At 39.6% G+C, this 144,179-nt stretch overlaps 3 protein-coding genes and 1 long non-coding RNA gene across 6 annotated transcripts; 3 read left to right on the top strand and 1 right to left on the bottom strand.

Moving 5' to 3' along the window:
- Positions 1–30,524: 30,524 nt before the first annotated feature.
- Positions 30,525–69,845, bottom strand: cryl1.S (crystallin lambda 1 S homeolog). Of its 2 annotated transcripts, XM_018250293.2 has the most exons (8): positions 69,676–69,845; positions 65,499–65,606; positions 59,777–59,903; positions 42,145–42,306; positions 40,197–40,391; positions 35,350–35,455; positions 32,949–33,055; positions 30,525–30,785 (listed from the first exon to the last, which is right to left on the bottom strand). In XM_018250293.2, exons 1-8 carry the CDS (start codon positions 69,714–69,716, stop codon positions 30,672–30,674), a joined length of 960 nt encoding a protein of 319 aa, XP_018105782.1. In that variant the 5' UTR covers positions 69,717–69,845; the 3' UTR covers positions 30,525–30,671. The 2 variants fall into 2 exon arrangements, with proteins under 2 accessions (XP_018105782.1, XP_018105783.1); XM_018250294.2 differs by lacking the exons at positions 65,499–65,606; positions 69,676–69,845 and adding an exon at positions 63,283–63,392.
- LOC108709974 lies at positions 63,495–65,742 on the top strand. The gene is made up of 2 exons (XR_001934718.2): positions 63,495–63,679; positions 65,487–65,742. It is a non-coding gene; the product is annotated as an uncharacterized LOC108709974 (long non-coding RNA).
- A 10,321-nt stretch (positions 69,846–80,166) lies between the features above and the next one.
- On the top strand, positions 80,167–126,718 carry ift88.S (intraflagellar transport 88 S homeolog). Of its 2 annotated transcripts, none has more exons than XM_018250291.2 (26): positions 80,167–80,329; positions 81,886–82,003; positions 83,764–83,826; positions 84,888–84,944; positions 85,831–85,884; positions 88,152–88,215; positions 88,400–88,469; positions 89,086–89,176; positions 89,276–89,380; positions 90,977–91,079; positions 93,777–93,891; positions 93,985–94,216; positions 95,168–95,238; positions 97,099–97,185; positions 99,963–100,062; positions 103,329–103,415; positions 108,553–108,739; positions 109,473–109,581; positions 109,931–110,081; positions 112,430–112,545; positions 113,074–113,126; positions 114,480–114,545; positions 114,637–114,743; positions 118,106–118,166; positions 123,914–124,024; positions 126,462–126,718. In XM_018250291.2, the coding sequence occupies exons 2-26, from the start codon at positions 81,914–81,916 to the stop codon at positions 126,581–126,583; spliced, it is 2,472 nt and encodes an 823-aa protein (XP_018105780.1). In that variant the 5' UTR covers positions 80,167–80,329; positions 81,886–81,913; the 3' UTR covers positions 126,584–126,718. The 2 variants fall into 2 exon arrangements, with proteins under 2 accessions (XP_018105780.1, XP_018105781.1); XM_018250292.2 differs by lacking the exon at positions 80,167–80,329 and adding an exon at positions 81,416–81,538.
- Positions 126,719–132,956: 6,238 nt separating this feature from the next.
- Positions 132,957–143,420, top strand: il17d.S (interleukin 17D S homeolog). Its single transcript, XM_018250290.2, has 3 exons — positions 132,957–133,492; positions 136,494–136,801; positions 142,408–143,420. Exons 1-3 carry the CDS (start codon positions 133,475–133,477, stop codon positions 142,730–142,732), a joined length of 651 nt encoding a protein of 216 aa, XP_018105779.1. The 5' UTR covers positions 132,957–133,474; the 3' UTR covers positions 142,733–143,420.
- Positions 143,421–144,179: the final 759 nt, after the last annotated feature.

Below are 144,179 nucleotides of genomic sequence, written 5' to 3'. Positions count from 1 at the left end.
TTTTAATCACCATTTTCCCCCAATTTCAGGCCTAATAGCAGGCACCTATACAACAGCGTGATCTACAATTTGTCCACAAATTACCATCACTTTGGTAAGTAACCGCAAGCTGTGACATAGGTTTTTGCCAATAACGACACTGGCTTACATTTTAGTAGGTGCAAGTCTGGTGTGGTTCACTCCTATGGCTATGCCTGTTATTGCTAATAAGCATGGCTTGGTTCACCAATCTGGCCACAGGTGATTTGTGTAAGAAAATTTACTGGCTATAAAACCCCCTATTCTACTCTAACTCATTGCCCAGTATAGGTATATGTTCCATAGTTCCTGGGAGTAATATCTTGTCTGATCCTGTTATTGACCTGCTGCCTGAACTGACCCCTGCCTGTGTTTGATGATTCTTCAGATTCTGATTCGGTACTGTGCTTCTGATCTGTGTATGACCCTGGCCTGTGACCTTGACCATGCTTCTGCTTCCTGATTTGGTACCGTATTGTCTATTTGCTATTGGCGGAGACGGTTCTTACGATGTACTCAAGGTAATTAATAAACAAGTTAAAAAGGACCAAGGAATGGCCCCACTAACAGCACTGGCCCAATTAGAAAACATTCATTTACAACCACTCTTTATAATCCTTCTTCAGCCAGTTCTCTTTCCAAGTACAAATACTATGTTCCAGGTCAATATTTCTTAATTTAATCAGTAACTTTCTGTGAGGCACTGTATCAAATGCTTTAGTGAAGTCTAAATAAATCACATCCACTGCCTTCCCAAAGTCTTTGCTATAAAAGTTGTAAGAGCAAACTTCATACCACTAATTTGAAATGTATGATAATACAATAGAAATATCTTTGAAAGGGGGATTTTTCTATTTTAAATAATAGTAAAGGCGGTTTTAAAAGGAGCTACTAATTACCCAGGCAACAAAATCCAAGGAAATGCCCCATGTACCACTGGCCTGGATGTTCAAGGCATTTGACATTTATTTTAATACATATTATTAATAATACATTAAAATATTTGTTTTTGCATGGCTGATGCATTGGAAAAGGTTGCAGATTCATTCTGCTTGTTCCCCTGTACACAATTGGGGCAAATTCACTAAGCGACGAAGCGCCTAACGACAGCGTGAATGCGCTAGCGTAGCGCATTTTCGTTAATTCGCTGATTCACTAACGGACACTGGTGTAAATTCGCTAGTGTTACTTCGCACCCTTACGCCTGGCGAATTTGCGCAACGGACGTAACTACGCAAATTCACTAAAACGCGCATTGTTCTGAACGCTACCTTTTACGCCAGACTTCCTTCGCCACCTCAGACCAGGCAAAGCGCAATAGAGTAGATAGGGATTGCTTCAAAAAAAGTTAAAAAATTTTCTAAGTCCCAAAAAACGCTGGCATTTTTTCTTTTTTTATGGGTGATAGGCTGAAAAAGATCAACATTTTTTTTGGGGCTCCCCTCCTTCCCCCTACATTTCCTAACTTATGTCAACTTAACTATACAGTGGGCACATGTGTAGGGCAAAATAAAAATTTTATTTGATGTTTTGAAGGTTTCCCAGGCTTGTGTAGTGTTGCAACATATACCTCCATTGTAACTTGAATTTGGCGCCGTATGCAAATTAAGCATCGCTAGCGTAACTTCGCTTTGCTTGGCGAATTACGCTACGCAACCTTACGCTACGCAACCTTACGCTTCCCCTGAGTGCAACTTCGGATTTTAGTGAATTTGCGTATCGCTGGCGAAAATACGCCTGGCGAAGTGCGGGCGAAGTGCGGGCGAAGTGCGGCGAAGCGGACGCTGGCGCAATAACGAATCTTAGTGAATGTCCCACATGTGTCTGGATGCTTTCTCTGCTACTCATGTGACTCTGGGTCAGGGTCAGTCAAAAAAAAGTCAGTGGTCTGAAATCTCATCATTGTCTTGAATCAAAACCCTTCAGTCTGATGATCTGATGGAAAGGAAAGTGAAGAAGATGAAGGAGTAGGAGTTTGTTCAAAAAGAACATATGGATTTCCTGTATTTAGGAGTTTTCTTGATAGTGGGTTTCTGGATACTATATACCACACCTGCAGTAGAATGAAATAAATGTTTTCATCCAACTAGAAAGACAGACTACATTATATCTACCAATGGCTTTAGGAACCTCTTGCATGAATATTTTTCCATCTTATTTCCGCACGGGTGCTTGGTTGAGACATGAAGGTCCAACTGTGTCGCAAACTATGTTTTTATTTATGATTCTCAGAAATCTAATATCTATAGAAAAGTAACTGTCAAGGCATGTGTGCCAATTATCAAAGAAACCATAAGACAAATATTAAAAAATGTTGGGCATTGTTACCAGGAATTTGGTGTGCCCAAAGTTTAATACTAAAAAGACAGCAGACATCAAAATAAAATGTAAATTTTTTAGAACTGTTCCATATTGGAATGAAAATTATATTATAAAGCTCTGGGCAAAGATTGTGTATTAAGTGAGGCCACTGGGAAATGGGTCTCTCCTTTTGTAACTACAAGGGAAACCTGAACTGTCATATCTCAGTTCAGTTATACAGTAAATTCAGACTAGGGATGCACCAAATCCAGGATTCGGTTCGGGATTCGGCCAGGATTCGGCCTTTTTCAGCAGGATTCGGATTTGGCCGAATCCTTTTGCCCGGCCAAACCGAATCCGAATCCCAATTTGCATATGCAAATTAGGGATGGGAAGGGAAATCACGTGATTTTTTAATCACAAAACAAGGAAGTAAAAAATGTTTTCCCCTTCCCACCCCTAATTTACATATGCAAATTAGGATTCGTATTCAGTTCGGCCGAATCTTTTGGGAAGGATTCGGGGGTTCGGCCGAATCCAAAATAGTGAATTCGGTGCAACCCTAATTCAGACAAGACATAAAGATCCTCATACACTGAATTATCAGAATATTGCCCTTAATATAATTCCTCATGGTGCCAAAGGAAGCAGAGTTAGAAAGCAGCAAGGCTTATGGAGACCTAAGGGTATTGACACATTATCATAACAGATACCTAAACTCTAGTTCTTTTTAGTTCTAGAAGAAATGTTGCTATGCATACACGCTACCCACGGAGTTCAAGAAAATCAGGGGGTTAAATGAACAAGGAGTTTTCAGGACTATAAAATAAATATAACCTGCCATTTGTCGTTCTGTGCAAAGGAGGCTCTCAATAAACCTATCCACAAACAGGATGATCAAATATCTTGTTCCTGTGCTTGCAGCTTATTATTCCAGAGCCAAATTCTGTGATGGGGTCAGCATTACTTGCTTGAACAATTTCGGCAGCGCACTGCACAAAGAAAGCAATGTTCCCCTGGTTCCCTCTTAGTCTGAGCGCCAAGCTTCCATCATGAGAAAGGGGGTATTGATTTGCTTGTAGGTATTCATCTCAGGGCAGCATTGTTGGTAGAAAGCAACTGAGCTGTGGGTTTTGGCAAACTATAGCCTATGAAATCCTCAGTTAAGCTTAAAGCAGACACGCACCTTTATTGGCCAAAATGCACCCTCAACCTGTTTGATTATCAATGACTATGCTGTGTTAGTCACAGAGGATGTTTGTTGTGGTACCATTTCGCCACTAACCATTCAGATCAAAGTCTTACAATTCCGATCAAATAAAGTAGTTAAAAAACAGATCAGCCGATATTCTGCCCCTGACAGCAATCCTACGAAAGTTATGTCCAACCAAAGCTGGTGACAGTCTCCCACTGAAAATCGTACAATCGGCAATACACGCAGAAATATTATCGGCAGCCGACAGAAATTTTCTAACCTGTCCAAATGACCGATCTCCACCGGACGAAAAATGTCGGGACTCTCCACACACGATCCGAAAATCGTATGAATCCTCGATTTGTACGATTGGATCTTTGTGTCTATGGCCAGATTAAGTCTCAGCTCTATTGGTCTTCACACTGAGCTTCCATGAATATCTTGTAGGTCAAAATATCATCTCTAACTTCAAACTGGTTTATTCACAAGTCTCTCTAGTTGAGACAGACAATTTTCAGAGACTCTGCTCCGACTTGCAACTTGGAGCTGAACATCTATTGATAATCAAATGCAAGTCTCGTAAATTTTATGGTCTCTTTTAGTGATATTAAATCGGATTCTTTCACGCCAAAGCAACATAATTAATTGCAGTGTGAATGGCAACTGTGGGCATTAATGAGAAGCGACTGGCAGATCTGTTTACACCCAATTAATATACAAAAATAAACCTTTGTGGGGCAGTTATTTACTCACGCCTAAGGAGTTATTAATCGGGTGCACAGTGTGAGAATCGGTACAGTCACTTCCAGTAAATAGATTTCACGTGTGGCGTGCAGAGGCATTGTTTACTAGGAGCATCGGGATTACTTTCAAAACGTGATTAACAACGCCCTCTTAAATTAACAACACTCACAGGAAAACAGGTATGAGAGAACAATTTGGCATGAGATGTATATATATAAAAAAATACAAATATGAGGGTTGTGTAGAAACAATTAACTGGTAGAATTTACTTGCCACATATTTTATTAGAAAGCAGCTATCTAGTTGGTTGATGTGCAGTGTCATAACTAAACTATACCAGACTGGGTATGGGGTGCAAGAGGGGGTACGGTAAGGGTCCTTACACCCATCTCCTCTCTCCATGCACCACACTCTTTATTCTACCTGCACCCATACTACCACTTGGAATTTTGGGTGCAGAAGACCCATTAGGGCTCTGATCCAGGGGGACTCTGTCACCATAAGGCTCTGGTCATACCTGACTGTTGCTCAAAGATCCTAGCAGTGGCGAAACTACCGGGGGAGCAGGGGGTGCGAGCGGGCCAGGGCCCGCACCCCCTCAGGGAAACTGAGGCCGTACGGAGGGGGGCGGGGCCCGGCTGCGCGTCGCACACCAGGGCCCGCCCCCCTCAACGAACGCTACTGGATCCTAGAGAGAAGTCTTGGCCGACCTTGGGGCACATTTAGTAAAGGGCGAATTGTGGAGTCACAGCGAATTCGCCAATTTACTAAAATGAGACAAAGGCAATTTTCTAGCAAAAAACCTCAGCACTAGAGAACTTTTACACCTTTCACCAGGCGAATGATCATTAATCCGCAAATGTATGAAAGTGTAAACTTCCCAATACATAACCCTGTTCTCCAGAATCTGTTTCGCCTGGTTCTACCCGGTGAATTGTTAAGATAAAGCAACTTTCTCAATATTACTATGTCATTGATATCATAATCTGTATTGCAAGAAAAAGTCATAAAAAAGAAAAAAACTTGTTTTTTTTTTTTAAATGTGGGATTATGTTTAAAAGTTGTAACTGTTACATATTATTATTTACACTTCTTTAAACATTTGAAGCTCATGCCACATTTGTTTTCGGGTGGGCTCATGTCTAGGACAATAAAAGATCTCTTTTTTCTTTATTTTGCTTCCTTGGATATTTTTAATAAGTGGCCACTTCCAGCAATTTCACTAACATTACTAATAAAGACACATATATGATTCTTATGTATATGCGTATTTAAATTGACTTAAGCATAAGTGTGTTAAGTAAGTTAAATTCCTAAGAAACTTTTGTGCTGATGAATTTTTCCTAACCAATATACGCCAGCATTAATTTGCTGAGACGAATTTTCGCAGTAGTCTACGCAGCGAATTAACGTCTGACGTAGTTGAGCAAATTTGGGAAAGATTTCCAAAGTAAAAATTCAAACCTAAGTAAATGTGCTCCTTGGTGGAGAAAGGACCCTCCCTAGCTGTGAGGTGCAGGAGCGCCTGAAGACCGTTGCCCTTTTTTTGTCTTCTGGCCGGGGATAGGAAGGGTCAGAAGAGAAGGCTCTGGATTTCCTGTAGAGCCATCAGGCCTACGGTTTTCATATAGTCTTTCTCTATTAATGGAGGGTTAATTGATTTGCACCCTGCACTGTGCACTTTATTTTTTGCACTGAGCACATTTTGGGGTGATGAAAGCAGATCCTCAAGCTTTTTGGAGGGGTCCTGAAAATGTATGTCAAGTTGGGCCACTGTTATACGGGTAACTAGACCTGGTGGAAATGGTACAATTATGTTTAAGCAAGTTTGGTACATAATTGTTCAACATAACTAACATATGTGAGAATGCAAATCTATTTGCCACAGTCTGGTCTGCGATCTGTACAGATTATTAGAAGATTATGTTATCATTTACTTTTAGCTTCTACAGAGAGTTATGTAAGACTGTGCCATCATAGGGGCTCCCACGAATTACAAAAAGACTAGGACCAGGGTAGTGTCTTCTATAAGCAACTTTCTGTTTCTTCCATCTGAAAAATAAATGATGAGTACATAAAGACTGACCTTTGCATGAAAATATTGACGCATGTGTGGTCAGCTGTAGGAGGAATTTCATGCTTTTTATTGTAGCTTGCAAGTGTAGAACTGTACCATACGCAGGGAGAAAACAGAAACAATGATAAACAAAGAAACAAACAAAACTCAAGGCAAACAGTGAGAGGGTGCAGTCTGAGAGAGCTCACCTGTACAAAAGTTGCATTATTCCCTGCACCAGTGGAGCTTTTAGCTTTTAGCATAGACACACTCAATATGGTTACATCATGAGCCAATTAAGATTTCTGTGTGTGAGAGGAAACCCATGCAACAATGGGATCAATTTACGACTGAGGGTTTGGGACCCACCGTGCCTGCCACCCTAAGGGCCCGCCACCTTCATCCCCTTCACAAACTCCCCCCCCCAACGCCCTCACTTACCTGCCTCTCTCCTCTGACACATCAATCCCAGCCAGAAGGGAGGGGTGTTAGTAATCCTGGGTTGGCTGAGCCCATGAGGACTGGAGCCCACCAGGCCCAGTCCAACCCTGCCTGAACATACAAGGACTTATGAACCCTGGCAGGCAGTTTTGGCCCGAACAGCCCTTGGAAACTGTCAAAACCGGACAGGTGGCAACCCTATCTGGATGATTTCCTGTGATTGACTCTGCAATCAGCCAATTGCCAATTGCGACACCATAGCCCCTCCCTCGCTATGTCACGGCCCCACCTCCTGCTACATTGTGGCCCCATCTCCCTGCCCAGAATTAGTTGTGAGATAAGGTGGCATCCCTACATCCAGATAATTTTGCGTACCATGGCCATCGGTCATTTAGTCAATTGGACAGGTTAGAATTTTTTTCTCGGCTAATGATAATATCTCTGCATGTATTGCCTGTCTGATGATGTCCATGGGTAACTGTCACTACTATTTCACATAACATTCTTACGATTGCAGTCTGTCAATTAATGTTCAGTACATTGTCTGATCTGTTATTTACCCTATTTTAATCCTACAATTAAATCTAAATGATTAGTTTCACATTGTTGCATTAAACCCAACAATCAATATCTGACAAGGACAAATAGCTGTGCACAGCGCCAGGACAACATTTTTTCGTACATGCACGCGTTTTTTCCGCGTATGCACCCATTCGGTTTTTCCGTGCATGCGTGCCCGTGGGCGTAATGCCCAGGCAGCCTGCCTAGGGCGCCTGCCGGGCACTAGGCCGCAGGCGCGCATGCGTGAGAAAACCAAATAGGCACATGCGCGGAAAAAAACGAATGCGTGCATATGAGAAAAAACATACACGCATATGCGCAAATATAAGATGTGGAAGGAACAGTGTGCACACACATGCTGTAGGAGAAGTAGAGAAGGCGCGTGCCTGGCGCCATCCCAGCTTTGTGCCCTAGGCACGTGCCTACTCTGCCTACCCCTAGTTCCGGCCCTGGCTGTGTGTCTATAGCCAGTAACTAAAAAGCCAACTGCATTTTCTGCATTACGTTTTTAAAGCTCAGACTTTACATTTGGCGGAACTCCATATTGTGCAACATTCACCTGTATCAATTTAGTTTGTGCGTAATATTGGCAAATAACACACCCACTCTGTGTAATGTATTAGTACACACACATCTACAGAATAACACCATTTTATAATGCTTGGTTTATCTTAAGGAATCTGCTAGGATATAAAGCTGCTCACTTGTATTGTTCTGTGAACAAGGACACACTGGAAACCAGCCATTTGGATAGAGATTTGTTATCAAGTACCAAACAATTTCATTATCTCATTGTTCTCACAATGGCACTGCATTAAACCAGCCTCATATGTACTCAAGTAAATGGGCCTTTAGTGGCTCTGTCTTGTTGACACTGTGAGTTTGTCTGTGTGTTTCTATAGGGGCCTGTGATTGCTCAGAGAAGATATTAAAAGCATCTCACAAGGCAGAATAATCCGATTTCAGAAGGATACACAAGTCAATGATTTGTGTATTTGGAAAGCGCTGATAAAAAACAATAGAAACAAACAAACAAAACCCACAAGAGCATTGGGTACATTAATATGCAGTGTTGCACAGGATATGTTTGTGTTGTGGTGGCTTGAAGTGTTGTATTTATTAATTGCTTCTTAATTGGCAAGAGGTACAAAGGTGTGATTTTCTCTCCTAGGCCCCATGCATTATCAGCTCTTAGAGTCTCTCAATGAACTTTAATGTCAATGTGATTTACTTAGACTTTGCTAAAGCATTTGATACAGTGCCACACAAAAGGTTACAGGTTAAATTAAGGAATGTTGGCCTGGAACATAGTATTTGTACCTGGATAGAGAACTGGCTAAAAGATAGACTACAAAGAGTGGTGGTAAATGGAACATTTTCTAATTGGACCAGTGTTGTTAGTGGAGTACCGCAGGGCTCTGTACTAGGTCCCTTGCTTTTCAACTTGTTTATTAATGACCTGGAGGTGGGCATTGAAAGTGCTGTTTCTATTTTTGCAGATGATACTAAATTGTGCAGAACTATAGGTTCCATGCAGGATGCTGCCACTTTGCAGAGTGATTTGTCTAAGTTGGGAAACTGGGCAGCAAACTGGAAAATAAGGTTCAATGTTGATAAATGCAGGTTATGCACTTTGGCAAAAATAATATAAATGCAAGTTATACACTAAATGGCAGTGTGTTGGGAGTTTCCTTAAATGAGAAGGATCTAGGGGTCTTTGTAGATAACACGTTGTCTAATTCTGGGCAGTGTCATTCTGTGGCTACTAAAGCAAATAAAGTTCTGTCTTGCATAAAAAAAAGGGAATTAACTCAAGGGATGAAAACATAATTATGCCTCTTTATAGGTCCCTGGTGAGGCCTCATCTGGAGTATGCAGTGCAGTTTTGGACTCCAGTCCTTAAGAGGGATATAAATGAGCTGGAGAGAGTGCAGAGACTAAGTGCAACTAAACTGGTTAGAGGGAGAGAAGACTTAAATTATGAGGGTAGACTGTCAAGGTTGGGGTTGTTTTCTCTGGAAAAAAGGCGCTTTCGAGGGGATATGATTACACTTTACAAGTACATTAGAGGACATTATAGACAAATAGCAGGGGACCTTTTTACCCATAAAGTGGATCACCGTACCAGAGGCCTCCCCTTCAGACTAGAAGAAAAGAACTTTCATTTGAAGCAACGTAGGGGGTTCTTCACAGTCAGGACAGTGAGGTTGTGGAATGCACTGCCGGGTGATGTTGTGATGCTGATTCAGTTAATGACTATAAGAGGGACTTGGTACAAAGTCCAATGACTGCAGCACAGTCAGTTGTAGTTTTCTTTCAATGTTGTGGTTTTATTAGCACAATTGTGCAGGTAGACAAAAAAAGGGGCAACATTTCAGGCCTCACAGGGCCCTTTCTCAAGCCTATAATATTACATACTGTTCAGTGTTAAGAAGTGTTACATATGGGTGGGGTAAGGTTAGGGGAGGCACTGGGCGGGAATGCCTGTGACAATTCGTGAATTACTTCATGTTTAGTGATCACATTGTCAATTTGTATACAATCACTGTTATAAATATAAATATATCAAAAGTAATTAAAATTGAATAAAAAACAATGTATTCAATAAGTAGTTAGTATAGATATGGGTATATAAAATTTATGTGAAAGTAGGGAGGGGTGTGTGTGTGGATGCTGAGTTTTCATTTGGAGGGGTTGAACTTGATGGACTTTGTCTTTTTTCAACCTGATTTAACTATGTAACTATGTAAAAGGTCTAACCCACCATAGCAATGGAAAGGGACAACCCATTTGGGCCTAACTAACATTCAGGGGTCCTACAACCACATGAAAGTTTACAGGGTCTTCCTGCAGAGTAAGTGCAAAAATGCATAAGATACAAGGGGATCATGGGAGGAATCCAAGGTTAATTGAAGTGTTTCATAACTTTAAAAATGATGTCAACGATATTCTAGGGATTCATGGATAGAGCCATATAGGTAATATACTATGAGGCACACAAGGGTCAAATTTCGAATTCATGTGAGTTTTTTAAAATTTGAAATTTATTTGATTATTTGATTATTTATTAATAAAATTGAATTTTCTCAGCTTGAACGAATTGAATCGACCTGAAAAAACTGGAAACGAATTTGAATTGAGTTAGAAAAACAATTCGAATTCAAAAAACTTGATTCAATTAATGTCAGGAAGGCTGCAAACATCACCAACTTGATCCCTGGACCTCTCCCATTGACTTGTACAGCAATTTGGCTGGTTTAAGGTGGTGAATAGTCAAATTCGAGTTCTTAAAGTGCCAGAGTATGATAAATATCGAAATTCAAATTTGAATTAAAACTTGAATCGAGTTTGGATAATTATGATTCTAATTTTTGACCTAAAAAAAATCTAAAATTAGAATTAGAATTTTCACTTCGACCCTTAATAAATCTGCCCCTATATGTGCTTTATATTTTACAAAGACTTATTATTTTGTTATTTTGTAGAAAGAAAAATTTGTGTGGAAAGTCATTTACTAATCAGAAATGACAGCGACAGCATCTTCCCACCCAGTGCTGCCATCAGAATCCACGGGGCCCCATATTACAAATTTTTTTGAGCCCCCAGTCCCTGCCTACCCCAGCCCCCAAGCCCCACCCCAGATCACGCCCACCCCATTCCACAGTAAAAAAAGCTATACAGCGCTTAAAAACAGTAACCCCCCCCCCACACACACATGTTATAAAGAGCCATTAGTGGTCACGACCCCATTATAAGTTGAAAAAAAAACATTGGTGGCCAGGGTCCTACATAAAAGCTTTTTAAAAACATGTGGTCAGGCCTCCCTACCAGTTAAAAAAATAATTGGTGGCCAGGCAGGGCCGCCATTAGAACTCATGGTGCTCCGTGCAACAAAATTTTCAAGGTCACATCAGCGCTAAAAAATAGGGATGCACCAATTCCAGGATTCGGTTTGGGATTCGGCCAGGATTTGGCCTTTTTTAGCAGGATTCGGATTCAGCCGAATCCTTCTGCCCGGCCGAACCGAATCCGGATTTGCATATGTAAATTAGGGGTGGGGAGGGAAATCGCGTGACTTTTTGGCATAAAACAAGGAAGTAAAACATTTTTTCCCCTTCCAACCCCTAATTTGCATATGCAAATTAAGATTCAGATTCGGTTCGATATTTTGCAAAAATAGTGGATTCGGTGCATCCCTACTAAAAAATGTAACCCCCCCCACACACAATTATAAAAAGCTATTGGTGACAGGGCCCCCTATAAGTTTAAAAAAAATTGGGGCCCCAAAGAATAGTTTTTAGAAAAACCTTACAAGTTAAAAAAGATTAGGGCCCAATAGAATTTTTTTAAAAAAAACATTGGTGGCAGGGGCCTATAGAGTATTAAAAAAATACATTGGTGGCCAGGGGATTAAAAAAATAAAAAAACACACTTTGGTGTTCAGTAGAATTGAACTTGTGGCTTCAGGACTTCAACTTCCCTCCTTTCGTGACTTTAGGTCTTTTCGCCAATTCAGACTTGCCTTCACCAGCTCAGACCAGGCAAAGTGCAATGGAGTAGATAGGACTTCCTTATTCTTCTGTTACTTACATCAGTGCAAAAACTTCTAAGTTCAAAAAAAACGCTGGCGTCTTTTCCTTTTTTTCAGGGTGATAGCCTGCAAAAGTCTTTAAAAATGTTTTTTGTGTAATCGGTTTCCTCCATACATTTTACAACATATGGGAATATTATTTTACAGTGGGCTCATGTGTAGGGCATTATAACAACTCTTTTGTCTTTTTTAAGGTTCCCTTGCCATGTCTAGTTATCAGTGTAAATGTAATGGATTAGATGCACCATGTAACATAAAGTCTTCCATTCAACTTTAAAGTTCCTGCCGTATGCAAATTAGCCTGAGCGCAAGACCTCTAATGAAGTTGCACTAGGCAGAAATGAACGCTAGCGCATCTTCGCCTTGATTTGCTCGCATTGTCGAAGTAACGCTAGAGAAAATTCACCAGAGTTCAGCACCCAGGTCGCAATTTTGCATTTAGTAAATTTGCGTTGTCCTAGCGAATTTTCGCCTGGCAAAGTGTTGTGATGGCTGCGAAGCTGTCACTGGTGATTTTTCACGCTTAGTAAATTTACCCCTTAATCTAAGATGGTTAAACAAGCACACTGCTCTAGAATTGACCAGCTTTCCTAAATCTTATATAAAAACCTCATCATTAGTAGTTTGTGCTGCTTTACAAGTACAACGCATTCACGTTTTTTAAAACTATCCCTTAAACTACTTTTTATTTGCTTGTTATCAGGTCCAGTCATGTAACCTTCTGTTTGATATTAAGAGTTTCAACATCACATGGAACAAAGGGGGTGATCTTTTTGGCAAAAAAACTCCATCCCAACTTGGAATCTTTCCCGCATTATGGTTACAAGCTGAATTTATGAGGAGTCATAATATCAGTAAGTCTTTTCTTTAATAACACGTTTTATTGGGCTTTAAACATAATAACATAAGCATGAAAGCCAGACAATATCATTCTACACATTAAGCAAATGAATGTAGAGTGGTGATGGCACCCAGCCAGTCACTGGCACAGCAAGCGCCGTGATTTCTTCAAGACTTTACTGGGGAAGATGCTTAGTTCTGTCTGTGTGGATCAGCATAATGAGTAATGTAGGAGTGGGATGGAAGGAAGGAATACAAAACTATAAGAATAAAGGAGATAAGAGATCTTAAGAAGTTTGGGTCAGGTGTTGACACGATTAAACCAAAGTTGCTTACTTAGTACAGGTATGGGACCTGTTATTAGATAAGGGATCTTTGTGTCATTTGGATTTTTATCCCTTAAGGAAGTACTGTCCAACTTTCGTGGTACCCAGGGCCAGAATTTTTCTGGTCTACATGAGGGCCGATAATGGAAGCCAGTGTTATCCACTCCCTGTTTTTAGACCACACCCACTTTAAACCACACCCATGTTACCCCATGACCACATTAATAGCACACCAAAAAACCAAATGGTTGGTGCTCAGCTCACTGCAGGGATATCAAAAGTTACGTCATATTAAGACATACCCTTAAATCCATATAGCTACTCCTCCCCAGTGGATAACACAGTACCCCCCAGCACATTATTAAACACCTTAGGGGCCCCTAACAATAATTTTCAAATGCTAACAAACCCCCAGAACAAATACCAGGCTTATGTTCCACAAGCAGAGCAGGGCACACACAGGGAGCACAAGGAAGGCAAAGTATGGCACAGACAGACAGAGTATGGCACACCCAAGGAGAATAAGGCAGGCAGAGTATGGCACACACACAGAGGGAGCATAGGGAGTCTGTTTTCCTCCCCTGTTTGCCTCCTACGTGAAAGATTACATTCTAGGATTTGTGAAACATCCTTGCTAATAGAATTATTTTCTGATACAATGTATAAAGTGGTTGAAATTGTTCATATCAGACCAATGTCTGACGTTATACCCACAACTAACTGCTGAAGGGTTAATGTTTTTAATGGGATGTGGCTTTGTCTATTTTAAATAGTCACGTAGATGTACTGATACACGGCTTTTGAGAAAGTGGCTGTGACCACAAAACGCATCAAGTGTGTTAACTATGGTGTGCCTTATGATTTTTAATAGTTTTCAATAAAAGGATGTTTTCATCCGACTGGTGCTCCGTACATGTATATGTATATGATTGGATTGGACCACGCTTCGGGGGTGATACCACCTGGCAGCACAGAGGAACATCCAAGATAAACCAGTGAGTGCTCCCTTGTTTCCCGTGTAAATTTGAATCAGCATAGGGAAGGCAGAGTGTGGCACAAACACCGTGAGCATAGGGAAGGCAGAGTGTGGCACAAACACAATGAACATAGTGAAGGCAGAGTATGGCACACAAAGCGAGCATAGGGAAGGCAGAACAGAGCAGGAGACAGGGAAACCCATCAGGACCACTCTAAGATGTACTGCATACAGTGACACAGTGCTGGCGCTCCATTAGCATTTTGTATAAGGTGTGAGCAATGTGGGCAGTTTCATTCTGGGTCTCAGGTGGGAACAGCACAGGGCTTTGGGGTGAGAACAACAGAGGTGTCACAGGTGCTACAAGTGGGAACAATGCAGGGGTGATTACATGTGGGAACAATACAGGGGATTACAGTCTGATTTTGAGTTTTAAACAATGCAGGGGCCAGTTAATCTGTGTAGTGATACTTTTTAAAGCTTTCACATGCGAAGCAGACACAGCAGGCAGACTTTCATGTGAGGGGCTACACAAGGGGGGTCGCAGGCCACCAGTTGGACAGCCCTGCCTTAATTGAAAGTGCACACGCTAAGATTTGGGGAGATTTAATCGCCCAGAGACTAATCGCCTCTTCTTTGGGTGACTAATCTCCCCCAAAAAGCCTTCCCACCAGCTAAAATCTAAATTGCCGGCGGGATGGCAGTCGGTGTGCTTTGTTTTCTAAAGTCACCGGAAGTTTCCTCGTGAGGCAACTTTGGGCGACTTCGGAAAACGAAGCGCTCAGATGGATAACTAGCTGATGCAGTCCTGGATCACAGAAAAAATCAAACTTGCCCAATCAATATCTGGTCGATTTTTGGCCTGATCGATTGGGAAGACTCATTGGAAGCCTCCAAACACGGGCAGATAAGATGCAGAATCGGTCTAAATGACAGATATCGTCAGATTTAATCTGTCCGTGTATGGCCACCTTTAGACATCTCTGCTTCAAACTATAACATCATACCTAAGGAAGGACATCAAACTGGTACAGGTATGGAATCCGTTATACAGAAAGTTCCAAACTACGAAATGGCCGTCTCCCATAGACTCCATTTTATCCAAATAATCCAAATTTTTTAAAATGATTTCCTTTTTCTCTGTAATAATAAAACAGTAGCTTGTACTTGATCCCAGATATAATTAATTCTTATTGGAAGCAGAACCAGCCTATTGGGTTTATTTAATGTTTTCATGATTTTCTAGTAACACTACCAACATTGGACCCATAGCAGCCAATCAGATCTTTGCTTTTGTTTTATAACTTGTAGGTGACTGTTTAAATCTTGGTTACGATGGGCAACATCTCCAGAAATATCTCCAGATATTTATCTCCAATGTTAGTAAACATGCCCCTGGATCCAAATTACGGAAAGATCCATTATCTGGAAAACCCCCAGTCCCAGCATTCTGGATAACAAGTCCCATACCTGTATAAAGTGTTATTGATTCCATCTTGCACTGCTATAACTATATATCCCCCTCCAGAGGGTTAAAGGAGGAATCTATAAAGCCTGCTTGAAGGAATTTGATAATAACAAATGGCTAACACATAGGTAAATATTTGAAATTGTTCCTTGCTACATTACTGTGTGGTTCTCTCTTTTCTTTGCCATTATAAAGGCAAATGATCTGTGAATGTCAAGTGTAACTGCCTCTCTTTTCATGAAGTCTAGGTGCTCTGCTGAAGTGAGGTTAATGACTGTATTGTGCACACTCTGACATCAAAAAGGATTTAGCAACCAAAGCCAGTTTTTAGGGCTTCTGCACTGGCGTAATTTAAAGTCACTAGGTCCCAATGAACCTTAGTAAGGGAAAAAGTGTAAAGTGTTAAGCACTGTACTGAAACTGCATTATCAGTGAAAACCCTACAAAGCCCTTCTTGTTTCTGGGCCCTTCAGCAACCAGTGGGTCTGCTGCCAGGGCCGTATTTACATAAAGGGCTCCCCTAGGCCCTATGCTGTTCGTTTCCCCAGTTCCCTCCCTTTCATTCATGCACATGCTCAAATTTTCATCATTGGATCCAGAGCACTGGGGATTGACGCACAGGAAATTAAAAAAAAAACAAAAAACATACAGGATCTCCTGTGCATCACCATTGCTCCTAAATCAGTGTGGATGTGGTTGAGCAACATGCTGCCCCCTAAAATTGTGCCACCCAAGGCCCAGGCCTTTGTACAAATATTTCTACAAATCTGCTGCCTTTACCATCTATGACATTTGCTGGGAAGCCAGAAGCCCATTGGTGGAAAAATACAGACCAGTTTTTGAACGTCCATACGTGGAGGTGTAGCCCATCCCTGTGAGTCTCCTATCCTTCAGACAGTTGCTGGATATACTTGGAAATGATCAGTAATATTCCCAGTTCTGTGCTACAGGAAAGTGGCCTGAGGGTTTGCTTTTCCTGAGGAGGCAACACATTCAATTTCATTTCCAAGGCAGATAATTAAATTACCAGAGCTAAGATAAGCTCCTGCATAATGGACAAGGGTTGTTGGTGGTCTGTACAGCTGAAATGGAATTGAATGTTCTGCTTCCAATTAAGTTGCTCTGTGCCAACAACTCCACTGTGCCAGTAAATCAAAATAATTAAGGAGAACTCCAGCAGAATCTCTGCAAAACCTTTATTCCAGATTGTGGTTACACGACACGTTTCGGGTAGATACCCTTTATCAAGTTCTCCTTCCTTTATTATTTTGATTTAATGGAGCAGCTACCTCTACCTGGCAAGTACCACACATGGAGTAGTTTTCCTTCAGTTACGCCTGATTATCTCAATAAATAACAAAAACCATAGACAATAGGCAAAGGCAGTGCTTCAAATGAGAGATCAGTTTCATATGTTGACACATGAAATTCAGGTTGAACAAGGGGGTATGATGCCCCTTTAACTTGTTTTTGACATAACAATTTATTGCCTTTTAATATGAACACAATTTATAGATAGATGTAGAGCGCTTCTAGCCCAAAGAGAAGAAATGTATACTGCACAGATGGTAAGTACTTTTAGGGGATACACAGTTTTACGGGGTGTTGTGGATTTATCACATATATACAGTACATGGACACCACTAGAGCTTCTTCTTCAGACAAACACTTGGACATATCCCAACAGAAGTCCACCCTCCCATGTCATACTCACTCTGGACAACAATGAAGAGCACCAAACTTTTCCCAGAATCCAGCCCTCCATCTCTTTTTTACCCCAGAGAAGAACTGCAGTGATTGAACCATCCTGGGTCCCCATGGGTTGAGGAAGACATGTAGCAAAATCTCCATCATTATGTAATGTAGGGAAATGATGTGTTCATTGAGCAATAGGGGAAAATGCTGAGGTTGAAAAGTTTTGAGACTACACAGGATTAGGACATGGGTCTTACACACCACACCCTAATGCTCTTGCCTCACAGTTCATGTTTCACCTGAGGTGTGCAATACATGTGTGCTTCTACTTGCTTGGCCACTGTTACAATAGAAATGCAGGAACGCCACAAAATTCCCAGTTCCTTTTCTATTAAAACATAACATAAAAAATGGTGATGTGACATCTCTTCTAAGTGTGCCAGTTAGGCACAAGGACTTCATAACATTGGTACAGCTTAGCAATTTTTAACCTGAGGGGGGGGGCAGTGGTGGAACTATTGAGGGTGCAACTGCACCATGGTCCGCACCCCCTCGGGGCAAGCCAGTGGTTCGGGCGAATCCGCCACCAATATTGCTTGTTGAGGGGGTTGGAGGGGGCCCAGCTGCATGGACTGCACCCGGGCCCTGCGCCAGCAAGTTCAGTTACTGGATGGGGATTTATTTAAATATCTCCTATACCAGATCACCAAATATATGATAAATTCTAAGTGAATCTCTTGCTGGCCAGCAGTCAAAGTCAATCGCATTCTGATGGCAAGCAATTCTGATTAAGGTCTCCAAATGTTCAAAGCAGAAGAAACCTAAAACTAAAACTAAAACCAGGTCAGGTTAAAAACTGAACCGCCTTCCAGAATTCTCCCTCCCCTCTAAATGTAATGTTTGTTGTATCTTGTTCAGAAAAGCAGAGTGCTGCAGTGGGATTTGTAGGTGGAATTTGTGCCATTTCAGGTCCTCTTCAGGTCTGTCTGTACTTAGATTTACATTATCAGTAACAGTGTGCCATTTATACAATGCATGCTCCAAATGAATCCAATAAAATTAAATGGAGAAATAACTGCACAGGAAAAGTACTAAAAATCATCTTGAATACTGATAGAATGTAAAAAGTGAATTGTCTTTAAGGCTAATGAAATATGGGGAAAATGTATAGTATGTAAATATACACCTCTACACACCAATGAATGCACTCACATATAGAATATATCTTTCAACATTTACAGTCCAGGCCTATAAATCTTTGAACAGAGACAACTTTTTTCTAATTTAGGTTCTGTACATGACCACAATGAATTTTAAATAAAACAATTCCGATGCAGTTGAACTGCTGACATAGTGTAAAATCTGCACTTTTTTAATGTTATTTTGGGATTAAAAAAGTGACGCTTTTACACTATGTCAGCGCATTGTTTTAAAGCCACAGAGTCTGGAGAGAATTGAGAAGATGACCGTTAAACTATCTTTCTAAACGCCTAAACCTCGTTTAAAGGTTCGTGAGTACCCTCACATAAGATTCACTTCACTAGTGTCCCAGTGCCACAGGCAGCCATGCACACCCAAGCCATCACACTGCCTCCCAAATGTTTTATAGATGATGTGCTATGCTTTGGATCATGAGCTGTTCTACCCCTTCTCCATACTTTTTTCTTGCCATCATTCTGGTAGAAGTTGATCTTGGTTTCATCTCTCCAAAGAATGTTTTTGCAGAACTGTGCTGGTTTTTTTAGATGGTTTTTTTTAGCAAAGTCCAATCTAGCCTTTCTATTCTTGATGCTTATGAGTGGCTTGTACCTTGCAGTGCACCCTCTGTATTTACTTTCATGCAGTCTTCTCTTTATTTTAGACTTGGATATCGATAAACCTACCTCCTGGAGAGTGTTGTTCACTTGTTTGGCTGTTGTGAAGCAGTTTCTCTTCACCATGGAAATGATTCTGAGATCATCCACCACTGTTGTCTTCCGTGGACGTCCAGGTCTTTTTGCGTTGCTGAGGTCACCAGTACTTTCTTTCTTTCTCAAGATGTACCAAACTGTAGATTTTGCCACTCCTAATATTGTAGCAATTTCTCGGATGGGTTTTTTCTGTTTTTGCAGATTAAGGATGGCTTGTATCACCTGCATGGAGAGCTCCTTTGACCACATGTTGTCTGTTCACAGCAAAATCTTCCACATACAAGCACCCCCCCCCCCTCAAATCAACTCCAGGGCTTTTATCTGCTTCATTGATAATGACATAACGAAAGAATTGCCCACACCTGCCCATGAAATAGCTTTTGAGTGAATTGTCCAATTGCTTTTGAGCCCCTGAAATTAAGTGATTGTGTTAAAAAAAGGCTTTTGCAATCTTTTTGTTCAACCCACTGAATTAAAGCTGAAAGTCTGCAGTTCAACTGCATCTGAGTTGTTTCATTTAAAATTCATTGTGGTCATGTACAGAACCAAAATTAGAAAGAAGTTGTCTCTGTCCAAAGATTTATGAGCCTAACTGTATATACACACACATACCTATACTGAACCAACTTCAGATCTTGAGATCCCAATAGCCTTACATATTATACTTGCCTAAGACATCATCCAAGCCCATCATTATCAGAATCAGCCATCACAACAATATCTGTCAGGGAATTCCATAACCTCACTGTTCTCATGGCTCAAATAAAAATACAGTTCCTCAAGTATAAAGGGGGGGTAGGGGGCAGGTCCAGACTGAGATCCAAAATAGGCCCTGACATTTCCAGGTACATATGTCCAATCCATAGTGACTGCCCAGTTTATCAATGTAGTCAAATCTCTTTGCAAAGTGGCAGCATCTTACAGAACTAGTTTTGCACAGTTTAGTATCATCAGCAAAATAAAGACAATTCCAGCCTCAAGAACAAATCACCTGCATGCCTCTTCCAACAACAATGGCTCAATTAAAAAATGTTTCATTCCCCACAACTGCCAGCCATTAGGGAGGAACTCCACAGTGCAGCTTTCATCCCACAGTCGGATAAATGTAGTTCTTACCTGCGGTTTCTCCTTCACTTCCTGTATCTTCAGAACAGCCGACACGTCACATACGTTTCGTCGCATGGTGACGTGTCGCTCGAGCCGCTCCAAGGATTTCCCTTAGAACATCTTTTATATAAAAAGGACCTAACAGGATTCATCAAGCTGAACATCAGTAACATTCGGTAAGCTGTTGATTTAACCTATTGTTTATGTTTCATTTTCTTCTCCCTTGTCCCTACTGTCCAATTGAATATGGGTTATTCTCTCTTCTTTCTTCTACCTTTCTTTATCTTTATCTCCAAATATCTATAAAGACAGTGTTATCATATATGGTCTTGCATGGCTATTTGTTACCTAATACTATTAGGATTGCATTTGGAGGCTAAGTCCCATATTGACGTGTATATATCATATATGGTCTATGTTACATATGTTGAAAAAGCAAATAAAAATCACTAAAAAGAAAAAAAATATTTCATTTATCACCACTCTTTGTTTTTTATCTTTTAGCTGTGTTCTCTATTTATATACAAAGTAATAAGTATATAAGGATTAAGTTCCAGGCCAGTATTCCTTAATGTAATCAGGAACCTGGTACTTAAACTTTAGCAAAATCGAATCAAAAGAACCTGAGTCTCAAATCAGCATTGCTCCCACTCCAATAAAACAGCAACCTTTACACACCGATATTGATCTGAGTTGCCTCACAAATACCTAATGGTGGCCATACATGATAAGATCTGCTTGTTTGGCGATCCCTTGCCGAAATGAGCAGATATTTCCCCGATATGCCCACCCACAACAGGGCAATATTGGGTCGGCCCTAGGGCCGAACGATCAGATTACAACGAAGAGAATGGGCTCCGACGGATCATAGAACCGTATCAACGAGCCAATGCAGTCCTCGATCGTCAGAAAAATCAAACCTCCCTGATCAATATCTGGCCAATTGGTGGAGACCTGTAGGAAGCCCCCATACATTGGCAGATAAGATGTCGTATCTGTCTAAAGGACCTTAACTCTGTCTCTTTGTACAAACACCTAATGCACTTTCTTGATAAATGTGCAGCAAACGTAAGGGTGTTAAAGCACTAAGTTTGGGATCTTAAAATTAGGTTTAAGATACAAAAATCTGTAAAAAAACTGTATGAGAGTGTAGGCGGCACTAGGAGTGCTCATTTTCTAAGAATGCTACACTCTATTTTACACTCTATTTCCTCTATGTTTTTGAGCTCTCGAGTGACACAAATGTGAAAAATTGGCAAATTCTAAGCAGACCACATCCACTGCCACCCTTACTGTCAGTGTTTCTGCTTCACCCCTAACAGGCAATTACATTTGCCTTGAAAGATCTAATGTGCATAAAACCATGATGGGCCAAACTTATAGTATTGTCATTTGCAATGCATTCAAGCATCACATCTCTAATAACCCTCGCCAAAACTTTTCTACCACATCCAGAAGTAAAAGTTAAAGAAAGCAAGAGTTAGGGCTTTGAGGCATATGTGGAGCAAAAGAACACAACATACCGTACGTCATCTCAAACCAGATTCACAACCGCGGCATACTCCCATTTATAATGAAGCTGCTGAATTAATACGTCTCTGTCACAATAAATGGGAGTGTTCCCAGTGGCTTGATCCAATTGACGCACGTTCCTTTGGAATTGGTTACAGGAACTTATTTTGTCACTTGCTAGAAATAAACTCCAGTACTTAGTGATCTTTCAAAGAGCAGATTTTACCAGTTCATATTCTTGGCAGTCATGGCTGGAATAATGTGACAATGTGAGGCAAACTGTTTGTTTTATTACGCTAGCTGAACATGGTGTACATTGCCACAAAGCTGATTAATAGATTATATTGCATGAATTTGCTTGGAAGAAAGTATTGTGTGGCTTTCCCATTAACCTTACTGTACACCATTTAATTCAAGGCAATACGCATTCAGATAACAAACTGTTCACATATTGATTATAGGCTCGGAAATAAACAAGATGAATTGGAAAATAAAAAAGTAGAAAAGGAACGGCATGGGTTTAGGAACTGTAGACATGGGTCTTTTTGTCTAGTACCATTTAGTAGGAGAGCTACTCCTAAAAGTGGCCATACACGTAGAGATCCACCTGTTTGTCGATTACACCAGACGAGTGGATCTCTCCCCAATGTGCCTACATTGAGGTGGGCGATATTTTATTAAAGAATAAGATTTGAAACGGTAGAATTATTTGTAATGTACACAGTGTAATTTAATAATCCATTTAACCAGCCTAGACAGGGGTGTTTGGGGGTCCTTGGCTCCCTGAGGCAACCTTTCTGATGCCACCCCCTCACATCTATTGCTGTATCGCTAGTGTGGAGAGTGCAAATGTGCTCTCTGCACTAGCAGAGCCAAAATTCTGTTGTAAAAATTGGAATTTCAGCTCTTTTACTAGGAGTGACTTTTTTGCCGTCCCAGGTAACTGCTGCTGTCTGAGGCTAGTTTCTCAACTCACCCTGAGCATAGAAGCACCTGAAACCCATACCTGCTGGTTTACACTGGTTTTAGTAGGAACAACCTGATATTATTAGTACAGGTAATTTCACTCAAATAAATTGATTTCTGGGAGGAGAACTTGTAACACTGAAGGCAATAGGAACCCATTGGACATTTCCTGTGTTCCCTGTGTTCAATTATTCAAATATATCCATAGATATACATACATATTGTACAATGCAAAGGGCTGCTGAAAACACATTTTTGAACGTCATGTATGGTAGATGTATTGCACTTGTATTGACCTATTTTAGCCTTGCACAGTGCACCAGTCCTGCAGGTTTCTTTAGTGTCATGCCTTGTGAAGTACCTACCGAAATTTCCTGCTGTTTATTTTCCTGATTCATGCAAGAGTTGCTATGTAAGCATTTGTGGGTGGAATCATCCTGAGTCTCACTAACCCAGGATAAAGTGCTCTTTTAGCTTATGTATCATTTTGGTTATTTAAAACAACAAATGGAGGCTTGTGAGTCTGACATAATTTATATATATACTAAAACTGATCTTATACAATATGTTGTTTGTGCCCCAAAGGGCCCATATTAATCCAAGAGGCCACAGCAAATGCCCTGTCTGGCCTAAAACTGGCCCTGACTTTATTGTTACAGTCTGGTATATCAAACAAATAAGAAAAAAGTTTCTATGATTCTAAAGTTAAAAACTTCCCTATGTTAATAATGATCAGCTATGCTGGGATTTTACGTGGGACAGAAATAATCAATGCATTATCATTATGTGTGACTCATAGTTATTCTCTTATGAAACGCTGTTTGTTTTATGTGAGTAGGAGAATACATTAAAATAAGATAGTGTAGATCAGTTTCCTGTCTTACAGAGAATAAAAATCAACATTTTAAGGATTTGGCTTGCCTAAGATCACAGCCATGCCAGCCCATGCTTCTGTCTTGAGTTAAAGGGAAACTTTGCTGGTTGTTGAGCTTGAAGATATTTTAATTTTATTTCCTGGTTATTATGTAGTTGACTTTTACAGCAGTCCTAGCAAAGCGCAAACGAGTCATAGACTGGAAGTTTTTAGGTTTACCACTTGCCTTCCCTGTATATTGTAATGAATCTTAGCAGTGTTATTGATTATTTAGGACAAACCAGTCACAGTTGGTCTCTGCTATATTCATCTTTCCCCTTTCTCTTCTCCTTCTTGAGCGTTGGCCTGAACTTTGTGACTTGTCCCTTGCTCTGGCTTTCCTATTACCTGTGTGCCTTTACCTGTGAATCTTAAACCTGTAAAATTTGTATGTGTTACTGTCCGGTCTGTCTTCTTTTTATTTTAGTCCACTCCATCCTGTCCTCGTAAAGATCTGAATAATACAAAGAAGCCAAGAAGGTGATGGAACTGTGTGGACAAGGTTCTCCTAATAAGATCTACTTGCTGCAATATCACCATCTAACTATTGGACTACACTTTCCTAAAGCTTCAGCAAATAAAGTAATTGAATTTATGGAATTATTTCCCTTTGGAGGAGGTAATATTTATACTGGTAAAGAGGTTGTTTAGCTTTCACCAACACCAACCAAAGACCTTTTTCAATTACTTTCTATTTTCTATTTGTAATGTTTTTTTTCTGATATTGAAGTTTAGAATTTCATTTTTTTTACCTTCTTGTGTCTTTCTGAAGCAGCTCTGGTGAAAAACTGAACTGAAATAATAGTGTTTGGCAGGTGAACATTCCCTTCAATCTGTTACAGGTATCAAAACACAGTTCAATTCCAATATCAAAATGTTTCAGTATCAAAATGAAACTGATTTGTACTCTCCTGCACCAGGTACAGGCATTTTTGTTTTCCTCTTCTTCAGCATAAAAATAGTCTGTATATAGATTACCTTAATTGAGTTACATCATTTTAACCCTCAGTTACTACATTACTAAACATCTCTGAATATGTTTTGTTTATTATTTGTACCAATCCGTCTTTCCACACTAAGACACCAGATGGCTCTCATTTGCTGACTTCTATGGAAAACCATGAAGTCTCCACACTGGTATGGACCAAGGCTACATATAGTTACATAGTGAGATCATTGTAAGGCTCATTCGTGCACGAGCGTCAACATGGACGCGGACGCAGGCGCGTCGAAAACTGTCGCGCGCCGGGGTGGACGCGGGCGCCGAAACGTCCGCTGACGCAACGGCGTGCGGCGTAATGACGCTAGCGTCCTCACGTTTGGCGCCAAAACATTACTTTAAAAAGACGCTCTGGGAAAGGATCCTTGCTTGGTTATAATCCTAGCTCCTGGATGTGACTTGATTTCTGATTTCGGCTTTGACCTTCGGCTTGTTTCCTCGGACTTCTGATTGACTCCTTCCTGCTTGACCCCTGCCTGTTTTGGACTTCGCTTGCTATCTGCCTGCCCCCGACCCAGCTTGTTTCCGGTTACGCTCGAATTCTGCCCACCTCGACCTCGGCCTGTCCCTGACGATTCTTCTGCTTATTCCTTGGTACCTCGCTTCCGGCTAAATCTGGGACTATTGATCACTCCTTGTCTCCTCACATCTGGACTTATTAACCCGGGCTTGACAATCATCTTGAGAAAAGACCAAAGTTGATCAAGTTCAACCCCTCCAAATGAAACCCAGCATCCACAAACACACACACACACACACTAGAGTCCTGCACGGAACCAATTTCTAAGACCCGGACCCAACCCAGCAACCAAACCCAAACTGCAATCCGCATATTTACCCCACTTTGGTCCGCTACCCGACCCGGACCCACAAATGTCATATACGCAATCAGATCCACAACCTGCTGACCACCATCAAACAGGAAGTGATGTTATTGCAAACCGGAAGTTACGTTATCAAAAGTGGGCGGGACAGAGTTTTGTAACATTTTAAAAGGACTAAAATATAGACAATATAAGATAAGAAATTTAGATGAGACCCGCAAACTGCATCTATATCCGCACCTGCATCTAAATCCTTCCCTCATTCCACAGGGTACCCACTTTTTTTGTGTGGGTACCCGACCCGCTGCAGGACTCTAGCAGACACTGACCCCTCCAAACACTCACATTAACTATATATACTCATACACTAACTATAGAGTTCAGTATCACAATAGCCTTTGATATTATGTCTGTCCATGAAATCATTCAAGCCAGGCATTAAAGGACCAGTAACATCAACATTTTTAAAAAAAAAATTCGTTAGTATACATTAAAAAAACCACCAAGACAAATTAAGCGTTAAAATCGCAAAGTCTTTATTAAGAATAACTGAAACTCCGATTGCGCTCCTCTTCAGAAAGCGGGCAATCCATTGTGCGGAGCTCGATTTCTCCTCCCTGCCTTCCTTATAGGAGATAGCCAGGGAGGAGAAATCCAGCACCGCCCGATGGATCATCGCGTGTCGCCTTATCGGAAGAGGAGCGGAAGCGGAGTTTTGGTAAGGTATTTCTTAATAAAGACTTTGCAATTTTAAAGTTAAAGCAGAAATAAACAGCTCTATAAATATGTCATTTTTTACACCACTTTGTACTCCCTGTTCAAATGATAATAACATAACTTTTTACATTGGTCCATACATGAACTATTGCAAGGTCTGCCATATATATTCACTAAACATGCCTCCCATGGGGAGGGGGGACATACACAGGCCACTCATGACTCCTTATCTGTCATATCTGTACATTAAAGGAGAAATATCCTAAATAAATAACTGCTTTTAAATTATGTGTAAAAACCCAGTTGGGGAGAGGGAGTGAGCAGGATGGAACTTACTGAAGTATGGGATTTCCCTGGGGTTTTAGGATAGCACTATAATTTTTTTTAATCTGCAGGAAGTGGAGAGCAGTTGAATGCACATTTGGGTTTAAAACACATTGGGTGTATGAGTTTTTATTCACGTCCAACCCACATATTTGATTCTTAAGTTTATCTTTGATTCCGATACAAATTGTAGATACAGGCAAAATAATGCACCTGCATCAAGTAGATAAGGACGCAGCAGGAACAGTTCATATCGGTTAAATGTAGTTTTGCCTGCATTTACAATGGGCATTCATGGTGTATAAGCAGCGAGATATATTTCCCTCGATGGTAACACAGTCACTTTAACTAGTACCTTGAATAGTGGCTCCCATGTGGCAGGGGCTCGTGGTATCCACATACCTCATTAGGAAGATCATGACACACTTACAGAAGGGTCTTTGTTAAAGGGCATGTCAAGTCTAAAATAAAATAAGGCTAGAAATGCTGTATTTTATATACTAAATATAAACATGAAATTACTGCACCACAAGCCTAATCAAACAAATGATTTATGCTTTCAAAGTTGGCTACAGGGGGTCACCATCTTGTAACTTTGTTAAACATCTTTGCAAGACTAAGACTGTGCACATGCTCAGTGTGGTCTGGGCTGCTTAGGGTTCATCGTAAACAAAGCTGCTTGAGTTCTGCATGGCTGGGAAGTAAGGCGGGGGCTCCCCCTGCTGTACATAAGTATGATTGTTTCCCTGCTCAGCAGTTAGGGACCTTCTGACAATTCCTATCCACAGCAGTAAATGAAGGGAGAATTCACTGCATGCAGTCAGGTTTCTTATAAAAAAAAAACGGTACACATTTTTTAATTAAAGTATATTGGAGATAGGTTTCTTTTTCATTAAAGAAAGTAAAAATGGGATTTTATTTTTTTGCCTTTACATGCCCTTTAAAAATAAAACACTTCCGAATACATTCACTTTCATTCATGTTCTTGTGCAGCAGATGCTTACGCAGTCAAACTTAACGGATCAAAATTAGTGACAACCTCCCTCAGTGCTGCCCTTTAGCACAACATACACCCTAGTCCTTCCTACACACAACAGAACCTCTATAGAGTTATTTCCAAAATCAGCCATACTACTGTTCCCTTTGGGACAAGAGTCAGTGCAGGCCATACCCTCCCAGGGTTCTTCACTCCCAGAGTGGATCTTTTCCAATAGCAACAACTATTGTCTGTTCCAAAAAGCAACAACTCTAGTGAACTGAATCCAACTGCTAAATGGGGGAACAAAAAATCCCTGTTTTGTTTAAAGGGTAAGGCGTTTTTTGCAAAGGGGGCAGCGGGAGCACTCCAGGCTAAAAAAATACATCTTATTAATCAATGCACATTCCCTGGTCCCCTGTCACAAATAATTCAATATATATGCTAGTGCATGTGTGAATAAAAAAAAAGGGTTTTTAGTTAAAAAAATAAAATTGGTAAGCCACATCAAGGTAAACCCCACACGGTGGTTACTCGCTTACTGTTACTCATGAGCGCTGTGAGTGCCATCCCGCTGGCGATTTCTCATTATAGCCAGTGGGAAGGCAGGGGAAAGCAATTCAGGGAGATTGTCGGCCAGAAGAGGCGATTAGTCGACAGGCGACTAAATCTCTCCGTATCTCCCAGTGTGACCTTACCCTTACAATGACTGACCCGTTGTATGGGGAGAGATAAGCCCTTTTCTTAATAATGAAAGCAAATATTTATTGAAAAAACAAAGATCACAAAGCAGACAAGTTTGACACCTTATACATTTATAAAAATCACCAGCCCTCTACACATTGCATATTAACAAGTAAATGAAAATAAATAATTTTACCAAATCGGGGACATTACCTTGATCTAATTAAACTAATAAGAACATTTAGTGAACTAGTTAATTGACCATATCTATATAGTGCAGATTTTATCAAAGCTTGAGAGTATTTACAGCTTCAGGGATGCATTGAATTTATGGGCACAAATGGCCCTTAAAGGAGAAGGAAAGTTTAAAACTAAGTAAGCTTTATCAGAAAGGTCTATATAAATACACCAGTAAGTCCTTAAAGTAATGCTGTTCTGAGTCCTCTGTCAAAAGAAACACCACATTTCTTTCCTTCTATTGTGTACTCATGGGCTTCTGTATCAGACTTCCTGCTGTCAGCATAAACCTCCAGGGCTAGGGCTTGAGCATGCTCAGTTTGCTCCTCTCCCCCTCCCTGCTGTAATCTGAGCCCAGAGCTATGAGTGAACAGGGAGAGACTCAGGCAGGAAGTGATGTCACACCAAGCTAATATGGCAGCTGCTATCCTAAACAAACATAGACAGTGTCTAGAGCTGTTTACTCAGGTATAGAAAATAATTCTAAAGAATAAAAATTGTGTTCTAGCTTGCACTGTTGTGGTTTATCTTTTGGAAAACTGCCTTGGTAGCTTTCCTTCTCCTTTAAGATAAGTGGCCTATGGCCGTATGGGCAAGGAGCAAAGTTCAAAAACAAGCATCCTGAGCCTGAAGCTGCAACTCTATATACCTAGAATAAAGTCTTAGGTACTCTGGGCAGCTCAAGGACATTGGATGGTACTCCTTTCTGTTGTGTTTAATTCATTGGTTTGCTTGTTTTTATTTAATCAAATGGATGGTGAGCCATCTACTGCATAAGACACTGTATCAATTAGAAAAGTAAAGCATTATATTTACATCTGTTTACTATTATGATCAGAAAGCAATACAATTTTTAAGTTAAGGTTAAAGGTCAAGATAATAAAAATATCTTTAAAATCATCTTATTTCTAGAAAACAAAATAAAAATAACTTTGCTTTCAACCGAGCAATGATTGTGGCTAAGACTGAATGGGTGAGCTTTGTTAAGGCACTAAATGTAAGACGTTGCTAATACACTGGAATTAAAGAAAACAAGAGCAAAATAGCAGGCTTGCCAATTCAAATTAAGTGACTTAATTTCCTGAGTAATGAGTAATTTAAGGGCAATGGCGTGCCAGGAGATTAATCGCCAGCAGGGCCACCATCAGAATTCACAGTGCCCCGTACAATAAAATTTTCGGGCACCCCTACAAGTAAAAAAAAATAACATTGGGCTGCTGTAAAAAAAAAAAGAAGTTTGTGGCCAGGGACTGGTATAAGCAATAAAAAAAAACCTTGGTGGCCAGCCCCCTATGTTTAAAAAAAAACAAACATTAGTAGGCAGGGCCAACCCTAAGTAAAAAAAAAAATATTAGCAGCCAGGGCCCACCCAACCAGTGAAAAAAAACCATCAGCAGCCAGGGCCCCCCAAGTAAAAAAAAATATCAGCAACAAGGCCCCCCCCAAGTTAAAAAAAAAACACAGCGGCCAGGCCCCCCCAAATTAAAAAAAAAAGGTTTAAAATAAAAATTGGTGTCCGGCATGGCTCGGCATCTACTTCGGCATAATTTAACTCCTTCTTCAGGGCAAATCGGCTCCTTCTTTGGTGCAACTCGGTTCCTTCAGTGCAACTTGGCTCCTATTTCGGCGAAACTCGGCTCCTACTTCATCATCACTTCATCATCACAACTCGACTCATACTTTGGCACAACTCGGCTCCTACTCGGGCAGTTTAAGGGGGGCCCAGCTAATCCAGGAAATGCAGCACGGCTGGCCCCCCAGTGCCGCCCTGATCCCCAGTGATAAATCTCTTCTTCTGACCACGACTAATCTCCTGTAAAAGCTTTCCTATCTGCAATAATGTGAATCGCTGGTGGTAAAACACGTGTCGCTTCAGTCTTCCAAAATCACTTGAAGTTTCCTTTTGAGGCCACTTCAAGCGACTGAAGCAACACATGGGTTTTACCAGCAGCTATTCCAATTATTAATCTCTTGGTATGCCATTGCCTTTAGAGCTATGCTAAAAATTCCCATCAGATCTACAGCAGCATAATAAGTCAACTTGAAGCAGCTGTTAACATTTTATAAAGCAGGTCCAATCGATATCACTCACAATCTCTAATATACATATTTTATAAATCTATTGTTCTCCTGCTTGAAATATAACAAACAAGGAAAAGTGTTTATTTTTCTTGTCCAACATGCCTACATACTGAATCAGTGTTGCGACCATTGGTAGCAATCGTATTAGACGCTAATTGCAGATGCACCCAGTGACCATTTGAATCATCTCTAGATTCCATTATACAATTAATTCTTCTTCATTTCCTTCTTCAGCTTGGCTAGGTGACTCAGACAGGTGTTCCTATATTCTCTGCCAGCCTTGAGCTGATCATCTTTATCACGTTCATGTTCCCACAACGCCTGGAAAAAGTACAAAAAATTGGATCATCACTGCTGTTGCTGATAATAACTGCACAATATAATGCAAACCTTCCTTCACTTCAACAGGTGGTGTCACTGCACATAATTCTATAGCAGCTGTGCATGCATTTTCTTCATTTCTCCCCATCTGTCCTATTCTGCAGACATGCAGCTTGCAGGATAAAGTGCATCTGATGTGCATTCTGTCTTTGTAGCTTCATTGTATAGATACGGTTTTTCAGGGATCACACTTTTCTTAATCAAATCTTGATTTTATGGTATCTGGCAAAGTGTAGGCATTCAGACACATGCTGAGACTGTTAATCATCAAGTTATAATACTTTCCTCCAATAAAATAGAATTTACAGTATATACTCAACTTGTTCCAGGAATCTTCTGTACCTTGCAAGGGAGGTAACATTTTCTGGCTATAGAATATTGGCACACACTCTTTTATGAGTTGCATTATCCTGTGCTTGCTGATACACTGGGGCAGTTTACTTCTATATAATACACAAAAGCCATGAATATCTTGTAAATTATATCCTTATAAACGGTGAGTAGTGATGTCATCAGTTATAAACGGTGAGTAGTGATGTAATTTCTGTCACATGACTCACTAAAATTTGTGTATTATAATTAATAAAGTACCCCCAGTTGTAAAATATGAAGATATTATAAGTTACCTCGGAGTTCCATGACCTGTATAAAAACACTCGGCCTTCGGCCTCGTGTTTTTATATGGTCATGAAACTCCTCGGTAACTTATAATATCCTTATATTTTACAAGAGGGGGTACTTTATTCACTATATAATGTACTTACAGTGGAACAGTCTTATATGGGAGTTCTCATATCATTCATAGGAGGCATTTCTGTATTGGCCACAGCTGTAAGTGTCCTGCTAAAAGAATCCTCAGAGGATGCTTAATTCCTCAGTACCTAAATATGGCTAGGGAATACATGACTATGGTTGGTGAAAGGGAACAAGGGTTATTAGCCAGGTTAAATGTTGTGTTAACATTAGTGTAAAGGTAGCCATACACAGAAAGATCGCCAAGCGAGCGGACCTCTCCCCAATATGCCCACCTTGAGGTTGGCGATATCGGGCTGAACCGATCGTGTGCCCTAGGGCTCACAATCGGATCATAATGAAAGGTATACGGGCGGTGGGATCGCGGGACCACATCAACGAGCAGATGGGATTTTTACCCTTACCCGATCAACATCTGGCCGACTCTCGGCCATCGGGGGAAGCCCGTTGGAGGCTGCTGACATGGTCTAATGGGCAACTGGAGCCTAAAATAACTAAATAGTTTGTACTAATGAGAAAGTGTGTTTGTTACGACTGAAAGATATCCACTTGAGTATTGTAAACTGCACATCTTGCAGCCCCCTGTAAACAGAGAGGAGGGTGTGACTGAAGAAAGATTAACATTAGGAAAGGAAACAAAAAGACATGAGTTGTAGAGCCCAGTACTTGGGGTATTGCTTCATATCATACTGTTTACAGCATGATTACACATGGGTATTAGCAGGGTGTAATATACAAGTGTTTATACCTACACCAATGTAAATGTGGACAGTTCAGGTCAATTTGCATAGTCCTCAGGGCATACACTGTCTCCTGAGGTTATAACTTTGTAAATGGGACTTAATGCTGGATGGACAATAGCTGCAAGCATAACCCCTTCTTGCTATCTTCTTAGAAGACAATATATATGAAATTCAAGGCAGGGCATGCTGGGATGGGAAAATGCCTATGCAGAAATCAGGAAAAAATAGTGATTACGGCTTGCAGAATCCCTTATGGTTCTGGTGCAATTCTGGTGCAGTTCTAGCCTCTTAACTAACAGTTCCTACACACTGAGATGATATACATATAATTACTGTAGTGCTCCAGGGCCCTTCTTCTCTCACTTCAGCCCTCAACATTTATTAATTGTGTACTGTGTATAGCCCAGACTATATTTGCATGTTTCCAGGTCATCTCACATGAGAGGAATATGTCTCTAAAGAAGTAATATTCTTATGCAGGGTTGTGCAATGTTGGGTAGGTGCCATGCCACTCTGAGCCCTCTGGCAAGCAAGATATGAAAGGAATTAGTATATAATACGTAACTTATGGAAAACATGATCCAACATGATGGCGGTTAAAGCATACCTGATCAATTTTTTCTGCAATTTCTCCATCGAATTCTGGCACGGGCCCAAATGTTGCCAGTACACGCTTGATGCTTTCTCCATACCTCTCACAGTAGCTTTTGAACCCTGGCACACATTGCAACACAAGACTTTTCAGTTAACAAAGATCTAGTTTTACTGTTCAAAATTCACACACATGCTCAGTAAAGTATTATTGTTTAACAGACAATATAATAGAAATTATGTAAACTCCTTCTAATAGAAATAACTATACAGAAACATATCCGTAAATGGGTTATTTTCTGATCATAATGCCCAGATCTCTCAAACACAAGCCCTCAACCATTTAGTTTTCTGTGAAACTTTTGCTTATTGCTCCCCAAGCTTCAGATTCAATTAAAGTGCAAAATGAAGAGATCACACAGTGACAGTCTTACATCCAAAGTGCCACAACTAATGGCATATTACAAATCAAAACTTTTTACACTGTAAATTGAAGGAGAACAGCAATACATTTATTGAAAAACTAGGAGAAATGGCTATTGATAAATAGACAGCAAATTGGTAAATAAATATATATATATATATATATATATTATATGTTTTACTTTGAAAGCAGCTAGTAAGTTGCAGGTAAAACGTATTCGTCCCTTTTATAAAATGTATAATTAAACCATAGAATTCTTAATGAATCAGATGAAAATTGAGCATAGGACTGGCCAGATATGGGATGACTTTGACGTAGTTGGCCAGCTTAAATATATTGCAATATATGGACAAACAATCCCTGTGTTGTTTAAAGGGTAAGACATTTTTCAGTAGCAGTATGCACAAAATGTCTCTGTCTTAAATATATTGATAATGGGTTGAGTGCAGAGGAATCATGTATTTGTCTATATGTATTTTGTGGTCACACCCTCATTGCACCCCCGCCTAATGTTTTTAAAAACTAGTGGTGAGCACAACTTTCCCTTGTTTGTTATAGTTCTACAAGAGCAGTGACCAGCTCCATGTTGTAGCTCCCACCCCCTCCAACTATAGCCAGGTGATCCCACTGGAGTCTAATAAAAGGGCAGCCAAGTTTGGGAGTTTTACTTTGAAAGCAGCTAGTAAGTTGCAGGTAAAACGTATTCGTCCCTTTTATAAAATGTATAATTAAACCATAGAATTCTTAATGAATCAGATGAAAATTGAGCATAGGACTGGCCAGATATGGGATGACTTTGACGTAGTTGGCCAGCTTAAATATATTGCAATATATGGACAAACAATCCCTGTTTTGTTTAAAGGGTAAGGCATTTTTCAGTAGCAGTATGCACAAAATGTCTCTGTCTTAAATATATTGATAATGGGTTGAGTGCAGAGGAATCATGTATTTGTCTATATATATATATATATATATATATATATATATATATATATATATATATATATATACTGTATATATATATATATATATATATATATATATATATATATATATATATATATATATATATATATATATATATATATATATTGGACAATGAAGATATAATCCCTTATATCAAACACAATGTTCTAGTTTGCTTAGGTAATATATTATATATTTACAGAATGTGTAATATGCTCAAAAATACTTTGAAATCGAAGTTGGCTGCTGTGCATGTTTACTATTATTGTATATGGCTGTATTCAAACCACCGGTTACCATCAGGAGTGTTAACTAATAGAGTGAGGAAGATTGTAGACAAGCGGCTGTATTTATATGCAATTGTAATTTCCTGATTTAATCTGCAAGTAACATATAATGCCTGACCTCTTCTTGAATGAAATCCCTAGAAACAGAGCTCAGAGAGTTGCTGAGCTCAGCACACAAATCAGTTCACACTGCTATCATGTTAAACTATTAAATGGAATTAAAGAGCCACTCTTGTTAAAAGGAAGACCAAAGTCTTTCTTCCTGGACTCCTGGAATACAGTCTATTCAGTTCTCAGGTTTCTTTCTCATCAGCTGTTGGTTCTGTCATTGCCCTGTTATTTGGTCTCCGGGATTCTGGCCAGTTTTCTCTAAGCTCAGTCTTCAGTCAATGAGCAGGAGTTATTCAGAATGGAACCATTCCTACTAGATAATCAAAGTCACTTAAAGGCATAGGAAAGACCTGGGCATAATTCACTTGTAGAAGGGCCACAAGCTCATATAACAGAAGATTAGAATAAATGGTGAATTGACTGTAAGGCTAACGGTTGAGATTTGTACTTGCTTTTGAAAGAGCCAGGCATAGTGGTATTGTTAAAGTTGGACTTGTGGTAGAGATATTGCTAGAAAATGTGCTGATCAGATCCATCTACAGACCAATGCTACTCTTATAAGAGCTTGTTAGCCTGAAATAGGGTTTTGTGGTCAGAAGAGGAAAGCCAGTTTAAGATTCTAATCTTACCTTCTGCATTAAGGTGAGCAGTCTCTAGAGGGCCAAGAAAAGCATATCTCATCCCCAGTCCTTCAGACATCACAAGGTCCACATCCCTAGGCGATATAACTCCATCCTACATTGACATCAACAAAATATAAACAAAATCACTGTAGTATAGCGGTTTGAATTTTTTTCAAGCTTAATATACAATTAAGATTTACTAAAGTACTAGAACTTATACCCACATATGTAATATACTGCACTAAGTTTGCCCCAGAGCAGTAACCCATAGCAACCAATGAGATCTTTGCATTTAAACAGGTGACTGGTAAACTCCACCAACTGATTTGTTGCTATGGGTTACTGCCGCTGGGCAAACTTAGTGCCTTTTATTTCATAACCCCCATAAAGTTCTAAAGAAACATTTATTCAAATAATGTGCAAACCCCTCCTCCTCCAAACTCCAGACAGATCTATGCAAACATATATACAGGTATGGGACCTGTTATCCAGAATGCTTGGGACCTGGGATTTTCCAGATAAAAAATATTTCTATAATTTGGATCTTCATAATTTAAATCTACTAGAAAATCATGTAAACAATAAATAAACCCTATAGGCTGGTTTTGCTTCCAATAGGGATTAATTATATCTTAAAGCCCCCCAAATACGGGCCGTACACAGAGTCAGCAGCTTATTGGATCGTGTGTGTGGCCCTCTGACGGGCTTCCCCCGATCGATATCTGGCAGATGTCGATCGGGCCGGGTTAAAGATCGCGGCCGCATCTGTTTGTTGATCTGGTCCTGTGATCTGACCACCTGTATTGCCTGCATTGTGATTCGATCGTTGAGTCCTAGGTCCCATGATCGGATCAAACCGATATCGCCCACCTCAATGTGGGCATATCAGGGAGAGATCCACCCGTTTGGCGACATCGCCAAATAAGCAGATCTCCCTGTGTATGGCCACCTTTAGTTTGGATCAAGAACAAGGTACTGTTTTATTATTACAAAGAAAAAGGTAAAAGATTTTTCAAAATTTTAATTATTTGGATTAAATGGAGTCTATGGGAGATGGCCTTTCTGTAATGTGGTGCTTTCTGGTTTCCAGATAACGGATCCCATAACTGTACTTAAATTGCATAAGTTAAGGACTTATTCAGGCTTTGTTTCCCCTGTAGAAATTTTAGCCAAAAAAAGGGTGGAGTTTAAAAGGTAACTGACATGACCAAAAAAATGAGTAGAGAGTCAGGGACCACTAGCTGCCAGGGCATTTAATGGGTTGTTCAGCTTCCAAACATGTTTTTTCAGTTAAGTTGTCTTCAGATATTCACCAGAAATAAAGGTGTTAGGCCTTCACCTGTTATGTCCTGAGAGTGTCATGCCTTGCACTATTATTCACTAAGGCCTGTTTGTTTAATGTAACCTGAACATAACACAAGTGCAAGGTAAACAATAAGATTGCAGCCAACCAGCCTAAGATATTGGACTCTTAGACAAGAGTCGATACCATTTTTATGGAATCTATAGAAAATATCAAGAACCAGCTTTTAATGGTTTCATTAGACAAATAAATTAAGTAAATAAAAGTGAGGGCCATTTTTATGGTTCATTTCTCCAAACCATAACAGCAGTGGATGGAGGACCTCATAGAAATGACCCTCTTCCTTTTGAGAATCAGTCCTTAGGTATCAAGATTGCCAAAATCAATCTTACTATGTAAAAGTCAAAGGGAAAGAACAAAGATGTGCACATGTAAACACATTAAACCAGTTCTATGCAGTGAGTTAAATATGTAGGCAAAATAATACATTCAAATTTTTTAACATTAAAAAGGGAAAACTGAATCAACTGCAAAGGCAAAAATGCTTGAAAAAAAGTTCACAATTCTATCCAACAGGAATTGTATTGCCCCTGACGTGACATACATGACTAGATGGTTGGGCAATATGGTTGAAATTGGCTAATATTCCCAGCCACATCTAGGAGTGTAGTTTAAGGAAAGTGTGGGGCAGAGAGAACAAAAAGAATTTCTCAAACATATAAAATATGGGCTTGCTGGAAGAAGTTTAAGTCAGCAGAAGTTTTGTGCCAAGTGAAACGCGACTCCAAATAGGCTGTTTTGCAAAGGTCAGACTGACTCTGGTTTAGAAAAAATGTAGTGGGGTGTGAACTTAACATGCAAACATAGTCATTTTAACATGTTTTTTGCTTGCTGGCTTTGTAATAAGTAGATTTATTGTTTTTGGGAGAGCGTCTGGTGAAGAAGCCCATTAATGAATAAAGCAGGTTATACAAAGTTCAGTAATTGGGTTTGCTTATGTCTTCGATTGCACAAGTTAAAAGATGTATTTAATCATACAGCTATAAACATCAGAGAGAGAGAAAGGCAAACTGTGACAATAGAAGGATAAAAGAAAACCAATTAGCTGTAAACTAATGTCCTGATTTGTTTATGGCAAGCATAGTAAAGTCAAAGGACTGACAGAAGGCATCAGGTATGGTACAAGTGTTAGCACTGTGCTGCCCCGTGTAATAGGCCACTATAACACATTTAGTGGCCAGACTGTAAGAAAAAGAGAATGTCAAGCAAAGCAGTGGAGCCCTTGCACAGAATGGGGCCATAAAGTACTTTTTCTCCCATAAAGTACTGCTGGGGAACCATATCAGGGCCATCCAGTTTATAGCCCTATATTAGTATATGCTGTAAACCAGATGAAATTATACCTTTAAGCAAGAAGTCACCTCTTGGGGTATCTGGTCTACTGTTTGCAGCTCACAAAAAAGCAGCGAAGAGAAGTAACTGTACATTTTCCTGGTCCAATGGGCTTAGATAAAGTGAATGTACTTGTTACTATAAGGAAGCCTCTCTGCAGGGCACACAGTAATACTGGCAAACACATTTTATTGTCTTTATGCCATGTATGCTAGTCAGTGTTATTTCAAGATTCTGCATTATTAAGCTCACCATAATTACATGAGCATAGGGGGCATCACTGGTATCTTGGTACCATCTGCACTTTTAATTCCCCACTCTAGGCCTTGCTCTTCATACAATCTTGGCTCTGTTTCTGACTAGTGATACACCTTCGCAAACATTTTGCCCAAATACCAAACCAAATCTAAAAATGGTGAAAGAGAATCATCCGCTGCTGTTTTACAGGGTTATGGGAGATAGCTCATAGTACAAGTTGATCCAGGGACTAGTCCGATTGCCATCATGGAGTCAGGAAGGAATTTTTCCCCCTGGCAAATTGGAGAGGCTTCAATGGGGGTTTTTGCCTTCCTCTGGATCAACTGGCAGTTAGGCACGTTTTATATATAGACTTAAAAGGTTGAACTTGATGGACGTGTCTTTTTTTTAACCTATCTTACTATGTTACTTCCTTGTTTGCATGACGAAAAGTCACATGATTTTAAGAATTCAGATTTAGTTCAGCCAGGAATGAGGATTTGCCGGAATCGAAGTCTGCTGAAAAGACGTAATCCTGGTCAAATATTGAACCAAATCCTGGATCCAGAGCATCCCTATTTCTGATCTTGCTTAATGCTGCTGATACTATGTTTTCCTAGCCCAGATACCAAAACGTTGGCCTTTTTACTCATCACTGACCAGTGTCCATTGCCCTCATTCTGCATATTAATGTCACTTCACTGCCAGCTCACATCTTTGTCTCATATAGGAGAGGATAGGGTCCTGTTTTCATTATTACCTTTTGCTAGAGGGTCCTGTTTTGTCAAATCTCTACTGAGTCCCTACTGTCAGTGCTCAGTGTGACACAAACCTCCTAGGGCAAGGGTCTGTTAAAAATGTCTTTTCATGCAATGGCCTGTGGGACCATCATGGGTTCATCCAATTAGGAGGTATGATGCCTACAAAGATGTACTGACCTTGGCATTATTCAAGGTCAAGTATAGCAAAGCAAAAATAATAAAAACAGTTACAACAGTTTGCATGTTTTGAACAGGGATCGTTACACAAGAAGCTCTCAAAGAAGAGTGAAGTGTCAGGGTCCCACCATCGTATGCATGTACGTTTATGTAAAAAGTATTGACATTTTGACTGTTGTGGTAAAATTGAATGTGGCATGGGGACTGCAGGTTGACTATAGAGACACCCCAGGTTATTTAATAACAACAAATACATTTCTCAGACTCTAGCATTTCCTCAGCAAGCTACTGATCACTGTCAGCTTTTCCATCTACACTGTTAACTTGCCACAGGCAACAAATTCCGACCTGAACAGCAAAATATGGTTTAAAAAATGGATTCCTTTGACTGTTGCAAGTCGTGTTATCATGCTGTTTTGAGGAAAGTTAAGAAAGGGTGGTAGGGGAACTGCCAGTGCAGACACGTCTCGCCCTGTACATATTACTGTGTACAGAAAAGAAATGCACTATATGTCAAGTCAAGTATGGCAGTCAAGTTCTTCCACAGCCTAGCCCAAACTGTTGTCACAACAAAGAAAACACTCAATTGTCAAAAAAAAATAATTGTAGGCCTAGCCAAACCACAGAAAACAGTCCCAGACTATAATTCCACCTCCACCAAACATTACTGTCAGCATTATGTATTTAGGCAGATAGTGTTTATGCGGCATCTGTCGAACCTAGGATTCTCCATCAGACTGCCATACGGCCTAATGCCATTTCCACTTCTCTGGGGTTCAATGGCGGAGACCTGTGGACTACTCCAGAAGATATCTGGCACATATTAATCTTAGATATGTTTGCCTCTTATCCATAAAAATCCATGCTACACCTACAAATAGTTCCGGTGCAGACATTGCTTCCAGAGGCAGTAGTCATCAGTGAGTGTTCCAACTAAGCATGTCATTTTACAACGTAGATGAAGCAAACATCTGGTACTTTACCTGCACAAGTCTCCATGCTTCACTAATCACTGCATACTGAAGCCGATTCAACACAAACCCATCCATCTCCTTCATTAATTTCACTGGTGACTGACCAACCTTTTTCATAAGATTGTATGTTCTTTCAACTGTGGCAATTTCAGTTTGTGGATGGGGCACAAGTTCAACCAATGGAACATAATATGGTGGGTTCACCTAAAAACAGAAGAACATCCATCTAAATTTAGACTTCGAGTATAACAATAGGCAACCTTAAAAATTTTTGACTGAAATATATAAATTATATATATGCATTTCCTTTAAAGGAATTTCGATACTCCACAAAACCTTACAGCCATTTCATACACTGAAACACCTTTCAAATATACTCTCGTTAAACACTTCCATTGGAGTAAAAGCTATTCGTAAATTTAATTGGTATTGAAAGCAGCATCTCTCTGATTGTTTCTATCACCTGCACTACTGGCTCTGACTTCTGGAAAAATGTAGCAGAATTCAACTGCTTTACAGACCCGAACTAGAAACTACTTCTGCTACACTGTTTCATTGAGTCAGAACCAGAAAACAGAAAGAGATACACAAATGCTACATTTAACTGCAAATCTTTTTACAAATAACTTTTTTTTTTAATTAATGTATAATGGAAAGTTGCTTAGACTTGTTAGGGTGGTGGCACATGGGGAGATTAGTCACCCAGCGACAAATCTCTCCAAATTCCTTCCCACCGGCAAGAATACAAATCGATGTCGGGATGCATACATTTCCGAAGTAGCCCGAGGTTCCCTCACAAGGAAACTTCAGGCGACATCGAAAATCCAAAGCAATTTGTATGTCATCCCGCTGGCAATTCGTATTCTTGCTGGCAGGAAGGCATTTTGGGGACATTAGTCGCCCGAAGTAGAGAAGATTTATCGCTGGGTTACTAATCTCCCCATCTGCAACTACCCTTAGTTGTCTTGCTTCCTCAACTAATTTGCGTTGGAAGATCCCAAAAACTCCTGTGCTTCTTAGGGCAGAGACACACGCTCAGATTCGGGGAGATTAGTTGCCCAGCGACTAAATCTCCTCGAATCTGAGCGTGTGTCTCTGCCCTTAATGTATAGGATATACCTGCTTATCTTGAGCTCATGTGCTAATTGGTATGCAGGGCAGATAAACTGAACACTGGTTTAATATGTAATACCAGTGTCGGACTGGCCCACTGGGATACCAGGAAAGCTCCCGGTGGGCCCAGGTGTCAGTGGTCCCTCATGCTGCTAAACTTTTGTCCTATTTCACGGCCATTCCCTATTTCTATGAGAACAAAGAGGCTAAATAGATGGAATAATAGATTATAGTATGTAAAGAAAACAAACTAGGAGAATAGAGATTGATTGAGGAGATTAAGAATATTAGTACTGAGAGTGGGCCTCTAAGCCCCTAAAATTTTATGATGGGCCCCTGGTCTAAGTGTGGGCCCCTGGTGTTCCAGTCCAACGCTGCATCATACGAACATCATCCCATCTTTACAGCTAAATCATCTTAAAAGTTTTGGTTGCAAACAGACACATATGAATGTGACAAATGTATTAGGGTTGTTAATAGTACTTGTGTTTTTTTTTTTTAAACCATTTAATGAATGTCTCTTATTTATGCTTTTATTGAAAGGGGCCCACAAATGGAATAAAGGAACACCATGAGAGAAAGTAAAAGAAAGAGGGCTCAATTACCACTGGGGATGCACTGCTCCCTACATGGCACACTGCTGCGTCTGTAGCATACAGGGGAAGGGCCTGCCCCAAACTGAGAGGGTTTAGGCAAAATAGCCAGTTCCAATAATTACAAGAGGTATCTGAAAACTGTTGGCACTTAGTGTTTATCTGATGTATAGTGCACCATATTGCACTTTTCCATTTGTACTATATATTGCAGAAAAATGTACCTTCCCTGAAAAAGGAAAAACACTTACAGGATGCGCAACAATGCAGTTCTTGACATGCTGTAGTCCAGTAAACATACTTGTAGGTGAAAGGCAGGATGTTGAGCTACTTATTATCGTTGAGTCATTGACATAAAGATCTAATTCTGAAAAAATCTTCAGTTTTAGGTCTAGATTCTCAGGAACACACTCCTATAAATGAAAATGAAATAAGGCTTTATATTAGCATGCTAAATCCTATAAAGTAAGGTTAATACAGAGATAAACCATTTGATACTAATATGTTTTTCATCAAGCAAAGGATTTATTTGGGTCCATCTCCCTTGTTCTGTACGTATATTATAATATAAAGGGCCATTTACAGTAAAGAGAAAAGATCAGGAAGGACTTCACATATTGGGAAGAAATTATTATTCACTATTTAAAGTCCTTACCTATCATTTGCACTGGTATCACAAGAATTGCACCAGTTATCCAGAATGCTCGGGACCTGGGGCTTTCCGGATAACGGATCTTTCCGTAGGATATTCATACCTTAAGTCTGCTAGAAAATCAGGTAAACATTAAATAAGTCTGAGAGGCTTGTTCTGCTTCCAATAAGGATTAATTATATCTTAGTTTGGATAAAGTACAAGGTACTGTTTTATTAGAGAAAAAAGGATATGTTTAAAAAAAATTGATTATTTGGATTAAATCTATGGGTCTATGGGAGACAGTCTTTCCATAATTAGGAGCTTTCTGGATAATGGTTTTCTGGATAAAGGATTTCATACCTGTATTTGTTTTATAATATTTACACAAGGTTTGGAGAAACTACTTTTTAGTTTTTCTTAAATTGCAGATCCCTATATTTTGACATTTTAAGAACCACTTTAAGACACAATTTGTATAGTCCCTTCTTAAAACAGATATGTGTACTGTACATTTTGGGCCGCCTCACTCTCTGGATACTGTACGACAACAGTAAGGGGCACATTTACTTAGCTTGAGTGAAGGAATAGAATAAAAAATACTTTGAATTTCGAAGGTTTTTTTGGCTACTTCGACCATCGAATTGGCTACTTCGACCTTCGACTACGACTTCGAATCGAACGATTCAAACTAAAAATCGTTCGACTATTCGACCATTCGATAGTCTAATTACTGTCTCTTTAAAAAAAACTTCGACCCCCTACTTCGCCACCTAAAACCTACCGAGCATCAATGTTAGCCTATGGGGAAGGTCCCCATAGGCTTTCCTAGCTTTTTTTGATCGAAGGAAAATCGTTCGATCGATGGATTAAAATCCTTCGAATCGTTTGATTCAAAGGATTTAATGGTTCCATCGAACGATTTTTCCTACGATCGTTCGAACGAACGAATAGCGGTAAATCCTTCGACTTCCATATTCGAAGTCGAAGGATTTTACTTAGAAGGTCGAATATGGAGGATTAATTAACCCTCGATATTCAAACCTAAGTAAATGTGCCCCTGAAAGTGTAAACAGCTTCTTTGACAATTACGGTAATTTCATCCAAGGCTTCAGTGCAAAGCCATAAAAGAAAGGCAAAGAATAGTCTCTTTGTCAGAGAGAATGCTGAAATGCTCTGCTTTTCAGATCAAATGATAATCGGGGGTAAAAGAGATCAAGGTTGCAAGAAACTAAATTGATTATACAAAGGCATAAATGGCCCATTTGCTATTTGCTCATCCTGGTAGAATTGTATTCTGATTTTGGACCACTCCAATAAAGTTCCCCCTTAATTACAAGCACACAATCCACATAGAGAATATTGAACTTTCCAAAGAACATCACATAGTGCTGGTTGGCTTAAGAAACAACAGACATACCTAAAGACCTTTCTATGCAATGGGAAGTGAACTATAAAGTTAAGGAAAAAAAAAAAGCTACCCATTAAATCAGATGCACAAACGAAACACAAAATTAGCAAGCTCAGTTAATAGCAGCACAAGTAATTATGATCCCATAAGTAATCACAATTATAGAGATCAGTTCAGGCTACACAGGATATTACATTCCTATATTTGATGATAAATTATAGAGATCATTTTAACCTGTGAAGACATAATATTTATTTATAGATTTTATGGGGCTGAGTTACTAACATAGGTGCTAAATTGTACCAGTGCTGTTACCCACTGCAACCAATAAGTAGTTCGTTTTTTCTATAAGGAAATAGAAGTATAAATCTGATTGGTTGTTATGGGTAACAACTGCATAGGTCATTAGGGGGTTATGTATCAAAATCAGAAAATATCTTGTTCGGGAAAAACTCAAAATATGAGTACCGCAACTTTTCGGATTTGTCGTCCGAAAACCATAAAATCTTCAGATTATTGCATGAAACCCAGCGCAGATCAGGATATCTTTGAGACTTATCCCATTGACTTCTACATGAACTAGGCAGGTCTGAGTTGGAGGATTTTTAACACCCTCTGGGTTTAATAAATGTCGAAAAATTCAAGTTTTTGCCCCCATTTATTTGGCAAAATCTTAGGGGCAGATTTATCAAAGGCCAAGGTGAATTTTCTAATGAAAAGAATTAGAATTTCAAGCTAATTTTTGTGTACTTCAACTAGGGAATAGTCCAAATTCGATTAAAATTTAAAAAAAATGAAAACATTTGAATACTAAAATTTATCATGTACTGTCAATTGCTGGACTTTGAAAATCAAAGTTTTTTTTGGGAAAAACTTTGAATCGAATTCGATCGAATGCTCTGTTTCTTCGATTCCTACGATTCGAATTCGGCCAAATATGGACCTATTTTGATCAAAAACTGACCTATTCAACGAAAAAAAAAACTTTGATTTAATTTCGGTTGAATTCGAATATCAAAGTTTTTCCAATTTGAAATTTGACCCTTGATAAATATGCCCTTTAGTATTCAGTCAAATACAAAAACATTGGATTTGATGCATTCACTCACAATATGGACCCCAATGCTTTGCAAGACCTAGAGGAAATAAACATCTCTGAAATTACCCAGTGCTGGAAAAATAGAGAGGAAGAAGAGAGACACAGGTTTTTTATTGAAAATAAAGGTGACAGGTTGGGTATCCTTGAACCAAAAATTTCAGTGGTATGAAACAATGACCTGAAGGAGAAATAAAGGTATGGGATCCGTTATCCGGAAACCCGTTAACCAGAAAGCTCCGAATTATGGAAAGGCTGTCTCCCATAGACTCCATTTTATTCAAATCCAAATTTTAAAAATGTATTTCATTTTTCTCTGTAATAATAAAACAGTAGCTTGTACTTGATCCCAACTAAGATATAATTAATCCTTATTGGAAGCAAAACCAGCCTATTGGGTTTATTTAATGTTTACATAATTTTCTAATAGATATAGGGGCAGATTTATCAAGGGTCGAAGTGAATTCGAGGGAATTTTTGTAAAAAAATTCGAAATTCAAAGTAATTTTTTGGATACTTCGACCATCGAATAGGATACTATGACTTCGAATTTACTTCGACTTTGATTCAAAGTAAAAATCATTCGAATATTCGACCTTTTCGATAATCGAAGTACTGTCTCTTTAAAAAAGCTTCGACTTCAATAGTTCGCCAAATTAAACCTACCGAAGTGCTATTTTAGCCAATGGGGACCTTCTACAACCATTTTCTTTAGAGTCTTTAGAGGTCGAAGGAAAATCCTTCGATCGATCGCTAAAATCTGCAGTCTAATTTTTATTCGACTGCAGGATTGCCAAATTTGTTGAAAAAACGTAGAATTCGATATTCGAATTCTACGTTTTTTAATTCGATGGTCGAATTTCGAAGTTTTTTGTACATCGAAATTCGACCCTTGATAAATTTGCCCCTTAAGGTATGAAGAACCAAATAACAGAAAGATCCGTTATCCAGAAAACCCCAGGTCCCGAGCAGTCTGGATAACAGATCCGATACCTGAATCATCAACTACACTGTAAACTTTTACTCAAGAGTAAGAACTAGAAAACAGAAAGGGATAAACAAATATTGCTTCCAGTTGTAATTACATATATGAATTAAGTGAAAAGAACATACAGTTTTAAACTAATATTTAGTGGAAAGTTGCTTAGGGGCAGATTTACATATGGTCAAATATCGAGGGTTAATTAACCCTCGATATTCAGCTGCCGAATGTAAATACTTCGAAGTCGAAGGATTTACCGCAATTAGTTTGATCGAACGATTAAAACCTTCGATTCGAAGGATTTTAATCCATCGATCAAACGATTTTTCTACGACCAAAAAAACATGTGAAAGCCTTCCCCATAGGCTAACATTGCACCTCGGTAGGTTTTAGGTGGCAAAGTAGGGGGTCGAAGTTTTTTTTAAAGAGACAGTACTTCGACTATCGAGTAGTTGAATATTCAAACGATTTTTAGTTCGAATCGTTCAATTCAAAGTCGTAGTCGAAGGTCGAAGTAGCCAATTCGATGGTCGAAGTAGCCAAAAAAAAACATTCGAAATTCAACGTTTTTTTTATTCTATTCCTTCACTCCAACAAAGTAAATGTGCCCCCTAGTGTATCATTTACTTTAGTTATGTAAGAAAAAAAAAACGGTTTTGGGAGGAAATAAAGTTACAATCCTATAGTACTTTCATGAACACAGACATGGTGCCAGTCAAGTCTAAGGAAAAATCTGGAATTATATGTGGAGAAAAGTTTTTCTCCGTGAATTAGTTTTTGGTAGTGTGTTAATCTATATTTTTATTCTTCTGACGTCTATACAGTCTTTTCCTCTGTGCTTCTTATCCAGTGGAGACATGTTTTTCTAAGAAAATTTAATTATTTTAATGGACTAGTAATTAAATAAGTGTAATAAAACAAGCTGTTCTAGATGCCACATTAAAAAAGAGCAAGAAAAGCAAAAATATTTCAAAACACTGGATTATGTATAAAGTATTACAGCATGAGCCATGTGCTTTTTTTCAGTTGTGTCTTTGCAAGTTAAAGTTAAATGCCTTTTGCCACCCGCTTTGCCAGAGACTGCAGAAAACAAAAACAAAAGTAAAAGAATGCTGAAGATGAGAAAGTAAGGTTGGGTGCAACACTGAGGGGGTTATTTATCAAAGTCCGAATTTATCTCAATATTTTCTGAAAAAAACTCCACACAGGTTTTTTGGGCTTATTTATTAATACACTTTGCCGAAAATTTTTGTTTGAGGGAAAATATCGTGAAAAATCAGATTTTCACGTTTTTTTTCTGATTTTTTATCCGATTTTCAAGATTTTTTCGCATTTTTCACCCGAATACTAAGAATTATGCCCGAAAACTCAAAACCCCAGCGCACATCAAAAAATCATTGGGACTTGTCCCATTCACTTATATGCAACCTCGACGGGTCTGAGATGCCGGATTTTCAGATTTTGACTTTTCCCATCCCTGGGGTTTAATAAATTCCGAAAAATTCGTGATTTTTGCATTCGGAGTTTAGTAAATAACCCCCTATGTGGTCAATAAAATGTGATCGTCTAAATCCAAAACACGCACTGCTTTGCACCTCAATGGATTAAAGGAACAGTAACACCAAAAAATTCAAGTGTTCAAGGAACGACAATAAAATGCACAGTTGCCATGCACTGGTAAAACTGCTGTGTTTGCTTCAGAAAAAAATAAACTATAGTTTACATAAACAAGCTGCTGTGTAGTCATGGGGGCAACCATTCAAGCACAGGATACAAAGAAGATAACAAATAAGTTCTGAAGAATCCCATTATATACTACAGAGCTTATCTGTTATCTGATGTGTGCCTTTTCTCCTTTTTCAGCTTTGAATGGCTGCTCCCATGGTTACACAGCAGCTTGTTTATATAAACTATAGTAGTACTTATCTGTTATCTACTGTGTATCCTGTGCTTGAATGGCTGCCCCCATGGCTACACAACAGCTTGTTTATATAAACTATAGTAGTACTTATCTGTTATCTACTGTGTATCCTGTGCTTGAATGGCTGCCCCCATGGCTACACAACAGCTTGTTTATATAAACTATAGTAGTACTTATCTGTTATCTACTGTGTATCCTGTGCTTGAATGGCTGCCCCCATGGCTACACAACAGCTTGTTTATATAAACTATAGTAGTACTTATCTGTTATCTACTGTGTATCCTGTGCTTGAATGGCTGCCCCATGGCTACACAGCAGCTTGTTTGTATAAACTTTTGTCAAGTTTCTGAAGTTTTGCCAGTGCAGCACAACAGTACATTATATTCTCATTACTTTAAAACACCTTTTATTTTTTGATGTTACTGTTTCTTTAATTCTGCACCTCACTGTCTCTACAGTCAAAATGCTAATGGGACTTCCATGACATTAAAAAAATGTCAGAAATGTTTATTCCAAGAGAGAGCAGTATTGTTTTGCCTTTGGAAAAAAAAACATATTAACACCAGGGGCGTTTTTATAAACGTACAAAATTTGCCAAGCATTCACCAAGACAAGGGGCCCAACATCTGCTATAATGTTTGACTGAAGAATCCTCCTAATACAGGAGGGCCCATACTTTACTAATGCGGGGTCTACTTTAGTGATGTTGTCCTATTATGATTTACATCCATAATATCACTGTTAGCATTCTGTTCCATGGAAAATATTACTTAAATATGATATTGATTTATTAGAATTTGTATTAATATATTTTAATTACAGAATAAATATCTGAATTAAAAGAATAAAACTAAAGGGTGATTTAGTCGAGCTGTTTGTTGATAGTGTCTTGAGATCACCAACTAAAGGTCTACTGGTAGATCCCCACCTATCTTTTGGACCCTGCCCTAATAGATTGGGACAGCTGCAGGGGGCCCACCAATAGGATCCTTTACCCAAGACTCATCTGCACCTTAAATTGGCCCTGATCACCATTCTAATCACTTCTTGAATGTAAATCAGAATCTGTATGATATCTTGAGACACGTGTCTAAGGTGAGAGTGCTGATTAGCATAGTAAAAATTTTAAAACTGCAATATGTTAATGTCACAGCACACAAAAATTCCAACAATGCATCGTCCACAGCAAATGATCCAGGGCTTCACAACAACCTAGCAGAGGGGCACTAAATATGCTACACACAATCTAAAAACACACCCATAGGCTACCTAACAAGAACAGACTAGTACACAGATACCCATCTAGAGCACAAACCTATTCTAGAAGTGATTCTGTCCATATACATACAATTTACCTTCAACGCCTGATCACTGCAACATCTCAATGTCCCCTTTTATGGGCAAAATGAACACAAACGTTACAAGGAAAATCTTAAAAACACAACATATTATTTATGTCAAATTTAAATTCCAAACAGTATTTTAACTATATGTTTAAAGGACCAGTAACAGCAAAAATGTTCTAAAAAATTTCGTTAGTATGCTACGAAAAAAAGATTCCAAGATCTCTGATTGCGCTCCTCTTCAGAAACGGCGACGATCCATCGTGCGGAGCTCGATTTAACCTCCCTGGCTATCTCCTATAAGGAAGGCAGGGAGGAGAAATGGAGCACCGCACGATGGATCGCTGATCGCCTTTTCTGAAGAGGACCTCAACGGGAGTTTCGGTAAGTTATTTCTTAATAAAGACTTAGGAGGTTATTTACTAAACTCAGAATGCAAAAATTATGAAAAATTCATGATTTTTTTTTTTATAAAATCTGACTTTTAAAAAACTCACGAAGTTTTCAGAATTTATTAAACCCCGAAGATGGAAAAGTCTGAATCTGAAAATCCAGCATCTCAGACCTGTCGAGGTTGCATAAAAGTCAAAGGGAGAAGTCCCAATGGTTTTTTGATGTGTGCTGGGTTTTGGGCAATACCCTGATGTTTTCGGAGTTTTTGGGTGAAAATTAAAAAAAAATCTTGAAAATCTGATGAAAAAGTCAGAAAAATTTGGGAAAATCTGATTTTTTTTCCAGTGAAGCTAATTTTCGGGAAAATGTACTAATAAATAAGCGTAAAAAACCTGAGCGGATTTGATCAGAGTTTGCAGCAGAAAATATTGAGATAAATTCGGACTTTGATAAATAATCCCCTAAATGGCTTTAAAGTTTAATATGTGTTTGTGGGGTTTTTTTTTTGTAGCTACTAACTAATTTTTTAAATATTTTTTTTGCTGTTACTGGTCCTTTAAGTGGCAGTTATAGAAGTCGGGAATGTGCTACGACTGTATGTTTATTTTTTCTCAATAAAGAATACAACACTAAAATCAACAATGTATCAAAGTTAGCTCTTCTTGAATTTGTTTATTTTTTTTATTTATTAAGGGTAAATAATATTGTATGATTGGTTTACTTAATTTTAGATAGAATATCACCAACATGTTTCTAAGTATACAATTATTAAAATTTTCCTATTTTTTCTAAATTTCCAATTATGTAAAAAGATTACAGAAGTACAGGTATGGGATCCATTATTTAAAAACCTGTTAACCGGAAAGCTCTGAAAGGCCATCTCCCATAGACTTCCATTTTATCTAAAAAAACAAATTTTTAAAAATGATTTCCTTTTCGTCTTTAATAATAAAACAGTACCTTGTAATTGATCCAAACTAAGATATAATTAATCCTTATTGGAAGCAAAACCAACCTATTGGGTTTATTTAATGTTAACATGATTTTCTAGTAGACTTAAGGTATGAAGATCCAAATTACAGAAAGATCTGTTATCCAGAAAGCCCCAGGTCCCGAGCATTCTGGATAACAGGTCCCATACCCATATATGTATATAATCCAGTTTGCTGTACGCTATTTTGCAATAAGATGCACTAGCATAGAAGCATACGCTTGAGTGGGGTTCCTTCAAAGAAACAGAGGCTGCTTAAAGGAAAACTATACCCCCCAAACAATGTAGGTCTCTATTAAAAGATATTGCATAAAACAGCTCATGTATAAAACCCTGCTTCATGTAAATTAACCATTATCATAATAATATACTTTTTTAGTAGTATGTGCCATTGGGTAATCATAAATAGAAAATTGCCATTTTAAAAAATAAGGGCCGCCCCCTGAGATCGTAAGATTCACTGTGCACACATACAAACCACATGTAAGGTCACATGAGCCAATTAACAGACAGAGTTCTGCCTTTTGCTTCCTCCCTTCTTCCTGTTACAGTTAGAGTTGTAGTATTTCTGGTCAGGTGATCTCTGAGGCAGCACAGATAGAGTCACGAAATGGTGGTTCAAGGCAAGAGATGTAAAAGGGCAATATTTATGTAAATATACAGTATATTCCAGTTTGGTAAGATTCTTTAATATGTCATTCAATTTGATATAAACTATCTCTTGCTTAAGTATTCATTTTGGGGTTATAGTTTTCCTTTAATTGACTTCTTGTAAAACTGACTGGGAGTGTGTGAATAGGACAGGGACCTGTAAGTTGTATGCTCCAACTTACAGGAGGAAGTGACTGATGGGAATGATGTATAATGCCTATAAATTGCTGAGTAAATATACCAGTGCTATAAAATACAAAAATGAATTCTCAACAAATATTCAACAGAGCATGATCAAAGTATAACTCAATCTATAGATCTTATAATGCCTGAAGGTGGCCATACTCGGGTCAATGAAAGCTGCCAATTTGGACTCTACAGACAGCTTATTGGCTCATGGTTCGGGTCCTCCTGATAGGCTGTGCTGCTGATAACTGGCAGGTTACATTCCTTTGGGCAAGGAACAATATAATTTGTAATGCTCTTCACAAAGTAGAATGGATAATGGGGACATCTAGTGGCAAGCTGAGGCTCCAAAAGCAAATAGCAAATATACAACCCGAACACAATAATTTTATTTATTTATTTTAAACTAGGCTGGGATTGCATGCAAGAGAAATCATGCTAAGTTATTATTCTATCCATTATGGAAAAGGAGCTTGGAGTCCTTGTAGATGATAAACTTGGCTGTAGCAAGCAATGCCAGTCAGCAGCATCAAGGGCAAATAAGGTCTTGAACTGTATTAAAAGGGGCATAAAGTCACGGGAGGAGGGGGTCATTCTTCCACTTTATAGAGCACTGGTAAGGCCCCATCTAGAATATGCCATACAATTTTGGTCTCCATCACTCAAATCGGACATTATTGTATTAGAGAAGGTACAGAGAAGGGCAACTAAGCTGGTAAAAGGTATGGAAAATCTTAGCTATGAGGTGAAGAGGCGCTTAAGGGGTGAAATGATAGCTATGTATAAATATATAAGGGGATCATATAATAATCTCTCTAATGCTTTATTTACCAGTAGGTCTTTTCAGCTGACACAAGGTCATCCATTCCGATTAGTAGAAAAGAGGTTCTGCCTAAATATTCGGAAGGGGTTTGTTTCAAGTGAGAGCTGTGAAGATGTGGAATTCTCTCCCTGAATCAGTGGTACAGGCTGATACATTAATTGCTTTAAGAAGGGGTTGGATGGATTTTTAGCAAATGAGGGAATACAGGTTTATGGAAGATAGCTCATAGTACAAGTTGATCCAGGGGCCACACCATACAGATCTTAGCCTGCAAAAAAACACAAGATACAATTTTGTGGCCCCACTGCTTCTTCTGCTGCACTGCCTCTTCTAAAACACTGGGGCTCATTTATCAACACTGGGCAAATTTGCCCACGGGCTGTTACCTATAGCAACCAATCAGATTGCTGCATTCATTGTTCTTCTTGCAGCTGGCTTTAATCTAATCACTGATCCCAGTGTTGATAAATAAGCCCCACTGTCTCTGTCCGTATGGCATACCTCCCAACTGTCCCGTTTTTAGAGGGACAGTCCCTCTTTTGACAGCTCAACCAGCAGTCCCTCGTTTGTACTGGCAAGTCCCGTTTTTCTCTGTATTAAAAGGCCAGAAAAAGAAACAAAGCTTCTAACTTAATTGGCTTTTGGCAGAGGGCCTAGAACAGCCACAGCAGCAGATGATACTTTTGTAACAATTTCAAAATTTTCGCGGCAACTTTTTTGTCCCTCTTTTTATTTCCGAAATGTTGGGAGGTATGCGTTTGGTGTGGCCCTAGCCTTATTTTTCATGTATTTGCTAGACAAGAATGTATGAGTACAAAGCTTATTTGGTGCACAGTGTACAGCAATGTCAGCTAAATAGATGATATATCTGCAAGTGGCAACTAGACCAACTATAACCAAATCATATTACATATACACAGTAGCACTTCTTAATTCTCAGTTTGAGTTTTTTCCAACCACAAGTCTGTGGTGTAAACATAAACGCATGCCTTCTGATTTGTTTACTTGTTCAGTTTCTCATAAATCTCTTCCTACTAAACCTGTACTCGTTTCACCATTTCTATTCTATTCCTGTACTGCAACTCTGAGCTGACACTGTTGAGCTATAACAATAAACACATGAATAAATCCATAAATACTCACCTTCACAGTGAACAAAGAGAACAGTAAATTCACTGAGTGGCATTTAGATCATTATTGACATAGAGATATTAAAGCAGATGCTTTAACTGTGCTCTGTTTATTTAGAAAATATTTCCTTATGATTAATCATGTAAAAAAAAACCCACAATACATCTGAACCAGGTAATTAAAGTGCTTTACAAAACAGTTCCCTATGGAATAATGCTGGCAAGACAAGTACATATCCACCATACAGTTCAGTCCATTTCCAATCATACTGCATAAGGGTATGTGTGTATATGACCCCTTCTTTTATCTTATCAGCCTATGTTTGAATGGCACTAGGGAGGCAGCAAACCCAGTTTATTTGGTTTGGCAGAAAGTCAACTGAATTTAAAACTCTGGACAGATTTTTTTGCTCACAGATGATGCAATTTGAATATGCAAATCAAGGTTCAGATTAAGTTTGGTATTTGGTCAAATGATGGAGTTGGAATTTCGACTAATCCAAAAATGACTGAACCCGTTTGATTTATGCATTAGGCTTTCAGAAGACTGTGAAGTGAATTGTTTTCGAACTACACAAATAATATGAAAAATCTATCCATTTTTCCTGCAGTAACATTATGTTATGGTTATGTGCTGGGGAGCTCAATATATATATATTGAGACCAGGCCCGAAACACCGATCCATACACAGTGGGGGTCATTTATCAACACTGGGCAAATTTGCCCATGACAGTAACCAATGGCAACCAATCAAATTACCGCATTCATTGTTCTACTTGCAGCTGGCTTTAAAAAGCTAAACACTGATTGGTTGCTATAGGAAACTGCCCATAGGCAAATTTGCCTAGTGTTGATGAATGAGCCCTTGTATGTTTTACATTTTTTGAAAATAAATAAATAGGTGCCGGGTGCCAATACAAGAAGAGCCCTACCTTGTACAGGGAGCTATATACAACCAAATACCGGTACAGGTATGGGACCTGTTAACCAGAATTCTAGGGACCTGGAGCTTTCCAAATAATGGATCTTTCTATAATTTGGATCTTAATATCTTGTCTACTAAAAAATAAACGCAATAGGCTGGTTTTGCCTCCAATAAGGATTAATTATATCTTAGTTAGGATCAAGTACAAGCTACTGTTTTATTCTTACAATAAAAAAGGAAATCATTTTTAAAAATTTGGATAAGGTGGAGTCTATGGGAGACAGCCTTTTAGTAATTTTAGTAATTTAGAGCTTTCTGGATAACGCATCTCATACCTGTAGCACATTGAAAGTTTAATCAGTGAAAAGGGTGTTTATTCCTGTATTCAAACTGTATTCAAACAGAAAAGGCAACTATTTGAGCCCAGGGCCCAAAACGTTACTCTTTTCTGTATGTATACGGGTTAAATAAACCTTTTTACTGATTCACCTTTCAGTTTACTACCAAAGTTTTGAACATGTTATGGTTATGGACATGACTGCCCCTGAAATCTAGTTGCATTACCTCTCACATCTTTGCCCATAAACCAGTCTTTTTAATATGTTGCAAAGAGGGGATTTGGCACCAATCAGTATTTGTACAGAACACCAAAGTATTGATAGCTGAATACTTTTTGAATGAAACATCTGCCACAAATGGTAAGTGGCTATATCTTAATCAAAAGGCCTAGTCTTCAAACACATCTGTTATTATAAAAGGTCAGAAATAATTTGCATGTTCCATGAACCCAACCATATGGAAAATCCCCAACAGTCCAGGACAAGCAGAAAGTGCTTTCAACTGCAATTTCATTACAAAATCTTAGAATTAAATTTAATTATCATGCAAAAACAAATCAGATCAGTAATACAATGTATCTGTTCCTTATTGTTTGTCACATGAATTACACTTCACTGGCAGTTTGTACAATGACAACAAGCTCTGACATCACTATTTGGTTTCTGGCACAGTGAAAGGGGGACTTGTTTAGGCATGTTTGATCTGAGAACACATACAAGTAAATAAACATAAATATTTAAATTGTAACTCCTAAGGTCTCCTTTAGGGAGGTGGCAGACGGGGAGGTTAGTCGCCCATCGACAAATCTCCTCTACTGCTGGCGATTAATCTCTCTGAACTGCGATTCATATTCTTGCCGGCAGAATCTATTCGGATTTATGAAGTCGCCCAAAGTTGCCACGTCTGCCACCACCCTTACTGAAATATGCAAGATACAAAGAGCAAAAACGTGTTTGCACCACAGTTGTTAGGTGGAAACATGTGTGCCCTTTAATGTGAGGGGCAATGATTTGTGCCTGACTGTGACTAGAGTACTGGTAGGAGCAATTTGTTTGTAGGAGCAACTTGTGCTGCCATGTAAGGAATGGTACCCATAGGGTCTCCATGCATGGTCCTTACCAAAATGCCATTCTTGCAAGTACAGGGCTACCTTGGGCTGTGTACTAACTCTTGGATGTTGCAATAAGAGTGCAGTGAAGTGCAGTTTAGCTTACTTTAGTGCACTGCACCTGTGCCTATCCAACAGTTAATAAGCTCATGTTTTAGGGAACTGAAAGAACCATATAACACCCCATCCCATTTAAAGCCTCAGGCTCTTAGTGGTTTCTCTGCTGTCACATTTCCACCAGTGGAGAAACTGAGGATTTAGCCCCTTACCATAGTGTATGTGCAAAAGGGTTTTTAGCAGGTAATTCAGACTGTGAAACTGAGCTCTCTACACTGGAGATCCGGCCACAAGCAATGGAGATGAGGTGGTTACTGCAGTGTATACTGTACATGGCAGTACAACATTAAAGGGGGCACTGCACTGGCCAAAACGTTGTTTTAATTTTTTCCTGAAGAACTGGGATATGTACTGGGAGAGCCGTTGCCCAGTAAAGTGCCCTTTCTTATTGTATCACTCTGTGGCACTGGCATCCTACAGCCTAATTGTGAGTATTTTGGAATTCGTATGTGGTCTTAATAAACGGTGTTATGTTATTCCACCTTCTTCTTGTCTTCGTGTTTCTGACAAGTCACATTACATAGAACTAATACATTTAAGATTATATGTTGATTATATTATACATCTTGCAAATTGACACCCTTATAATTATTCTCTATGCACAAACAGGGTTTTTATGAGTTTCTGAACGGTGGGGCAACCTGGGGAATTACCGGTCCCTTTTGTATGTGGGCCTATGGTGTGCAAGTATCATTACAGTTTACACTACTGTATATACTTGCATATTTTGATATTGCCGAGATAGTTGAATGTGATTGACAAGGGGAGCTGGAGTTTTACATATTAATGCAACAATAAGGCCAGAGCTAATACAATTGCTTTTGCCTAATGTACTTATCTTCTGTAGGACAATGCAGGTGACAAGAGTATATTCACTGAGATTATATATTTCACAGCAAAGGAAGTGTTAAAGTTTACTTTTAGCATGTTATAGAATGACCAATTCTAAACGAAATTGGTCTTCATTAATTCATTTATTTTTAGTCGTTTTTTAATTACTTGCCGCCTTCTTCTAACTTTTTCCAGCTTTCAGATGGGGGTCACTGACCCCATCTAAAAACAAATGCTCTTTAAGGCTACAGATGTATTGTTATTGCTATTTTTTTACTACCTATCTTTCTATTCAAGTCCTCTCCTTTTAATATTCCCGTGTCTTATTCAAAACAGTGCATAGTTGCTAGGGTAATTTGGACCCTAGCAATCAGATTGCTGTAAAAAAACACAAATAACAAAAAATTAAAACCAATTGCAAATTATATCAGAATATAATTTTCTACATCATACTAAAAGTTAATTTAAAGGTGAAAACCCCCTTCAAATGACATATAAACTCCCTCCACAAAAATGTAATCAGTGAACACCCTCTTTGAAATCTTTAGATAACTGCCACTCTGGTTGTTAAAAGGTTAACAGTAGGGCTGCAGCATCTCGTTAATCACTTAGAAATTCTTCTCCTCCTCTAACCCACTCAGCCCCTTCCCTCAGGAATTTGCTTTGGCTGTTGACTTATAAGCATGCTCAGTTGTTCTCAGATCATATTACTAAACGCACCCTCCAGTCTAGCAGCCAATGAAGAGACAGGTTTAAGTAGAATTAAAGCCATTGTGAATTCACAGGGCCCCTGCTTAGGTCATACTCTCCAATCACATCAGTCATACTCCAGAAACAGTCCTGCTCCCCTTACCTACTCTCAAAATGAGTGCATAGCAATGGTTGGTGGTCACCAAGTTGGCATCTCATTTCCCAGCCCCGAATATCTGGGAGTGATTGCCAGTCAGAAATGTGCATGTCACTCACCCATCAGAAATAATGCCAGATAGATCTCTGCACAGTTGTTTCCACTTTGCAATGGAATGTGTGCAGTTACTGTCATTTTAGCAAATCGTGCACAAATGCGCCTAGCTCATTGCAGCCTTGCAACCACAATAATACTGGGATTCTGTTCAAGATAAGGACACTTTCAAATATTTGCAGTCATAAGCAAGCTTATTGTGATATTGTTGCTATTTGTTTTTCCAGTGAAGGTGTATCGAGATTTTCCCCAGTCAATCGTATTTAACTTGTTTCCCAAATCCTAACAAATCTAGGGGCTTTGGGAGAATGAGGCTGAAGGCAATTTCTGGTTTAGGGTAACTGAACATAAAGCACTTCCCACAGAAAAATCTCACTGTAAAAATGTAGAGACATGATTTCCTAACCTGCCAAATAAATATCTGCCAAATTTTGTTCATGTAGGGCATCAGACGAGACCCAACGAGCTGTCCATTTGGTCTGGAGTGGCCAGATTGATATCTGTTTTTGGCATATGTATGGGCAACAAATCTTATTAAAATTGCTATCAGTTACTAAAACCAGGCTGTCCAGGTCAAGACCGCCTCTGAAATTCCAAATTAACAAATCCGGACAGGACTCTGCACTAAATAATATGGCAATCAGCCAGTCAGCAATAGCAACCCTAAATCATACCCACCTACATGCAAAACTGAAGATCACATTCATATATTTCTTATGCAAGTGTAGCAATCACTCCTAGAGGTTAGAGAGAGATATAAGCCCACATTTAGGGGCCGATTCACAAAGGGTCGAATATCGAGGGTTAATTAACCCTCGATATTCGACTGGGAATTAAAATTCTTCGACTTCGAATATCGAAGTCGAAGGATTTTAGCGCAAATAGTGCGATTGAACGATCAAAGGATTATTCCTTCGATCGAACGATTAAATCCTGCGAATCGAACGATTCGAAGGATTTAAATCCAACGATCGAAGGAATATCCTTCGAACGATTAAATCCTGCGAATCGAACGATTCGAAGGATTTAAATCCAACGATCGAAGGAATATCCTTCGATCAAAAAAACTTAGGAAACCTATGGGGACCATCCCTATAGGCTAACATTGAGTTCGGTAGCTTTTAGATGGCGAACTAGGGGGTCGAAGTTTTTTCTTAAAGAGACAGTACTTCGACTATCAAATGGTCGAATAGTCGAACGATTTTTAGTATGAATCTTTCGATTCAAAGTCGTAGTCGAAGGTCGAAGTAGCCCAAAAAACACTTCGAAATTCGAAGTTTTTTTACTTCGAATCCTTCACTCAAGTTAGTGAATCGGCCCCTTAATCTCTCTCTCTCTAAATCAGTTATAGGAATTGGTATGTATACAAGTGGGTCCTGCCATGCTTTTCAACTACTAACTTCAAAATAGCTGATGTTTGGGTATCTGCACTTATAATGTGCATTTAAAAGGATATTTATGTTATTTTAACAACTGCTTCTTAGAACACAATTTCCTTGGAACTCACTAAAGCTGGCCATACACGGGCAGATTTAAGATGACAATTCCTCCCAGTTTTGAAATTGAGGGAGGATCACATTGGCGCATTACAGAGGTACTCTCCCGACAGGCACTTTTCTTAGTGAATTAGACCAGGAGATTTTTTTCGGGTTTGGTAAAATTTGAGAAATTTTCATTAAAAAATTAAGCACATGAAAGAAAATCAGCACCTTCTGTTGTCAAGTCACATAATTTTAACGGCTTGGATCCAAGTCCTGGCGAAAAAGGCTCAGATTCATCGCATCCCTAGTGTTGAAGTTCAGACTGTGAATTGTGGACAGCGGGCATTGCTCCAAAATGCAAGACTGCACTTTTTGAGTGATTTGTCCAAAAATGCACATCTAGAAGAGGTTATATGGGACAGTACTACAAACCCTAAGCATGATAAATAAAACATTTGCTTTGTTTAAAGGATTTGTTGGTCTGGTAATCTCACTGTAATATTCCAACTGTTATTGCACCCTAAATTGATTTAAGTTTAATAAATAACAAAAATAGTCTTACCTGAATATACTGGGCACCATGAAGAGCCTCTTTCAAGTCAGTGCACCCACTAATTAGTGCCATTTGATCCTCCATACTTAGGGTTCCTCTAAGCATTTCTGACTTCATCAGTTCCTCCATCTGCTTCCTGATTAAAAAAAAAATTGTTCTGTGTGTGTATATATATAATATTGTATATATACACAATACAGCATGTGTGGCATTAGTTTGACAAAACATATCTGTGTGGCAGGATTTATTAAATAATATTAGGTGGTTAGAACCACCATGCCAGGCCAGATATTTTGCATCCTAGACAAAGTGGAAGGCATTTAATGTGGAACGGGGTTGAGTTTGGGTGCAGCCAGAGTGGACCAGGAGGAATAAGGGCATAACCATAAAATCCAAGTTTTTCAGTTGGACTGTAAAAAGATATTTTATACAGGTATGGGATCCGTTAACCAGAAACCCATTATCCAGAAAGTTCTGAATTAGTGAATGGATGTCTCTCAAATAATCCAAATTTTTAAAAATGATTTCCTTTTTCTCTGAAATAATAAAACAGTGCCTTGTATTTGATCCAAACTAAGATATAATTAATCCTTATTGGAAGCAAAACCAGCCTATTGGATTTATTTAAGATAATATGTCCTATGTAGTTATTTTATGCTTCCCCCTAACATGCCCGTCAAATGCTAAGGTCCAGGGCCTTCTCTGTGCAAACTAGCCTAGACTGCAGAATAAAGTTTAGAATCCATTAGCCACTGTCTGGGTAAACAGAACAAAGAAAAATACATATATAGAATATAATGCAAAATGAGCTGATTTTTTTAACCAATTCATTGTAGGTCAGTTTTTCCAGCTAAGAGGTGACGGATTTCCAACATAGGTTTGCACTTATACTCCCTTCAGTTACATGCAATTCAACATTAAGCACCTAAAGGTAGCTCAAACAAACAGAGCCCTGTCAACGTCTATTTTTTACGTGTATTTTTTTTTTCACGCTAGATGGCACCAGTGAACTTTTCAAATTCCAATAAATTGTAACACTATGATCTGTGTCTGGCACAAGTATCTGGCCCCTGTGCTGACTCTCAGCGAAAAAATACCCTTGCACAATAGTAGTTTTACATTATATTGTGTACTAAACACTGGTCTTGGTGACACCTTGTAATCACTCCTCCAAGCAAAATATACTCTATGCACAAGCAGTGTTAATGCTCTGTGTATAAAAAAAGCAACCTCACATAAATATGGAAACGCTCCCTGTGTTTAACCCTGTACATGTATGAACTCACAAGCAATTAATCTGGTAGACAAGCACAAGGGCAGTGTGTTAACATTCCACAAGCCAAAGAATGTAAACTTGCCCAGGAACACTACAGGGAAAAACCTCTCAACTTGCAGACATGTCATTAAGCTGATAATGATCCATAATGAACGGTGTTTAGGGTAAGGCCACACTAGGCGATAGCGCAGCGATTTGACTCGCGGCGCCGCGACTTTTAATCCGCAACCGCTGGGGAAACTTTTGCTGCCACACTGCGCTAACGCCTAGTGTGGCCTTACCCTTAGACTTTATTTCATGATACATTTTCAGTTGAAGGCTGCGGGACTAGGTCACTATCTTCCTAATGCCATGGGGTTAGTTGACATCTCTAAAGGCAAAGACACACTCTGCAACTTTCAAAATCCTGAGGTTGTATCGACAAAATGTCACTTTGCTCTTAAAGGGGACCTGTCACCCAAAAATATTATTCAAAATCCTATTTTATCACATTAGTCAAGCAAAATTAACTTTAATTACACTATATAAATTATTTGAATCTTGTTTCCTTCAGTCTGGGAATTCATAATTATAGCAAGCATGCAGAAGCCATTTTGTGGACACTGTTATTAAGGCAAGTCTTGCATCATCTCAGAATCTTGTTTGTGCACCAGAATGGGGGACCCGATGTCCATTCCCATGCCCTGGCTACACAATTAAACGGTAAACAGAATAGGGGAATATGTGGAGAGCAGTGACATCTGGGAAGTGCTGAATGGAAGTGAAAGTGATTGTCTGCTCCGCCTCTATGCCATTGGCATAGAGGAGGGGCAGACAATATTTAATTGACAGCTGAGATTTTTAAATGAGCTTACAACAGCTATGAATGCTTTAATAAAAAATAGAAATTAGATTTAATGTTTAATTTGAAAAGGACTTTTATTATACAGCTTTTTGTGTCTGGGTGACAGGTCCACTTTAATCCAGTCCCTTGTACATTCCCGCACTTCACCACAAATAACAGACATGCAGCTCACAGAAGGGGCTCCCACCCATCAACTGTTTTGAAAGAAGATGTAATTCTAAGCAACTTTCCAATGTACATTCATTACACGTCTATGGTTTTTAAGTTATGTGTATATGGAATTACAGATAAAGGCAAACTATTCCTGAGGTTTGCTCTTCCTAATGTTTATGGTACACATAGTAGGTTAGGGCATTTTCCCAAGTGACACCCGACCAGCATTTAACCACCAAACCAATAACTGCAAGGGCAACTTTTTGACTGCAAGTTACCCCCTTATGAGTGCATGCTTAGGCTATTTATGACATTTTTCTCAGTTGTTGGTATTGGTAGCAAGTAGTTGTGAGACAATCCTGGCTTTGATTTTGAATTTAAATTCAGTGCCATGCGAGGATCACTACAATTAGTATTTATGAACCAGTGTTCAGTTGTTTGGGGCTGTCAAGGGTGTGATGGCTACATTTTAGTTTATCATAAATAAAATTAAAGGGTATGTGTTCTTTATTTGCAATTTTATGTCACAGTTAAATAAATGTGAAAAAACACAAATTTCAATATATATTTATCATAAGCAGGGCCTTTACTAATGCTTTCCTCTCACAGAGGTATATATATTTGGGACTAATATATTATTATGTTTTATAAGGTAAGGTAAACCCAATTAAAAATGTTGTTAATAGACTTTACGTTGCGTCCAGGGCAATGAACGCTGGTGAAGTTTTGGTAGCGTTACTTCGGCAATCAAAGCGAAGATGCACTAGCGTTCAATTCTGCCTAGAGCAACTTCGTTAGAGGTCTTCGCTCAGACTTATTTGCATAAGGCGGGAAATTTAAAGTTAAATGCACATATATGTTGCAGCAAATACATTACATTACACAAGTCCAGGGAACTTTAATAAAGAAAATAGAGTTGTTATATTGCCGCACATATGAGCTCACTATATAGTTAATGTTCCACATGTTAGAAAATGTATGGGGGAGCCCAGTTACCCAAAAAGATTTTTTAAGGACTTCTGCAAGCTATCACTCTGAAAAAAGGAAGACACCAGCGTTTTTTGGGACTTAGAAACTTTTTCCACTAAAAATATGATGTACCGTATATACTCGAGTATAAGCTGAGTTTTTCAGCACCCAAAATGTGCTGAAAAAGTTTACCTCGGCTTATACTCGAGTCAGTACAAGCAGCAGACAAGTGATCGCTAAAGCAAATGCGCAGAAGTAAGCACGATTATTTACCTGGCCTCATCACGTCCCCCCTCCCTAGTTCCCACGTCACTGGATACTGAAGGAGAGAGACGGCTGACCGTCCCTGCCTGCGTCCCCTCCCACATTCTTCCCTACGTGCGTGAATGCAGGCTCAGAGGCACGGGCGATCCCATTTATGTGCAGGGGAGGGAGCTTTCCTCCTCTCTCACTCGCTGCCCTGTCAGCAATAAGGGCTGCTGTTGTAAATCAACGTTTTCCGGAGCCGGCAGGATCCATACATTGATAGTGCTTAAGCTAAATATATGCAGGAAACCAAGAGAACTCTGATGTAAATAAGAGAAGCCCCCCTTTTACATAACCATATAGTTTGTTCTCCTGGATGTGATTTCCTTCCTGGATTTTTTGCGGTCCCTGGGAATACGAAAAAGTAGGTTTCACTATATGATAATTTTAAAATTCTATCCTGTGCCTGAAATAATCTAGCCAAGGTATTTAAAAACTGTGAGGGGTATAATGGTCACCAAACAAGCAGATCGGAGTCTAATTTGCACGCCACGGGCAATCGCATTTATGTGCAGGGGAGGAAGCTTTCCTCCTCTCTCACTAGCTGACCTGTCAGCAATAAGGGCTGCTGCTGTTGTAAATCAAATGTATTCCGGAGCTGGCAGGGCCCTTCCTGCTCTCTCTCACCGCTCTGCCAGTATCCATGTGGTGAACTCCCTGTCGCATCAGAGAAAGTACAGGGATAGCAACTTGCACTAACAGTGAATGTGAGGTAGCGAATGCTTGAGAGATGAGTGGAGTGCCTGGTCTATGATGTGAACTACAACTCCCACCACTCTGCTCTGCCATCCTGCAGCACTGATCCCTGGCAGCATTATTTTCCCATCTCACATAAGTCATAGTACAGCAGAGCACATCTGCTGAAATGATTGCCTGCACTTCCCCCCCCCTTAGCTATCTGTATAACAGAGCTTTCCTATCCCAGTTGCTGCACAGATCCCCATTGTAAGCTGCAGTCCTGTCCTGCTCTATGGCAGCTGCGATTCTAGCTATCTGTTATTTAGGAAAATTTGGGAAACTTACCAGTAGCTGCTGCATTTCTCCCCCTAGGCTTATACTCGAGTCAATACGTTTTCCCAGTTTTTGTAGGTAAATTTAGGTACCTCGGCTTATACTCGGGTCGGCTTATACTCGAGTATATACGGTAAGTAACAGAAGATTGAGGAAGATCTATGCACTCCAGTGCACTTTGACTGGTCTGGTGAAAGACGTAACGTTCAGTAAAATCCGCATCTTAGTGAATTTGCGGAGGCCCGGGAGGCAGGCTCGGGCGGGTTGTGTGGGTGCGCTCTCTAATAAATAAATAAGTAATTGTAACAATTAAGATAAACAGGCCTCTTGGAAGAATTTAGACTCAGCTTAAAGGGCAATTCACCTTTATTAGCAAAACAACTGGAAAAAAAAGAAATGTATTAAAACTTTCATAAACTGCCAAATTTTGTAAAATGAACATGGTAATTAGGGGATGTGGCCAAAAACGAGCATGGTCAATAAAAGTTTCACCGTGCTTAGCGCAATAACTCTTTTTGTCCCTCTTTTTATTTCCAAAATGTTGGGAGGTATGGTAATAATATACAATGGTGTTCTGCAGAGTGCATCTGTTATATTTTATGTAACTTGAGCCTTAAATGGCTGCCCCGATGGCTAAACAGCAGCTTTTTTTATATAAACTACAGTAGTGTTTCTAAAGGAAGCATACTGCTTTTTCCAGTGCAGGGAGACAGTACATTATATTTGAATTACTTTAAAACACGTTCATCTTTTGGTGTTACTGTTCCTTTAATGAAATTTAGGGATTCTGCTCAGCAGGGCTAAAGACAACAAATGTATCAACTAAATGTATCAATTAGAACAGTTAAAGAGTCGGCGACCCCCTTCCCATAGCTGGTTTAGAAAGTGAAATATGAAACTTTATACTTCAATATTATAAAAATGGTCACAAATAAAAAATAGGATGTAATTGGAAAAAGTCTTTATTTCTGGTGATCTATTTGAAACCTATTGAACGGAAAAAAGTGTTTGATGGTGAACAACCCCTTTAACGACCCTGCAATGGCTACAAAAACAAAAGTATAAAATCTTTATGTGTAATTACATCAAAATCAAGAATCTGGGGCACTGATGCAAGTATTTTGTGTTTACTGATGCAAGTATTTTGTGTTTTCTTGTAGTGGATAACATACCGGATATCTTCCAGGGCAGTGGAGACTTGCTCTTGCACAATATCATGAAGTTTCACCCTGAAGCCTCCGCTTGCAAAGACCATGGCCCAACTGCGACCTATAAGACCACTATGAGGAGTAAAAAAGAAAAATATGACTTAATAAAATTCAAAATGTACTCTCTGTGAACATGATAGGAAAGAATGGAGAAAAACAAATTATTCAAATAACAATACAATAAAAATAGGCATCAGTTTACTCATTACAGCTTTATACTGCGTGGACATTAAATGATGTGTTATTAACAGTTAGTAGGTAGCCTACATTAATAGGGAAGTTCAGGAATTTCTGTGCACTGGAGTAAGCTTTTACTATATTACTGTATAATATTGTACATGTGCTACTCAGCACAGCTATGTATGTTCCCTGAAATCATGGGTCAAACAAGCAAAAGCACCCCTGTACCTCTGTGATTTTCTAAATCATACATATAAGTTTTAACAGCTCCTTATCAAAGCCGTTGTAAGGAGGGCACACCAAATTTTGAAAATAGCATAAACAAAAGGGTGCAACAGAAATCTGCCTTTCCAGTATGGTAAACAGGCTTAACATGATACACACTATTTCATTCTACGCACACCAATTGAAGAATAAATTGCATTGCATTTTTATAGCCAATATCGATATTATACAAATAAAAAAGTTACAATCTGAATACATAAAAAAGGATACCCTCACAGCAATATACAGGTATGGGACCTGGTATCCAGAATGCTCGGGACCTGTGGTTTTCTGGATAACGGATCTTTCCGTAATTTGGGTCTTCATGCCTTAAGTCTACTAGAAATTCATTTAAACATTAAATAAACCCAATAGGCTGGTTTTGCTTTCAATAAAGATTAATTATATCTAAGTTGGGATCAAGTACAAGCTACTGTTTTATTATTACAGAGAAAAAGGAAATCATTTTTAAAGATTTGGATTATTTGGATAAAATGGAGTCTATGGGAGACAGCCATTCCGTAATTCGGAGCTTTCTGGATATTGGGTTTCCGGATAAGGGATCCTATACCTGTATAAGCAAAACCATAAAAAGCAAACAAATTGAAAAATAATATTGTATCTTTTTATGCCTGCCTCATTCAGAATGCTTATGTTTCTCAGGAAGGGAGTAAGGGCAACAATTATAATATAGATTTATTATTAATAGAATAGTCTGAATACATGTGTATGTATGCCTGCATATACTTAGTGAAGTATAGTAGGAAAACAAACCCCTGAGAGCTACAAAGTGTCTACACTTGGTAATAAGGGCTATTGTTTTTTTACTTTCAGACCCATTCCTAAAACAAATTGCAATCCTCTTGCTAACAATAGGTGTCAATAGCCACTGAACAAAGCAAAAGTACCGGTAATGGAAATTAAGTGCAGTAGGTATGGCAAGTCACTGCATGCATTCCCTACAGGCACTCATTTCCCATTGTCTCACACTCCCTTCTGCATGCCATCACCACTATGAAGTCCCATTGATGTAGTTCAGCAGGGGCAGGTCAATCCCTCTGTGTGGGCAGCGAGTAATGGTTATAGAAAAGTAGGGGTGTCCTTTCCAGTAACAACTAAAAATGTAAATAATCTGACTTGACACACTTTTTTTGGTTTTTGCATATAAGCATGCTTGTTATCAGCTTTGCAATGGTCTGCTATGCTCATTAACTGCTGCCATATGCCCATTACAGGTCATTTCAACATATCGTGTTTTCTAAAAACAGCGTGTCTTTTTTGCTTTGTTAATGCTTCTAGGGTATGTTCATGTCCAAGTTTTAATGCCCTTTAACTGTTTATGCACATACATCTGTCTAAAGCAAGAAGAAGCAAAACCTTGTATTTAGCCTACTAAATAATGTACATTACTGTAGGGTCCCACAGGGTTAATAGCCCCTATGATTTTAAATCCATTCTAGTTCATTTTCCTAGTTACTGGGCAGAAGCCCGTGTATTTGATTTCTCTAATTATCCATATTATTGTGTTTTATGACAACTTCCTGCCACGCTGTAATATAGGGATTGTAAATTGGTGGTTCTTCCTCTTTGGCCTTCATCTGTTGAAGCTGGTGGATGCTTCTGGGAAGCTTGGGCCAGTATTACAAGGCCGGTAATATTGATGTGCCCTAGAGAGACAACAATTCTAGTGAAAGTCAGGGAACAGGGAAGCATGCTATAGGAACGTGAGTTATTCAGGAATAGCCAGAAAGAGCAGCCTGTGCTCCAACAAGGAGTTATATCTGAAGGTAGCTTCAGCCTGAAACCCTCTTCAGCCACAGTCCTGAAGAGGGTTTCAGGCCTTGTTCTTCTAACTAATCCATTTCTTCTGTAGGAGGCCTGGACCACATTGACTAGAAACCCTATAGCATTAACCTTTCAACCTACCAAGTTATTCATCTGCAGGAGTGTCACAGAAATCCTGGTCTGCCTTGAATTTACTTGGCATTGATCTATAATACCTTGTTTGGATTTGTGAGTATAACCCTTTAGCACATTGACAATAAAACCTTTATTTCTGTTTTGTTTGCAAGAACCTCTGGTGTCCTCTATTAACACAACAGCAAGAGATGTGTAGTTGCACAGCACTCCCGTCACTCTTTCACTTAGCAAAGACCTATCTTGGGTGAAAGAGTTCAGTGCGACATGTATTGTATGTTAACTAGCTGGACATGGGCTGTTTTAGCCATGATAGGGTTACAATATAAATCTTTGTTACACACAATTAGGCCAAAAATTGACTCACCCCATGCAGAAAATGTGGAAAATTATAAAGCAGCTAATTTCATGTATCTCACAACTTCATGCACTAAACTTAAAAAAAAAAGATGTTTAGGCAGCCACCTGAATGAACAGAAGGAAGTAGAAAGGATGCGTGGCTTATCTTCACTTCCTTTCAGCTGACTGATGGAAATTTTTCTCTTGGGACAAATAAACCTCAATCCACAAGAATTGCAGGATTATCTGTTGAAATGGCCACCAATTTGCCATATTTGTATGGTCTAAATCTGGGCATCTATGGAAAGCTTTAGAAACACCGCTCTTTATTCGCGTAGGATTGTCATCTCTGTCTCTATTTTTTGTTCAGTGGCTCTCTTGGATTTTGACCTTCCGTGTAGTCACTTAAAGAAGTGATTCAGTGATACAAAGAATGACTCTTTCCGTCACAAGCTTTTCTGTCTGCAGGAACATTGGCAGAGTGTTTGAGGCTTACCTTATGTTGCAAGAGTTGTTAGAAATATGCATGCTGCAAAACACCAACTTGTAGACTGAAAATAACAGTTATAACAAGCACAACATTTTTAGGATTAACACTTATATCCACAGATGTGCAAGTGATATTGTAAACTGGAGGGGTTTATAGCCAGGTAGCGGTATAGCACGTATATTTATATACTGTATATAGTAATTCAAGCACTGGAAAAAAAAGTACGGATATGCATGAAAATCTGGATTCTTTAGATCAGACATTATGGATTTTAGTTTAGACACAAGTGGTCTGCAGTGCACCAAATGTCATTTATGTGATACATCTCAGCAATAAATAGATTAGAGCTACCCTAAAGAAAACAACATATGGGTGATTATAACAAATTATATTCATATATATAGATAGATAGATAGATAGATATATTTATATATATATATATATATATATATAGTATAATATATATATATATAGTCTATATAGACTATATATATATATATATATATATAGTCTTATAGTCTTACAGATAGAGTATACTATAAAATATATAATGGTGCAGATAGAAGTTTTTCATCTACAGTTAGATATAAAATAATTAAAATGCGATACAGGTATAGGATCCCTTATCCGGAAACCCGATATCCAGAAAGCTCCGAATTACGAAATGGCTGTCTTCCATAGACTCCATTTTATCCAAATAATCCAAAATTTTAAAAATGATTTCCTTTTTCTCTGTTATAATAAAACAGTAGCTTGTACTTGATCCCAACTAAGATATTATTAATCCTTATTGGAAGCAAAACCAGCCTATTGGATTTATTTAATGTTTAAATGAATTTCTAGTACACCTATGACATGAAGACCCAAATTACGGAAAGATCCGTTATCCGGATCCAGCATTCTGGATAACAGGTTCCATACCTGTATTATAATGTAAATTAATCTAATTACCTGCCAATAATCACAATATTCCCTTCTTGGAGGTTGTTCATTTTCAGAGATAGTGAGAGAGATTTATGAATATCAGTGAACTCTGCAGGAAAGATCCAACTTCCAACACTAACAGAGCAACAGTATTTCCTTGCAGGACTATTTACTTGGTGCTGCTAGAAAATCTTGTGTAATGACGTTGCTGATTGGCTGCTCTGGCAAGCTTCTATTTGTGACATAAGAACTTCACTCTGATTGGCCTGTGGTGTGTCTGTCGTTCCACTCCTTCATTTCCTACAAATGCAACTTGAAAGCAAATACATATTCATCATAGTCAGTATATGTGTGTGATTTATTTTAACTAACAGATGCACAAAAGTGCTGCAGTTATTATATACTATGCCTGATTTAACCAGTTGTTACCAGAGCAAGCAGGACTAAGATCAGTGTGGGTTACGTTAACCAGCTCATGTGAAACGTCAGGGACATGTCTATAAAATTTACACAGAAGGGCTGCACTGATTGCATTTAATTGAAAGGCAATCTGTTTGCTGTCTGTGCAGCTCTGCAACTTGCATTTATTAGAAGTGACTGGATTTTCATATGATGGGGGGTTAACACATATAAAATAACGTGGATGTACCTACAAATAATAACATTTATTATTGGCGGCTCTAAAGATGTGCTGAAGGAAGAGCAGAATCTATTATATGTATTAATAGGAAAGCAAATTTACACTGTATATTCATGTGCATGTGACTTGGAGACTCTCTCTTTTGCAGCAGTCAAGCAAGCAAGTGTTCCCTCTATCACCGTTTTTTAAACTCTGTTAGTACCTTGGTCAGGAGACACTAAAGGTGGCCATACACGGGCCGATAAAAGCTGCCGACAGACCGTGTCGGCAGCTTATTGGCCCGTGTATGGGGGCCCCCGACGGGCTTCCCCGATCGAGATCTGGCCGAAAGTCGGCCAGATCTCGATCGGATGGGATTAAAAATCCCGTCGGATCGCGGCCGCATCTGTTCGTTGATGCGGTCCCGCGATCCGACCGCCCGTTTGGTGAACGCTAGGATACGATCGTTGGGCCCTAGGGCCCACGATCGGATCAGCCCGATATTGCCCACCTCAAGGTGGGCATATCGGAGGGAGATCCGCTCGTTTGGCGACATCGCCAAACGAGCGGATCTATCCGTGTATGGCCACCTTTATTCCAAGAAATGCCTACACACAGGGAGATGTCAGCCTACAAAAATGAACAGACGTACGTGCCCTTGTATAGATACTAAATTACTACAGGGGGCCAGGTAATGTGCATTGATAAAACCCCTCTCTTTTGTACTGTATATTTAAAGCTGCAGGGGGCAAGTGCCTGACATGTGGCTTTTCTAAGGAACTAGCTCCTTCTGGTAGCTAGAACTAGACTGATGAGTCCTGTCTTCCTTTCTGGGAGCAGATTTACTAAAGGGCAAATTGTCGCTAATTCACTAAAATGCGAAGTTGTGCCCTGGGCGCCGAACGATGTTGACTTTACGCTAGCGATACTTCTTCAGTGCGAGCATTTTATAGCGAAGATTCACTAGCGTTCATATATGCCTAGCGAAAAGACGCTAGTGATCTTAAACTTAAGTCAATTTGAATAGGGTGGGTACATTAAAGTCGTATGGACGTCTTTATTAGAGATGTTGGTGCAAATGCTTGAAGTGGCCACTTATTATTACAAATGTCCAAGGAACTTTAATAAAGACAAAAGAGATCATATAATGCCCTAGACATTAGCCCACTGTAAAATGAATGTTCCATGGCCCTCAAATGTCTGGGGAAAATGTTAATCTAAAAAAAGTTTAAGTTAGGACTTTTGCAGGGAATCCCGCTTAAAAAAAGGAAAAGTCGCCAGCGTGTTTTCAACTTTAATGCAAAGAGGTAGCGTTTAGTAAAATCTGCACTTTAGTGAAATTGGGGAGTGAATAGTTGCCTGGCGATAGAGTGCGAAGTACGGTCTCGCTATCAACAGTCTCTTTCACTAGTGATTTGTCATCTGCGCCTATTAGTGAATTGGCAATGTCCCTGCGGATTGGATTTCGGAGAATTTTCGCCAGAGACGGCCACTTCGCCTTTAGTAAATCTGCCCCCTGGAGAGAGAAAAGAGAATATGAGGAATGCATACTTAGTTAGGTAAGAGGTGTTCATTGGTTACTGTGATTAGGGTGAAACCCTGTACTCTCTTCTGAGCATGATATTGGGGGGACCCCCTTACCCCAGTGCACAGGCAGAGGGTTGAATTTGTTAGTGCAGAGAGTGCAAAGGTGCATTCAAAGAGATGAATTACCAGTTATAATTACCAGGTGCGTGGATTTTGCATTTTTATCTTGAGTGGTGAGCAACTAGCTATGGCACAAAGATGGCCTCAACTGTTTAAGACTGCTAGGGGAGGGAAAATATTTAAGTTGGGCAGAACTGACTATGCACATAGGTTTATAAACAAACCAGAAAAAAACACAGGGAAAAAAAAGGCTCAATAACCTGCAGTGAACTTATTTTGACAGATTAACAAATCAGTGAAGTGAAAAGAACTGGCTAGGATACAACAGAGGTGTTATGGTAAAATATCACAAGAAAGTTGAAAAAAGACATTCCATTACTTAGTATCTCTCTAACTATATAAAACTAATCTGGCCATCAAAGGTTCTGTAACTTTGTTCATAATGCAAATCATAATGCAAGACTAGTATACAAAAAGTAAACACTCACCTATAACTAAAGCTGGCCACTGACGTCATACAGAATATTTATCACTGCAGTATACTTACCTCCCAACTATCCTGTTTTTCATGGGACAGTCCCGATTTTGACAGCGCAGCCTGCAGTCCCGGATTGTTACTGAAACGTCCAGACTTTCTCTTTGATCTCCTGCACTGAACAGTAAGAAATGGTTCTAACTTAATTGGCTTTTGGCAGAGAGCCCAGAACATTCAGCAGGTGCACTTTGGATTCTTTTGTAACAATTTCAGATAAGCTGGTCTCTTTGGCGAACTTAGACTCACAGCTTAAAGGGCAATTCACCTTCATTAGCAAAACTATAATAAGACTTAGAAAATGTGTTCAAACTTTCATAACCTGCCACATTTTGTAAAATTAACATAGTAATTAGGGGCTGTTGTTACAAAAATGGGCGTGGTCAAAAACAGTTCACTGCGCTACGTGTGGCAAATCTTTTTTTCCCTCTTTGTATTTCCAAAATGTTGGGAGGTATGAGTATATTCAGGGTCCAAGTTAGAGAAAAAAAAGTCCCTGGAAATTCAAGGAAATTGAAGCTGTCTCTATCTGCAGAGGGAAATAACATAGGTCTGCAATAGTGGTTCCTAAACTAAAGGGGACGGGTTAAACTGCCCCCCAACCTGGAAAGGATTCCTGGATCACTGATGGGGTGGGGTGTGGTCGCAGCTTATTTAGGTGATATTTGGGAAGTATGCTTATTTGCTTTCTTGGCCACCTGGAATCCCATCTTGAAGGTTATTTAGGGTGAAATTTATGAGTAACCATTATTAGCTAATCCTAGGTACACTTGGAAGTAAGGTTGAATGGGCAACAGGTTTAACTCTATTCTACCATGCTTACCTCCAGGGCACATGCAGTGGGATTGTATTTGTTTATTTGCTCATCACAGTGAGCATATATATGTCTGCGTATGCATGCTCGCACTGGGGGTGGGGTTAGTGAGGTGGCTAGTGGGTTTCCTAGGGTGCCTGGCCCATCACTGCACTCCACACTAAAAGAGATGCATTTCCAATTTAAAAGACGAACATTTTTCTTTTAAAATTACCAGCTGCAGGGTAATTTTAAAAGAAAAATGTCCTGGAGCATTGGTTGGCTGGGGTGTGGTGACAGGTTATTTGGGTGATATTTGTGGAGTATACTTATTTGCTTTCTTGGTACACCTGAAAGCCCATCTTGAAGGTCGGTTAGGGTGAATTTTATGAGTAACATTTATTTGCTGTCCTAGGTACTTTTGGAAATATAGTTGAATGGGCAACAGGTTTAACTCTATCTGTAATTTAAGGGTGGTGGCTGGCAAAAGCTTAGACTTCCAAAGGGCTTGAAACTAAATATCTGAAAACCACTGTTCTATGTTATGCAACTTGAAACCCTTTAGTAGGTTGAACATTTTGGAAAAATATGATTAATTTACCTAACAATTTTTACACAGTACTCTGTTGTACCATTACCATGTTTACATCCCACCCCCAAAGCCACCTATGCTGCTCGAAGCAAATTACATATTCCATCTGCTCTCCCCTAAAATTGTCCCTGGGTGTAGAGTCCTGCAGCGGGTCGGGTACCTGCGGGTTACCCGCAAAAACCTGTGGTACCCTGCGGGTTGCGTTTAGAAGTTCCAGGTGCGGGTATACCCACGGGTCGACAGTTCTGCGTGGTTGCGGGCGCGGGTCTTCTCAATATCGATATTCACTCCTTTCTTCTGGTCACGTCTACTTCTGATGATGTCACTTCCGGTTTACAATGACAGCACTTCCTGTTTTACCGATTTTTTTCTGATCACGTCTACTTCCGATGATGTCACTTCCAGGTATACAATGACAGCACTTCCTGATTCTTGATGGTCAGCGGGTCGCGGGTCCTGGTTGCGGATAAGGTACTTGCGGGTAGGGTCGGGTCCAGAATTGGACCAAGCGGGTAAGAATGCGGGTTGCGGGTCCAGATTGCGGATTGCAGGTTGCGGGTACGGGTCGGGTTCCCAAAAAATGGACCAGCGCAGGACTCTACCTGGGTGTATTCCTATTTTGTTCTGCACTACAGTAGTCAAACAATATTTTGGAGACTCACAGCACAACACAGCACCTCCCATCAAGTGTGGGAAGCCCTGATAAGTCTGTAACCATAGTTAAATAGAACATGTGTGTTCTAGGAACTATCTGTGTACAATACAAATAAATAAAATCCAAAAATAAATCGCTGTATACATCAAAACCAAATGTTTTTGAGGGGGAAAAAACAGAAAAATAATATAGTGTAGTATTCAAATTTTAGATTACCGCCAACAGGGTGTTTAAATACAGGGTGTAACAATACAAATAAACATGCTCTCATAGAGTTCGGATTGGATTACAATACTACGAATGGGCTCAGACGGGTCGCAGGTCCGCATCAACTAGCCGATGCGGTCCTGGATCATACAAAAAAATCAAACTTGACCGAACGATATCTGGCCAATTTTTGGCCTGATATTAATCGGGAGGACCCGTCGGGAACCCCCATACATGGGCAGATAAGCTGCCGAATCGGTCTAAAGGACCGCTATATGCAGCTTTTAATCTGCTCGTGTATGGCCACCTTTAGTGAAGTAAGGGTTTTGCCAAGCTTGGGCAAATTGGGCACCTGCGGATCTTCAAACAATTGATAAGTCACTAACTTACACCTGAAAAACGATTTAAGATGGGAACTCTCCCCTCAGACAGATGCATTTGATGCAAATATATCAGGTTGTATCCAAGGACAAACTTTGGTTTCCCCACAGTTCTTCCAAATATATCAGGTTGTATCCAAGGACAAACTTTGGTTTTAGCACTTTATTTTCTGTACTTGGAGATGCATTTGATGCACAGCCCCCAAGGCGGATCTTTTACATATGCTCTGGTCATGCCCTTGAATACAAAACTTTTGGCTGGAAGTAACCTCCTATTGGATGCAGATAACACACAAACCAATCCAACCAACCATGGAGTGGGCCCTATTTAGCATTGCTCAATATTATCAAAATTTAAATAAAGGGGAGAAACATTTGGCAGCAGCGTCTCGGAAAACGATTTTACACCAATGGCTTTCCACGGAGGCCCCATCGATCATACTCACAAAACAGAAATTGCACCATATTTTTCACATGGACTGGTTGGAAGCCATGACAAAAAAAGAACAACAAGCGGAGAAATTTTTCTCCACTTGGACCATATCCACTAACAGTTTCCCTTTTCCACTCAGATACTTAACTACTCATACCTTCATAAATACAATGTGGTATGATATAGAAATTCTAAAGGGCAATTCATTGTTACAAGAAACAAACAACTATGTTCAAAGTTTGCTTCAAGGAACTGGACCAACCACAAGATCTCCCCCCAGTAGTCACCGTACTAATAGGCTTTTGACATCTTATCTAAGGTAAATAAACCTAAAGCTGGCCATAGGCCATAGACACAAAGATCTCATTGTACGAATCGAGGATTCCCGCCATTTTTTCTCCGGCGGAGATCGGTCGTTTGGTCGATCAGACAGGTTAATATCTCTGCGTGTATTGCCGACACCAGAACAAATGCCAAGCACCCTGGTCTCGGCTCGTGCTTCATCTGTAGTGTGACCGCCTTTTGCCTCGGGAGGAACCCTCAGCTACTTAGATGCCACCAGGACTTAAATGAGAGGTGCAAGGCTAGAGGTTCTGGATAGGCAGAGGGGCACAACTGTTTAGCGAGAGGGCAGAAGGTCACAGTACAAGAAGTGAGACAAAATCGAAGTCAGATCAGGCTGGGTCGAGGCAGGCAGAGAAATAGCGTAGTCAGGCAAACAAGGGTCAAACCGGGAGATCAATCAGAAGGGATTTAGCAGAAGGGGTAGTCGGTATACAGGCGAGGGTCAGGATCCAGAGGTCAGAATAGTCAAAAGCCAGGCAGGGGTCACAACAGGAATCAAACAGGTTCAGGATACAAGATAGCAAAAGCTCAAAAGCACCAGGTATAAATCTAGGGCAAGGTCCTGTTGCTATAATAAGCTATTTATACCTTCAAATTTCACGGCATTGCGCGCTTTTGCGCGCTGACATCATTACGCCAGCGCGCCCGCGTCAATATTAACACCGAGACGCAGGCGCGATCTGAATGGTTAGTGGCAGGTCGGGAGATGGGAAAGTCCAATCGTACATTGATTTGTACGATCGGATCTTTACGTCTGTGGCCAGCTTAACCTGTTATAAATTTAAGGATTTTGAATTGATCTCGGAATTTGATACATAACAATGTACAATTACAGAAATGTAATGTTATGTTACTTTAATTTTGTTTAACTTTCTTCCTTTCTCTATTCTTCACTGCATGTTATTTTGACATCAACAATTATTACGCACCATTAATTGGAAACACAAAATGTCCAAGAAATGTATAACATGCTTTGGAAACTAATAAAAACTGTTTTCAAAAAAAAAAAATCAAAGAAACAAGGTGCATACCAGGAACATTTAAAAATTGCATAAGGCAATACAACCCAGGTGCTACTTAGTACTGCAACATCCACAAAGCAACAAGGTGCACACTGGGAAATTTCAAAAATAAAAAATCTTGAACTTTATTTATTTAAAAACTTTATTTAGTGGTTCAACATTAAGTTAACTTTAAGTTTTCAATTGGTCTTCATTATTTATTTGCCTTCTTCTTTCGACTCTTTCCAGCTTTCAAATAGGGGTCACTGACTCCATCTAAAAACAAATGCTCTGTAAGGCTACAAATGTATTAATATTGGTGCTTTCTATTCAGGTCCTCTCTAAATTAATTTCTGTCTCGTATTCAAATAAACACATGATAATTTTGGCCCTAGCAACCAGCTTGCTTAAACTGCAGACTGGAGAGCTGCTGAATAAAAAAAAAGGTAAATAACTCTCCTCATCATACTATGGGGCACATTTACTAAGGGTCGAATTTGGAAGTTAAAAAACTTCGAAATTCGACCATCGAATTTGATATTTATTATTTTTTCGATTGAAAACAGCCGTTTTCGTGCGAAGTAAAAATCATTCGATCGAACGATTCGAAGGATCGTACAAAAAAAAACTTTGACTTATAAAAACTTAGCCAAAGACTCAGAGAGGTTCTATGAGGTCCCCCATAGGCTAAACAGCAATTCGGCAGGTTTAAGGTGGTGAAGTGTCGAAGTCGAAGTTTTTTAAAAAAAACAGTATGTCGATTTTCGAATGGTCGAATTTGTGAATTTTTTTCAATTCTAAATGAATTTTGGCCTATTCGATGTTCTAAGTACCCATAAACTACTTCGAAATTCGAAGTTTTTGAATCCAAAAATTCACTTCGACCCTTCAACCTTAACTAAAAAGTGAACAATCCTTTTAATACATATTAAAAGATAATTAACCATATGTCTACTCTTTTAAAGGAGACATATTGTGTAAAAAACAACAAAGTACCAGTGCATTATACTATTTTAAATATAGAAGAAAAGTGCTTTAAAAAGTCCCGCCCATCTGTTCCACTTCCTGCTGCCTCCTTTCCCAGGCTATGTAGGGGAGCCAGAGGCACTCAGCACACTGCACTGTAGGATAGAAACCAATCAGCAGCTAGGTTGACCTGATAGGGAACTGATGCCTAGTGCTACTGTTTTATGGCAGTGATCGCTAGGACATGCCCACCCCTCATTTGAAAAACAGACAGAGACTGTAGCAGATCTATAGGAAGCACCAATAAAGAGGCCATTTTTGAAGACAATATTAATTGTTAGCCCAGAATAACACCAGCATCATATATTACGCATAATAGCACATTGACCAGTTTCCTACTGTAACTCACAGAGTTGCCACAGAAAAAGACCCATGCCACTTCCTATTGTAGGTATGTATGTATAACTATATTTTCTGCAAGTCAAGAATACACAGCACTATACAATAAATATGTATAAACACAGAGAGATAATGTGCAATGTGGTAACAAAGACAATAAGAAGGAGGTCCCTGCCCTGTAGCACTTATAATCTAAGTGTGTGAATAACATGTGGATACAAAATGGAGGGCTAAAGTGCACAAAGTTAGGGCATTGTCCCTCGAGTGCCAGGACTATACTAAATGAAATGATGTTCTAGAGCTCCAAAAGTTAGAATCTGAATTTTCTCTTGAATGAGTTGAGAGATAGCTCCTTATGTAGAAATTCAGGAATGGAATTAAAAAGATAAGGTGCCGTGTGACAGACACGGCACCTTATAATAAAAAATAAAATTTTCCAATTCTTTTTTTAATGAACTGTTGCTTTATTATTTGAGGTCCTCACATCTCTTTTGAAATACTGTTTCTGGATTTGCACCCTGGGACTGGGGTGAACTGTGAGTAAATCCTCTTTGATTAATTTAATATTAGATTTTGTATTTTTGACTTACCATTTATTTTTTGTTTAGTGCCGTATATATATATATTTTTCTATGTGACAGTGGCACAGACCTTTTCATTATACACACAGTATAGCAACCTACCTTCAATCCTTTACCTAGGGTCCTACCCTCAATCCTTTACCTGGGGTATTTTGGGGTTAACCCGTTAGGCAGGGCTGAGACCCATTCTCGATACTACAACTGTATATTATTAATTTCTTACCTAGGTGGGTCTGAGACCCTGTTTGAGAGTATAGCAACCTACCTTCTAACCTTTACCTAGGGTCTTACCCTGAATTCTTTACCTGGGGTATTTTGGGGTTAACCCATTAGGTGGGTCTGAGGCCCATTCTCAATACTACAACTGTATATTATTAGTTTCTTACCTAGGCGGGTCTGAGACCCCCTTTTGAGAGTATAGCAATCTACCTTCAATCCTTTACCTAGGGTCCTACCCTCAATCCTTTACCTGGGGTATTTTGGGGTTAACCCATTAAGCGGGTCTGAGACCCATTCTCAAAACTACAACTGTATATTATTAACCTCTTACCTAGGCAGGTCTGAGACCCCCTTTTGAGAGTATAGCAATCTACCTTTATCCTTTACCTAGTGTCCTTCCATCTCCCTGACCTACCCTTATTTTAATGTTCTACCTAGATTTTCATTTTATACATATTTAGTAAAAGTTACGTAACGTTTTATTTTTGTATTCACAGTTATTGGATCGTGGGATGGGGTGGTGCATTCATATGGCTCAGTTATTTCTGTTCTTTTACCTATCACTTATACATCAGACCCTGCAGACCATCCACTGTTTCTCTAAGCAATGTCTGGTGCTCCCTACTCTATTCTAGCCTTATATTCAAGAAAAAAACTTTGGCTGGTTTCCAAAGTAAAAACCAGACAAAGGCCCAAAAAGTAGCCAAATCCGTACCTTTGCTAGTTTATACTTTCAAACCCCCAGGCCTGGATTTACATAGCAGGCACTCCTAGGCCCACTGACATTTGTCAACCCTTTCCTTCCCTTTTATTCACCCAAATTTTCATCATTGGGACCAGAGCACCAGAATGGCACGCAGGAAATTCAAATAACTATCATATCTCCTGCGCATTCCCCAGTGTTTCTGAACCAATGTGGGTGTGGTGGGGCAACATGCCACCCCCTAATATCCTGCCACCCTATGCCTGGGCCTTGGTGGCCTTTCCACAAATCCAGCCTGGGCTTTAATTTAGTAGCCCAATTTTGTCTGGTAACCCCGCTGCAGCTCTCTTCTGACTAAATTGACAGTCACGCGCTGACTGTAGCGCCGCTTGTACGTGCGCGCTCCCGGCTGAGAAAAGCGAGTTAGCTAAGCGGTTGCCTAGCACCGACCAGACGCTTCCCACGGCTTCCGTCACGAGCATCGAGCCAATCGCTGGCTTGCATTAGGGACTGAGGTGCATGATGGGAGTCTTCTCCATGGAGCTGCGGAAGGCATCAACAAACTGCGAGTGCTTATAGTGTCTGCTTCGTAGGAACATACGTACGCGGGTAAGGAGCTTCACACTGGCTTACACACGTATCCTAATGCAATTATTAACTGCCAGGTTATCTATCGTTTGACACAGAGTGAGGCCTAGGAATCGACCACTGGTTGTGCCTGAAACTGTACTCTGAGGGGCTGCTGGGAGTTGTAGTCCACCGTAGAGGCACAGAATGACAGAGCCATATTAGTGTGTAACTAAACTACATGTAGGGTTTGTTAGTGATCTGGTTGATCGAGGCCTGAGACGTCAACTAAGCCCCATGACATTAGGGTGCACTGGGGTAACTCTAGCTCTTTTTCTTTGGGAGGGAGGGTCTTCCTTGTTTATTTATTTATTTTTTTACAGTTTTTAATTTATTTGCCTTCTGCTTCTGACTCTTCCCAGCTTTCAAATAGGGGCGTCGCTGACCCCGTCTCAAAACTAATGGACTGCAAGGCTACAAATTTATTGTTATTGCTTTTTATTAATCCTCTTTCTAATCAGGCCCTCTCTCTATTCATGTTCCAGTTTCTTATTCAAATCAAGGTATGGTTGCTAGGGTTAATTAGGACCCTAGCAACCAGCTTGCAGAAACTGCAGACCGGAGAGCTGCTTAATAAACAGCTCAAAACACACAAATAATAAAAAATGAAAACCAATTGTAAATTGTCTCAGAATATCACTCCCTATATCATACTAAGAATTAACTTAAAGGAAAACTATACCCCCAAAATTAACACAGATAGTTTATATCAAATTAAGTGGTATATTAAATATATATTCCAGTTTGGTAGGATTCTTTAAGTAAATATTGTCCTTTTACCTCTCTTGCCTTGAACCACCATTTTGTGATGATCTGTGTGCTGCCTCAGAGATCACCTGACCAGAAATACTGCAGCTCTAACTGTAACAGGAAGAAGTGTGGAAGCAGATGACACAGCTCTGTCTGTTAATTGGCTCATGTGACCTAACAAGTATAGTTTGTTTGGTTTGTTTGTGTGCACAGTGAATCGTAGGATCCCCAGGGGCGGCCCTTATTTTTTTAAAATAGCAATTTTCTATTTAGGATTACTCAATGGCACATACTACTAGAAAAGTATATTCTTATGAAAATGGTTTTTCTTTAAGATGAATGACCCCTTTTAACACATGTATGGAAGAGAGAAATTCTGTGTCATGTGAGGAGATTATAGTGGCTTTGATGCAGAGCAGAGGTCCAGTCCTTGTTAGAAAGGTGAGAGGGGAAGCTGGGAGTTGTATGCTGAGGGACACAGTTGGGATAGACCTGTCGTGAGCCTCGCTGAGCTGTTTGCTATGCATTGTCTTGCAAACTATTTTGGAGCTAGGGGGTGCACAGAATGGCTTGTTTCAAGAGAATCTGCATATTGAAAATGGGTTAAAAATGACAAATGTTTTTTTTGGAACAGGATACTGGTAACAGCAGTGCCACATTTGGAAACTTTCTGGGTGATCAATCTCAATCTCATTCCTCTACAGTGTCCCTCAGTCCAAGTCCCAGAACCACTAGCTCCATTCTTGCCCTGTAAACTTGTTCTTTATCTCTCTCTCTCCATGCACCAGAGCCACAAGCTCAATAATTGTTTCTATCATGATGCAAAATGTCCATCTCGTGCCCGAGGAAGAAGAAGATGATCTCTATTCAGGATACAATGAATACAACCCTGCATATGATACAGAGGTAATCACAGTGCTGCATTATTTGCTGCATTATTTGCTGCTTGCAAGTTGCTGTTCACCATTTTTTTTTTAATCTTTATGATTTTTTTAATTACTCATTAGACTAACTGCAAAGGAGAATCGGTTAAATCTACACTAACTCCTTAAAGGGATACTGTCGTGGTTTTTTTTTTTTTAAATCGCATCAGTTAATAGTGCTGCTCCAGCAGAATTCTGCACTGAAATACGTTTCTCAAAAGAGCATACAGATTTTTTTATATTTAATTTTGAAATCTGACATGGGGCAGTTTCCGAGGAGCCTCCAGTTATGTGACTTGTGCTCTGATAAACTTCAGTCACTCTTTACTGCTGTACTGCAAGTTGGAGTGATATCACCCCCTCCCTTTCCCTCCCAGCAGCCAAACAACAGAACAATGGGAAGGTAACCAGATAGCAGCTCCCTAACATAAGATAACAGCTGCCTGGTAGATCTAAGACCATCACTCAATAGTAAAATCCAGGTCCCACTGAGACACATTCAGTTACATTGAGAGAAACAACAGCCTGTCAGAAAGCAGTTCCATCCTAAAGTGCTGGCTCTTTCTGAAAGCACATGACCAGGCAAAATGACCTGAGATGCACCTACACACCAAAAAATACACTTGCGCTTCAGGAATGAAATTTTATATTGTAGAGTGAATTAGTTGCAGTGTTTTTTGCAGTGTAAACAGTGTAATTTAGAAATAAAAAAGAAATCATAAAAATCATGACAGAATCCCTTTAATGATTTTTTGTTACTCATTAGACTAACTACACAGGAGAATGGGTTCAATCTACACTAACTCCTTAACAGAGTTATTCATACAACATAATAATCTTGAACATATTTGAAAATTCTGGGCTGTATTCAGTGAAGGCTCTTGCTTTGCCTAACTGGGTGGCTCACCTTAAAATTAAGTTGCAGTTTTATTCTAAGATAACTTGCAAATGGATTTTTCGGTGTTTTTCAAATTATATAGAGTTTTTGTTGTACAGCTGTCAGGTTTGGAATTCTAAAAGCTATCCGGTTGCTAAGGCTACATTATCCTAGCAGCCAGGCATTAGTTAGTAAGTCAAAATGGAAGATGAATAGTACAGGCTATAAACATAAATTTAAGAAGTGAAAAAAAAATCAGAATAATGATACAATTACAGACTTGGTCAGGCTGTTTTTTTCTGTAATATATATATATATATATATATATATATATATATATATATATATATATATATATATATATATATATATATATATATATATATATATATATATATATATATATATATATATATATATATATATATATATATATATATATATGTCGTGTTACCTGGGTGCAAGGTAAAAAATCCAAATACTTCAAAAAAGACCAGCAACACCAGGATTTCTGTGTATCAAAGCAAAGTGTATTCAATTAATGCATGAATAGCCGACGTGACGTTTCGGTCCACGCAGGGACCTTCCTTGCCATGAGGAAGGTCCCTGCGTGGACCGAAACGTCACGTCGGCTATTCATGCATTAATTGAATACACTTTGATACACAGAAATCCTGGTGTTGCTGGTCTTTTTTAAAATATATATATATATATATATATATATATATATATATATATATATATATATATATATATATATATATAACATTGATATCCTAAAATTAGTGCAAGAATGCAGTTTAGAGCAAAACTTGCTTATATTCTGGAAGGTAACATTTATCCCCCCTCCCCTTTATTTATTATAGGATTTAGAGAATGATGTGGCTTTTCAGCAGGCTGTACGCACAAGCCATGGAAGAAGGCCTCCAGTAAGTATTTTCCTCCACTGTATTTAATAATTGTGTGTCACATACCTTTAAAAGGGGTGGTTCACCCTGTAGTATATTCTAGAATGGCTGATTCTTAGCAACTTTTTAGTTGGTCTTCATTAATTATTTTTAATAGTTTTATGTAATATGTCTCATTGTTTAATATGTGCACCCACACCAAACTGTTAAAGTTGTAATGTAGATAATATAAAACACTTTGAATTGTGTTTCAATATTCATCATTTCTTCCAAACTGCTCTACTGTATAAAGTGACAAACAGACGTTGCCACAGATGTAACTGCTGCAGGGATTATAAACTGTTGTTTGGTGCCTCTAATGCAATAATTGAAAACAAACTATATTTTTTTTATTGATGTACAAAGTACAGGAAAGGTTTCTACTAATACAAATCCCAAACTGTCCCAGACACCACAATCTGTCGGCTGCAAACCTCACAAAATTGCCTTTTTAAAAAAACTGGGGCAATTTAGGCATCTTCCACCCTCTCCCTGTGTTTCTACTTTTTTATTTACAGGTATGGGACCTGTTATCCAGAATGCCCAGGGGGTTTTCCGGTTTACAGATCTTTCAGTTATTTGGATCTTCAAACCTTAAGTCTACTAGAAAACCATGTAAATATTAAATAAATCCAATAGGCTGGTTTTGCTTCCAATAAGGATTAATTATATCTTAGTTTGGATCAAGTACAAGCTACTGTTTTATTATTACAGAGACATTTTTTTGGATAGAATCAAATCTATTTTAGACCTTTCCATAATTCTGAAATTTCTGGATAACGGGTTTCCATATAACAGATCCCATACCTGTATTTATATAGAGTATTTTTGTGAGGAAAAAAAAGAAAGAAACTGTTTACATAATGGTGAACTTTTGGCATCACAGCATTTTGAAGTTCAGCAAGAAATGAATACAGAGGGTTTCCTGCCAATTATATTTTAAATTAAGCAATTGGAATCAGTAAAGTATGTTTTTTAAACATATTGCAGAATATGGTAAAATGATGTAAATATATTGTCAAATTACATCTCTGCTTCTTAAGATTACAGCAAAAATCCCAGGAACAGCTGCAGGCCGCCCACTTGGAACTGCATTCGGTGTAAGTAAACTGTTCAATTTAATTTATTTTTCATCCGATATTATTAACTAGACATTTAAATATAAGGCTATAGCTTATTACAAGCTCATATGCAAGTGTTATATAGATATTTGTGGGCATCTTTACTGCAACTGTATGATCTGAACCTCAAAAGCCATTTGCATGATAGAATTTTATTTTACAGTCCTTTATTCATCTGAAAACACTTATGTCAAGAATTTGGGAAATCCAGAGCACAGATTTGTCATTAAGACTTATGATACCGTAAACTTACATTTATAATATAATATTAATGATTTTTGGGAGTATGTTGTGCTTAATATTGGACAGGATAAAAGACCTGCTCCATCCCTTGGTGGGGGATGAAAGTGTTTTAAGGTAATGAAATGTATCATGTAGTGTTGCCCTGCACTGGTAAAACTGATCTGTTTGCTTCAGAAACACTACTATAGTTCATATAAACAAGCTGCATATGTAGCAATAGCGAAAAAAAAAAAAAAAACTATATGGCACGGGTTAAAAAGCGGATAACAGATAACACCATTATTTTCTACAGAGCTTATCTGCTGTGTAACCTGAGTCTTTTCTCCTTTGAATGGCTGCCCCCATTGCTACACAGCAGCTTATTTATATAAACAATAGTAGTGTTTCTGACGCAAACACAGCAGTTTTACCAATTCAGGTCCCTCACCTACAGCAAACTGAATACTAACTAACCATGCACATGGGCAATTTGACTATAGCACCGATTTAATGTGTTGGGTCATGCAGTGATCCGTCATATTTCAAGGAGGAGTCCAGCACTTTCTAGGTTGGTTAACTACTATTGGTGCACTTACAATAATATAGCTTTCAGATCCATTGATATTTTATGATATCTTAACAGGCTAGGGTGAATCTTTCATCATCAAAGGGAAGACTTATGACCGGAGCGGTACAGGTATGGTGCAGTATATTTTTTTCAGATTTATCCATAGCTGGATGGTAGTGCTATAACATTCTATATTGATTTTTAGGGTGAGACACCTTTAATTTGAACTTTAAAAATCTTATTTAGAAATTGGTCATATAGTTCTGTTGACAATTGGGAAAATTTGGGAACATCCTAAACACGGAAGTCTTAAAAAACGTGCAAGCATGAGTGGACACCATTTGACTTGACAAAGCTTTTTAGCGAAACGCGTTGGCAGAGTCTCTCTTCACAATAATTTTATTCAATTGTTGTTCCGATTTTAATACTTTTTTGATCACCTTGGAAAAAACCTTTTTAAAAAATCCTTTTAACTGAATTTGAATACTCATAGCCTGGTCCAGGGAACCGCATTCACTTCCTTCATTCTCTGTTATTTATATGGCACTGGTGGATTTGTGGTTTTTTAGGTTATTTTAGCTCTTTCAAGAGATAGGTTATGTAATATACGAGACCACAGTCCTCAGTGTACTACTTTCTCCCCGTGTGGGGTCCCAGGGCTTAGAAAATAATAGGCAGCAGTTTCTTTGGGACTTCTCCACCTCTACACTATCTTCCTTTTCCTACTTAATTTTCCTTGAATGACGGTCCTGGTTCCTTTTCCTTAAACTAATTTTGTTAATGAATTACCTTGTGATTTTATAATGCACTAGCACTTGCATAAATTATTCATTTTGAACCACACCCAGTCGGCGACTGCAAACATTTGAGCACTTGCACTTTATAACTTATTGGAATTTTGAATCTATCGCTTACAGACTCAGTATATAAACTAACAAGTTGGCACTGGCTATTTTTTAATACACAGAAAAAGCAACTCTATGCTTCTCTGAACTTGTTGTTTTGTTAATTGTTTAATATCTATTTAAACCTATTAGATGGTTTTAATTAACCAAGCAAGTCCTCTTTATTAGCACAAGCACTTTATATTCATCAATTGATTGGTTCACTATATAATTTAGATAACTAATTTAACTTATTTGAGAGTGCAGGGGCTCTTACTAGCTTTTTCTCATTTTTTGAACATTTAGTGTTGTCATGTAGTTATTTGGAATGTGGCTGTTTATTTTTTTATGTATTTTATTTTTTGTTACTTCCATATAGCATACTCTAGTTTCCACTATGATTACCCCTGTTCTGCCTAGTTGTAGTCTGGCTGCTGTCTGAGAAGAGGAATTTTGGAGAATGCCGTTATAGGTGCATATAGATGCAGGACAGATTATAGTGCCCAGAATTCCCTTGCTTCCTCTGACAGCAGCACAAGATGATCACCCATAGTTCAATGTTAAGGTAGGACCCTTATTTAGGCCACAAAAAAAAAACAAATAGCACAGCATATATGCAGCTTTCAGAGAGCCACGTGGTAGCATAAGAGGCTCATTTATCAAGTGCAACTGCGGTTGCAATCGCAAAATTTTCACTGCAGTCATTGTGCTGATTGAGGTGATTCATTAAAGGTACTTGCTTCTAAAGCTGCTTCTTGCATCGTGCGCAAATTGCCAGTGCACCCCAAAATCTGGTAGGATTATTCACCCACAGTGCTCCTATTGACGCTGAGTAACCCTGGTGCTACTGCTACCTTGAAGGTGTAGCTACAGGCATCCCAGAACGGGATCTGTCTTAAACAAACAGTTCAGAGTAAAAATAAAAATTGGCTAAATAGATTGTGCAAAATAAAAAATGTATCTAATATAGTTAGTTAGCCAAAAATGTAATGTATAAAGGCTGGAGTGACCGGATGTCTAACATAATAGCCAGAACACTACTTCCTGCTTTTCAGCTCTCTAACTCTGAGTTAGTCAGCGGCTTAAAGGGGGCCACATGGGACATAACTGTTCAGTGAGTTTGCAATTGATCCTCCGCATTCAGCTCAGATTCAAAAGCAACAGTTATGGCCCATGTGGCTCCCCTCAAGTCTCCAAGAGAGCTGAAAAGCAGGAAGTAGTGATCTGTCAATTATGTTAGACATTTAGTCACTCCAGTTTTTATACATTACATTTTCACTTACTAACTATATTGAAAACATTTTGTTTTTTGCACAGCCTATCTATTTTTATACTGAACAATTCCTTTAAAGGAGAACCAAAGCTTAATAAAGAATTAGACTTACAATGCTATATATTATATCATGGCCACAGCCCTTTGGCAGTAAAGCATCAGCTGTAGCAACAAGCAATTCTCATTTCATGCTTTATGTCTACCTCTGGCCCCTAAAACTTTTCACCATTCTTTTGTAGGATGGAGTGGCTCGGCCTATGACAGCAGTACGTGCAGCAGGCTTCACTAAGTCGGCACTCAGAGGTATGCTCATGTCGCTATTAAAGCATTTTTTACTTCTCAGTCTTATTTTTTAAATTTTCATCGATTTTAATTGCAGTTATTACAATTAGTATAGGTTAAACTGTAGTATTCAACAGCCTAGTTATATATTTCCTGTTATAAACAGCTGTCATAAAATGCTAATTCATTTTAATTTTTTTTTAAGGAGCTGCTTTTGATCCACTTGGCCAGTCTCGGGGTCCTGCGCCTCCACTGGAGTCCAAAAATGAAGACACGTAAGCCTTGTGTTTTTATCTCGTATGCCTAAAGTCATAACAAATTTACTTTTTTACATATATTTTTGGGATACAAATTTTGCTTCCTAACTGGTTTTGTGCGCAAACAACTTCTGAGCAGAAGCCATAATTTAGCAGCTACATTGTAGCCTCTCAAACCTTTAAAAGGTCCGGATTAAAAAAACAACTAAACGTGCAAAATTTACCTTTCCATAGACCGCTTTGATGTTCAGTCTTATAACTGAGTTATCTAGTTATCTTTTTTTACAGTATGAGGCAGGAATTGAATTTTAATGGCATTAAATAATGCCCGAGGTTGCATTAAAGTCAATGGGAACAGTCCCATAAATTTTTGGTTGTGTCGGGGGTTTCAGGCAATTTCACTATGTTTTTGGAGCTGTAGGGTGAAAACTCCGAAAAATTTTCGGGGAAAATTCACAAAAAATCACGAAAATCTGAGCATTTCCTGCAAAGGTAATTTTCGGGAAAATGTAATAATAAATAAGTGTTAAAAACCCGAGCGGGTTAGTTCGTAGTTTGTAGCAGCCGATACTGAGATAAATACGGACCTTGATAAATAACCCCTTTAATTTGCTGTCTCCCTGGCCTTTTTCAGTCCAGAAGAAAAGTTGAAGCAAATGGAAAAAAATGTAAATGAACTGATCGAAGAAAGTTGCATAGCTAACAGCCGTGAGGATTTCAAGCAAGTAAGTAATTTAGGTTTTATGATAACACATTTTAGAGGCTATTTTACATATTATTAGGCCACAGATACATCAGACCACATTGTATTTTTGTCTTTTTAGGCTCTGGAAAAGGCAAAGGAGGCAGGAAGAAAGGAGAGAGTCTTGGTAAGGCTGCGAGAGCAAGTCCAAACTCCAGAAAATATTAACCTCGATCTGACTTACTCGGTATGTTAATTTTGGAACACATCTTTGCCCGTACCTACATATTTATAGTTTCACTGGTTTCCTGTCAACAAGACTTTAGTCTGAGGGTGATATGGCAGAAACAGGCCACATGAAACACTGGTACAGCCCATTCCTGCTGCAGTACTCTGTATTTATTTATGATACTCATGAAAGGCTAGCAACAACAATCTTTTATTCTAAACCTGTTCGAAAATAATTAAAACATAATTGGTTTAATAAATCTGTCCTTTATAAGGGATATGAAAAAACTGACAACTGTGGCCACTAGATGTCCTCCCTCCTATGATGAATAAGAATGGCAAATAGTAAAATCAGTGAATTTTTTTTTAAAAAATTCTACATGTATAGTTAAATGTGTATCTAGTTCCCTGCCATGGTTTTTGATCCACAAATATGCTGTTTGTTAGCAGTCTGGGAGCAAAATACTACTGGGAAAACACATAAGATACATTATTTCTCCTGGTCAATTAAAAATTCTGCATTTTTTCTGAAATAATCAAGTTTATCTTCACTATTTCTCTCTCAGCATCTGTTTCTCTTCAATTTGTTTTCATGCAGCAGTTGAGTGTCAGATATTCATTGACAGTTCAACCCAAGATGTCTTATAAGGGGGCTCCTTTTGCCTACAAGATGTATTATAGCTCACTCTATTAAAATCTCCTGACATCCTGTCTCTCTACATGCAGAATTTGTGCAAAAGGCAGTTATTTTTTAGATTTTGTTTGTACTGGAATCAGTAATTTAAGTGAGTTATAATACATCTGCTAGGAAAGGGAGCCCCCCCCCATAAGATATATTGGATCTAACTGTCAATGAATATCTGACACCCAACTGCTGCATGAAGACAGAATGAAGAGAAACAGATGCTGAGAGAGGGATAGCGAAGATAAACTTGATTATTTTAGAAACTATGCAGAATTTTTAATTTAATGTATTTAGAAAGAGTCTTATTTCAGTATGATAGAGCTTGTATTAAATTTTCATTTTTGCGATAGTTCCCCATTGATTTCTAAAAGGTGAAATAAACTGTCGGAGAAAGTAAATGTAAAAGTGCAGTATACTTTAATATATTTAGTGGGTGGCACTTTGCCTTGCAACACTGGGGTCCTGACTCTTAGTCTGATTCTAGCTTGGGCTCAATGTGTGCTCCCCATGTCTTCATGGGTTTGCTCCAGGTACTTTGGTTTCCTCCCACACTGTGTGTGCATGAGACCATTGATTTTAAGCTTCACTGGGGCAGGAACTGATGTGAATGATGCATCTCACAATAGGCACTGCAGGTATCATGAAAAGCCTAGAGCCAATAGTATTGATAGGGTCTGAAAAGGTCTCTTCGTCTTTTTTGGTGTCTCTTGGACATTGCACATGTACTCTCTGAGTTCTAAGTTACCTAATTAAAGCTTCTTATTTCTGTAATAAAATAATGTCAATAGTTTTTCACACTTTAAAATAATTTCTTCTTATTGCTGTAGGGCAATTTACTTAAACTGTCTTCCATTCCAAAGTACGTGTCCCAGTACTGTGTGCTGCTTGTTTGTCATGAAAAGTCTCCTGACTCCTTACTTGATTTTCCAGGTACTTCTCAACTTAGCAAATCAATACTCTGCCAATGAGATGTATACAGAAGCACTTAATACCTATCAAGTAATTGTGAAAAATAAAATGTTTAATCATGGAGGTATGTACTCAAAGTTTCTGTATTGTTATTATTTTTATGCCTAAAATGAAAGCGTTTTTTCTTTCTTTGCTGCCAACTGTATGTTTTGGTTTTGGACTTAATCGTGTTATACAGTATGCCATTAGATTTTTGCAAGGCACAGTGTCTACTTCTCCCTAAAATGTTACTAAAGTCATATCTTATATTAGCATTGCCTAAATGCTGTTAATTAATCATTCTACAGCCACCACTTTTAGTAGTCAGAGTTCAGTCTCCCTTTTCTTGGCCTACACTCTATTACAACATAAGTTTTATAATTGCTATTGCTGGTCTAGAGATTTCTTCAAAGAATCTCAATAACTGTAGTAGGGACGCAATAAATCCAGGATTCGGATTGGAAGGATTCTGCCTTTTTCAGCAGGATTCGGATTCGGCTGAATCCTTGTGCCTGGCTGAACCGAATCCGAATCCTAATTTGCATATGTATATTAGGGGCGGGGAGGGATATCACGTGACTTTTTCTCACAAAACAAGGAAGTAAAAACATTTTTCCCATGTTTTCCTTTCCCACCCCTAATTTGCATATGCAAAGTAGGATTCGGTTCGGTATTCTGCCGAATTTTTCATGAAGGATTCGGGGATTCAGCCAATCACAAAAAATGGATTCAGTGCATCCATAAACTGTAGCCTTAGAGAGGATAAAAAAGGCCTATACCTGCTGAGAGTTAGGGGATGCTGAAAGTTTATAAACGGCAAGGGAAGCCACTACTGTACCCTTATGTCACAAGTAATAAGGACTAATTACTAATATACACCCTACCTACAAAATTCTCACTTGTACAGTGCTGTGTACAGCTAGTTTGACTATGTTAAGTCATATATATCTGCAAAAGTGATGTGGACATTCAAGTTACAAACAGGTGTCTGTTGGAACCCTTTTCTGTCTTGTTTTAAAGAATTTCCTGCAAGCCAAGTAGTACTGAGCCCCTTTCAGTCATCTCACGTGCTTGTGGTCAGTCGTTGTTTTCTAAAGCTGGAATAAACAGTATCAGTGGTATTTTGGCCTGACATCACTGTGCCACTGAGACCACAGGAATTTGTATGAATATCTGCTCAGAAAAGACCTTTATGCTTCACTCAACTGCCATATAAAGGCCCATTTACTCTTCACTGCAAAAAAAAAAAAACTTCATGTATACATTTGAGATGAAAAAGACTGGACTTGGGAAGGTGTATTTTGCATTTCTCTATTGGTAACACTAACAAGTACAAAAACCTAAAACAGATGAAAGTGCCTCTATGTTTGTTTATCTAGAATTATATATGGTTTTGTGCCAATCAGAGTTATGCAACTAAACAGATTAATAATGAAAATATTCACTCTCTGTTTCTATTTAAAGCTTGCCAGACATTTTCCCCCAATTAGATAGGCAAGGTGTATTCTCTGCCAATGTTTTTCAACCAGTGTAGGAGTGTAACAACATAGCCTGTCATTTAAACTAGTGTATATTGCCTGTAACCAGCAGTGATGGGTCAGTTCTAAAAATGCAAATGACAGGATAATTCATCAGGTTTGGGCCCTATATTCGTCACGATCGCTGAGACTAGGGTCAGCATTGCTACTAGCTGAATTCCTTGGTAGAGGTTGCTAGAATTACCCTTGGTATATATTTAATATTTCCTATGGACTCTCCTTTGTATTTGCTAATGAATTATGTGTGTTGTATGGGATGAGTTATGGTAGGTTTAAAAGAAGGAGGAAAAAAAATTGACTAGTAACTCTCCCTTAAAAGAGTAAACAGAGTAAAGTTAAAGGAACTGTAACACCAAAAATGAAAGTGGTTTTTCAAAGGAATGGCAATGTAATATACTGTTGCCCTGTACTGGTAAAACTGCTGTATTTGCTTAGGGAAATCTACTATAGTTTACATAAACAAACTACTTTATAGCAATTGGGGCAGCCATTCAAAGTTGAAAAATGGACAGAAGGCACAGGATACACAGATAAGCTCTGTAGTGTACAGTGGGATTCTTCAGATTTTATCCATCTACTGTGTATCCTGGGCTTCAATGGCTCCCCCTATGGCTACACAGCCGCTTGTTTAGGGTAAGTCCACACTGGTCGTTTTGGGGAGATTTGGTCTCCCCAAATGCCTTCCCTGGCTCTGCGCCGGCTAAAATGAAAAAAAACGCCGGCGCTAATCACACATGGCGATTCATGTGAGGCGACTTCGGAAAACGAACCGTTGCGTGTGATTAGCACCGGCGTTTTTTCATTTTAAGCCGGCGCAGAGTCAGGGAAGGCGTTTGGGGAGACGAGGAAACTTCGGGCAACTTCGGAAAATGAATTGCCACGTGTGATTAGCGTCGGCGTTTTTTCATTTTAGCCGGCGCAGAGTCAGCGAAGGTGTTTGGGGAGATTGGTCGCCACAAAAACGAGGCGATTAGTCGCCAGGCGACCAAATCTCCTCAAAACGCCCAGTGTGGCCTGACCCTTATATAAACTATAATTTGTATAGTATGTTACTGAAGCAAACTCGCAGATTTCACCAATGCAGGGCAATAGTATATTGTCATTCCTTTAACACACTTTAATTTTTTGGCAACCCAGTGAGCACAAACTTTATTTTAGCATAAGGAGTTGTTCTTTCTTGCTGATGCTAATTCCTTTTTATTTGGCATGTTACAAGCACAAAATGCGTTCTCTTGTCTTTTAAGGTCGTCTAAAAGTAAACATGGCAAATATCTATCTGAAGCAAAAGAACTATTCAAAGGCAATTAAGTTTTATCGTATGGCACTTGATCAAATCCCTGGTGTCCACCAAGAAATGAGGTGAGTGCCAGTGCATGTGTAATGAATGTTTTCTTCTTATATGTCCCAGCATACAGCTGTAAGTGACAAACACTTTTCCCCCCCCTTTCCCAGAATCAAGATAATGCAGAACATTGGGGTAGCATTTATCAAAACTGGTGATTATGCGGATGCTATAACCTCATTTGAACACATCATGAACGAATCCCCAAGTCTTAAAGCTGCCTTCAATTTGATTCTGTGCTACTTTGCAATAGGAGATAGGGACAAGATGAAAAAAGCTTTTCAAAAGCTGATAGACGTGCCTTTGGGAATTGATGATGAAGAGAAGTATATTCCACCCAATGTAAGTGTAAATCATTCCTTTGTGAAATAAAGAACCAATTGCTGTTTCTAAGTGAAAGAACTGTTCGTTTTTTTGTTGTGAATAAAATAATGTAAGCGTCCTGGCCTATCTATGTTGCTGTATACAGGTATGGGACCTGTTATCCAGAATGCTAGGGACCCGGTTTCTCTGGATAATGGATCTTTCTGTAATTTGGATCTCCATAACTTAAGACTACTAGAAAATCATGTAAACGTTAAATAAACCCAATAGGCTGGTTTTGCTTTTGCATTTTTATTGTTGTGAATAAAAAAAATTTAAGCTTCCGGGCCTATCTATGTTGCTGTACACAGGTATGGGACCTGTTATCCAGAATGCTCGGGACCCGGGGTTTTCAAGATAATGGATCTTTCTGTAATTTGGATCTCCATTCCTCAAGTCTACTAGAAAATCATGTAAACATTAAATAAACCCAATAGGCTGGTTTTGCTTCCAATAAAGATTAATTATATCTTAGTTGGGATCAAGCACACACTACTGTTTAAGTATTACTGAGAAAAAAGGAAATCATTTTTAAATATTGGGATAATTTGGATAAAACGGAATCTATGGGAGACAGCATTTCCTCAATCTGGAACTTTCTAAATAACAGGTTTCCACATAACAGATCCCATACCTGTATTCCATGAAGTATAAAGTCTGCATAAATATGCACCATAGTGAGAATATAACATTGCATTTTATTGTCTCTGCACGTGCAGTAAATGTTACCCCCCAAATTACTGCCTGTTTAAGGTAAAAATTGTCCACTGTTCAATTTAATGAATACTTTGCCTTTTTACTTCATGGTAGAATTAGGGGCTATATGTTGGAAACTACCATAACTTTTGTTTTGGATGTCCGATAATGATATTTACACTTACATGACATTGTTTCATAACCGGCATTTACCATTTTAATTCCCCTACCTAGGACGATCCCCATACAAATTTACTGATAGAAGCAATAAAGAATGACAGCTTGCGTCAGATGGAACAGGAAAGGTAACAAGAATGTCACTTGTTGTTGCACTTTGTGTCAGATTGCAAATATTCCATGTATTTTACACATGTTTTGATATCAGTCCTACTATTTTTTTGCCCAGTGCAACTGTATCTGACATGTAGACTGTGACTGATCTATTCAACACCATCCTGCAAAATCTTTCATGTATTTGAGCTAGGGATGCACCGAACCCTAGAATCCTTCGCAAAAGATTCGGCCGAATACTGAATCCGAATCCTAATTTGCATATACATTTTTTACTTGTTTTGTGACAAAAAGTCTCGCAATTGCCCTCCCCATCCCTAATTTATATATGCGGATTTGGATTTGGTTCGGCCGGGCAGAAGGATTCAGCCGAATCCTGCAGAAAAAGGCCGAATCCTGGCTGAATCCCGAACAGAATCCATAGAATGTCCAATGTTGTTATTAAACTATATGTAAACATTACCTTTGCATACTTTAGAGCTACGAGCAAGGTGAAAGAAGAAATGTTGCCAGTCTTTTTGATGTGGGCAGACTGAATTTGTATGGGCAGACTTGACTTTTTTATTTCCTGACACAAGCACCTAGTTCACTGCTTGAGAATTGAGGCTCAACACACTTGTTCTAAAACACATCAGGATCAAATGTCCTGCCTACTGCCCCTTTGATGGCATCTCTTTTAGGCAGCAAAGAACTGTGAGATCCATGCAGCTGGGAATAGGACGAGAATTGACTTGAAACGCAGTAGATTTTAGACCACAGAGAGTAGAATGGAAAAGAGAGCTTAATTGATGTAATTTTTAAACAAGAACTAAACCCTAAAAATGAATATGGCTAAAAATGCAATATTTTATATTATGACCTTATGGCTTTAGCTTAAAGTTTCTGCTTCTCCATAGCAGCAATGATTCAGGATTTCAAACCTGTCACAGGGGGCCACCATCTTGGAAAATGTCTGTATTAATTACTAATCAGCCTTATATTGTGACATTTCTATTCTATGTGTACTGTATATTGTGAGTGGGTCCCTAAGCTCAGTAAGTGACAGCAGCACAGAGCATGTGCAGTGAATCAGCAGAAAAGAAGATGGGGAGCTAATGGGGCATCTTTGGAGACACAGATCTTTACTGCTAAAGGGCTGTAGTTGCCTTGGGCTGATACAGAAGCACAAAACATAATGTACAACATTTCTAGCTACTTCTTTAGTTAAGCTTTTGTTCTCCTTTAAAAGATGAATGTGGCTAAAAATGGCATATTTTATATAGTGAACTTATTGCACCAGCCTAAAGTTTCAGCTTGTCAATAGCAGCAATGATCCAGGACTTCAAACTTGTCACAGGGGGTCACCATCTTGGAAAGTGTCTGTGACACTCACATGCTCAGTGGGCTCTGAGCAGCTGTTGAGAAGCTAAGCTTAGGGGTCGTCACTAATTATCCAGCAGAAAATGAGGTTGGTCTGTAATATAAGCTGATGCTACAGGGCTGATTATTAAATTCTGATGCTAATTGCACTGGTTTCTGTGCTGCCATGTAGTAATTATCTGTATTAATTACTAATCAGCCTTATATTGTGACATTTCTATTCTATGTGTACTGTATATTGTGAGTGGGTCATAGCCATTAACAAAAAGGTATTGATGTTTTAGTTTACTTCAGCTTTACTTTGTGTCAGTGGCATAAATAGATGCTCCCGGGCTCCATGGCAAAATAATTTTAGGGTTCCTCAAAACATTTCCAGGCCCCCCAGCTGCAGGGTCTGCTTCCTCTATAGCTACACTAGTAGTAGTGACCCTAAAACATTTCTGTAACGTGTATGTTAAATTGAAGCTGGTAGGAATAGCAACACTGTATTCACTTTCTAATGTGTATCGTTGTAGGAAAGCCTTGGCAGAGAAATACATCATGACAGCTGCTAAATTGATAGCGCCTGCAATTGAAACCTCATTTGCTGATGGTTATGACTGGTAAGATATGCTCTTAAATGTTATTTAAAAATGAATGTTAATGTATGAACAGATTGCTTGTTATGGAGACTTGATTTGTTATTATTTGTATTGCGTTTCAGTTCATGAGCGCTGTATTTACTTTATCCGCTCTCTACATGGTAGCTTCAAGTGTATGTTGCCATATATGTGCAGGAAAAACAAGGCGCGCAATAACTGCTTGTAGCTTTTTATAGATCAGCATAAATATTACGAAAAGATGGAACACAGAGATTACTGTTCTTTAGTTTCCCCTTCAATATCAAACAAAATAAGCTGGAGAAGAGGAGGCTGTAGGCCACTTCCTAATAACTAACAGGTCCTCAGTGTTTGGAACCAAATGCAGAAGTTAACTTTACTGAACCCCCTGATCATCATGTAACTGCAAACTCCTTCAGATGTGAATACATGGACCGGATGGTTCTGTGTAGATATGGTGCCAGGGGGGTGTGGGGCCTTTCTGTGCTTCCCTGCAGTTGCAAGGTCTGCTAATTTAAAGAGGTTGTTCACCTTCCAAACACTTTTTTCAGTTGAGTTGTTTTCAGATTGTTCATCAGAAATAAAGAATTTTTTCAGTTTATTTATTCTTTACTGTTTTTCCAAAATCTAAAATTAAGGAATGCACCAAATGCATTATTTTGGACTTGGCCGAACCCCCAAATCCTTCACGAAAGATTTGGCAGAATACCGAACACGAATCCTAATTTGCATAGGCAAATTAGGGGTGGGAAGGGGAAAACATTTTTTTACTTGTTTTGTGACAAAAAGTCATGGGATTTCCCTCCCCACCCCTAATTTACCTATGCAAATTAGGATTCGTTCAGCCAGGCAAAAGTATTCGGCTGAATCCTGCTGAAAAAGGCTGAATCCTGAACCAGATCCTGGATTCGGTGCATCCCAACTAAAATTTAATGTCTGTGTCTATGGTGTTTGAGTCTGGCAGCTCAGTAATTCTGGCGCAGACTTTAAACAGCAACATTTAGAGGTGCATTCATCAAGGGTTGAATTTCGAATTCATGTGTTTTTTTTAAACTCCCTTAAATTCGGATACGACCTACCGAAATGTATTAATAAAATCAAATTATTAAAACTCGGACTAATTTAAACAACCCAAAAACTCGAATCCAAATTCATTAGAATTCGATCATACTAGTTTTGAGTTTTTTCTCCAAAAAAACTTGTTTGTCAGGAAGGCTGCAAACATCTCCAAATTGATCCCTGGACAGGACACCCCCCCCCATTGACTTAAACAGTAATTCGGCAGGTTTAAGGTAGCGAATAGTCAAATACATCAGAGCCTCTTTTTCTCTGCTGTCAATTTGTATAAATCTTTTATCTATCACATTTATCCTCCGACTACACACATTATCTGTTTTATTGAATATAGAACAACTTAGGAAACATTTTCCCAAACAATCTAAACATTGAGGTTAAGGCTTCATTGACACTTGTTTTGGGGGTTCCTGTGTAGGTAGCAAGAGATAATGTGATTCTTTGCATCATCCCATGTCGCTGTACACCATTTTGCATGATGCACAAGCAGTAAGCCATGTTGTACCTAGCGCTTGTAATAATTCCTGACTTTAAGGGTCTGGCCACACGGGCAGATTCATGGAGAAATCTCCTGTTCTTCGCAGCGACTAATCTCCCTGATCTGCCTTCCGCAGGCTAAAATGTAAATCACCTGGGGGCAGGCACACGAGCACTTAGTTTTCCGAGGCAATTATGGGCGACTTCGGAAAACAAAACAATCCATGTTCTTGCCCCCAGGCAATTTTCATTTTAGCCGGTGGAAGGCAGATTAGGGAGATTAGTCGCAGCGAAGAAGATGAGATTTGTCGCCTGGCGACTAATTTCCCTGAATCTGCCCATGTGGCCATACCCTAAGGTTAACCTGCCTGGAAAATGGAGGCAAGATTGCAAGCATTAATTAGCAGATTAGCAGAGAGTCGAATTTCGAATTCATGTGAACTTTTTTTCACTTTAATAAATTAGAGTATACTCACAACTCGAATGGGAGGTTATTTAAGAAAATACTCGAACGTCTAAAACTCTAACGAATATTCCCTATCCAAAAACTCGAATTGAATATGAATTGAATTTAACTAAACTCCAAAAAAACTCGAATGTCAGGAAGGCTATTAACATTTCAAATGGGTCACTGGACCTCTGCCATTTACTTCTACATGAATTCGGCAGGTTTTAGGCAGCGAAAAGTTAAATTAGGACTGTTGCCACAGTCGAGGTGTGCTAAATCTCGAATACAAATTAGAGTTTGGTTTATTCCCAACTCGAATTTGTGAGTTTTGACCAAAAATCCAACTCGAAAATTCGAATTTGAATTTGCAATTTGAACCTTAATAAATCTGCACCTAAGTGTCCCCTAGGAGGGCTAGTTACTAATTGAGTGATCCTTTGCCCATTTGTCAGCACCGTATTAGACTTCTGTGGAAGTTGTAACTCAATGGTGAGTTGAGAAAAGTCTTCATAGTAAAATTGTTGCTTGGTCACTGTCCATAACGTATTGGTAGTATTGGTATTCTGCAATGAAGAACCCTTGCAGCCATGTTTTTATAGGTGGAAGTAGTAAGAAAATATCTGTGAGTGAAGATAAAAAGGTGTGTCTCAAGATAGAGCCATTCAAATTTTGAGACAAAGAAAACATTGTGTAGGTTGCATATTTTCTAGGACAAGCTCTCACCTGTTGATAATGATATTCAGCATTGCACTTCAGCTCTAATGAGACATTTCTATTATAGGTGCGTTGAGGTGGTGAAGACATCACAATATGTGGAACTAGCCAATGATCTGGAAATAAACAAAGCAATTACCTTTCTAAGACAGAAGGACTTTACACAGGTATCTGGCTCTTGGCTTAAGTTATTGCTTGTCATAATCAAGTGGCAACATCAAGTGCCAACATATTCCACAGCTCTATTCAAAATTATTGTTTTCTTAAGAAATAATTGTGTTTCATCTAAGGTACCAATTTGGTTGAAGTGGGGTGCATGCAAAATTGTTAAATCGGTGGCCTATGTAGATTTAGAGTGTCCACGACCAACGTAAATGTGAATATATACAGAGAAATGGACTTAACCTCCAACTACTAGCCCACCGATATGTCAATGTTGCAATTAATCAAAACATCAATATGAAATTAAAGTTAAAAGGCAATATTTATTCACCACCATTCCATATGTAAATTAAAAGGGTGTTCCAAAGGGTGTGCAAAAACCAACTTCAATATCCAAATACATTTGCATTATTGTACCCTTCCTACAAGTGTGGACTTTATTATCAAGACTACTACAGACTGTAGCAATATAGTGCAGTCTGGAGAAACAACACCACAAATCTAGCAAATCCTAAAATCTTCTTAAATACATTTGACATACATGCTTTCATAGCATGTATCATAGCAACATCTGCATTAAGTTACATGCACAAATACTCTTTTAAATGCACGCTGTTATTCGGGCTGTCATAAAAACAAACAACTGGCCACAGACTGGCCATGCCTCAGGGCTTCTAGTAACACCACGTTGTAGTTTCTAGAGGATTATCACAGAAGGCAGCTTGTGTCCATCCAGCCCGAGGGAAATTTCAAGCTTACCCTTTATCATATGTTACAAAACTCTAGTGTTGCCCTTTTATACTCCCATTTAGTGTATCCATTGAGCACCCACAAAATGTTCATATATGTAGGTGGGAAATAGTCAAGATTTAGGCTGGCATAGTCTCTAGATTAACCACTAGTCATATAATTGTAAGTTTTCCAAGGCAACACCTTTATTGGTAGCCCCCCCCTTTTTTTTTTTTTTTTTTTTTTACTCTCCTCCTCTGTGCTCATAAGCATTCCTGTCTCTTCCAACCCATCCAAATTGCCAGCCTACTTACCCAACAGATCATTTACATCTTAATACATAACACTTTTATGAATCTTATCACACGGGGAGATTTGTCGCCCACGATATTTAAAAAGTGAGTTTCGGCGACAAGTCGAACTTCTTTTTGCAAGCAAAGATTTCAGGCTTCCGAGCGATTTGCATCCCATAGTGCACCACAGTGATTTCTCCGCCCACACGTGCTGGACGTTCTTCACACACTTGATAAAGGGTACTTGCTGCCCGAAACATGTTGTGTGAAATGCACAATAAAGATTGAATAGCAGGTATTCTGCTCTTTGCTGTTTTCCGTGATTTGCTATCCTAATATATTGAAGTTCTTCAACAAGATCAATGAGCCTATCTGTGTCAAAGAAATGCTTTAAAAAAATTTCGTCCATATGTTCTTCCGTACTTATGACATGCTGCATACACAAGAATTTGCATATTATCGCGGCTACTAATCTCCTGGTGTGTTTTACTAGTTCAGATTTTCACTACTTTTGAATAGCCATGCTATTTCTGATAAATCGCTCCAAAAAGGGTCGCTGTGCGTGTTAGGACTACAAGCAATTTTAAGGATAAGGGCACACGCTCAGATTCGGGGAGATTAGTCGGCCCGCGACAAACCTCCTCTACTTCAGGGTGACTAATCTCCCCAAACTGCCTCCCGCCGGCTAGAATGTAAATCATCTTGTAAGGCGACTTCGGAAAATGAAGCGCTCTGAGTGCCATCCCGCCAGCAATTTACATTCTAGCCGGCGGGAGGCAGTTCGGGAGATTAGTCATCCTGAAGAAGGGGTGATTTGTCGCCGGGCGACTACTCTTCCTGAAACCGAGCGTGTGCCCTGACCCTTAGGGGTAGATTTATCAAAAAGTGAAGTTAGAGCTCTCCACAATCCGCAGAGTGAAATACCGCCTCTCTCCATTCATTTCTATGGGATTTTTAAAGGTGTATTTATCAAAAGGTGAACTTTCTCTATCACCCTTTGATAAATACGCCTTTGAAAATCCCATAGAAATGAATGGAGAGTGGCGGTATTTCACTCTGCGGATTGTGGGTGTGTGTGTAGTAGCTGCCAATTTACATATTTCTCTATGGCAAGACAAAACAAACGACTTTGCGGAACTTGTTTTTAAAAACACAGACGACAACTCTCCCCGTGTGTCACTACCCTTAGGGTGAGGACACAAGAAGATGCTACTAGCAGCTACTTGTCATGGTTACAGAATGCAAGAAAATACCCTGCCATGGACAATACTGAGAATTACCTCTGTTAAAGCACACATAGAGACAATTATCAGTAAATTATCAGCATTGTCTATTTTTGTAGCTGTGACAAGTAGCTGCTACTTCATTTTTTTAATAGTTATTTAAATATTTGTCTCTTTCTGCCTCTTTCTTGCTTTCAAACAGGGATGCTCTGTGCTGCTACAATTTTATTTTATTATTATTTTGGATGTCTTCCTTTCTATTCAGATCATCTCTTACTCTTCTTCCAGTCTCTCTTTCAAACCTCTGTCTGGTTACCAGAGTAAATAAGGGTCTTGCAACCAAATAGCTGCTAAAATTCTGAAATGGAGAGCTGATGAAGAAAAAATAAACAATTCAAAAACCAACAAAAATAACTAAAAATAAATATTAATGTCTGCATAATATCAATGTCTACGTCATATTAAATGTTATGGTAAAGGTGAAGTACCCCTTTAAATTGGAAGTGGCAAGTAAGAATTTAAAAGTAGATTTCTCATTTAATGGCTTTGGTTATATGAAAGTTTCTATATACTGTATAGACACCTCAAGTGTTCAGGGAGATGGTTTCCCTTTTAGTTATAGACAAATGCAGTTTTGTTCCAGTTAAACGTGTTTCTCATCATGTTGTTTAATAAAATATTTGTTTCTTTTTATTGATATTTTTCCCTGCCTACTCTCTGTTAAAAAGTATGACATGGTACGTACAGGCCTCTGGCCATTAGCGTTTAGATGGCTTTGCAAATGCACTAGTGATGCTGGTTATTGCCGGGTAGATAAACATTTTTTTTTTTAAACGTATTTTTGAAACAGTGCAAAAGATGTTATTATGCTTGCAGACATATGTTCTTGAAGGTTTTTTTTCAAGAACATATGAAGGTTTTTTTTTTTATAACAAACCATATCATTGCCAGTGATTCCATATAATTAAAGAATATTAACGAATCTGCAAGAGAGACTTTTTTTTAACATTTCTGCTTTCATTGCAGGCAGTAGAAACATTAAAAATGTTTGAGAAAAAGGACAGCAGAGTGAAAAGTGCAGCAGCCACCAACCTTTCTTTCCTTTATTTTCTGGTAAATATCACTTTATATACCTAACCTGTGACCTTACATACAAAGCATATTGTTCGAACCATGCGGTGTGTATTTTAGTAGAAGCAGACATAGTTTTTAGGTTCCAAATAGTCTCACTGCTAGTAAGGGCTAAAACATGGCTCATCATTAGTGATGTGCATTATTTTTTGCTGCAAAAAAGACGCCTATCGACTCGATAGGTGAATAGAAATTTTCACTCACTAAAATGCATTTGGAGATTTTTCGCCATTTTGGGAATTTTCTGCGAAACGGGTCAGATTCGCCCATCACTACTCACCATAAATCTCCAGTGGTCATTTATTAACCCCTGATAGCTGCTAATTGTTACCACCCCAGGGCCATACTGCTTGTCTCAATTGATCCTGTAGGTCGGAGAATGCTTAAGGGACAACTTAAACTAATTTGAAAGCTATTTTAATTGACTTATGGAGTAGAACTGCTATGCCACTTCCTACAGTATGCAGCTGTGTAGCCTACAAGATTGAGTCCCCTTAGCAGCCTCCACTTGCCTTCCAAATTCTTTCACCTCCACATCTAGGGGGCAGTCTTAAAGGGATTCTGTCATGATTTTTATGATGTAGCTTTTATTTCTAAATTACACTGCAAATAATTCACTCAATATAAAATTTCATTCCTGAACCAGCAAGTATATTTTAATTGTAATATTGGTGTGTAGGTGCATCTCAGGTAATTTTGCCTGGTCATGTGCTTTCAGAAAGAGCCAGCACTTTAGGACGGAACTGCTTTCTGGCAGGCTGTTTTTTCTCCTACTCAATGTAACTGAATGTGTTGCAGTGGGACCTGGATTTTACTATTGAGTGCTGTTCTTAGATCTACCAGGCAGTCTTGTGTTAGGGAGCTGTTATCTGGTTACCTTCACGTTGTTCTGTTGTTAGGCTGCTGGGGGGAAAGGGAGGGGGTGATATCACTCCAACTTGCAGGAAAGAGTGATTGAAGTTTATCAGAGCACATGACTGGGGGCTCCTGGGAAACTGACAATATGTCTAGCCCCATGTCAGATTTCAAAATTAAATATAAAAAAAATCTGTTTGCTCTTTTGAGAAATAGATTTCAGTGCAGAATTCTGCTGGAGCAGCACTATTAACTGATGTATTTTGGGGGGAAAAAAAAAAAATTCCCATTACAGTATCTCTTTTATGTTCAAGTTCACTGGTTCTCAACATTCCTGCTGTCCCACTGTGAATGCAGTGCACCTAGAGATTAAAGGCAGAAAAGTAATCCTGGAAATGGATGCAATTATTTTGTGGGGAAGGTCTTTTTAAAGCGGCAATGGTTTGTTGGCCCTGTACAGAGGCACATCAAACCTTTTCCATATCAGGAATTCAAATTACCTCGTCCTTATCACTATAGCCTTGTCCTTTGTCCTTTAGCACAATCTCCCCAAACTTCCTTCCCCCTGCTAAAATATTAATAAAAAATCACGTGCGCTTAACCTAGCACAAATAGAGGTAACCAAAAAACATATGCTTTTTCAAAAAGCCAATATATTTGAACACGGAGATAGAACAGGCAAGCTACTGGCGATGTTAACCAGAGAGGAACTGTCGTCTACCTCTATACCAGCAATTAAACTACCTAACGGTGACCTTGCCTCCTCCCCGGAGGAAATAAACCAGGCCTTTGAACAGTTTTACTCGGACCTGTATACTTCCAAATTACAAATAACAACAGATGATCTTCAGGGATATTTAGACACTATCCAACCTAATGCATTTTCTGAACAGATTTCCCAACAATTAGCACAGGACATCACCATAGCGGAAGTTGAAGCCGCTATAGCGGCTCTTCCAGCGGGGAAAACACCAGGCTTAGATGGGTTGCCAGCGGAATGGTACAAGCAGCATGTACACAAGTTAGCACACCCCCTTACCAAATTATACAATGGTGTAATCAAAGGGAATCCTCTCCCAAAATCTATGAGAGAAACCTTAATAGTCCTCATACCCAAACCAGGAAAGGACCCATTAATATGTGCCTCTTACAGGCCAATTTCACTTATTAATGTTGATGCAAAAATCTTAGCGAAAATACTTGCTATGAGACTAGCTGACTCTATGGCAGATATAATTTCCCCTGATCAAACTGGTTTTATGTTGGGAAGATCGACTGACACAAACCTCAGAAGGCTCTTTACTAATTTATCCATCAAACATGACAATCATGGTAGCAGAGTGATTGTTTCATTGGATAATGAAAAAGCGTTCGACTCTGTAGAGTGGGAATATCTATGGGTTACCCTAAGGCAGATGGGAATACCTCGAACGTTTATAACCTGGATTCGAGCACTATATACCTTACCAATAGCCAAAGTCCGCACTAATTCCAAACTATCACAATTCTTTCCAATAGGCCGTGGAACGAGACAGGGTTGCCCATTGTCGCCTCTGTTATTTGCTCTGGCGATGGAGCCATTGGCATGCCGCATTAAATCCTCACAGGGAGTGAAGGGGTTACAGTTAGGCGACATGACAGAACTAATCTCAATGTACGCTGACGACACTCTCTTGTACTTAGCTGACCCAAATCAGTCCCTGATAAACGCTTTGAATATTATTAATGACCATACTTCTTTTTCAGGTCTTAAAATTAATTGGACTAAATCTGTAATTCTCCCAATAGACCCACTCCCTCCAATTCTCCCTACGCAGGCACGGGAACTAAACTGGGTGAACAGTTTCAAATACTTAGGAGTATGGATTCATCCTGACATGGGGAAGTTTACAGAACTTAATGTGAACCCCATACTTGAATACTTAAATCAGAAGATTAATAACTGGAGACTTCTTCCACTTACTCTAGCTGGGCGAATCAACCTTTTTAAAATGATAGTCTTGCCCAAACTGACATATATTTTTCGCCAATCACCCGTAACTATACCCCACACAACCTTTCATAGGCTCAAAGGACTTATGCTAACCCTATACTGGAATGGGGAACAACCCAGAATTTCGCTACAAACCTTGCAACTACCAACTGTAAAAGGGGGGCTAGCGGCGCCAAATCCATACATGTACTATATAGCAGCACAGCTAGTCGTAGCTTGGAGATGGACCTCACCCTCGCTAACTAATGCGGCCACTTTGCTTGAAGCTAAGGTCCTGGGATCTCTAGAAGAACTTAAAAATATTCTATATAGGGGTACGGCCTATACTAATAAGGCCACTCTGCCAATGATAACTATAGTTAAGGCATGGAAATTGGCTATAAAACACTTTCCGAAATCTCAACCACACTGCTCTCAGTATACTCCCTTGTGGGGTAACCCAATCCTTACACAACTGAAAACAATCCCAGACCCCCAACTGTGGGCACGGTACAATATTAAGTACATTTCAGACATTATACTAGAGGGCACATTACTATCCTTTCAGGAGCTGAAACAAAAGTTTTCCCTCCCCAATAAAATGCTTTTTCGATATTTTCAGCTTAGACATGCGGTGGGGACCCAGTTTCAGGCTGTCTCCAATATTGATACATCGTCAAGCCTGATTGAAACTATGGTCCACAATGAAGAACTTAAAAAACCTCTATCAATGTTTTATAACAAACTGTTAATGGCTGGAAGTACCTCTCTAACCAAACTATATGAAAAATGGCATTGTGATATCCCACAACTTACCTTAGAAATATGGGAGGAAGTGTTGGAAGCTACCTTTGATGGGATTATTAGCAGCAGGGATAGACTAACACAATTAAAGTATCTCCACCGTACCTACTTTACACCACAGAGGCTACATAAAATGAACCCTGCTATTGGACAAGAGTGTCCCAGGTGTCAACACTCCCCAGCTGATTTTTTCCACCTAATATGGAGCTGTCCCAGATCACAACACTTCTGGAAGGCAATAGCAAGAATTATACTAGAAAAAACTGACTTGACCCTCCCACTTGACCCTATGGTGATTTTACTCAATCAGGTGGAGGACCTTTCACCTAGGAGGGCCCAAAGAACCCTAGTTAGTATACTTTGTATGTATGCCAAGAAAACAATAGCAATACATTGGAAGTCCGCAGAGGGCCCGAAGGTTGCAACTTGGGAAAATATGATTGATAAAGCTATACCACTATACAAACTTACTTATATAAGGAGAGGTTGTCCTCAGAAGTTCGAGAAAGTCTGGTCAATATGGATAGACCTGGAGGATAATAGCATGAACCCATGAACTACACTACTGCCCTCTCACACAATCTTACCCCCCAACACATAGGTAATTAAAAGTATATAATTAAACTCCTGGTGGGGGTTTTTTTTTTTTTTTTTTTTTTTTTTTGTTTTTGTTTTTTTTTAATAGTACAAAAAAGAAAAGAGGAAAGAGAAAAAAGAGAAAAAAACCAAAAAAAAAAAAAACCAAAAAAGAGACATGTTAGGTAAGGGGAGCCAGTGGATAAATGTATAAATGAATGATGACACCGTAATGTTATTGTTTTGTGTTTTCTTTTGTTGGTTAATTTGCATTTACTGTACTGTACAAGTGGAAATCCTTGATCTGTACTTACAATGTATCTATATGTACAATGAGATGCAATAAAAGAATTGTTAAAAAAAAAAAAAAAAAAATCACGTGCGACAATGCACTTGCGGCGCTTCGATTTCCAAAGTCGCCCGAAGTTTCCTCGTGAGGCAACTTCAGACGACTTCGGAAATTGAAGCGCCGCGAGTGCATTGCCGCAGGCGATTTTTCATTTTAGCAGGCGGGAAGGCAGTTCGGGGAGATTGTCGCCCCAAAGAAGATGCGATTAGTCGCCAGGCGACTAAATCTCCCTGAATCTGCCCGTGTGCTAAAGCCCTTAAGTCACTTAGACTACTAGTGCCTTTAAATCCCTTCACTACATCAAGAACTATATGCAAATTGTCCAGTTACTCTTCAAAAACGACTGTAATATGTCAAGTCACAAAAAATAATTGCTTGAGGTCCTTGGAGTGTAACAGACTGATTAGCTGGCAAGTTGATCAGTCTCTAAATATCCGCTGCAATATTCCATAAGATTTGGCTGGTATGTCAAGGTTTTGAAACAGTGGCAATGTTTTAACTATTTTTTGCTTCCTCGTGTAATCATCCAAGATATGTAGACTGTCTTCTCTTCTTTCCCACAGGAAAATGACTATGCGCAGGCAGATGTTTATGCTGATTTAGCTGTGTCTGCTGATAGGTACAACCCAGCAGCACTAACAAATAAAGGCAATATAGATTTTATTAATGGAGACAATGAAAAAGCTGCTGAATATTATAAGGAAGCTTTGAGGAACGATTCTTCTTGCACAGAAGCGCTGTATAACCTTGGTGAGTGTCCGTTTTTGGATTATGAGGTGTGGCTATGGTATCACTCCTAGGTGCCTACTAGTGGCATTGTTACTAGGGATGCACCGAATCCAGGATTCGGTTCGGGATTCGGCCAGGATTCTGCCTTTTTCAGCAGGATTCGGATTCGGCCGAATCCTTGTGTCTGTCCGAACCAAATCTGGCCAAACTGAATCCTAATTTGCATATGTAAATTTGGGGCAGGTAGGGAAATCACGTGACTTTTTTTATCACAAAAGAAGATTTTTTTTCCCACGTTTTCCTTTCGTGCCACTAATTTGCATATGCAAATTAGGATTCGGTTCGGTATTCGGCCAAATATTTCACCAAGGATTCGGGGATTTGGACAAATCCCAAATAGTGGATTTGTTGCATCCCTAATTGTAATGAGGGTCGTGACTGCACCAAGACCTTGAAACCTAAAGGGGCATGATGGGCACAAATAATTACACCTTTTACCAGTGAATTGAACAAAACCTACATTGTGAATAGACCAATACACATAAGCACATGTAGTTGTTATGGGATATGATTGGGAGTGTGGTAAAAAAATGGCTGTAATCCACTTAAAGAGAGGTTCATAAACTTTTCACTGCCAAATATGGAATCAGTTTTTTTTTTTATTTATCTTAAAAAAAAAAAAAAATTACTTGTGTCCATTAAAAAAAAGTTGATTAATTGTGTCAGTATCTTACTCAATCTTTTTTTATTGCAGGTTTGACCTATAAGAGATTAAATCGCCTGGAGGAGGCTTTGGATTGTTTCCATAAGCTTCATGCAATTCTGAGGAACAACTCTCAAGTTCTAAGTCAGATAGCAGCTTTGTATCCTTTCATAAAAAAAATAAGTGGCTCCCAAAAGATTTGTTTTTCTTTTCTTTACATTTGCACAACTGTTGTAGCTGAAAGGCATGGAGAGAAATCGGATTCCCATAATTATTTTCCCTGGGGCCTGGATTCTTAGGGTTGAGACACACGGGCAGATTCGGGGAGATTTAGTCGTCTGGCGACTAATCACCTCTTCTTATAGGCGATTAAATCTCCCCGAACTGTCTTTGCGTGTCTAAAGCTAAAGCACACGCGTCGCTTTGTTTTCCGAAGTCGCCCGAAGTTTCCTCGTGAGGTTAGTGAATTTGCCCCTAAGATGTTCGTTTACCTTAATGGATTCTAACAGATATGAGATGTTAGAGGATCCCAATCAGGCAATAGAGTGGCTCATGCAGCTTATCAGTCTCGTCCCCACTGATTCTCACACACTAGCTAAACTGGGGGAGCTGTATGATAACGAGGGAGATAAATCACAAGCCTTCCAGTATTACTATGAGGTAAGTCTTACCACTGGATTCTAATCTCCATGGGCACGGTGCATCAAACATTATACATGGCTGGAGCCTGGAGATGAACATGTTCAATTGAATTACTTTTGCTGAAATAGGCAAAGTAATCCTGTTTTCAAATAGATTTGTATTAAAGATCTGTTCTGTCCCCACACTTGCACATATCCTTTATATTTATAATGATTTAGCAGCAATTCCCATTCCCCTACTATTTATAGTCATTGCCCTGACACAAGTCATAATAAGTCTATTTCACAAACTCTACAGACCACGATAGTCAGGCAGGCCTGAAATGGCTCCTTATTTATGGAAAGCTATCTGATATTGTGCCTGTTCCTATACTACCATTTCCTTGGCCATGTGAAAGGTTAATGAGACCAAATGACATATGCAGCACTGCAATACTTTATTGTACAGGTATGGGATCTGTTATCTGGGATCTGATTGTGGCATTGCACCTAACAGCGCAAAATGTAATACTGTTAAAATGTAAATAGAAAAATTGAAATACACTTGGATTGTAACCTCCTTCCTACTGTGACTCTCACTACATTATACACTTACCACATATACACTTGTGTATATCTCTGTATATTTATACTAAAGCTATGGGCACACAGGCTGTTGGCTCTGGCTGTTGTCAGGCTGTGTATTTTTGCAGGCTGAGAGAAGCAGATCTGCTCAGTGCCCCTGCTCCATTGATTTGATTCCATTGGTCACACACAGGCTGAAGCCAGCCCAAATACTGACCTCAGCTTCAGCTCGGATATGCACACAGGTTGAGTTGAGTCGTAGATGAACGAGAATCACGTTTGATTGGGCGCCTTTGAAGGCACCCAAACGTCGCCCACTGTTAGTGCTGAATGTCAGATACAGGTACAATTCTATTGTTTCTACTTGTATATCTGACAATTTAGCTCAGTTAGTACTAAAAACGAATGATCTTTTGCAGGAAATTGTAACATATATTGCCACATTTGCGCTATTGCTTAAAGTGGCATATTCTTCATTTGTAATTAGGGCTTATCTTCCACTGACTCTGCACTGCAGCTATCAACCTCATAATAAGGTGGTTATTTATTAAAATCTGAATGCCAAAAACACAAAAAAAATTGAGTTTTTTTTTTTACTATAAAATCAGAATTTTTAATGGAAAAAAAAACCTCAAATATTTTGGGATTTTTTATACCCCGCGGATGGAAAAAGTCTGAATCTGAAAATACGGCATCTCAGACTTGCCAAGGTTGTATATAAGTCATTGGGAGAAGTCCCAAAGATATCCTGATCTGCGCTGCGTTTCGTGCAAAAATCTGAAGATTTAGTGGTTTTCGGGCTAAAAATCAGAAAAATATGTATTATTCTAATTTTCAGACGATTTTCAAAAGTTTTCAAGTTTTTTTCCCCAAACTGCAATTTTTCGGGAAAATGTATTGATAAATAATGGGAAATAACCTGTGGTCGGAGTATATTTCAGAAAATAATGGGATAAATTTGGATTTTGATAAATAACCCCCAACGGTCTAAAACATACAGTTTATGGGAAACTGAGAAATATTTGAAAAACATAGCAGAAGTGCTCAGAGGAGAAGAAGGAGTAAGTTTATTAAGTAAGATTCTTTTTGTTTAAAGAGATACTGTCATGGAAAAAAAAAAATTCAAAACACATCAGTTAATAGTGCTATTCCTGCAAAATTCTACACTGGAATCCATTTCTTAAAAGCACCAACAGATTTTTTCATTTTCAAATCTGACATGGGGCTAGACGTATTGTCAGTTTCACAGCTGCCCCCAGTCATGTGACTTGTGCTCTGATAAACTTCAGTCACTCTTTACTGCTGTACTGCAAGTTGGAGTGATATCACACCCTCCCTTTCCCCCCCAGCAGCCTCACAACAGAACAATGGGAAGGTAACCAGATAGCAACTCCCTAACACAAGATAACAACTGCCTGGTAGTTCTAAGAACATCACTCAATAGTAAAATCCAGGTCCCACTGAGACACATTCATTTACATTGAGTAGGAGAAACAACAGCCTGCCAGAAAGCAGTTCCATCCTAAAGTGTTGGCTCTTTCTGAAAGCACATGACCAGGAAAAATAACCTGAGGTGCTCCTACACACCAATATCACAACTAAAACAATACACTTGCTGGTTCAGGAATGAAATTGTATATTGAAGAGTGAATTATTTGCAGTGTAAACAGTATAATTTAGAAATAAAAACGTTATCGTAAAAGTCATGACTGAATCCCATTAAGTGACGAGCACACTACTGCAGATGAAAGGCAAAACAGTTTACTATTGATAATGTCTCTGTAACTTTTCGTCTTTCCCCAGTCTTATCGCTATTTCCCGTCTAACATTGAGGTTATTGAGTGGCTGGGGGCTTACTATATCGATACACAGTTTTGTGAAAAAGCTATTCAGTACTTTGAAAGAGCTTCGCTTATCCAGTAAGTAGAAATGGTTTGTAGGGTGTGCACTAATTGTACTGTTTGTATCCATTTCCATCTCTCTGCCCTTTCACAAAAATGATTAATTTTCTGGTAACTTCTTGTTTAAATTTTTTTTTTGTTAAATTTGAAAAACCAATTAAAAGATAGCAAAGCATGATGTAGATATAGTTCTTCAGTAATGTTGTTGATAAGCAGATCTTTGCATGACTTGGCCAACACAGGCTAATGATTCGATCACATTGGGGGGGCTATGCAGATCTGTGAGAAGAGGAGACAATCCACAGCCTATTTTATTTGAAAAATCACCTGATGCAAGTGCTCAGCTAGGGCTGTATTTCTGTCTATTGTCTCCCCTAGACATCAGACCTCAGCCTCTACCTCTACCCTCTACCAACTGGTGATCGGTGCATGCACAGTACATTTAGTCTGTTGGTTTAATTCTTCGAGCCTGTTTAGAAAAAGGTTTATCTTCATGCTGTCTATTCCCACAGTGATCAATAACAAATCTTTCTCTTGCTTGTACAGACCTACTCAGGTGAAATGGCAGTTGATGGTGGCAAGTTGTTACAGAAGAAGTGGTAGGCATCTTCTCGAGCTGATTGTATGCTGATGATGCTCTTATGGGACCGGCTCTATGGGTGTAACTGATGTAAATTACGTTTCATTGTATTCTGCCCAGCTGTACCCAACCATCAGGGCTGGATTTATAGAGTGGGCACTCCTGGGCCTGCTGCAGTTCATCACCCCTGTCCCCTCCACTTTATTTGTGCACATGAGCAAATTTTTATCATTCGGTTCGGGAGCACTAGGATTGGCGCACAGGAAATTAAGAAAAACTATTGTATCTCATGAGCAGCACTAGAGCTTCCAAACCATGTGGATGTGGTTAGGCAGCATGCCACCCCCCTAAAATCCTGCCGCCCTAGGCCCGGGCCTTGGTGGCCTTTCCAGAAATCCAGGCCTGCCAAGCATTTCACTTCGGTTCACATATAGCCAGAGGCCCCCTAAATCTGCATTAATGCAGTGTGCTTCACAAAAAGGCCCCACACACATCATTCAGAAACCCACATTAGCAGGGGAGACAGGTTTAAATTTTAACATTTAAACACATAATATACCAGAAACAAACAGACATTTCTCTGGCTCTCCCAGCTGGCACAGATAAAGGGGTATATTTAACAAAGAGTCAAGTTTTTTTCACCACAGTGAAATTCCACCACTCTCCATTTATTTCTATGGGATTTTTAAAAGAGTATTTATCAATGGGTGAAAGTGAAATTTCATTCTTTGATAAATACGCCTTTCAAAATCCCATAGAAATGAATGGAGAGTGGTGGAATTTTACTCTAGACTAGAGGACTGTGGCGACCTCTGACTTCACTCTTTGATAAATATACCCCATAAAGTTCAAAACGCCACTATATGGATTATATGAAAAGGTGTATGTAGAAGGCTGGCCAGCCAATATTTGATATATGTGTGATTAATAATTATTTTATATTGTGAGACTTAATGACAGATGCCCCAGGTAACCCGGCATCCTGCATCGCTCCCCCCCCCGTGCATGCAAATGAGCATGGACAGAGGCACACTTTGAGCGGAACTCACTCAGCCGGACTAGGGGTAGGCAACAGAGAAGGTACATAACTGGCTACCTCCAAGCTTTGCGCCCTAGGCACGTGCCTCTTCTGCCTACAACTAGTTCCGGCCCTGCTTACTGAGATAATAAAATCAAACATCCGCCTGGCAAACATCTACCTTTTCCTACCAGAATAAAAACAGAGAAAGGCACAACACACACATTAATATTTGTTTTATGTGCTATCACACATTAAAAGGTTCATTATTGACTTTACTCTCGTACTAAATCTTGTTTAGGGCCCGTAAGCAGTATTATTGTTTATAACTTTCCTTTATTATTTCCAATCCAGGTAACTATCAGAAAGCTCTCGATACCTATAAAGAGATTCACAAGAAATTTCCAGACAACGTTGAATGTAAGCGGCATGGCAAAATCTTTAACAATAACTTTATTGCGCTCCTGATAAATCCATTCATTTAAGAGGAATATTCTCTCCCTCTGGTCAGGTTTGAGGTTCCTGGTCCGACTTTGCACAGACATTGGTTTAAAAGAGGTGCAGGAATATGCCACCAAACTGAAAAAGGCAGAGAAATTAAAAGAAATAAGAGAACAGGTAAGATTTGGTTATTGTCTAAGGGTCTCCCAGATCTGCCTTCCGCCAGCTAAAATTTAAATCGCCTGGGGGCAGGCACATAAAGTGCTTTGTTTTCCGAAGTCGCCCAACTTCGGAAAACGAAGTGCTCCTTGTGGCTGCCCTCAAGCAATTTACATTTTAGCCGGCGGAAGGCAGATCAGGGAGATTAGTTGGCGCGAAGAAGAGAAGATTTGCCGCCTGGTGACTAATCTCCCTGAATCTGCCCGTGTGATGTGGCCAAACCCTTACAGTGTTTTTATATTTGCACATGATAAATTGAAACACAAATCGCGACTTGGGTTTTTGAGGTGCAAAGATATAAAGTGTTTGCTGCTTAGAGCATTCCAAGAAGCACATGTCAAACATTAAAGGAATTGGTGCACTATGCCGTACCATTATTAATCAGAAAAGAAAAAGTGTCCAAAACAATGTAATGAGAGGAGAAAAATACTCACAGTTCAACCCAGTCCATGGGTGCAAAAATCTGGAACAGCAAAAGGTTGTGAGTTTTCTCCAAAAGTAAAGACCAAAATTATAATTAAAAATTCAAACCATTTATTAGGACATACAGATAACCGCCTAACGCGTTTCTTGCCTACTGGGGCATCTACATAGGCTGAGTAAGTCCTTGGAGTACAAGGTACTGTTTTATTACTACAGAGAAAAAGGAAAGCATTTTCAAAAGTTGGAATTATTTCCTTAAAATTGAATCTATGGGATATGGCCTTTTTGTAATTCTGAGCTTTCTGGATAATGGGTTTCTGGATAACGGATCCCATACCCATATATTTATGTGTGTGTGTGTGTGTGTGTGTGTGTGTGTGTGTGTATATATATATATATATATATATATAATCTTGTCATCCCTTTTAAAAAAACAACTTTGAAGTAGAACCTTTCTTTTCAGAAACACTTACATCTTTAAAGATTTTCACATTTGACTTAAGGATCTTATTAGAAATACCTTGATTTTCTATCAGATAATAACTTTCATGTGTTCTCAAATTGCTCACATGCAGAGCTGTCATGTAAAAATGCGCTCACAATCCCACGCCAACCATAAAACCTTCTTGAGGTCGAGTAGGAAAGCACGATATAAAATGGCTTTGGGGAGAAGTCCAAGTATTTCTGGCCCGTTACCTCCTCCAAAGAGAAGCACCGGGGGACTTTGTACACATTTTATTTAAGAGTTTTGCTTGCATTACAGTCATTCGTGAAACTTCGGTAATTAGAGGCTTTTTAAGGGTTGGGCAAAGGGGGTATTTATATATATATACCATATATACTCGAGTATAAGCCGACCCGAGTATAAGCCGAGGTACCTTATTTTACCAACGAAAACTGGGAAAACTTATTGACTCTAGTATAAGCCTAGACACAAATACAGCCCTGTCTCCCAGCAGCGCACATTCTGCCAAAGCGACCCCCCCCAGCGATCAACCGGACTTCTTTGCAAAGTTGATGGTGACAGAGAATTGCCAAACGGATTACTGTGTGCATTGTCCCACTGTCCCACTACCATGTGCAGAGGGTGCTGTTTGATATTGCCATCACTGGTAATCTTTCGTATAACCAACAGAGGGCGCTGTGTGATATTGCAGTCACTGTTATTCTTTCATATAACCAACAGAGGGCGCTGTGTGATATTGAAGTCACTGTTATTCTTCCATATAACCAACAGATGTCGCTGTGTGATATTGCAGTCACTGTTATTCTTTCATACAACCAACAGATGGTGCTGTGTGATATTGCAGTCACTGTTAATCTTTCATATAACCAACAGAGGGTGCTGTGTGATATTGCAGTCACTGTTATTCTTTCATATAACCAACAGATGGCGCTGTGTGATATTGCAGTCACTGTTATTCTTTCATATAACCAACAGAGGGCGCACTGTTATTCTTTCATACAACCAACAGATGGCGCTGTGTGATATTGCAGTCACTGTTAATCTTTCATATAACCAACAGAGGGCGCACTGTTATTCTTTCATACAACCAACAGATGGCGCTGTGTGATATTGCAGTCACTGTTAATCCTTCATACAACCAACAGAGGGCACTGTGTGATATTGCAGTCACTGTTATTCTTTCATATAACCAACAGAGGGTGCACTGTTATTCTTTCATACAACGAACAGATGGCGCTGTGTGATATTGCAGTCACTGTTAATCTTTCATATAACCAACAGAGGGCGCACTGTTATTCTTTCATACAACCAACAGAGGGTGCTGTGTGATATTGCAGTCACTGTTATTCTTTCATATAACCAACAGAGGGCGTACTGTTATTCTTTCATATAACCAACAGAGGGCGCTGTGTGATATTGCAGTCACTGTTATTCTTTCATATAACCAACAGAGGGCGCACTGTTATTCTTTCATATAACCAACAGAGGGCGCACTGTTATTCTTTCATATAACCAACAGAGGGCATTGTGGGATATTGCAGTCTCTCCCCAAGTGTACTGTTGGTATAGGAATGATTAAAAGTGACTGCAATCTCAGCTACTCTGGTCGGGTTCCACCGACCGGAGTATAAACCGAGGTAGACTTTTTCAGCACATTTTGGATGCTGAAAAACTCGGCTTATACGGGTGTATATCCTTCACCCCCATCATCACAGGGATGTCCAGCCTTCCTTGTGTGTTTTATGATAATCTTCTTCAGATGTGAAAAGGGGGAGGGGTCTATTGACAATGGAGGTGTGATCCAGGTATGGAACCGGGTACAGAAAGGCCACCTCCCATACACTACATTTATATATTAATAATCGAAATTTTTTTAAATAATTTCCTTTTTCTCTGTAATAATAAAACAGTTGCTTGTACTTGATCCCAACTAATACATCTTCTAGGCAAAATAAGCCCCCATATAAGATATATTGGATCTAACTGTCAATGAATATCTGACACCCAACTGCTGAATGAAGACAGAATGAAGAGAAACAGATGCTGAGAGAGGAATAGTGAAGATAAATTTGATTATTTCAGAAACAATGCAGAATATTTAATTGCTTATATTTAGAATGTTTCTTATTTCAGTATGATGAAGCTTATATTACATTTTCATTTTTGCGATAGTTCCCATTTAACTGGAGGGCTTCCTGGTTTGTGATGGAGAGGAGTATATTTTGTCAATATCAAGCATACAAATGCAAGTCACATTTTACTTCCTGTGTGAACTGCAAATAAATGTTAGTTTCACCTAACAGTGGTGGCTCTGTCCATAATCTCACTTCCTTTTAAACTCATCTGTAACTCCACCTTGTCTAGGAAGATTATTGGCCTTGAATTTTTCCTATGGATATGAATATATATAATATTTCCCCTCATCTTACAGCGTGAAAAATCTGGCAGCTCCCGGAGTCGAAGGGATGGAAGAGAAGGGAGTGCTAGCAGTGGTAAGTATTGCTGCAGGCAGCCAAAGATATCATCTTTATTCTTATTTTATTATTCTTTATTTATATATCAGTCCTTTACAGAGATTTTATATATATATATATATATATATATATATAGATATATATATATATATATAGATATATATATATACTCACTCAAATATGCTGACACACACCAGGATTTTTCTTCAAGTGATTTATTTTATTTTATCGACGTTTCGATCCCCAGGGGGATCTTTATCAAGATAACAACACACTCAAATGTGAGAGATTATAAAGACTCACCATCAGTGACCCAACACCAAAACACCTCCCACATATTCAATTAAGATGGTTAACCCCTCGTGAACCTTTTGAGGTAAATGGTCAGTTGTACAGGACAATCTGGAAAAGAAAGTGCATGGTGCCATAAATACATATTGTTTTATACATAAAACGTGTAAAAGATAGTTTAAAATGTATTACAAATAACTTTAAAACACCTCTTAAAAACATAGTATCAAATCACCATTTAAAAACATTATAATAACAAAATTTCTGTTTGCATATAGATATCTTCCACTTTTTTGATTCAATTCTTTTTAAAGTAACAGTAAACCAATCCCTTTCCATATATAGCGCGTTAAAGGAAGAGATTATATGAACAATATTCGTTCAGGCCATTGGGAGCAACCGTATTTAGTGTCTTAATCCAAAAAATCTCCCTTTGTGACAACAGGCGGTTCCAGTTCCCTCCCCTGTTTGGTTCAGGGACCATATCTATGCCCATAAATCTAAGCGTGGGTAATCTATGTCCCATTTTTAGGTAATGTTGTGGTAAGGGTAAGTCTGATGCACCAGTCTCAAATGCCCGTTTTATAGAAGACCTATGGTTACCCATACGTTCACGCAGCGTATTCTGTGTTTTTCCCACGTATGATAGACCGCAGGGACACGTTATCATATAGATAACGTGTGTTGAGGTACAGGAAATGCGGTGCTTGATTTGTATTTCTTTTCCCGTATGGGGATGCCTAAAGGACATACCTGTTGTCATAGACCTACAGGTGGTACACCCTGCGCATCTGTCTATAAAACGGGCATTTGAGACTGGTGCATCAGACTTACCCTTACCACAACATTACCTAAAAATGCGGTTGCTCCCAATGGCCTGAACGAATATTGTTCATATAATCTCTTCCTTTAACGCGCTATATATGGAAAGGGATTGGTTTACTGTTACTTTAAAGAGAATTGAATCAAAAAAGTGGAAGATATCTATATGCAAACAGAAATTTTGTTATTATAATGTTTTTAAATGGTGATTTAATATATGTTTTTAAGAGGTGTTTTAAAGTTATTTGTAATACATTTTAAACTATCTTTTACACGTTTTATGTATAAAACAATATGTATTTATGGCACCATGCACTTTCTTTTCCAGATTGTCCTGTCCTGTCTTTATAATCTCTCACATTTGAGTGTGTTGTTATCTTGATAAAGATCCCCCTGGGGATCGAAACGTCGATAAAATAAATCACTTGAAGAAAAATCCTGGTGTGCGTCAGCATATTTGAGTGGATATACAATTTTTCTGTTCAGCACCCAGGTACTCGTACTTGCAGTGTGTGCCCGAGCCTTCGCATGTGTGTGTATATATATATATATATATATATATATATATATATATATATATATATATATATATATATATATATATATATATATATATATATATATATATATATATATATATATATATATATTTACATCAATTTCCCGTGAAGTGGCGCTTACAATCTAAGGTCCCCTCTCTCTCTCTCTCTCTCTCTGCTTAAAATGGACTGTGTGGGAAATGGCCTTCCCATAATTCAGAGCTTTCTCGATAAACGATTTCCAACCATTCCATACCATTGAGTTTTCATTTTTTGTAGCACCAATGAATTGGGAACTGTAGATTAGTACATGATACAAAAGGTATGGCAGCAGCAAAAATTTAACTAATAAGCATGTTCTGGTAGATAGATGTTGGGGGTTGCAATATTACAAACTCGCTTGCTGGCTATCCCTTGGATTACTGTACCACACCTATAACTGTTTTGCAGTTTGTAAATAAAAAAACTATAAAAATAAATAAATAATGAAGACCAATTGAAAAGTTGCTTAGAATTAGCCATCCTATAACATACTAAGGGGCAGATTTAAGAAGGGTCGAAGTGAATTCGAGCGAATTTTCGAAGTAAAAAAATTCGAAATTCAAAGTAATTTTTTGGATACTTCGACCATCGAATAGAATACTAAGACTTCAAATTTACTTCGACTTTGATCCGAAGTAAAAATCGTTCGACCACTCAATAATCGAAGTACTGTCTCTTTCAAAAAACTTTGACTTCCGTATTTCGCCAACTTAAACCTGCCGAATTGCTGTTTAGCCTATGGGGGACCTCCTGTGTGTTTTGCTAAGTTTTTTTAAGGATTCGAAGGATTTTTTGGGAAAATCGTATGAATCATTTGTTTCGAAGTACGATCGTATGATGTATAAAATCCTCCGAATTCGAATGTCGGAGGATTCTATTCGACGGACGAATTTCAAAGTTTTTTCGACTTCGAAATTTGACCCTTGATAAATCTGCCCCTAAAAGTTAAATTGAAGGTGAACCACTCCTTTAAGAGGACTACCTAGGTGAAGCCAGGATCTGATTTTGGTAGAACCCTCTGTGTAGATCAGACATGGGGTGATAGGTTAGAATCCAGGTTCTAACAAAGGCACAATTTATCAGATAAGCAAAATAATTTGTTGAAGCTCAGGATCATTGCATCAGAAGGAGAGAATGCCGAGTATTCCTCACTGCCCAACACATGAAAGTAATTATTACATCAGCAGCCAGGGCTTGCAGGCTAGTCCCTCTTTATTAACCCTTCAGTTATTGCAAGAAATATAAGTACAAAAAATGATGGAATGTCGTCCATTACTAATAATCTGTTGCAGAAACAACACACCCCTTCTACTAATGTTTCATCTATCATTATACTGAAAAAAACTCTGCAATGGTGTAGATTTAAAAGAATCTGTGTAAAAATAAAAACTGGGTAAATAGGCTGTGCTAAATAAAAAATGTTTCTAATATAGTTAGTTAGCCAAAAATGTAATGTATAAAGGCTGGAGTGACTGGATGTCTAACATAATAACTTCCTGCTTTTCTGCTTTCCTGGTTTCCACTGATTTACCAGGCAGTAACCAATCAGTGCAGTGTTTTTGAATCGGAGCTGAATGCTGAGGATCAATTGCAAACTCACTGAACAGTTATGTCCCATGTGGCCTCCCTTATAATCACTGACTAACTCAGAGTTAGTGAGCTGAAAAGCAGGAAGTAGTGTTCTGGCTATTATGTTACACATCCAGTCACTCCAGCCTTTATACATTACATTTTTGTCTAACTAACTATATTAGAAACATTTTTAGCCTATCTATTGACCCAGTTTTTATTTTTACACTGAACTGTTATTTTAAGCAACAATACAACGTGCAAACTATGGACTGGTGCTGATAGATATGGGTTCCACTGGCTTACAACATGAGCCTCCTTTGCTTAAATTATTCCTCCATGACAACTACATGATCCAAATTCTACTTCATTACATGATTCAGGTGGCCAGGAACAGGCACCCTGTATACAAGCCCCCCGGTGTTACAGGAGATCACACACATTGCTGATGTCATTGGTTAACGTTGCACAAAGCTGGTTTGATGTTATTTGCATAGGAGACTTGCAGTGGCCTGAGCTGGTATAAAAGTCATAGCTAAGATTCTTTGTAGTGTTATCACTTAGCTGCATGTCATTAAGGCTACACTACATTCTGGCCACTGCAGCAGTAGTTGGCGATTGGATTATTTCTCTTAAAGTAGGTCCTGCACTGGTAATGTTGGTTCCAAGAAAGATACACATAGTTTCTCTTTTATAAAAGATATTCCATTTTTATACGATATTAAACAGGGGCCCATTTACTTAGTTCGAGTGAAGGAATAGAGGAAAAAAAGTTTGAATTTCGAATGGTCGAATATGGCTACTTCGACCATCCAATGGGCTACTTCGACCATCCAATGGGCTACTTCGACCTTCGACTTCGAATCGAACGATTCGAACTAAAAATCGTTCGACCATTCGATAGTACTGTCTCTTTAAAAAATTCTTCGACCCCCTAGTTCGCCACCTAAAACCTACCGAGGCCAATGTTAGCCTATGGGGAAGGTCCCCATAGGCTTCCTAACAATTTCCTGATCGAAGGAATATCCTTCGATCAATGGATTAAAATCCTTTGAATCATTCGATTCGAAGGATTTCATCGTTCGTTCTAACGATTATTCCTTCGATCGTTCGATCGTAGGAATAGCAGTAAATCCATCGACTTCGATATTCGAAGTCAAAGGATTTTACTTCGACGGTCGAATATCGAGGGTTAATTAACCCTCGATATTCGACCTTATGTAAATGTGCCCCTAAACGTTCAAAAGAAATTAAATGGAGTTAACACTTTTTTCAGTTAAGTTGATTTCAGACAGTTCACCTGAAATAAAGCCGTTTTCCAATTACTTTCTATTTTCTATTTGTGACTGATTTCTAATATTAAAAATGCAAAGCTTCACCTTTTCACCTTCTAAGCTGCTCTGGGAAGGGGGGGGGTCGCTGACTTTTTAACTGTTCTAAATTGATACATTTAATTGATACATTTCTTATCTTTGTCCCTGCTGAGCAGAATCTCTGGTTTCATTAAAGGCAGCTGTTAGAATTGATACAATAGTTGCTGATATCCCACAGATACTGCTGAGAAATGTATCAACTAATTAGCAAATTGTAACAGTTCAGAATCTGCACCTGGATCACTGAGCTGCCAGACTGAGAGACCAGAGACACGAACATTAAGCAGGTTATTTACTAAACTCGGAATGCAAAAATCATGAAAAAACGAATTTTTTGGAATTTATTAAACCCTGAGGATGGAAAAGTCAGAATCAGAAATTCCGGCTTCTCAGACCTGTCGAGGTTGCATATAACTCAATGGGAGAAGTCGGAGTTTTTGGGTGAAAAGTCCAAAAAATCGTGAAAATCTAAGCAAACCAAATTTTCGTGAAAATGTAACAATAAATAAGTGTAAAAAATCCGAGTGGATTTGATCGGAGTTTGTAGCAGAAAATATTGAGATAAATTCGGACAGATTTATTAAGGTTCAAATTGGAAATTAAAATTTTCGAGTTGGATTTTTGATTAAAACTCCCAATTTTGAGTTGGGAATAATTTGAATTCGAGATTTATCATATCTAGACTCTGGGAACAATTCAAATTTGACTATTTGTCCCCTAAAACCTGCCGAGTTTATGTAGAAGTCAATAGCAGAGTCCAGATATTAATAGCTGTCCTGACTTTAGTCAAATTCTAGTCGAATTCGGTAATATTAGTTAGAGTTTTAGATATTAGAGTTTTTACTTAAATAATATACTATTTGAATTTCGAGCTCATTCGAGTTCATTCAAATTAAAAGAAACAACTCAACATTCGACCTTTGATAAATCTGCCCCTAAAATTTAATTTTGAAAAACATTTTTAAAAAGTCTTTTCTTTATGGTGAACTAATAACTCAACTAAAAAAGTGTTTGTAAGGTGAAACCCCCCTTTAAATGATGTAGAAGTGTGTGATAGAATATGTTAGTGAAACAGTCAGTGTTCTTATGCCTAATATTTACATTTGTTTATTCTCAATATTGTTTCTAGACAGCGGCCAGAGCAGTGGGACCAGTGCTAAAGGAGAACGTCTCAGTGCCAAACTAAGAACTCTACCTGGATCAAACGACCCATATGAAGTCAGCAGCTCTAAAGAGATAGGTATGGATTTCCTTTAGCCCCTAGAGATAAAGTTGGGCTGTGGAAGTGATTGTGGCTCACACTCTCATCATACACACATTCAGCTGCCTGTGTCATGTATATAGAATTGCAAAACCACACTCTGTAATTACTCAAATTTCACTTAAAGGAGAACAAAACCCTAACAATGAATATGGCTAAAAATGCCATATTTTATATACTGAATTTATTGCACCAACCTGACGTTTCAGCTTGTCAATAGCAGCAATGATCCAGGACTTCAAACTTGTCACAGGGGGTCACCATCTTGGAAAGTGTCTGTGACACTCACATGCTCAGTGGGCTCTGATTGGCTGTTGAGAAGCTAAGCTTAGGGCTCGTCACTAATTATCCAGCAGAAAATGAAGTTTGTCTGTAATATAAGCTGATGCTACAGGGCTGATTATTAAATTCTGATACTAGTTGCACTGGTTTCTGTGCTGCCATGTAGTTATTATCTGTATTAATTACTAATCAGCCTTATATTGTGACATTTCTATTCTATGTGTACTGTATATTGTGAGTGGGTCCCTAAGCTCAGTAAGTGACAGCAGCACAGAGCATGTGCAGTGAATCAGCAGAAAAGAAGATGGGGAGCTACTGGGGCATCTTTGGAGACACAGATCTTTACTGCTAAAGGGCTGTGGTTGCCTTGGGCTGGTACAGAAGCCAAAACATAATGTACAACATTTCTAGCTACTTCTTTAGTTTAACTTTCCTTGTCCTTTAAAGATAGATAATTCACTTATTTATTCATATGCAGAATGTGTGTAGGAGGGTTCTGGATAAGCGGTCTTCTCATAATATGGAGCATCATGCCGAAAGGTTGCTAAAAAAACATTTTAATGTTAGAATGAACTAAACTAACAATCCAGTTTTTATAAGTACAGGATAATATGTACAGTCAAAACTGAAGAGTTTGTTTAAAGGGAAATTAAGCACCCGCTCAGGGCCCCCGGGCAACTCAGGCGCCACTGTCTTCTACGGAGTTCCGGGCGTGCGGAGGGGGGGGGGCCCTGGTGTGGGACATGCAGCCGGGATGTGCAGCCGTTATGGTACTGGGTATATTTATCAAAGAGTGAAGTTAGAGGTCGCCACAGTCCTCTGGAGTGAAACTCCTGCCACTCTCCATTCATTTCTATGGGGTTTTTAAAAGAGTATTTATCAATAGGTGAAAGTTCATCCTTTGATAAATACGCCTATCAAAATGACAGAATTTCACTCTAGGGGACTGTAGTGACCTCTAACTTCACTCTTTGATAAATATACCCCATAGCCTGCAGTATCTGCCTGCTTTCTGTAGCGGGAGCCAATTACAAACACGCTTACATGGTGAGTAAGAGTGATGTCACTGCTAGGTGCTATAAAGTCCTTGTTTCTCATTGGTGTCCACTTTTTTGTACATTGCTGTATTTTAAAGCTTCGTGGATAACAGGTTTGTGGATATTCAATATCTGTACCATGTTTGTTTTTAGTCTATGTCCCTCCAGCTGATTTAAAGGTCTGTACTTTCCATTGCTGGAAATGCAATAGTGTGTTTGGTGCATTTGGCCTTGTGGCTGTGAATATCTTTTACACAGTTACATATAAGTTGTGTTTGCAAAAAGGCACACGTCCACTGAATCCTACCTAACGTCTTGTTAATCCATAGAGGGACTTAAAGGGATACTGTTGTGGGAAAAAAATATATTTTTCAAAACTCATCAGTTAATAGTGCTGCTCCACTGAAATCCATTTTTCAAAAGAGCAAATATATATTTCATTTTGAAATCTGGGGTGGGGCTAGACATATTGTCAGTTTCCCAGCTGCCCCCAGTCACGTGACTTGTGCTCTTATAAACTTCAATCACTCTTTACTGCTGTACTGCAAGTTGGAGTGATATCACCCCTCCCTTTCCCCCGCAGCAGCCTAACAACAGAACAATGGGAAGGTAAACAGATAGCAGCTCCCTAACACAAGATAACAGCTGCCTGGTAGATCTAAGAACAACACTCAATAGTAAAATCCAGGTCCCACTGAGACTGATTCAGTTACATTGAGTAGGAGAAACAACAGCCTGCCAGAAAGCAGTTCCATCCTAAAGTGCTGGCTCTTTCTGAAAGCACATGACCAGGCAAAATGACCTGAGATGCACCTACACACCAATGTTACAACTAAAAAAATACACTTGTTGGTTCAGAAATAAAGTTTATATATTATAGAGTGAATTAGTTGCAGTGTAATATAGAAATAAAAACGACATCATAAAAATCATGACCGAATCCCTTTAAAATCTGAAGCTGTCTGGGATCAGAAGGGGCAAAGTCCTTCCTTTGCAAATGCCACAAACCAGCGCCTTGTCATTATCATCATCATCATTTCTGCTCTGTGTGTTTCCCAGTGTGACCATCAGACGTCCAACTTATTTTCCCATTTTAGATGCATCGTACGTGGATCCTCTAGGTCCACAAATGGAAAGGCCTAAAACATCAGCAAAGAGGAGGGCGGAAGAAGAAGAATTTGCAGATGAAGAGTTAGGAGAAGACCTGCTCCCAGAATGATCATTCACAGATTAGTCATTTATTCTATTCAATCTACTTCTGGGTTTATTTTATTTTTTTTTACTTTTATGTTTGTCACAATAGAATTGAAGATATTGTATATAAGGCACAGTTTTAAATAAACGTTAAAATCTTTGGTTTGTCAATTATTATGTCATGATTCCTTGGCTGGAAAGTGCCTAGAGTGCTTGGGAATTTTTTTATGGGAAGGAAGGAAAACCTACCTACAATCACAGGGCCCCTTCTGAATGGCACCAACTGGGATTTGCAAAACGACGTACAGGTATGGGATCCGTTATCCGGAAACCCGTTATCCAGAAAGCTCAAAATTACGGAAAGACCATCTCCCATAGACTCCATTATAGTTAAATAATCCAAATTTTAAAAAATGGTTTCCTTCTTTTCTGTAATAATAAAACAGTAGCTTGTACTTGATCCCAACTAAGATATAATTAATCCTTATTGGAAGCAAAACCAGCCTATTGGGTTTATTTAATATTTACATGATTTTCTAGTAGACTTAAGGTATGAAGATCCAAATTACAGAAATATCCATTATCCGGAAAACCCCAGGTCCTGAGCATTCTGGATAACAGGTCCCATACCTGTACCTGCCTAAAAATGTAGAAAGTGGCATCTTCCAACCCCTCTTCGGTACTCTACACCTTATAGTTAGGTACATCGATAAATTCCGTTCTGCGACTCCCAATTGGTTGTGCAGTTCTGGAGAGGGGGAGGCCTTCAGAGGGAACCTGGGGTTGTAGGTAGGGGTTTATCCCAATTTTTGGACAACAATTGATTGCTGCAAGTGTGATGGTGAGGTCCATGTTTGCATGGGATCCAGTCGCGATGCTGAATCATTTAGAGGCACATTTATCAAAGGTCGAATTTTTAAAAACTGTCATAAACTCCCATGAACTCGTAACTCAACCTATCGGAATTTATTTGAAAAATCGAATTTCCATAACGTGGATGAATAGGATTGACCCGAAAACTTGAATCAAATTAGATTTGATTTCTGGAGAAAAAACTCGAATGTGAGGAAGGCTGCAAACAACTCCAAATTGATCCCAGGACGTCTTCCATTGACCAAAACAGCAATTAGGCAGGTTTTAGGTGGCAAATATTCGATTTTGAGTTCTTAAAGAGCCAGTGTACGATAAATCTAGAAAATCGAATTCGAATTTTTACAAAAAAAACTCGAATTGAATTTTAACAATTCCCTAGTTGAATTTGACAGTTTTGGCCATAAAAAAAACTTGAAAATGGGAAATTCGATTTTTCACTTCAACCCTTGATAAATGTGGTATCCAGGAGCCCTATTTGTCTGTAGCTTTATACAAGGCAGCTTAAAAGGGCAAGTGGTCTCCTAAAGCGAGACAGCAAGCTGGGCCCCAAATTGACCAAAAGAAAAACAACATCAGGGATGCAGCAACCGGCAGGGGCGTACGGGCAGATTCGGGGGGATTTTGTCGCCTGGTGACTAATCGTCTCTTCTGCGGGGCAACAATTGCCTGTGCAATGCACTCGCTGCACTTGGATTTCTGAAGTCGCCCGAAGTTTCTCATTATAGCAGGTCGGAAGGCAGTTGGGAAGATTGTCGCCCCGCAGAAGAGGCAATTAGTCACCAGGCAACAAAATCTCCCCAAATCTGCCCGTGTGCCCCTGCCCTAAATCCTTAAATATCAACATTCCATGTGAAAGTTCAGCTCTTGAGCCAGAGGATACAGTGAATTGTAGTTCAACAACAGCTGGACAGGTTTATAATGCATGGGACATTTCTATTAGAATAATGTATTGCTTACTGGATACGCTTAACAGGCTTCCCTGCCAGTAAAATGCAATGTAGAAGAGCGTAATTAGTCCAAGAAGAATTTAGTTTTTTCACCTGTTTCCATAGCTCCAGCTTGTCACTCATTAAACTGCCTGTTTCCAGCAAGCGGCCATGTAACGCCTTACACATGATTGTAACTGCAATGGAAACACTTAGAGACTTGGCTCTGCCCCATCTATTAATCCTCTGAAATGCCACTAATATTCACCACAGCCCTTCCTTGATATGAAACATGTTTTCCTGTGTAGGTCTGGGCCACACAAGTCAATCTGTAGCACCAGATGGGAACAGCCGCCAAAATCCACTCTATACGTGTGATCACCCGGCAGTGAGTAACGGCTTGGAACTGTATGTGGCTGTGACTAAAGGGCAGATTTATTAAGAGTCGTATTCAAAATTCAAATTGTTAATGGTCAAAACTGTCAAATTCAACTAGGAAGTTATTCAAATTCAATTCGAGTTTTTATCGATTTGAGATTTATCATACTCTGGCCTTTTAAGAACTCGAATTTGACTATTCGCCACTAGTGATGGGCGAATTTGCGCGATTCGTGGTAGGCGAATAAATTCGCAAAACGCCCGCGAAAATTCGCCGAAAAAATTTGCGAATTTTTCGGCGAATCGAAACGGCGCAAATTCGCCCATCACTATTCGCCACCTAAAACCTGCCGAATTGCTGTTTAAGTCAATGGGAGCCGTCCAGGGATCAATTTTGATTTGTTTGTAGCCTTCCTGAGATTCGAGGTTTTTTTCGGAGAAAAAACTGGAATTTCAAATTTGAGTTTCGGGTCAATTTAATTCATCCGAGTTTGAAAAACTCTATATATTTTTTTTTTTTTAATAAATTTAGACTGGTCGAATTTAGAATTTATGGGAGTTGTGGAGTTTTTAAAAACTCGTATGAATTCGAAATTCGACCTTTGATAAATGTGCCTCTAAGGGGCACATTTGTCAAGGGTCGAATTTAGAATAAAAAAAAAACTTTGACCAAAAAGACCAAATGAAATTAATTAAAAAAAAAATCATTTTTTTTGGGTAAATAGGGCGTTTTCATTCGGATCGTACGAAACAAAGTAACATCGTATTCGATTCAAAGTTTTTTTCTAAAAGTCCACCAATTGACTCATAATGGATTCTAGGAGGCCCCCCATAGGCGAAAACAGCAATTCGTCAGGTTTTAGATGGCGAATGGTCGAAGTTGAATTTTTAAAGAGACAGTACATGATAAATTTCCAAATTTGAATTCTTTGCTAGGGTCCATATTACCCTAGCAACCATGCTTTGATTTGAATAAGAGACTGGAATATAAATAGGAGAGGGTGTGACTAGAATGATGAGTAATAAAAAGTAGCAACAAGAGCATGTGTTTTTAGATGGGGTCGGTGACCCCATTTGAAATCTGGAAAGAGTCAGAAGAAGAAAGCAATTTGTTTCAAAACAATAAAGAATAAATAATGACAGCCAATTGAAAAGTTGCTTAGACTTGCCCATTTTATAACATACTCAAACGTAGCTGAAAGGTGAACCACCCTTTAAAATATGCTTTTCTTTTGTGCTCAAACCGTATCAATTCAGAGAGAGAATGGAGCCTGGTTGGTAGGGATGCACCGGACCCCCGAATCCTTCTCGAAAGATTCCGCCCAATACCGAATCCTAATTTGCATATGCAAATTGGGGGTGAGAAGAGGAAAACATTTTTTACTTCCTTGTTTTGTGACAGTCGTGTGATTTCCCTCCCCGCCCCTAATTTGCATATGCAAATTAGGATTCGGTTCGGCCGGGCAGAAGGATTCGGCCGAATCCAAATCCTGCTGCAAAAGGCCGAACCGAATCCTGGATTTTGGTGCATCCCTAGTTGGAAGCATGTGACCATTCCACGAGCTGATGTTTTGGTGAAGAACTCCCAGGTGCTGCTCTAGAGTTTCTCTTAAGTCTTCAGCTGCATCAAGATCTGTTTTATTTTCTGTGCTACAAATTAGTCAGTCCAATAAGGATTAATTATATCTTAGCTGGAATCAAGTACAAGCTACTGTTTTATTATTACAGAGAAAAAGGAAATCATTTTCAAAAATCTGTATTATTTGGATAAAATGAAGTCTATGGAAGATGGCCTTTCCATAATTCAGAACTTTTTGGATAACGGATCCCATACCTGTACCAATAACAGCAGCCCCTGGCTTCCATGGCAAAACAGATTCCACTTCATCACGGTGGCTTCTCATGAGCCTAATGGTGGCCATACACGAGCAGATTAAATCTGCCAATATTTATCCTTTAGACTGATTCTGCAGTTTATCTGCCAATGTTTCGAGGCTTCCTACGGGTCTCCCGATCGATATTAGACCAAAAATATTGATCTGGGAGGTTTGATTTTTCTGGCAACGGCTAGTTTCAGTCGCATAGTTAGAGGGGTCTGGCACACTCCTATCCCTTTCCTCCCGCTCACTTCCTGCCCCGCCCACGTCCCTCCCCGGTTTTCATCCCCTTCCTCGCCAGTAAGAGAGCGGCTGGGGAGGAGGAGCTTTCTTATTAACCCATTCTCTTTGTTGTAATCCGATCATTCAGCCATAGGGCCGACTTCGTATTAACCCGTTATCGCCCTGCCGTTGGTGAGCATATCGGGAAAGATCCACTCATTTGGCGACCCCGAGCTTGTGAATTGTTTGGTTAAAGGGCATGTAAAGTCTGAAATAGAATAAGGCTAGAAATGCTGTATTTTGTATACTAAACATAAACATGAACTTACTGCACCACAATCCTAATCAAACAAATAATTTATGCTTTCAAAGTTGGCTACAGGGGGTCACCATCTTGTAACTTTGTTAAACATCTTTGCAAGACTAAGACTGTGCACATGCTCAGTGTGGTTTGGGCTGCTTAGGGTTCGTCATAAACAAAGCTGCTTGAGTTCTGCATGGCTGGGAAGTAAGGCGGGGGCTCCCCCTGCTGTTCATAAGTATGATTGTTTCCCTGCTCAGCAGTTAGGGACCATCTGACAATTCCTATCCACAGCAGTAAATGAAGGGAGAATTTCACTGCATACAGTCAGGTTTCTTATAAAAACGGTACACATTTTTTATTTAAAGTATATTGGAGATAGGTTTCTTTTTCATTAAAGAAAGTAAAAAATGGGATTTTATTTTTTTTGCCGTTACATGCCCTTTAACATGGGAAACATCCGCTTTCAGTAACATTTGTACAATCAGTGGCTTGAGCATTTTGCAAAAGGAATTTATTCGGTCAGGCCAAATTGGCAGCAGTTTTATCCTGCTCTATTGCTACCAATGAATGGCATCTAAATTATACTTTGCTCTTGGCTGCAACTGCTCCCATGTGTTTCCTTCTGCTTGTAAATACCCCACAGGGACCATTACGAGGGGCCTCCATTTAGCAAACTGACAACTTGCATCTTTCTAAGTCAGTTGTGTTTAATCTTAAATACGCACAAAATCCAGGATGGGAGTCAGCTGAGTCGGTGCGTCCCTAAACCCATTGTGTGTGAATGAGACATTGTGTATATGTTGTATATATATTGTATATGTTGTATATATTGTATATATTGTATATATTGTATATATTGTATATGTTGTATATATTGTATATATTGTATATGTTGTGCTCCTAATTCCCACATCACAGGGAACAGGCCGCTCTCCCTCTGGCTGGAACTGGAACTTCTAACAGTTTATGCTGCTGCAAATTTCATATAAATAAACCAAAGTGATTCCCTGAAGACACCATCCAAGTAACCCTCCCAGTGTGCGTGTGTAGAATTATTCTTATAGTTTGGGGCCAGGTTGCCGGGACTTCTATCCAATCGTAGTCCTGTGAGAGAGTGTAAGGGCTGGGAGCGAGAGCATTCAAGGGCTGTGAGCGAGACAGTGCACGGGGTTGGGAGCGAGAGAGTGCAGGGCTAGGACTAGGAGCGAGAGAGTGCAAAGGGCTGGGAGTGAGAGCGTTCAAGGGCTGGGAGCGAGAGAGTGCAGGGCTAGGACTAGGAGCGAGAGTGTAAAAGGCCTAGGAGCGAGAGCATTCAAGGGCTGGGAGCGAGAGAGTTCAAGAGCTGGGAGCGAGAGAGTGCAGGGCTAGAAGCGAGAAAGTGCAGGGCTAGGAGTGAGAGAGTGCAGGGCTAGGAGTGAGAGACTAGGGCTAGGAGTAAGAGACTGCAGGGCTAGGAGTGAGAGAGTGCAGGGCTAGGACTAGGAGCGAGAGAGTAAAAGGCCTAGGAGCGAGAGAGTACAAGGGCTGGGAGCGAGAGCGTTCAAGGGCTGGGAGCGAGAGAGTGCAGGGCTAGGAGTGAGAGAGTGCAGGGCTAGGAGTGAGAGAGTGCAGGGCTAGGAGTGAGAGAGTGCAGGGCTAGGAGTGAGAGAGTGCAGGGCTAGGAGTGAGAGACTAGGGCTAGGAGTAAGAGACTGCAGGGCTAGGAGAGAGAGAGTGCAAGGGCTTGGAAGTGAGAGAGTAAAAGGGCTGGGAGTGAGAGAGTAAAAGGGCTGGGAGTGAGAGAGTGCAAGGGCTAGAAGTGAGAGAGTGCAGGGCTGGGAGTGAGAGAGTAAAAGGGCTGGGAGTGAGAGAGTGCAGGGCTAGGAGTGAGAGACTGCAGGGCTAGGAGTGAGAGAGTGCAAGGGCTAGGAGTGAGAGAGTTCAAGGGCTGGGAGTGAGAGAGTTCACGGGCTGGGAGTGAGAGAGTGCAAGGGCTTGCCAGCTCCAGCAGAACCTTTTCTGCCCCTCTTTGCTGCCTCATTTGGAACCAATATCACCTGCCTTCACTTTCATTTTATCTCCTCTCCAAAATTATTCTCTCATCCTGCTTTAATAAGCCAAGCTGTTACTTGTCATCTCATGGTTGGTTGGGCTCTCTGTCTTGTATCTCTCAGCTTCTTTCCCATAAAGCTCAAACCCTTCTGACTGTGCTTTTATATAATACTGACCAGCTTGTCTCTCCCTCCCCTAAATCCCACCCCACCAGCTCCAGCTCCGCTGCCCCCCTTTCAGCTGCCTCTGCTCTTCCAGGTAATCCGTCTCCTGTCATTCTCTGCCTCACTGCTCACACCAAAAGGATGAAGAGCAACAGCAAGGTAAAGGGGAGTGCACCACAAAGATGGGGGGAGAGGGTTCTAGTTTAGGTGCAGAGGATTTCAGCCTCCTTGTTCATGCAGTTGTGTCCAGCGAGGGCAAGGGTTAATAAAGCAGGGGGCTAAAGGCAGGGGAAGGACAGTTAACTGTTTGTATGTGTTGGTGGTGCTGCTGCTGCTGCGGAGGGAGGAAAATTGAGCAGGCGTAACTCTCTATGGAACATTGTAACTTGTCATGTTCTTAAACTTCTGTTCATAGCTGGGGAGGCAGTTAGAGAATAGGGGGCCCTGACACTGCAGGGGGTCTACTTTCTCCTATTCGGGGGGGAGTAGGGAGTTATATAAATCTGCAGTGTCCAACCTACAGCCCTGACGTTTGCTGAAGGGCCACAAGTTGGACATTTATGTGCCAGTAGGAAATGTTTGAGTCGAAAGTGGGAAAAGTTACTTGCCAGTTTTTTTTCTCTTTGCTTCTGTTATTATACAGTATAGTATATATATTTATATTATATTTTATGTCATTTGTATGTTTGATTTTTACTCCCCTCTGTTGAGTATGCTGGTGCTTTATGAATGCATGATGATAATAATAATAATAATATGTTATGAATGGAAAATTACAACTTACTGTTACCCCAGAAAACCATGTAAACATTAAATAAACCCAATAGGCTGATTTTGCTTCCAATAAGGATTAATTATATCTTAGTTGGGATCAAGTACAAGCTACTGTTTTTTTTATTACTGAGAAAAATTATTTTTAAAAATGTGGATTATTTTATTATAACGGAGGCTATGGAGCTTTCTGGATAGTGGGTTTCCAAATAATGGAAGTGTACAACTGTTATGTGTAAGTGTGTGCATTACAAGGGAGTTTTACGGGATATATAATATTTGCTAATTCCTTCCTGGAGGCTGCTGGGAAATACACAGATATTATTCAGGAGCCTCCTGACTTATAGAAGCAGTGCCAATCAATGACGCGGTGCTACTGGGGCTGAGAAGTAAAAGTGACCCATTTCAGGGGCTGCTAGAGGGGAGGGGTTGTGTTTATTTAGGTTCTGCTGAGCCATGACATGGGTAGGGTTGCCACCTGGCCGGTATGTTACTACCTGGCCAGTAAAAATGGTGGTTGATCCCAATGTTATTAATAGGGAAAATAGATAAATATATAGGAAGGCCGGTATTTTTTTCCGGAAAAGGTGGCAACCGTAGACATGGGGCTACCGGGTGGCCATACACGGGCAGATAAAGCTGCCGATATTGGTCGTTTGGACTGATTTGACAGCTTATCTGCCCGTGTATGGGGGCTTCCGACGGGTCTTCCCGATCGATATCTGGCCACGATATCGATCGGGAAGGTTGGATTTTTACCCGACCGACCCGTCGGAGCCGCTTGGCGCATCGTAATTCGTTCGTTCGGCCATACGGCCGAACGCTCGAATTACCCCCGATATAGCCATGCCGTTAGTGGCATATCGGGGAAAGATTCGCCAAACGAGCAGATCTTTAAGTCTATGGCTACCTTAATGGTATGTTGAGGGGAAGGACAAACACTTTGTTGATGTTCTACATGGGCTGCAGAGAGAGAGAGCAGTTGTACTGAAGATATATATATATATATATATATTATATATATATATATATACGTGTGTGTGTGTGTATACAGGTTACAGGGCAATGTTGAGATACTTGAGTCTGGTGGGGGAGAAGCAGTGCTAATCCCTTACAAGTAGTTCTTGGAGACAGAGAAGCTGTGCTCATCCACTGAGGAAAACCTCAGATAATGGTGACGAGCAGCATGGGGCCTAAAGTCAAAGAAGAAATTGGGGCTACTCCCCAAAATTTGCCACTACAACAAGGTATTGGTCATATCCACTTTACCACGCCACTCCTATTGCATAACTCCAGATATGCCAGTAAGATCATTGCAGAAAATGGTTTCAGAGCATCGCATTAACCCCAGACATGCCGGTAGGATCTATGCATAAATTGGATTCAGAGCATTGTATTAACCCCAGACATGCCCGTAGGATCAATGCAAAATTAGATTTAGAGCATTGTATTAACCCCAGACATGCCAGTAGGATCAATGCAAAATTCAATGCAGAGCATTGTATTAACCCCAGACATGCCAGTAGGATAAATGCAAAATTGTATTCAGAGCATTGTATTAACCCCAGACATGTCAGTAGGATCAATGCAAAAATTGGATTCAGAGCAAGTCTGGACTGGGATTCAAAATAAGCCCTGGCATTTTAAGTACACAGAGGCCCAATAAGACCCCAACCAGCCCAATTAATAGTGACTATTTATGGCATCATACAGGTTGTCAGTCTGGGCCTGATTCAGAGCAGAACATATCAGTAGGATTAATGCAGAAACTGGATTCAGAGTGCATTAACCCATCACATGCCAGGATCAATGCAGAAAATAATTAGTGAAATAACTGCTGTGAGAAGTTAAAATTGTGTCTAGGGGTGCCAGGGAAGGCAATACTGCTTATTATACTTCTTATGCCTCATGGTCTTCCATCTTGTCTGCCCTGCATTCGACTTGTACTTATTCCAGAAACCTGCAGAATATTTGCTTGCTCTCTTCTAAATGATATGCTGGCTGGGTATACAGTATTTCCACACCTGTACCTATACAGCAAACCTTAAGAGAATCATTATTTCTTGGAGTCATTATTAATGCAGTCGGGGAATATCCCCTTTTATTCAGCCACCAAACATGGCATGTTTGGTGGCTGAATAAAAGGGGATATTCCCCGACTGCATTAATCAGCGTGTGTGCGGATCCGTTTCTTATACACATTGATCATAATTTATAGAGCACCATTGTGTTACACAAAGCCTTACAGAGACTGATTACTCTACACACCACCTCCTACCCCATATAGTACTATGTACTAGTAGTAGCACATGATTATACAATAATTAATACTATCTGAGCATGGCAACAGTGTATATCTTAACTATGCTTTATGAATGTTGTCCTGCAGGTGTGGATACTTAAAGCAGCCCTCATGCTACTATTTGGAATACTGATTGCAAGCTGTGATGGTTCCAAACCAGTTAAGCGGCCTCCACCAAAACCCAGGAACTGCGCAGATCGGCCAGAGGAACACTTGGAACTGGTGTATGGGCGACTGGCTGCGGGTATGCTCAGCGCTTACCATCACACACTACAACTGCAGCCACTAGATAAAGAGAATATCAGCTGTCCCGCTGGCACCCAAGGTGGAGGTGCAGTCGATGGAAAGCAGCGTCTGCCAGTTAATATTCACAGCATATCTCCATGGGCCTATAGGTAAATGTGCAGGCACTTCCTTACTACTTCTGTACTTGTTTGATAAAATAAGATTGTAATGCTAAACATTTAGCTTGTTCATTTTGGAATACAACATGGGTAATCGTTGGACTGACAGACATTTGTTCCTTCATATGGAGAGTGTCCCATAAACTTTGACATTATCTAGCATCCATCCTATCTCTGGGAAAGGAGGAGTGTGACTGTGGGATAGCAGGTATAGTAGGGAGAGATGATGTCTATAGTAACAGTGGATAATAGTCTCTGGGAAGGGAGTGTGACTGTGGGATAGCAGGTATAGTAGGGAGAGATGGTGCCTATAGTAACAGTGGATAATAGTCTCTGGGAAGGGAGTGTGACTGTGGGATAGCAGGTATAGTAGGGAGAGATGGTGTCTATAGTAACAGTGGGATAATATTCTCTGGGAAGGGAGTGTCACTGTGGGATAGCAGGTATAGTAGGGAGAGATGGTGTCTATAGTAACAGTGGATAATAGTCTCTGGGAAGGGAGTGTGACTGTGGGATAGCAGGTATAGTAGGGAGAGATGGTGCCTATAGTAACAGTGGATAATAGTCTCTGGGAAGGGAGTGTGACTGTGGGATAGCAGGTATAGTAGGGAGAGATGGTGTCTATAGTAACAGTGGGATAATATTCTCTGGGAAGGGAGTGTCACTGTGGGATAGCAGGTATAGTAGGGAGAGATGGTGCCTATAGTAACAGTGGATAATAGTCTCTGGGAAGGGAGTGTGACTGTGGGATAGCAGGTATAGTAGGGAGAGATGGTGTCTATAGTAACAGTGGATAATAGTCTCTGGGAAGGGAGTGTGACTGTGGGATAGCAGGTATAGTAGGGAGAGATGGTGTCTATAGTAACAGTGGGATAATAGTCTCTGGGAAGGGAGTGTGACTGTGGGATAGCAGGTATAGTAGGGGAGAGATGGTGCCTATAGTAACAGTGGATAATAGTCTCTGGGAAGGGAGTGTGACTGTGGGATAGCAGGTATAGTAGGGAGAGATGGTGTCTATAGTAACAGTGGGATAATAGTCTCTGGGAAGGGAGGAGTGTGACTGTGGGATAGCAGGTATAGTAGGGAGAGATGATGTCTATAGTAACAGTGGATAATAGTCTCTGGGAAGGGAGTGTGACTGTGGGATAGCAGGTATAGTAGGGAGAGATGGTGTCTATAGTAACAGTGGATAATAGTCTCTGGGAAGGGAGTGTGACTGTGGGATAGCAGGTATAGTAGGGAGAGATGGTGCCTATAGTAACAGTGGGATAATATTCTCTGGGAAGGGAGTGTGACTGTGGGATAGCAGGTATAGTAGGGAGAGATGGTGTCTATAGTAACAGTGGATAATAGTCTCTGGGAAGGGAGTGTGACTGTGGGATAGCAGGTATAGTAGGGAGAGATGGTGTCTATAGTAACAGTGGGATAATAGTCTCTGGGAAGGGAGTGTGACTGTGGGATAGCAGGTATAGTAGGGAGAGATGGTGTCTATAGTAACAGTGGATAATAGTCTCTGGGAAGGGAGTGTGACTGTGGGATAGCAGGTATAGTAGGGAGAGATGGTGTCTATAGTAACAGTGGGATAATAGTCTCTGGGAAGGGAGTGTGACTGTGGGATAGCAGGTATAGTAGGGGAGAGATGGTGCCTATAGTAACAGTGGATAATAGTCTCTGGGAAGGGAGTGTGACTGTGGGATAGCAGGTATAGTAGGGAGAGATGGTGTCTATAGTAACAGTGGGATAATAGTCTCTGGGAAGGGAGGAGTGTGACTGTGGGATAGCAGGTATAGTAGGGAGAGATGATGTCTATAGTAACAGTGGATAATAGTCTCTGGGAAGGGAGTGTGACTGTGGGATAGCAGGTATAGTAGGGAGAGATGGTGTCTATAGTAACAGTGGATAATAGTCTCTGGGAAGGGAGTGTGACTGTGGGATAGCAGGTATAGTAGGGAGAGATGGTGCCTATAGTAACAGTGGGATAATAGTCTCTGGGAAGGGAGTGTGACTGTGGGATAGCAGGTATAGTAGGGAGAGATGGTGTCTATAGTAACAGTGGATAATAGTCTCTGGGAAGGGAGTGTGACTGTGGGATAGCAGGTATAGTAGGGAGAGATGGTGTCTATAGTAACAGTGGGATAATAGTCTCTGGGAAGGGAGTGTGACTGTGGGATAGCAGGTATAGTAGGGAGAGATGGTGCCTATAGTAACAGTGGATAATAGTCTCTGGGAAGGGAGTGTGACTGTGGGATAGCAGGTATAGTAGGGAGAGATGGTGTCTATAGTAACAGTGGGATAATAGTCTCTGGGAAGGGAGTGTGACTGTGGGATAGCAGGTATAGTAGGGAGAGATGGTGCCTATAGTAACAGTGGATAATAGTCTCTGGGAAGGGAGTGTGACTGTGGGATAGCAGGTATAGTAAGGGAGAGATGGTGTCTATAGTAACAGTGGATAATAGTCTCTGGGAAGGGAGTGTGACTGTGGGATAGCAGGTATAGTAGGGAGAGATGGTGCCTATAGTAACAGTGGATAATAGTCTCTGGGAAGGGAGTGTGACTGTGGGATAGCAGGTATAGTAGGGAGAGATGGTGCCTATAGTAACAGTGGGATAATATTCTCTGGGAAGGGAGTGTGACTGTGGGATAGCAGGTATAGTAGGGAGAGATGGTGCCTATAGTAACAGTGGATAATAGTCTCTGGGAAAGGAGTGTGACTGTGGGATAGCAGGTATAGTAGGGAGAGATGGTGTCTATAGTAACAGTGGGATAATAGTCTCTGGGAAGGGAGTGTGCAGGGCCGCCATCAGGGGGGGACAGGGGGGACAAGCGTACCGGGCCCGGGCATGAAGGGGGGCCCGGCAGCGCTGCATTTTGTTGAAGATCCGGGCCCCCCTTACGAGCGCCCGAGCCGTACGTCATTCCTCTTCAGTGCCGAATGCGGAAGTGCCGAAAAGCCGAAGCCGATGCGCCGAAAAGACCCGAAGTCACGGAAAAAGCCGAAGTCACGAAGCGCCGAAAAGACCCGAAGTCACGAAAACAGCCGAAGCCGAAGTCCTGAAGCAGCGCAAAGACCCGAAGTCACGAAAACAGCCGAAATTGAAGTCCTGAAGCGGTGAAAAGACCCGAAGTCACGAAAGGAGGCGAAGTTGAAGTACTGAAGCCATGAGTTCAATTCTACTGAACACCAGTTTGTGTTTTTTTTTTTTTTTAATCCCCTGGCCACCAATGTATTATTTTAATATTCTATAGGCCCCTGCCACCAATCTTTTTTTTAAAACTTTTGTTTTTGGGGCCCCAATTTTTTTTTTAACTCGTAAGGGGCCCCTTGCCACCATTGTTTTTTTTTGTTTTTGTTTTTTAAAAAAAAAATTAATTTTCTTTTTGGTGGCCCCAAATTTTTTTAACTTGTAAGGGGGCCCCTGCCACCAGTTTTTTTTTTTTCAAAAAATTTTTTTTTTCCAAATTTTTTTTTTGGGGCCCCAATTTGTTTTTAACTTATAAGGGGGCCCCTGCCGCCAATGTTTGTTTATTTTTTAGTTTTTTTTTACATTTTTTTTTGTTGGGGCCCCAAGTTTTTTTTAACTTATAAGGGGGCCCCTGCCACCAATGTTTGTTTATTTTTTAGTTTTTTTTTACATTTTTTTTTGTTGGGGCCCCAAGTTTTTTTTAACTTATAAGGGGGCCCCTGCCACCAATGTTTGTTTATTTTTTAGTTTTTTTTACATTTTTTTTTGTTGGGGCCCCAAGTTTTTTTAACTCATAAGGGGGCCCCTGCCACCAATGTTTTAAAAAAAAAAAAAAAAAAAATTTTAATTTTTTTTTTTTTGGGGCCCCAATTTTTTTTATAAGGGGGCCCTGACCATCAATAGCTTTTTACAATTTGTGTGGGGGGGGGTTACTTTTTTAGCGCTGATGTCTGTGTGGTCTTTTAACTGCGATGTGGGCGGGATATGGGGCGGAGCTTGGTCGTCAGTGTGGGCGGGGCCCAGGGGGCCCCAAAAATTTTGTTGTACGGGGCCCCGTGATTTCTAATGGTGGCCCTGGGAGTGTGACTGTGGGATAGCAGGTATAGTAGGGAGAGATGGTGCCTATAGTAACAGTGGGATAATAGTCTCTGGGAAGGGAGTGTGACTGTGGGATAGCAGGTATAGTAGGGAGAGATGGTGCCTATAGTAACAGTGGATAATAGTCTCTGGGAAGGGAGTGTGACTGTGGGATAGCAGGTATAGTAGGGAGAGATGGTGTCTATAGTAACAGTGGATAATAGTCTCTGGGAAGGGAGTGTGACTGTGGGATAGCAGGTATAGTAGGGAGAGATGGTGTCTATAGTAACAGTGGGATAATAGTCTCTGGGAAGGGAGTGTGACTGTGGGATAGCAGGTATAGTAGGGAGAGATGGTGCCTATAGTAACAGTGGGATAATAGTCTCTGGGAAGGGAGTGTGACTGTGGGATAGCAGGTATAGTAGGGAGAGATGGTGCCTATAGTAACAGTGGATAATAGTCTCTGGGAAGGGAATGTGACTGGGATAGCAGGTATAGTAGGGAGAGATGGTGCCTATAGTAACAGTGGATAATAGTCTCTGGGAAAGGAGTGTGACTGTGGGATAGCAGGTATAGTAGGGAGAGATGGTGTCTATAGTAACCGTGGGATAATAGTCTCTGGGAAGGGAGTGTGACTGGGATAGCAGGTATAGTAGGGAGAGATGGTGCCTATAGTAACAGTGGATAATAGTCTCTGGGAAGGGAGTGTGACTGTGGGATAGCAGGTATAGTAGGGAGAGATGGTGCCTATAGTAACAGTGAGGATAATAGTCTCTGGGAAGGGAGTGTGACTGTGGGATAACAACAGGTATAGTAGGGAGAGATGGTGCCTATAGTAACAGTGGATAATAGTCTCTGGGAAGGGAGTGTGACTGTGGGATAGCAGGTATAGTAGGGAGAGATGGTACCTATAGTAACAGTGGATAATAGTCTCTGGGAAGGGAGTGTGACTGTGGGATAGCAGGTATAGTAGGGAGAGATGGTGCCTATAGTAACAGTGGGATAATAGTCTCTGGGAAGGGAGTGTGACTATGGGATAGCAGGTATAGTAGGGAGAGATGGTGCCTATAGTAACAGTGGATAATAGTCTCTGGGAAGGGAGTGTGACTGTGGGATAGCAGGTATAGTAGGGAGAAATGGTCAAGGTTGTGTTAATGTACAGGCAAGTTTAGGCTATAGACTAGGAGCCCAGTGTGATCAGGGGCCAATTTCTATTTCTTTTAATTTTTGTTCTGAGCAGCTGCTGGGAGAAGAAGTCAGGCAAGACAAGTGGGGGCATGTAGATCCAGTGACATCATTGGTGCAGGCTGAACCTGACTCAGTATAGAGAGTGTAAGGAGCACTCACTGGTGCTCTTTACTCCTTCAAGTCTTCTGCAAGATGGCGGTGCCCAGGGGAGCCACATGGGACGAAGTGACATTCTGATGCTAATGCGTCAAAACGTTCAGAGTCAAAGCGTGACATCATCAGGCGTAAAAATTTCCCTTTAAAAGGACGCCTGAGGCCTACAGACATTGCCCACTGGAATAATTTTGTGTATTTCTTTTATTTCCATAGGATTTCCTACAATCCCACAAGATACCCCAAGTACATTCCAGAGGCATACTGTCTGTGCAAGGGCTGCCTGACGGGACCCCTCGGAGAAGAGAACTTTCATTTCCGCAGCTTGCCAGTCTACATGCCCACTGTGATCCTGCGCCGCACCTCAACCTGTGCCGGGGGCCGTTATGTCTATGAAGAGGAGTATATCACTATCCCAGTGGGCTGCACGTGTGTCCCGGAGCAGGAGAAGGGCGCGGAGTCAGAAAGTGTCAACTCCAGTTTAGAGAAAGAAAAATTTAAACTGCCTCTAAATAAAAGTGAGAAGCCACTGGTTAACTGAACAGCTTGGCTACAACAGACCCATCATGCGGCCAGTGTACAAGTTGTTTAGTTTCCTCTTTATTTATGGCAAGAGGGGTCTATGGAAAGGAAGGTTCTTCCATCAGTCTGGCCATGGCAGGAATGTTTATACAAATGTGCCACAAATAGATTGCAAGCTCTCTCTGCCAAAAGGTATTTATGTGAATCTCTGAAGGGCTGAGCTGATTAGTAGTGGATTACCCATCACCATAGTTAAGACATCAATGATATGTAGACACTGTGTTCAATGTATTTCAAATCTGTAAGATAAATAGTAAACTCATATCAATCTAAGTGTTTATACACAGTAACATAGGACGTTAGGTTGAAAAAAGACACACGTCCATCAAGTTCAACCTTTTAACTCTATTCTATTTTATACGTGCAGCGGCGTAACTAGATATTACTAGGCCCCATAGCAAATTATTCTACAGCCCCCCGAAAACGACTGAACGTTTCACTATTTTAGCAGTATTTATTGAAATTGTATATGAATTAGGGTCTCATGGGGCCCCTATATCTGCTTGCTCTGTAGTTACCCCCCAGTATACATGGAATAAGTTACAGTATGTTCTTGGGCTTTAGTTCTTTCAGTACGTGGCGATGTAATTATGCAGTGCTGCAGAGCACATCTCATTTCTATATGTACAATAAATAAGATATTTACAGTACGTCGTGTCTAGGGGCAGCCAGGCCTTCTCTCAACAGAGCTGTCCATATGGAATGGGCTAGGAGTGCGGACTTCACCAGTATGGAGGGGCCCTGATAGAAGTTTGGCCAAGAAAAAACCCCTCCTCAACACAGTTGATGTCCAAAACCTTCCCACAAGTTTATCAGCAGTTCCTTTGAAGTAGGAATCACAAACCTGTAGATTCAAAGAGAATTATTACTACCAGGTCCTTCTTGACAAATTCCCTTGGTGGCTTCTCAATATTGGCTGCACAATTTTTCCCCTGAATCTACTGAAGAAGAAGAAGGTGTAAGTTTGCCAAATGTGCATGGGATTTTTTTTGGCAAGTGCTTATCAGGTCAATAGATACAGTTGGCAGTTGTATGGTACGGATATGAGCCTTAAAGGAAAACTATACCCCCAAAATGAATACTTAAGCAACAGATAGTTTATATCAAATTGAATGACATATTAAAGAATCTTACCAAACTGGAATATATATTTACATAAATATTGCCCTTTTACATCTCTTGCCTTGAACCACCATTTCGTGACTCTATCTGTGCTGCCTCAGAGATCACCTGACCAGAAATACTACAACTCTAACTGTAACAGGAAGAAGTGAGGAAGCAAAAGGCAGAACTCTGTCTGTTAATTGGCTCATGTGACCTTACATGTGGTTTGTATGTGTGCACAGTGAATCGTACGATCTCAGGGGGCGGCCCTTATTTTTTAAAATGGCAATTTTCTATTTATG

This window comes from Xenopus laevis, chromosome 2S (assembly GCF_017654675.1).
Source record: "Xenopus laevis strain J_2021 chromosome 2S, Xenopus_laevis_v10.1, whole genome shotgun sequence".
Classification (NCBI taxonomy): Eukaryota; Metazoa; Chordata; class Amphibia; order Anura; family Pipidae; genus Xenopus; species Xenopus laevis.
This window is presented reverse-complemented; position numbering and strand designations above follow the sequence as displayed.

Excerpts from the sequence above, each read along its gene's own strand:
- il17d.S (XM_018250290.2), top strand. Across the intron at positions 136,802-142,407 it reads ATATCTCCATGGGCCTATAG|GATTTCCTACAATCCCACAA; the intron begins GTAAATGTGCAG and ends TTATTTCCATAG.
- ift88.S (XM_018250291.2), top strand. The coding sequence starts at position 81,914 with ATGATGCAAAATGTCCATCTCGTGCCCGAGGAAGAAGAAGATGATCTC. Across the intron at positions 85,885-88,151 it reads TTATGACCGGAGCGGTACAG|GATGGAGTGGCTCGGCCTAT; the intron begins GTATGGTGCAGT and ends ATTCTTTTGTAG. Across the intron at positions 112,546-113,073 it reads GAAAGAGCTTCGCTTATCCA|ACCTACTCAGGTGAAATGGC; the intron begins GTAAGTAGAAAT and ends TTGCTTGTACAG.
- cryl1.S (XM_018250293.2), bottom strand. The coding sequence starts at position 69,716 with ATGAACAACCTCCAAGAAGGGAATATTGTGATTATTGGCAG. Across the intron at positions 65,607-69,675 it reads AATATTGTGATTATTGGCAG|TGGTCTTATAGGTCGCAGTT; the intron begins GTAATTAGATTA and ends TACTCCTCATAG. Across the intron at positions 35,456-40,196 it reads AAGCATGGAGACTTGTGCAG|GATGGAGTTATATCGCCTAG; the intron begins GTAAAGTACCAG and ends ATGTCAATGTAG.